The sequence below is a fragment of the Alosa sapidissima genome, chromosome 5 (genome assembly GCF_018492685.1).
Source record: "Alosa sapidissima isolate fAloSap1 chromosome 5, fAloSap1.pri, whole genome shotgun sequence".
Taxonomy (NCBI): Eukaryota; Metazoa; Chordata; class Actinopteri; order Clupeiformes; family Clupeidae; genus Alosa; species Alosa sapidissima.
This window is the reverse complement of record NC_055961.1, coordinates 34,810,715-34,954,893: the sequence shown is the minus strand read 5'-3', so window position 1 is coordinate 34,954,893 and position 144,179 is coordinate 34,810,715. Positions and strand designations below refer to the sequence as shown.

General features: G+C 40.6%; 4 protein-coding genes and 2 long non-coding RNA genes across 9 annotated transcripts; 3 read left to right on the top strand and 3 right to left on the bottom strand.

Annotated features, from left to right (window-relative positions):
* Nucleotides 1-3,757: 3,757 nt before the first annotated feature.
* Nucleotides 3,758-8,900, top strand: eral1 (Era-like 12S mitochondrial rRNA chaperone 1). Of its 2 annotated transcripts, none has more exons than XM_042091172.1 (11): nt 3,758-4,026; nt 4,355-4,519; nt 4,594-4,751; nt 4,839-4,916; nt 5,029-5,075; nt 5,506-5,567; nt 5,892-6,004; nt 6,180-6,494; nt 6,703-6,852; nt 7,020-7,100; nt 7,837-8,900. In XM_042091172.1, exons 1-11 carry the CDS (start codon nt 3,921-3,923, stop codon nt 7,957-7,959), a joined length of 1,398 nt encoding a protein of 465 aa, XP_041947106.1. In that variant the 5' UTR covers nt 3,758-3,920; the 3' UTR covers nt 7,960-8,900. The 2 variants fall into 2 exon arrangements, with proteins under 2 accessions (XP_041947106.1, XP_041947107.1); XM_042091173.1 differs by having other exon boundaries at nt 3,759-4,026; nt 4,624-4,751.
* A 10,849-nt stretch (nt 8,901-19,749) lies between these two features.
* On the bottom strand, nt 19,750-51,372 carry LOC121708481 (flotillin-2a). 2 transcript variants are annotated; one of them, XM_042091175.1, is made up of 11 exons: nt 51,167-51,372; nt 38,463-38,544; nt 35,435-35,525; nt 30,982-31,105; nt 30,226-30,344; nt 29,922-30,035; nt 28,565-28,684; nt 26,845-27,059; nt 23,878-24,061; nt 22,932-23,081; nt 19,750-21,976 (listed from the first exon to the last, which is right to left on the bottom strand). In XM_042091175.1, exons 1-11 carry the CDS (start codon nt 51,213-51,215, stop codon nt 21,938-21,940), a joined length of 1,287 nt encoding a protein of 428 aa, XP_041947109.1. In that variant the 5' UTR covers nt 51,216-51,372; the 3' UTR covers nt 19,750-21,937. The 2 variants fall into 2 exon arrangements, with proteins under 2 accessions (XP_041947109.1, XP_041947108.1); XM_042091174.1 differs by lacking the exon at nt 35,435-35,525 and adding an exon at nt 34,493-34,583 and having other exon boundaries at nt 51,167-51,370.
* A 22,824-nt stretch (nt 51,373-74,196) lies between these two features.
* Nucleotides 74,197-88,779, top strand: LOC121709051. The gene is made up of 3 exons (XR_006031829.1): nt 74,197-74,294; nt 81,791-81,796; nt 88,769-88,779. It is a non-coding gene; the product is annotated as an uncharacterized LOC121709051 (long non-coding RNA).
* LOC121709048 (pyruvate dehydrogenase (acetyl-transferring) kinase isozyme 3, mitochondrial-like) lies at nt 87,286-104,092 on the bottom strand. Of its 2 annotated transcripts, none has more exons than XM_042092079.1 (11): nt 103,737-104,092; nt 98,876-99,017; nt 91,560-91,631; nt 90,427-90,611; nt 89,697-89,780; nt 89,309-89,392; nt 89,104-89,180; nt 88,874-88,975; nt 88,604-88,717; nt 88,314-88,427; nt 87,286-88,135 (listed from the first exon to the last, which is right to left on the bottom strand). In XM_042092079.1, the coding sequence occupies exons 1-11, from the start codon at nt 103,837-103,839 to the stop codon at nt 88,004-88,006; spliced, it is 1,209 nt and encodes a 402-aa protein (XP_041948013.1). In that variant the 5' UTR covers nt 103,840-104,092; the 3' UTR covers nt 87,286-88,003. The 2 variants fall into 2 exon arrangements, with proteins under 2 accessions (XP_041948013.1, XP_041948015.1); XM_042092081.1 differs by having other exon boundaries at nt 89,315-89,392.
* On the top strand, nt 103,184-124,651 carry LOC121709050. Its single transcript, XR_006031828.1, has 3 exons — nt 103,184-103,388; nt 122,796-122,893; nt 123,891-124,651. It is a non-coding gene; the product is annotated as an uncharacterized LOC121709050 (long non-coding RNA).
* On the bottom strand, nt 121,982-130,356 carry LOC121709049 (organic solute transporter subunit alpha-like). The gene is made up of 8 exons (XM_042092082.1): nt 129,960-130,356; nt 128,880-129,031; nt 128,563-128,636; nt 128,263-128,421; nt 124,946-125,057; nt 124,318-124,464; nt 123,919-124,024; nt 121,982-122,936 (listed from the first exon to the last, which is right to left on the bottom strand). The coding sequence occupies exons 1-8, from the start codon at nt 130,030-130,032 to the stop codon at nt 122,770-122,772; spliced, it is 990 nt and encodes a 329-aa protein (XP_041948016.1). The 5' UTR covers nt 130,033-130,356; the 3' UTR covers nt 121,982-122,769.
* Between the last annotated feature and the right edge of the window lie 13,823 nt (nt 130,357-144,179).

Genomic DNA, 144,179 nt, shown 5'->3' with positions numbered 1-144,179 from the left:
AACAAGTTTGATATTCAGGAAAGGTCATGACGAGGAATATTACAGGATCAGATGCATAGACTTTCCAGTGAACCCTTGGCTCGATTGACATGCAGTCATGTCGGCTAGATCTGAATGACTGAATTTATGGTTTTAGAGAACATATCATACAATTTCTTCAATCAGCTAAAAAATGTACAGCCTATTAACAACTCACACTAATGACTACCTTTATTCGGAGACACAAGACAGTAAAGAAGTGTACATGATTCTTACTTCTGAATTAAAATAAACTTTGATCGTACTAGAAACTTGATCGCCATTGTAAAAGTTTATTATTTCTACACTGCTAAACCTAATTTGCATACAAAGTGCTGCTCCTTACAGTCATCGATGCCAACATTAGACTGCTAAAGTTAGCGAGACATAACAGCAGTCAGAAAGCAAAACTATTATGTCGTTAAATGTTCTTCACATTGTCAGGGACCTGATGCCCATAAACAAAACTGAGAACCGGAATATATATATCTAGCAATAACAATATCGCTTCAGCTAGGTCCCATGCTAAAACGTTAACTAGCTAGGATAGCCACCTTTAACGTTTTACACTGATTGAGCTGACTCCTTTGTTGCTGTCTCTAGCTTTATTGAGATTTATTAATATGAATCGGCCAAAAATCCATTTAGCAAAACCCACTTAAAATATGATACTCACTCTCTATGAACTCTGGCAAAATTCATGGCTTAGAACATCGTCATAGTTTAAAATGTGGCCACAAATTTTGTGCTGTTGTTGCTGTGCGTTACCGAATCACTGCTACTGTCTGCGGCAGCAACTTCAAGCGCATGCGCGGCCATTCTGGATAGAGAAGTATTCAGGCACGATTTTTGGATGCCTCTGCATAATATAGGATGTCTATTTTTCGCCTGAATGAAATCAGTCTATTAGACATTGATGAAGAAAAAAGCCTATGAAGAACTGTCTAAAGATTGCTAGCGGTTGAATTGATAACAGTCAATAATAATAACTAAAGCCTACATTAGAGACCCAATTGCAAGCTGTGATAGGCCTACCACATCAGTAAAACTTCAGATTAAGAAAAAAAGAAATCAGATTCAAGTTTACATTCAGATACATATAGTGTCAAAGGAAATCACACAGTAGCACAGAACATATCTCATGTGATATATAGGCCTACTGTAACCTAACATTTGGATTACATGTCTCCTTTTTTGAGTCGAAGACTCCTGAATCCTGTAGGATTCAGTCCAAACAACTAATTGACTGTGGTGTCATATGGATTGTGATTTGATATAGAGCTCAATTGTGTTGTTTGATGTGGTGAATTTTCTGCTCAAGGACTAATATTTCAGTGACAGGTGAAATAAATTGCCCCATTACATGTTCCCACCTGCCTTCTCTGGAGTATTGATAGAATTGTTGAATCATTGAGCAGATGTATGTCAGTGAGAGGCCCTCTGAAAATTCTGTTGTTTTCAGACATATTTTAGAACTCCGTATGCCTAAAGAGTTAGACAAGCAGCACTTATTCATGACAACAGACAACAGTTCCATTAATCAGATGTGGCAGCATTTCTCTCGCAGGGTTTCTTGTGTCATCATAGGAAGAGATTGATACACATGACTTCATTATCACTCCTGTATGCTCACTGCCTCTGGGGGAGATGTCAAGCCCAAATACTGGGCAGGCTTATAAATGTGCCCAGAGCCACAGCATGACGAGGCATCTCATTCTAGTCTCAAAAACCCATAAAGATCTGGGGTGGGGGCAGGTAGGGGGTTGGCAAAGGCTTCATCCAAATCACAAAGTGCCCACAAGGGTGAGGGAAGAGCAGCAGGCTCCATCAGGCAATAATACAAAGTTAATGACGCAGAATGGTGTCTTTCTTCAGCTCCGGAGGAAGTCAATACAGGATATTTAGGAACAGTGTTCCTAATTACGCTTTTTATATCCAACTCCGACATGACTGGCGATTTCAAAGGGGATGCATTATTGATCCACTTCACAGACAAGTCATATTGATTGGAGGTCTGAATTGAGGACAACCTCCCCCCATCCAATCAAAGATGGAATTGAGAATCAGAGCATCATATGTGACCTGTGGGTGTTTTTTGAAATTATTTCTTTAAAAGCATTTTGATGAGGGCTTGACAAAGGATGTACCAGCTGTGTGGCATTGTGTTACAGACCGCAATCATTAGTAATGGATCACTAAGCGCTTTGTTGCAGTGGTGCCCACATTGTTCACTCCTGTCATACTGCTGCCTCGTGCTCATCATTTCGTCAACTTTGTTATTCTCTGCCTGCAGCAAGGTTGAGAGAGATTAGACGAGGACAGGCATCCAGGAGAAAAAAAATCTAATATGACAGAGTTAACTCTGTACCAAGTTTATGAAATGACAATAGCACAATTTTCGTGGCAGCATGCATGGCTTGTTCATCTCAGGTTGCTGATCTCTTTTGTATATCTGCATGTAGCATTGTTTTCGTTATATACACAATTAGCCCAATCAGTGGTTTTGTACTAGTCTATACAAAATGCTGCATTGAGCACAACCTATTGTCACAGACATTTATATCTAAAAAAAATAGTATATAACACTGATGCAATTTATCCCAGAAATGGCTGCTGTAGCAAATGATTAAATGGTCCTTTGAGATAGCCCTTTAGAGAGTGCCATTTTTCTGGTTTGAAGGGTAAAGTTGATGCAGTCAAAAAGTCACAAAAAGCACTTTTATACTCAGTCACGTGGTGCAGCCATGTGAGGAATAGCCTTGAGAGGTATAAGCACTGTGTGTGTGTGTGTGTGTGTGTGTGTGTGTGTGTGTGTGTGTGTGTGTGTGTGTGTGTGTGCATGTGCACCAAAAAAAGTTAAAGTAACACTGACATTGTTCCTGGACTATTCTATAGAGCTTGGTTCAACTGGAGCTCTCTATTAGCAGTGCATTCTAAGTGGTTTGTTTTTGTGGTCCCTGGCTTTTGGAGCCAGATGATGACAGATTGTGAGCCACCTGATATCTTTCATCCTCCCCAGTGGAGGTGTTTGTTCCGCCCTGAGCTGGTCCTGGTGGACTAACAAGCAGCCGGCACGTTTGATGGGCAATAGGAAAACACATCTGTTCTCCCTGGCTTTACTTCAGTGGAGGAAAACAGCACAAACAACTCCACTACCCCTGCCTCATTTCTCACATGTACTCTGGCAGCTCCCTGAAGAAAAAGCTAATCATCACAGGAAGACTGCATGCTTCACTGCATGGGAGCATACAGTAGCTTAATAGTCCAAACAACTGGAATGGATTGTGATATATCCTCTACCAGTTGTGATAGGCTACTGTGATCCCATGTAGCCTAGAAACTCAGTCAGAGGACATTTTCAAGCTCTTTTCAATGCAGGTCGAACAATGTGTTGATGTGTATTGAGAGGTAGAGGAGATAGAAGTTTAAGAAGGAAGGATGGATGTGCATACTAAATTATGAAAATGGTCTTGGAAGATATTTCCGTAAGGATGGCCTATATCTGTATTAATTTGTAGCCTATCTGCTCCTTTAAGTTATTAAGCTAACCATGTCACCACAGTGGATAGAGAGCCCACAATTTACAATCCCTCAACATGACTCACATAAATTTAAAATAATTCCGGATGAATATCACTTTACCGGTATTAACTGTTTGTGACTGTGCTACAGTTCTTTGTCCGCTAGATGTCAGCAAAGATAAAGTGTATGCATATCTCAGAGAGAGAGCATCTCTTTGCTCTGAGTGTTCTCTTTGACGAAAGCAAGATGTCTGCGTCCTGAGCGCAATGTGAAAATAAACTACCTGTGTACTTCTGACTATATGCAACCTTGAGACTTTTTATAAGCCAAGGTTTTTTTTTGTAGTGAAATCACCGTGGAGCTTGCTGAACTTGTGTGAAATGGCTTTACGCGTGTGTCATTCCATTTTCAGAAAATCTCTTCGCAGAGCAATCAACACAAACTTCACTGCGCCACTCGAAAATGCGTCACCATCCCTTCAAACAGGTAGGGTATGTCCTCAAGCTCATCAACAATAATACATTTTCGCTCACTTAGTTTGCCCACTGACATTGGACTGCAACATATACAACATTTGTTATATTTCCATAGTCATAATACTACATATTTGCTACGGCAAACGTTTCGTGTTGCCACGCTCGTCTTTGAGTAGCCTAGTTATTAGCATAACGCTAGCTGTCTCCTCTCTGAAATATGCACAGTGGTTCAAATGCAAGCGTTGGTAATTCAGCCTGCAAACAAGCGCAAGTGTGATGACCTCCTTTACCTGTGAGCATCTCAAGTAGTCAGGTCTACGGGGTATGTTATGTTCCAGGTTCTTCGACTCTTCGTCTCCGGACAAATAGGCAAACTGTCTTTCACTTCACTCCTGCCTGTTCTATTGCTTCGGGGGTGATTTTGGACAGATTGGTAAAAGCCAAAGCGACAGACACAAATGACGGTCTTGGTCTCCGTCCAACAGCAGTCCCACCAGAGCCAGGTATTCACTGTTGCTAAGTATATGTTAGTATGCTGTTATTGATCATATATAATTTCGTTCTAAATAAATTAAAGGCCATGTCCCTGTGGCTGTGTTGTTTTCAGCTGAGCACCTGTCTCTCCTTCTGAGACATCCAGATCAACCTGAGAATCCTAGACTTATCAGAGTTGCAGTCGTTGGTGCCCCAAATGCTGGAAAATCAACACTAACAAACCAGCTGCTTGGAAGGAAGGTAATTGGTCTTCTTCTGTGTAGAGGAAACCTTTAGTTTGTTTTTAATCATAAGGAGCAAAGGGATTGTCATGTTTCTACTTTTCAGGTGTTTGCGGTCTCAAAGAAAGTACACACAACCAGATCTCGTGCTCTTGGTGTTTTTACAGAGGATGACACCCAAATTGTAAGTTGTGCTTGATAACATAGCGCTCAGAATGGATTCTTCTGAATCTGAATGTTCTAGTAATATTATTTGCTATCTAAAACTCACATCTTTCTTTTTTTTTTCCATGTAGATTTTACTTGACACTCCTGGACTCACCACCCCAGCAAAGGCAAAAAGGTTGACTAATAATTACATTACATACCATTACCGATGTACAGATTGCTGCCTTGCACGGCATGAATGTGAGGCATGACACTGTAAAGTGCTTCACTTTTTCACTTTTTAAAGCATTAATTTTTATAAGCAATTAGCACTGATGTAAATGTTCATGGTATATGGTCTTGTGAAGAACAAAGAAACACGTGTCATTCCACATTCTACCTTGTAAGATGCAGTGCAGTGGTTTGGGTCTGCCCTTTTTATCTGTGTCAGCTGTGCTGTTGGTGTTTGTAAGGATTTTGTATACATTTTTTGCATGCCCTTTCAGTAGTTTGTTTTCAACAAAACATCCTCACAGTTGAGTTACATGTACCCACACCTTACTACTTGTTTAAATGTATCGAAACATCATGTTTACTATTATTGTTTACTGTGTTTGTTTTCCCAGACACCAGCTGGAGGACTCCCTGCTTGTGGATCCGTCAAATTCTTTACAAGAAGCTGATCTTGGTAATGACTTGCTATTTAAGTGTTGTGGGGTGGTGTAGCTGGCTTGTATTTTTATTTATTGTCCTCAACTAGCACAATCTTCCCTGGTACTTAAAAATAATTCATAGCTTAGACACTGGCACTATAGTGAAAGCAGTATCCTTTAATATGTCAAGTGGGAGGGTGTCAGACTCTAAACAAATGTTTTCACTCTGTTGTCCTGTAGCTTAAATGCTTATATGTTAAAGTACTTAAATGTTAAAGTACTTAAATGTTATTCTATTGCTGGAAGTCACATTGGATAAATTTGCATCGAATGAATAAATGTTCTTTGGCACCTTGTAGTCGTGGTACTGGTGGATGTGTCAGACAAGTGGACCCGCAACAGACTGGACTTTGAGGTGCTGAAGTGTCTTGCCCAGTATCCACACATCCCAGCTGTCCTTGTCCTCAATAAGGTACCATAGCAACCTCGTTTGTCTGTTTCTTGCTGATTAGTGCAACTCTGCAACACTATAGTATTTGATTGGAACATAAGTTGTTTGTGAAGTAGATTGTCCAGAAACCTCTTAAATATAATTCTCAAACCAAATATCCGTGTTTCAAATGAACACATGACCATTTAATTGACAGGTGGACCTGCTAAAGAGCAAAGCCATGTTATTGGACCTTACTGCTGAGCTGACTGAGGGGGTGGTCAATGGCAAAAGTATAAGAGTCAAGGGATCTACAGCAGCAGCAACAACAAGCGCATTCCAGAAGAGAGGCAATGTTGAGGAACCAGACCCTACAGGCAAAAGACCCGCAGAGCCTGTCACAGGTGACCACAACCCTCGAAATCTGAGCAAAGAAGAACAGAGGAAGCTGCGGTCGCAGAGAGGATGGCCACATTTCAAGGACGTGTTCATGGTGTCCGCCTTGGATGGAGAGGACGTTGAGACACTGATGGTATTGTTGCCTAATATATTATTAGAAAATGATTTGATGGCATGTTACAGACATTTAAGAATATACTGGTATGTCTTTGTGAAAATTACACATGCCACATGCCATTATTAGTGTGGTATTATAACATGTGCTTGTCAGCTGAGTTGATTCTGATTAATGTCAGCTCTCAGTGCCTCATGACTGTGTGTGTGTGTGTTGTATCTTGCAGAGGTATTTTATGGTTGAGGCAAAGCCTGGCTCATGGCTATACCATAGTGAGGTTTTGACAGACCAGAGTCCTGAAGAAATGTGTACAAATACCATCAGAGAGAAACTTCTGGAGTACCTTCCTCAGGAGGTGCCATATACAATGACCCAGGTGATGAGAGATGAGAGTACAATATTGTTGTTTTTACTGCTTGGGTGTGCTACTGTTAATTAATGTAACTAATGATTTATATCTGAACAACTGTTTGAGCTACAATCAATGAATCATTTTTGTGTAATTATTCTGTATTTTTTGTTGGTCTGTTGTTGTTGTTGTAGCGAATTGAACTTTGGAATGAGCTGGAGAGCGGAGCACTGGTCATATCTGTGAAACTGTATGTGAAGAAAGACGGTCATATGGTGAGTGGTCAAAGCTGCTTTTTGTATTCTGCTGAAAATGCTTTTAAATTTGTGATCATGGAGTGGGCGGTGTCTCATATTCTTTCTGTTCCTGAAAAGGTTTTTCATATACAGATACATACTCCCATTATACAACCACCCACAGAAAGCCAAAAGTTTAAATTGAGCCCCGGGGCCTGTAACCGAGTTTCGGCACTGCTGGCTGGCACAGCTGATTTAAAGGCTCGCTATCAGTACATTTTCCAAGTAGCCTAAGGTTATTCACATTTTCTTTTTATTTCATATCTAACCAATTAAAGATATAGGCATAGATGCAAACTGCTCATCTTTTTAGGTAAGACTCCCCTTTTTCACCCAGGCAATGACAAATGACATTGGTAAAATTATTAAATACAAAGAATAAGATTATTATCATTTTCCAATGCCGTACTAAATAAAGAAGCTGCTATTCAATAAAACATTTCCCCTTGGTGTGTTGCTGATGTATTCAGGTCCCACTGCTAGAGATGCCTTTTACAGAATGCATTACGGTTTGCATATGGCATAAAACAGTATGCTTTACAGTGTGTTTTCTTAAAGTTGTTTTCAATCAATTGTTGTTTTCATCAATGGGTCGATCAATTGGTGAACTTCTACTTAAAATGAAATACATCAGTATAACAAAATTATTCTAGCTGCTTATTTGATCAGTGTCCTATCCAGAGTTCATTCATTTACTTTTGGTCTTTTCACACAGAAAATGGTGATTGGCTCAGGTGGCCAATTGATTTCCAAAATTGCTCGTGAGGCGGGTGAAGATCTAGCACAGATATTCCTACGGGACGTGCAGCTGAAGATCACAGCCAAGGTGAAGAACTGAGGATGTCTGCAGTGTTGATCTCAGAAAAGGACTTTTCATCTGTGCCAGCTGACTTATGGCCTGTCACTTCAACATGCAGTCTCTCAACTCTGTTTTTGACCCCAAAACCCAGTACTGCAGTTTGTCTGTTAATTCAGTGATGTTTTTCGTACAAGACATATACCGACGAAGTAACGGACAAGTTGCACGTGTTGACAACTACCACCAGTTGTGGTGGCTGACTGATAAGGAAAATGTATGAGGCTTTTTTAGTATGTCTTCGTGTTGCTATATCTGTCTTATTGTTTGACCAGAAAAGGTTTCATAATGCTCGGTATTATAATTTATATAAATAAACTGTATTTGGCAATAACCTACAGGCCTCTTAAAACAAGATTGACAAAACTTCAGTCCATTAAGTCCATAAAAGCCCATAACTGAATGTCCCTTGAATGACCTTCCCCCTGCCTGCATGTGTATTTTCACTCCTCTATAAAAGGTCCTTTTACCTCCTTACTTTCCGCGGTCTCTCAAAAAGACTCCCGAGTCAGTAGCCACAGAAAGGCACTTAGCCTCAGAGGACAAGAGACTCTCTAATGGAATGCAGAATGGAGCACTGTCCTGGCTACACAAATGGGTCTGATAATGGCGACCGTACGCCTTTCTGTCCGACTGTTTTAAGTTTGCACTGTGGTCAGTTTAATGTCAGTCATCTCAAGCTAAAGCCGTAGCCTTGGTAGGGGAGAACAGGGCAGGGCAGGGCAGGGCAGGGCTGTCCTGTCCTCTCCCCCTCAACTGAATCATGGACCCAACGGGAGTAGTAAACAGTGACCAGGACATAAGATCCAGGGCAGAATAACCGAAGCTGCTGCAGTCTGTGGCTGCATATGTATGATTTGTGAAAAATGTCTTTAAATAGACAACATTGTTTTAATAAATGGTGGAAGAAAAAGCCATGCGTACTCATTTTGATTTTATCATTTTTTTATTACCAATTTGTATTTCACTTCACAGTTGTTTCATCTCATTCCTTTGCATGTAGGCAAGCTGAATAATAATTTTGTTTTTGATACATCATTGTTGTATAAAATGTACAGCAAGGTATAACTTTATTTCCTTATACAGTAGTGGTTCTTGTCTGTGCTGAAGTTTCTTCATTCCCGGTGTCAGATGATGGTGAGAAGAGGCAGGGGAACCCTTACCATTACTAAAAACTCAGTAATGGTAACGGTTTAACAGCCACTCTCTGGCAACAAGATAGTGAGTGTTTCTGTGTGTGTGTGTGTCTGTACACATGCATGTGTGTGTCCATGACTTGAATTCGGAGGTGGATCGACACCCTGGATAGTACATCATCTATACTGTAGTGTCTCAATAATGAACTTACAGTATATGATGATATCCTGTCCAGAGTCCAAGACTGATGATCATTACCAATGGAATGGAGTTCGCTCTTTTGAAGAGGAAACTCTAGAAACAATTTCTTTAATTCTGAAGTTTGACATGTTGAGGTTCTACATAACCAGCAAAGTACAGTCACACAATTATACAACTAGTCTAGTTGTCCAGTGAATTCTGTTTATCTGAAATAATGCATCACTAAAACTCTTATTGATAACAATTAGAAATAATACTTTTTTCACAAAAAAGAACAAACCAATCTGTTGTGGTACATCAAAGCAAGACCCTAAAAAACTAACTTATTCTCACCCAATTATCAAGTTGCAACTGAGTCGTGTCCTTAGGGTCAGAAACTGTTGACCAGATGGCAAGCTGTTCATCTTTTAGAGGTGTTGTTCATATTCCGCTTGAAGAATGTGTTGATTGACGATGTGATGACACTTACGCTTCACACTCCTTTTTTATAGCCTCCTCCATGTCGCTGTCCACAGCTCAAGACACCAACAGGTTGTTAAGGTGTCTCTGACACAGGGTTTTAATTTGGCTTGCTCATTTGCATATGGTGATGACATCGGCTTTCTGATTTGCTATCCCTCTGCCGACTCCGGTGCAATCATCCAATCAAATTCCTGGCCTCTATCTGTGCTCAGACAGCTCAGACAGTCACATGACGTTTTGGATAGTGATCATCAGACATAAAAATTCATGGAACATTTTTGAACAATTATTATTCATTATTGTTATTTAAATCTTTAAGTTCAAAACAATCATATGTTTTTATAGTTATTTGATGTCATGGTTTTATTATGCATGATGCTTTTAAGAGATATTTAGACAAGGTAAATTCATTATTTGTGACTAAATATGCATATAAACATGAAAAAGATCATTTGTGCAGATCTGTGCACTCACTAATGAATGTGTATATATCTCACAGATTATGGGGAAAATATTCTTTACACTTTCTGCTTAAGGGAATGACATCAGGGAACACTGTTTCTTTTATCTGTGATTTTTCAATGAATTACCTTTAACTGATTTTTTTTTAATGAATGAGTTCCATGTTTAACCACTTTAATCAATTGTTTACATTTTATACATGAAAATATAAACAGTGTTTAAAATAAAATTGATTAGTCATCCCCAGATGCATGCATGAAGTTAGGGTGAGCCACGTTTTGGGTGGGGTCTTGGCATGTGGTTGGAAGCCAGGTCACCATGAAGACAGCCTCCCCAGTTTGGGCGGGGAAGGTGGGGAGCTGTGAGCGCCGGGGTCTCTGTGAGAGATAACGTGACCCAGGCCTATCTGAGCTGCAGCACCCTGCTCACTGGCATCCCCCCAGCTTTTTATCTGTCCCCAAAATGAATGAGTTCATGTCTGAATGTTAGATCAAATTCCTGGAAACGAGAATTTTCTCGACTGACCAAGCGTGGACTTTCATACCTTATTGATTAACACGGCATGTGTTGTCGTTTCATTATTAAACCTAATAATAAGAATGAAAGCTTCAAAATACCTTATTTTGCAATATTCCCATGATCACCCAGTTAGTTCACTACTAGTATCTATTCCTATTTCCATTTCATGAAGTTCTGCAGGTCTGACTGTTGTCACATGATGGTATTACAAAGAACCTGACACTGAGTAATTAGACATCATTTTATGAATCAGTTGGAAAAAAAACAGGATATAGATCAGGATTACAGCTACTGAAACTCTTAACTTTGTATCGTTAGACCTCTGTCTGCATTATTTTGTTCTGGCAGATTTGTTAGTCTTTTTTGTGTTAATTAATGTTATTTTTAAAATATTTTTTAAATTGACATCAGTAACATAAATGTGTGGATCTGATTTAAACACAGCACGATAATGTAATGTTTAACATTCAAGGTATATCATGTGTTGAATAATGAATTTACATGTATTTGCTACAACATATTCAGTATAAATGACTTTACACCATTGAGAACGTAGAGGATTCCAAAAAAGAGTTAATTTGATAGGTTCAAATTGGTTTTTAGGCAACCTGACCAGGCCCATTAAACACAGATATGGTGAAAGATATTACAGACGTGTAGTCTTATAGAAGCACTGACTGAACTTTTGTGCTCTGTCTGAACCAGTTCTTCAAGCCCAGGCTCAACCCTCAGTGTCCTGTTGAGGGACAAACTGCGTGGGTAATGAGGACCTTTGTGAACGTGGATTGGCCCTGTGAAGGCAATCAAGTGGTTTAACTTGGTGGGACACTAATGTAGAAGCTCCTTCTCTCTCACACAGCAGAAGGAGAACAGAACTGTGATGAGAGAGTGTGCTGGATCACCGCTGAGGCATTCCTCTCACCACTAGTTGCTCAAACAGTCTTTATTGATTTTGATTATAATTTAGATATTGTACAGCATATCCTTGTGTCATTGTTGCACACTATTAGAGATAGGTACTGTTGCTTGAGAAGATGATTGTTTTGCAGCTGTCTAATAGACATTTGGACTCATTTGGACATTTGCAATGCAGAATAAGAAACCAAACTGCTGACAGAAATGGGCTCAGCATTTGTCAGCAGGACATCTGAACGGCGTATGCCAGAATGTGTCCTGGAAAGATGTGAGCTGCATAGATAACAAGTTGACCTTGCATAATGTAGGCGTATTTGCAAGTATACTGAACAAACTAAAAATGCAACACTCAAACTAAAAATGCAACACTCCTGTTTTCCATTTTTCATGAATTGAAGTAGCAGATGCAAGATTTTTTCTACACACAAAATTCACAGATTTGTTCACAAATTTGTTTTGTTGTTCTCAAATTTGTTCACAAATTGGCTAAAATCTATATTAGTGAGCACTTCACCTTAACCAAGATATTTTATCCACCCGACATGTGTATCAAGTTGTGGATTTTAAAGCATGATTATTGAACAGATATCTCTTGGACTGGTCACAATAAAAGACCACTCTAAACAATGTGCCATTTTATTAAACAACACAATGCCACTGATGACATGGGTTTCTTGGGAGCATGCAATTAGCATGCTGACAGCAGGAATATCCACCAGAGCTGTTGCCTGTGAACTTGATGTGTGAAGTGTGTTCACAGATTTCCCCAAATGTGTGAGCAAATAGACCTTTAGTGCATGTGCATAGAAGATGTCTTAGATATTCTACTTCAACTAATGAAAAATGGGAGCAAATACAAATGTGTTGGTTTATATTTTTATTCACTGTATATCAGGTGATATTCCAAAACGGTTGCAATTATGATTTGAAATAAACATGTTATAATCAGCTGTGGCCTACAAAGTGCTTCGTAGATTCTCATCAGTTGTTGACAGTTTGTACATTCACTGTCCTGTTCTTTCAGGAAATATGGTGGAAAAAATGTTTTTCTTCTATTTGTTGTTGAATTCCTCACAATTTATTCAGGCCTGCATATGCCACTGATCCCATGCCATGTTACCTTTGTTGATCATGGAGAAATATTTAATTGAGAGTCAAGATTTGGGATAATTTGTCCAGAGTTCCTGTATAGGAGGTGGCTGTCACCATGACTGGGCTGAATGTGAAGGCCAAGAACATGCTGATGATGGGTGCCATTTGGTGATAACATATACAAGGTCCCTCAGCCCACTCCACCCAAGATCACTCCCTCACCATATAATCCATCACTAACCATATGGCTCTGATAGCCTAATTAATGTGTCTTCATTAAATATCTGAATATGTTCCCTTTAAAGGGTCTGTTTGTGGATCAGGTCTGGATTAGGTATATAATATTGAAATTCCTGAAATCTGGAAAAATCTCATTATAAATCAAATAATAATAGTTGGTACAATTTCGAGCAATTTCAATTTGTTTATTTGTTGTCTATCCCCAGATAGAGGATACATACCCTTCTCTTCTCTGTGTGTGCAATAACCCAGACTGACACCATTTCTATAGCATAATTCACTGAAAATGAAAGTAGCCTATAGCTATATTACTAAAAGGGAGTTGTAGGCTAACTGGAACAACCCACTTCCAACAAATTATGCTAAACTAGGGTATCCCCTTATCTAACTCTGGATAAATAAGGTCATTTTTCAAAATGTTGGCATGTTCCTTTAAACTACTCATTTTAATTCAGCCATACACCTTTATATCTTTAGATCTTTAGTCAGTGATGGGTTTTTCCAGTTTTGGTAAATATACTGTGGTAATCCCATGTTTGATTGTACAATAGACTTGCCACTGTTAGCAGTCTGGGCCAGTGCTAGCAGATCTGGGCCAGTGTTAGTAGCCAAACTAGTTTTTCTGGGCCCCACTCTGCCTCTTTTCAACTCTTCTTCACCTATTCACTCACTTGGCCCTACAGAGAGTAACACCCTCAATTTTAGTCAACTGATGTAAATACCCTCTTATTATACACAAGTTCCAGACCACTCAAAATACTGTAATTTTCCACCTATTAACCAGGGTTTATACATACATTTAACACACTGTTTTCAGATATGAGGTTAATGCACAGGGTGGGCTATATGGGAAGCCATTCCTTTTCTTCATTCTTCTTCCTGATTGCCTTTTTATCACATCAATGCGTTGTGCTCATTTTACTTGTTGTGTGTGCTCATTTTCATAAACTGTTCTTGTGTTACTACATTTTCTTGCTTGTTTTTACTGAATTGTACCCTCATTACTAGATTGTGCACTTGTTTTTAGTAAATAGTGCTCTCATTTTGGAAAATAATGCACTCATCTTACTAAATTAAGATGAGAGCACAATTTAGTAAAACAAGTCCACAATTTAGTAAAATGTGTGCATGATTTAGTACAATGGCCACAATTTACAAAATGAGCACATGATTTAGTTAAATAAGCACACAATTTATAAAAAAATGAGTACACAATTTCGTGAAATGAGCACACGATTTTGTAAAACGAGCACAGGTTTTCTCAATATACAACAAAAAATGTCTTGGGCTTTCATATTTCATGTGAAAGTAATAATGAATGAATGAAGGTAATAGTGCCAAATGGCATATGAACTTTTGCATGAGTGAATTTAAGTACCGTCCTCATAAAAACAACAGGGTCCACAAAAAGGGAAGGATGGCTTGGCATTGGTAACTATGGTAACCACAATGTAGAATGTAGTTTTTTTGTGACACAATAAAAAATGGTACACGGTAGATATCAGGAAATTATTGCAGGCCTATGGTGTAGAGGAAAACACAACTTTACACTACACATTATGCTATTTTGAAAAACAAATTGTAAAACTGAGCATAGACTAAACAAGGAACACCGTTCATATCAAGGCATATCAGTTCATATTGCTGCCACATTAATTGTTTTTGGACAAGTATATAAGTATATATACTCTTTTGATCCCGTGAGGGAAATTTGGTCTCTGCATTTATCCCAATCCATGAATTAGTGAAACACACACAGCACACAGTGTACACACAGTGAGGTGAAGCACACACTAATCCCAGCGCAGTGAGCTGCCTGCATCAACAGCGGCGTGGGAGCAGTGAGGGGTAAGGTGCCTTGCTCAAGGGCACTTCAGCCGTGCCTACTGGTCGGGGTTCGAACCCTCCGGTTACAGGTGCGAAGTGCTAACCAGTAGGCCACGGCTGCCCCCAACTGCAACAAAGAAAGCATACACTGCCACCTACTGGTTAATTATTAGATTCAACTTTATTGTCAAAGTACAAAGCCAACGAAATGCAGTTTGCATCTAACCAAAGTGCAAAAAAGCAGAAAAGTGCAATGTGATATACAAAATATAAAGAGGTGGTGCATAGACAGGACAAGAAATATAGTGCAGTGTAGACACTAGTATGCAGTTGGTTTACAGAACGTGGTTTAGAGTAATATAAATTAGATATAAATATGTGCAGTGTATTAGCAGTTACTTTATAAGAGCAGAATAAATATGGCTATGTGATATGAGCAATGTATGAACAACATGTACAGATATGTGCAATGTAGTAGCAGTAACAATATAATAGTAGTAAGAATAATATAGATATATGCAGTGTATGTGTATTAACAGAATATATTATGAGAAAAACTGAATAAATATGGATATTCGGTAACACTTTATTTTAAGGTTCACATGTTAGCTACCAATACATAGCTAATTAATACCTGTATTAGTGACTTGTAAGGCATGTGTTAGGCAACATTAACCATTTGTTAGGTGTGTATTCACAAATGTCTTGTTCATGACGAATTAGGCCTTTATTATTGATATAATCTTAATAATGACCTTGTAAGCCTTGATCTCTACATACTAATTAGTAGTAAGTACCAAAATAGAATATGCATAACCTACTTGTATACTGTCTGAATAAATCCCAAATAGTAGGAGAACAGTTGTAGAATAAGCAAGTGTATGGCTCAACCTCATTGCTGCATTTCACTGCCCAGGTTGCTGTGTGAAATAGCATTTAATAACTGGGAGATTGGCTCCCATTGTAAAGTGGAAACTGGTTCCTTGGCAGCAAGCACATTATCATCAGTAATACCTCTGCAGTATGTACTTATTAGTCATGATATGTCAAAATATGGTCCCTGTTCTAAAGTAGAGGCTGGGAGGGTGTTAACAAAAAGAAAAGAAGATGAGAAAAGTGACAGCACTGACAATGTTTATTTAACAAGTTCTGTAAACATGTTACATTGTACTCTCAATGAGCTCACAAAGCACAAAAAGACTAGCAAAAGCTAGTTTTAACTAGAACTGACAGGATAAAAACACATCTTTTAAACAAATAAAAAGGGCAAAAGAATTGTCATTCAACACATCTGTGGTGGTCTTCTTTGAAACGGGACCCACCTACCACATATCAAAAACTTGTACACAGCATGCCTATTTGCCTGAAAACTATAGTAGCAGTAAAGAAATCACACAAAAGAACATTTGCTATTTACTTGCCAGAGTGGACTAGTATTTTATCAGTATTGGGAGAAGGTATTGCTAGTCTTTTTGTGCTTTGTGAGCTCATTGAGAGTACAATGTAACATGTTTACAGAACTTGTTAAATAAACATTGTCCCAGCCTCTACTTTAGAACAGGGACCATATTTTGAATGAACAATGTATGTACTAGCAATGTATTAAGGGTAAAGAATGTCTGTATTGACCAGGAGTTATAGTCTAGACTGTTCCCATCATATAATTTTTAATAATAATATTGCCTGACTTTAGAATATGGAACCAATTCATGACTAATAAGTACATTCTGCAGAGGTATTACTGATGATAATGTGCTTGCTACCAAGGAACCAGTTTCCATTTTAGAATGGGAGCCAATCTCCCAGTTATTAAGTGCTATTTCACACAGCAACCTGGGCAGTGAAATGCAGCAATGAGGTTGAGCCATACACTTGCTTATTCTACAACTGTTCTCCTACTATTTGGGATTTATTCAGACAGTATACAAGTAGGTTATGCATATTCTATTTTGGTACTTACTACTAATTAGTATGTAGAGATCAAGGCTTACAAGGTCATTATTAAGATTATATCAATAATAAAGGCCTAATTCATCATGAACAAGAAATGTGTGAATACACACCTAACAAATGGTTAATGTTGCCTAACACATGCCTTACAAGTCACTAGTACAGGTATTAATTAGGTATGTATTGGTGGCTAACATGTGAACCTTAAAATAAAGTGTTACCGGATATTCAGTATGAACCATATAGACAAATACAGTTTGTACAGCTATGTGCAGTGTGGTAACAGTACCATTGTAGTGCAAATACAGTAACATTATAAGAGAATTAAGAATAAGTGTATATGCAGGATGGATAGTATGAAGAGCGGTAGAATAAGGCTATGTAAGTGTAATTATATAGTATGTACATTTGTAAATAAATAGAACACTATGGGTGGGATTCACGTTTCACGGTCGCCAAGAGTCGATGAAACCTCAACAGCACAGGCAAGGAGGCATCGGGCGCGACGGGGGAGTGGGGGGTTGGGGTCTTAGTAGATTGGTTGTCACCAGGATGCAGTTAGAGTTCAGTAAGGTGACAGCCGCAGGAAAGAAGCTTCCTTTGAACCTGCTGGTTTGGCTGCGGAGAGACCTGTAACGCCTCCCGGAGGGGAGTGGGGAGAACAGTTTGTGGTTGGGGTGAGAACAGATGATGTTGCGCGCTTTACGCAAGCTTGCCCTGATGGCCTCGATGGAGGGGAGTGAGGAACCGGTGATGCATTGGGCAGTTTTCAGCAGTGCTTTCGGTCGTGGGCAGAGCAGTCGCCATACCAAACTGTGACACAGTTGCTGAGGATACTCTCGATGGTGCAGCGGTAGAAGTTCACCAGGATCTGAGGAGACAGATGGACCTTCTTTAGTCTCCTCAGAAAGAAAAGACACTGGTGAGCCTTCTTGATCAGGGTAGAGGTGTTGAGGGTCCAAGAGAGGTCCTCAGAGATGTGGACACAGGAACTTGAAGCTGGTGGCACGCTCCACCTCAGTCTCGTTGATGAGAATGGGGGTGTGTATGCCAGCTTTAGACTTCCTGAAGTCCACAATGAGCTCTTTGGTCTTTTTGTTGTTGAGAGCCAGGTTGTTGTCAGTGCACTACGATGTAAGGTGCTGGACCTCCACCTTGTCCGTTTCATCGTTGTTGCTGATGAGACCAATCACTGTAGTGTCATCTGCAAATTTGACCATGATGTTAGAGCCATGTACAGGTGTACAGTCATAGGTGAAGAGGGAGTAGAGGAGAGGGCTCAGCACACATCCCTGTGGTACACCGGTGTTTAGGGTGATGGTTGAGGAGGTGTGATTATCTAACCTAACAGACTGAGGTCTGTTGGTTAGGAAGTCCAGAATCTAGTTACAGAGGGAGGTATTGATGCCCAGTTCACTGAGTTTGGTGATCAGTTTGGAGGGGATGATGGTGTTGAATGCTGAACTAAAGTCAATGAACAGCATTACTCACATAGGTGTTGCTATTGTCAAGGTGAGACAGGGCAGAGTAAAGTGTCGTAGACATGGCATCCTCCGTGTTCCTGTTCTGAGGTGGGCGAATTGGAAGGGGTCCAGTGAAGGTGGTAAGCAGGTCTTGAGATGGGCCAGGACCAGCCTCTCGAAGCAATTCATGCTGATAGGGGTGAGTGCAACTGGACGGAAGTCATTAAGGCTTGTTGCAGTGGAGTGTTTTGGCACTGGCACGATGGAGGTGGTTTCAAAGCACGCGGGGACAACTGCCTGGGCTAGTGACAGATTAAATGTGTCAGTCTAAACCTCAGTCAGCTGCACAGCACAGGCCCTGAGTACACGTCCGGGGATACCTCCAGCAGCCTTACATGCATTAGTCCTGCTCACTGCCGCACACACAATAAGTCATTGCACTCTTAAAACCATGCAGAAAAGCTGAGGTTTCCCAATACACACTTGACTTGCACCATTGAAATCCTGAGTATCAGTTTAAGAAAACTCTCTTGTGGCGCAGTAGGAGAGACAACAGACTTCGCAGCACATGGATATGGCTGCTAGTACAGTTAACCTGACTCATCCAGCAAGCTACCAATAGGCCTTTCGACATGATATCAATAGGCCTTTCGACATTTCAAGATTTCATTTATGTTCTCCCCATCTAGCATTTGATCATAATGGTGATAACTGTGTAAATACTTAACTCACTGCTACTCTCTACATGCCGTTACAAGTCCAAAGTGCTGCAGGAACACTCAAAGTCTCCACAGTAACATCCAAACTGCGACCAGTGCCCCTCTCACCCACCAGGGGGCATCAAGACGCTGCTTCCCATATGCACACTGAGACGCATTAACACAAACAGAGCCATTTCCATCACCACCAGGCCCCCCTGAAACCTGAAACCTGACTGCCATCCTAGACTAGATGGGGGGATATTATATGGGCTCCCTCTGATTAGCGGCAGGACCTCTGCTGAGTCTACAGGGACAGATGCCTTGTTAGGACTGGGCCGGGAGGTTTGCTTCAAGCATTACAGTAGCCTAAATGACCGTGTGAGATTACGGTGGTGTATGTATTTGAGAGGCAGGGCCTTCAAACAATCTCTGGTGTGGCCCTGTGAGTATCCAAGCACAAGGCAGTGTGTGTGTGTGTGTATGAGGGAGGGAGTCATTTCTTTAACTAACACAACATGATGGGAAATTAAGTCCAATTAAGAGTATTGGGCAGCAACTGCTTTTGAGACTTTTAAAGCATAGTCAGAGATGAAGTAAAACGTAGAAGTAAAAAAAGAAGTTAATCGCCTGCCCTACATCATTGCTGTACGTCGCTTTGGACAAATGCGTCCACCAAATTAATAAATGTACATGTAAAAGCATGTTTCTGATGACTTAGACTAAGATACCACACAGGAAATATGACCAGAGGAGATGTTGGACACTACACCTTCCCATAAAATAAAGACACTACACACACATGATGACCATCTCATGTGATTTTTATCAGTATAAATAAACAACTTTGAATACAAGTTATGATCACATAAATGCTCCAGTGATTTCAATATGTAAAAGCATAATGATTACATCTGATTCCATGATACAAATCAGTGCAACTGCGTTTACAAGTCATTACAGGACACATCTCGAACAAATACACCTTCTGAATCATAAAGTACAAGAAGAAATAGGTGAATACTAATCCTTAGAGAACTTAACAAAGTTATATATAAAGTTAAAGGCATATAGAGAGATTGTTTACTACAACCTTATATCTTCATAAGTCATGGTTAGTAAACTCTAAAAAAAAAAAATAAATAAAAAAAATAAAAGAATTTTCAGCCTTTAAAGCAACAGGGCCAGTGCAGTGCATTCCAATACGCCTTGTGCACAAGGTGATCTGGAGTACACTAGAGCTTACTCTGTTAGCACTCGAGTTTGCTACTGGAACTATAAAGGCACTAAGGATGTCTCAAAGCAATCACTTACTCCACAGCTAACAATTTGTCTCGGAGGTAGACACCAGTAGGTAGGATACAAAGAAAGCTCGATTTACCAAAGATCATTGTTTTCTGGAGGAATGCCTGCTGGAGGGCACTTGTGAGTGGATCTAGTCATTAGCGATAACGTGGTACTCAAATCAACTAACATTACGATAATTCCAGACAGCTGTAGCACTTGCAGACATTGATGAGACATTACCTGAAAGGTATTCCAAGTGCATGATTCAGTGACTAACTGGGAAAATTTAGCACAGAGAAAGTGGTAAATCACAGGACTCCTAGGTTTGTCAATAAACCATATACTTGGACCTGCCCCCAGGGTGCCGCCTGATGGTCATGCATTCTGTCTACAGTGAGAAAGAACAGTAAGATAGTTTTTCTTTTATTTTTTGGCAACATGTCCTACAGAGAGAAGACATTACTGATGATCAACATAATTACGAAATGGCAAAACATTTTTGTAAAAGTAAAATGATTTTTGTTTTTAATGAACATCTCAGACCTGAGGTCACAATGTTTTCACAAATTACCAAGGCAACATCAGTGGTTTGTCATTCCCATATGTGTATATGTGTAAAAAATAAAATAAAATAAAATAAAATAAAATAAAACAAAGAAGAAAAAATACCTGTTGTACGTACAAAATCACATTTCAACAAAAGGATGGATTCTTGAGAACTACAAGCAGGCAGCTCACAGATAAACAAAAACAGAAATAGCTAAATGCATATGTTTATGGTAAATATGGGATATATTGTGAAAGACTGCAAAACTACAAATATAACTTTTACCAGGACGTTTGAAGTAAAAAAAAAAAAAAAAAGATCAGTAACAAATTAAACAATAGAGACCAAACACATTACAATGTGTGTTATGACCTCTACAGAAGGCCTAACCAACATTTATAGACTGACATACATGTGTTAGTGCGCTTCTGTGTGTGTGTGAATGCAAGTGATGTGTTGTAAATAGATTTTACGTACATTTTTTAATACAGGTCACCATAATTTTCTCTGCAGTATCACAGTCTAACAGTACAGAATAAAGACATACACAAAAGCTGTAAGAACCAGAGGCAGGTAGATATAGGATCTTTAAAACTAAATTCTAGCTATATAAAAATCATTTAAAAAAAAAACAAACAAAACAAATAATTGACCCCTGCTGTTTGGCAGCATCTTCATTACAAGACTCAGAATGAGGTTAGTAAATAAGCACTACTCATCAAACTATCGCTTGGACAACACAATCATGTCAAGAGAAGAGATGTTCTGCACCTGCACTCAAATGCATCTGTTTCTATCAACATGTGAGCTGGACATGAAGATAGACACAGGAATGAATTAAAACTCCGCTTCCAGATTATAAGAAGCGGTTTGGCTGTCAAGCCACTTGGGTAAAGACAATGAACAACAAGGCACAACCAAATTCCACTAAATGTAAACTTGCTACAGGCTTGCAAGTGCAGCTAAATGTGAGTGGTTTTCCATGCAATGCTGTCTACTAGGTCTATACATTTAGATACTGAAAAACAAATTCATGCGAATGATGATTATAAGGCTGTTGAGGTGTAGGTAATTTCAAATTTTTTTTCCCTGGTAGGAGAGAACTGTAGTTTTGCGTGTCTCCTGGAGAAGGCAGGGGTGAGTGCATATAGTGAGCATGTCTATGCCTGAGCACTGGTCAACTTCTGTAGGAGTGGAATCTGGAAATAAACAACAGACTTAGGTCAGGTGCTTTTGAGTTAGAAAAACATTTGCCTGGCCTGTTATCTGCTTACAGGCCTAGCATACTTTGCAAATCAATAAGTACAGGAAACAAAAGCTTCAAGTTAATGGCTGGCAACTTTATTAGGTACAGTACACCTGCTCTTTAACGCAAATATCTAACTAGCAATGGCAGCAACGCATGCATTTAGGCACTAGCAATGCATTTAGGCACTTAGACGCGGTCAAGAAGATCTGCTGGAGTTCAAACCAAGCATCAGATTGGGGAAGAACCTGGCATAGTTTTTGGTGCCAGATGGGCTACTGTAGTTTGAGTATTTCAGAAACTGCTGATCTACTGGGATTTTCACATACATCCATCTCTAAGGTTTACAGAGTGGTCCGAAAAAGAAAATATCTAGTGAGCAGCAGTTCTCTGGGCAAAAATGTCTTGCTGATGCTAGAGGTCAGAGGTCAGAGGAGAAGGGCCAGACTGGTTACAATTCGTTACAACTGAGGTATGCAGAAGGGCATCTGTGAACACACAACACGTTGAACCTTGGAGCAGAAGGGCAGCAGCCGGGTCAGCTAAGAACAGGAAACAGGCTACAAATGGCACAGGCTCCCCAAAATTGGACAGTAGAACATTGGAAAAATGTTGTCTGGTCTGGTCTCAATTTCTGCTGCGACATTCGGTTGGTAGGGTAAGAATTTAGTGTTTTTCATACCACATTGTGAAAGAATGGATTCATCATGCCACAAAGAATTATGGCAGTTCTGAAGGCAAAAAGGGGTCCGACCCGGTTCCAGCTAGATGTTCCTAATAAATTGGCGCGTACATTCGGAAAAATTACACCAGTCTTCTAAAACTATTTTTATGCTCCTTGAACGGAGCCCTTCAGTTGTGGACCTGGTGTAGCCTGGGCCTTAGTCTGGCCGTGTGCCACTACTCACCTTAGTCAGGTCCACTCCGGTAAGTGCGTTCACAGACACGGGCAGCTCTGCCAGCAGGCGGTTGAGCTCGCCAGTCACGCGGTTCCCATCGCCACTCAAGATTACGATCTCGCTGGTCCTGGCCAGCGGTGCTGCCACTTTAGCAGCAATCTGCACACAGAAACACACACACACACACACACAAAATGATATTAAGATCAGAGTTTACAAAAACATGCTTGACAAACTTAAAGCAACAGTGAGGAGTTTTTGTCAAGAAAAATGCAAGAACCTTGCAAACATCACCGACACGATTGACCTTGATAAACGTCTGCTGGCATGCTGGCTAGTCTCTTCTGGAAATGCAGTTAGTGATGTCACAGTCAGCTTTGTTTTATGTTTCTTTTATGTTTTTGCCAGAGCTCTGTTTTATTAACCTGACTCTCGCCAGATGAATTTCACTCCGCCTAGCTCCACTCACATCCATCTGGGATCGCTTCCGTTGAGTGATTTTGGCACCAGATTTTATGGTAGAGCCAATCAGGACGCAGGGCGGGAGTTTCATAGATGTGACGTAGCGTAGAAGCGACATAGCGTAGAAGCGACTGTGAGACTGTTCTCAGCGTCACGGGTTGGCTTTGATGTGAGTGGTTGAAGTAGCACGTCAATAGATGACGGACAAGTGGCTTATCCAATCATATGCAAGGATTTTTGATAAGGCCCAGCCTTCTGAAACACCTCTCCAATGGATCGATCCCAGATGGATGAGTGGAGCTAGGCGGAACGAAATACATCTGGCGAGAGTCAGGTTACCGTTTTATACCAAACTACATAACCTAGAACGGCTAATGGTTAATTGCATATAGCTATCCAACAGTCCAACAGTGAGCGACACAAGAACACAGATGCATGAGGAAAATTCTCCCTTCACTCATTTTCTCTCTGTTTCTACCACACAAATCAATACCTTGGGCAGAGCCTCCAAGACCAGGGCAGTCTTAGCTGCCTCTCCGTACTGCTGGTAAGCTTCTGCTTTAAGCCTCATCTTCTCTGCCTCGGCCTTGCCCACAGCCTCGATGGAGGCGGCCTCTGCCTCACCGATGCACCTAATCTTCTCAGCCTCGGCCTGGGCAGTCAGCACTTTCTTAACCCTGGAAGTAGAAACAAAGGGTTTAGAGAGAGAGAGAAAAAGGGGAAGGGGAAGAGAACAAGAATGAGAGAGAGAGAAAGAAAGAGATGGAATCAGAGGGCAAGGGGAGGAGAACAAGAACATGAGAGAGAGTGCAAGAGAGCAAGTAGAGGAGAATGAGAGAGAGAGAGACAGACAGAGAGTGGGCTTACGGGAGATTAAACAAAGTGAATGATATGAATGACATTAAGTGACAGAGGATGACAGTGAGTGGTCACTGGCTGAACTGGAAAGTCTTCCGACACACACTGATAACCAAAATATGCAAATCAAATCCCAGATGTGCACATCGGGGTGAGCCCAACATTTAATGAGGTGGCTAGACTTTCCTCTGCCTCTCGCTTCACTGTGTCTGCACAGCTCCCCCACAGAACTTATATATATATGTAAGGGATAATGTATAGAACGCCGGTCATTATTGGGAAAATAAGTCCCTTCAGGGCGAAACAAGACCCCTCCGGTCCGGTTCGCACTGTCGGGACTTATTTTCCCATAATGACCGGCGTCCTATACATTATCCCGCTTATTATACGGTACTTGCCAAAACGAAAAAATAAACTCGACGATATGTCTCTTTACACTTATTTGTTACCGTTTCGTCGTGGCTTTTGCGGAGAAACAAATAGTTCGCAACACACGCTGAACTTGAATCAAACATTCTTTAGAACACAGCTGATCAACCGTCTGCTTTCACTTTTGAATGAAGTTCCAATGCAAGAAGTGACCGGAATACTTGCGGAGTGATATGATCAGCAGCACAAAACCCGTTGCCATTGACAGCGGTAATTATATGTTTGCAGCGGTAATTACATGAATTTATTTTACCGTAGAACGTTGGGAAATCCCATTCAAATCAATGGAATACACGTACGTACGTATGTGTGTGTGTATATATATATATATATATATATATATATATATATATATATATATATATATATATATATATATATATATATATATATATATATATATATATATACACACACATACATACATACATACATACACACTAGTGTTGCACGGTGTATCGATACTAAAAAGGTATCACGATGCCTTCACGCAAAAAACGATACGATTGCCGACGTTTTTAGAATCGATACTTTATTAAAATTATAACATTCTGTGTGTGAACTGCTGCTCTCACTGCTCCTTGCACGCATCTAGGCGAGTGAGTGTGCACGCAGCAACGTAAACATAGTTCTTTGCCGACAGTCCTCGGCCTGGTGGATAAAACAAAAGGTGATGTGAAATCTGGAATTATTTCGGATACATCGCGAATAGTGAAGGCAAGCCATCAGGTACACAGAGGCCCGTTTGTAAAATATGTTTCAAAGTCATTTAAAAGCAGTAGGCTACGCATGGAACTTGGCTAAACACCTCGCAGACATATCCCAACATTTTTAAAGAGTTCAAAGAACGACAGGTTAAATATGCTATAGAAAACACAACTACATGGTTAGTGCCAAGTTCTTCGCTTCTATTCTGTTTTAGTCTAGCCTAAGTGAAACGAGTATGGTTCTCTGGGATAAAGCGAACCTTCCTTCATCAATGAATTTTGACGAGACATAACGAGCTGTAATCATAGGGTGCTAACGTGATGAAAGCGCAATGTTCACGCCAGAATAACATTACCAACACTACCAAACAATCTATTTCATGTTCGGTCAGTACTATTGGTAATATTTGGCATGGCATGTAAACTGCAATTTGTTCAATAATTATTGCCCAGATGTAGGATAGGCTACCCGAAATGCGCTAATTAAAGCCCACAGCATATATTACCACCGCGTTGAGTCCTAATAATAATAGCGGCTTATTGTTACGTGGTAGCAAATCATGTTATCAAAGAAATAGACGTAATGTAGGAAAGCACACAGATATATTGCAACAGGTAATGGTGTAGGCCTATCTGACGAAGACCTGAGTGGTTGGAACGTCATACTTGTACACTGGGCGCAAAGAAGACCATCCTCACATTTTTCCCATTGCAACTGTCAAAGAAATCCCATGAACACGGGAAGGCCTAGGGTAGCCTATTCATGGGTTTCATCAGGTGTATAAAATCAAGCACCTTGATTATCAATGCAGACTGCATGGTGCTTGATTAATACACCTGTGGAAAGGGACCTGATGAAACCCATCAATACTGTACATCAGATGGCCTAAAGATTAGGCCCCTCTGCATAGCATTTAGTGATTTGCATGCAGTAATTTCAACACTGACCTTGATCTAGCCTAGTTTGGCTATTTAAAGCTACTTTATTGCTAAAACACAACACAATGTAAATGAACTATAACAAACAATAAAGGACTTAATCACACAAAGTAGGCCTACTATTTTACTGACTATAAAAAATAATTATTATTTAGGAATTTTAGAAGTTTAGAACCCAGAATTAACCTGCACACTACAAAAGTGCACCGAATTCAACACAAATGACTCAATACACTTGGAGGAGGTATGAGTCCTTTCTTTTCCAGATATCTTAGGATTTCGCCGTAGTATCATTTCAGTATCGAGCATCGTGATATTTATGGCAGGTATCGTATCAGAGTCATAATTTTGGTATCGTGACAACACTAACACACACACATCACAAGGGACAGTGTCCTTAGAGCATATCAACTCAAGGCAACTCAACTTTTCTGGCTACTGCATGATAACATAGCTTCTTAGCCACTGCACTTCCACCGCCCCCAGAACCACCAGAGCCCCTGTGTTCAGACGGAGACAGTACTCACTTCTGTCCTTCGGCCACCTGCTGCATGCGGTAGGCTTCAGCCTCGGCCGGTCGCTTCACTGTGGCGATGAGCTCCTTTTCCGTCCTGTTGATTTCTTTTTCCTCAATGGTGATCTGCTTCTTCCTCTGGACCACCTCGATCTCGATCTCCTCCAATCGGATCTTCTGCTGCTCCTTCGCAGCCTGCAGCTCATAGGCCAACTGAGCTTCAGCTTTCTGATTGGGTGAACAGCCAAGAGAGAGAAAGAAGGTTTGGTTTAGAGGAATGTTCCCATTGTGAGTAATTCTAATCTTAAGTAAACATTCAGGGTTCCCACTCTAACGGTGTGTTTCCACACACCGAAATTTCGCGTCGCTCTCATTGAGGTTGAATGGAGACGAAATTCGCCCTGGTTGGGCGAAATGAGAGCGAATCGCCGAGTTGGCGAAAGTTTAACTTTATTTAAACGAGGACCATTCGAGAACCAATCAGGTCTGCGTGTTTGTGTTTGGAGGAGGGAGTTACAAAAAAGTCTGACCAAGATGGCGGAGACTACCTGAGCTGTAACACGAACATTTGTATGTTAATTTGTATTTGTATATTAAAATGTTTCTATACGAACATTGGCACTTGTATCAACACAAATTGTGGTTTATATGCCACACTAACTTAGTCAGAGCACATACACCACTAAATAGACCACTATATATGTTAGTTTAAACACTATAACTTTTTAGCTAGCTGACAGGCGAAATGCTAGTATCTTCAGACATTGGATTGCATTGTAAACCTAGCTAGACAGCTAGGCTACATGCTGCAACACAGGTATGAAATATATTATGTCTTATTGCCCTTGTTGTTTCTATGAACATGAATTGTTGTTTATAGGCAACATCAACTTAGTCGAGGCATAAAGACCCCTGGATATCTTCATTAAGTACCTAAACGTTTGAACTAGCTGATTAGCCTAATTAGCTCGCTTGCCACCACTGGCTAGACACTGCAGTCAAAAGGTTAGCGGTTTGGCCGTCACGCCCCCGAGGCAAAATTTCGCTGGCCGAAAATCGCAAGGTGTTTCGCTGTGTGGAAACCCACCGTAAGTCAAATGTAAAATTCCATGACTTTTCCCTGACTTTCCCCTCACAAAAAACCTGAATTTTCATGACCTACTATATAAGGAGTGGTACAATATATCAACCAAAGATTTCAGAGCAGCCACGTAGCGTTAAAGAATCTTTTTACTTTTTAGAGCAGGATATGAATACACAAAGTTGGGCTAACCACAACTACTCAAGCAAGTAGTAAAGCTAATAACCAGGTAGACACCAATTCTGCGTGGAAATATAGGCTATTTGTATTCATGTATTTTGGCAAGTGGCACAGACTACAGGCTTTATTTTGCACAGCTCTGTTTCCCCAAAAAGTATGATGCTGTGTAAAATATAAATAAAAACTGAATGCTATGATTTGGAAATCATGTAAATCCTATATTTAATTGATAAATAAATATATATGCATATACTGTATGATAAATGCAAGCAATCAATATTCTGCTTATATTTACATTTTACACAGCGTCCCAACGTTTTTGTACTACGTGCCGATTCCATGATGGAGGGTGGGACAAGGTATGAAAATATGAGGCCTTTTCTTTGCACCGTGCTATCCCGTTTGTTTTCTTGTGGGTGCGTGATCCAGAAAAGTCACAGAAAATCAAAGAAAATATGAAAATATGAGGCACCTTCGTGTTAACTTCTTGATTGAAAGAAGCTTTCTGCATCTCCAGTTCACGTTTAGAATCCGCCATTAGAGTGTCTGCTTGGAACTTCACATCCATCATCTCTTTCTTACATTCAGCTTCCTACAAGACAGAGACGAGGAGAAAGGGTGAAAGGACAGCAGGAGAACTCGAAGGTAATGTCTGTATCAGGACATCAGGACAGTGCAACCAGGGATGGGTAGTAACTTGTTACAAGTAACGCAAGTAAAAAAGTATTTTTTTCGAGGAACGGCAACTTTCCATATTCCTTTTTCAAAATGGTACTTCTACTCTTACTCAATTACATTTTTGAGCCAGTAGTCTACTCTTTACTCCGCTACATTGTGGAGTGGGAGAAAAAAATGCATTATTACGTTGCCCCGAAATTATAAAAGTAATGACTGGCCAATGTAGAATCAGACCATTTTGTGGCCAACTACATGGAAGTACTGTAGATGTCCTATATCTAACAGCTCAGTTAACGCAATGATGTCCAGCCAGCTGCAGCATCTTCTAGTGAGACTGCCAGAGTAGCAATGAGACAAGAGATGACATGACACATAAACTTTCACCTATATTCATTTCTGGCCAGCATCATTCAACAATCAAACTGGACAAAGAAAGTAGGCCTACAGCTTCATTCACAGGCAAAGCAAATGCACTGGAAATCGAGCACACAAGTTAGAAAAACCTAGCATTCGTTTATGTAGCCTCAATGTTGTCAGTGTAGGACATGACAGAGACGGTCGGCTGAGAAAAAAAAAAAGATAGCCTACTCTGTCGCTCTGTTCTAAATATAGGTCTACCCATTATATAGCCATTGTGTTTAGGTTACATTGTCTGTATAGTGAAGTTATAATCAGAATTCCAGCAATGCAAAGCAGAAGAACCAGCTGGCAATGGATTGAAAGTGATAGTGACTGCTTTTCGATCCATAGCCACATAATGCTTATTCTGGCTATGACCAGATGTTATAATATGGTGGTTGCTTATATGATTAGCCTACAGAGGAGTAGAAAAGCAAACAGGCCTAAAGGATACTTGTATCCCTTTAAAGGGCCATCAAAAATATAAACATTTTACTTGAGTAGATTTCTCAGGTGGGAAAAATGTTACTTATTTTACTTTTACTCAAGTCATTTTTGAAGGGAGTAATTGTGCTTTTACTTGAGTATAGCTTTTCAGTACTCTACCCACCACTGAGTGCAACACACTCTATAAAGTAGCTGAAGACAAACAAACTGACCTGTGAACCAACCTGTTATGACATTCTAAAAGAAACTTCCAAGACCAAAACTATAAACACAATCACACTCAAACACATCCCGAGCGGTCTTACCCTGATCCCTGCGTCTCTCTCTGCCTCCGCCACTCCGATGTCGGCATCTCTCTGCACAGCAGCGGTCTGGGTCTTTCCCAATGAGCTCAAGTACTCCACTTTATCATACACATCCTGCCACCAGGGGGCACACACACAGGGGAACACGCTTAGTGCTGTTACACAGTAACACATACACAACAGCATTCACACGTTGAGTGGTAAACACTTGGTAAGGCGCTCATGTAGAATACACAACTAACAACAACAAACACAAAACTTTATGTTGATGTTGACACCAATGAGTTCCGCACTCCTGGTGTACCTTTATGGTGAAGCTGAGGATCTCAATGCCCATGCGGCCTACATCTGGGGCTGCCACCTCGCGCACCAGTTTGGCAAACTGATCTCGGTCCTGATAGATCTGCTCCACTGTCAGTGTGCCTGTAGAGCAGGAGATCAGGGCTTATTGTGTGTCCATTCATTAAAACATCCCAAAAAAAGCAACAGGTTCAACAAGGACATGTGATTATGAGTCACACACATTTTTGCTAATTTCCATCATCTCTGCAACACTCAGACTTCCTGTTGAGGCCCACAAGCGAAACTAGGTCAGGTGCACTTGATTGGTTGCAATATTAAAAACATCTAACAACAAAACACCTACATCGGGGGAGAAAATGAAACTTCTGTTTTGAGGTCATATGTGAATGTGAGAACTAGAATTACCACGTTGTGGTATTTCCCCACACAGCCATGAATGTCTGTTTGACAACATGTGTTTGGCCAGGCAAGTAATTCATAGATTATAGATTATAGAGTTAAAAGAAATCTGACCAACTGATGTTTTAGTCCAAGGGAATGTTCAAACCGAATATGAAGATCGATCATCAAGGCATTCTTGAGCTATAGCGTTCACAAGAATGTGACTTTCAAGGTCACAGTGACCTTGATCTTTGACGTCCATCATCAAAGACTATCCGGCATGGAGGCATAAAAAGTCAACAGCTTACACAACAACATTCACAAGCACACTATACATAAGTGACATCCATCAGATCTTCACACATATAAGACTCACCCAAAATGGATCGCAGGTGACCCTCCAGTGTCTGCAAGATGACACTTCGGATCTCATCCACTGATTTGCCCAGAAACTGCTCGCAAGCATACACCTGCAACTCATGGTCAGATGTGACCTTGACCTGTTGGAAGAAACACAACTCATCAACACCGAGGCACCCAAAGTTTTTATAGGACACTGGTAACGCAGTTTTTTTATCCACCTTATTCCTGAGGCACAAATGGGTATCCGTTGTTCTAAGATAAGTTTCACATGACAGTAGTGTAACTAAATGACTGTCTGACACATCCTAAGCCATTTAAAAGTAAACTTATAATATAACATAGCACTATTAACTGCAGAGTTGTCAACATTTCGAAAAGAAATATAAGTTAAATATTCAAGTTAGCTTACTGAGACTGTACTTATAAGTAACTGTAAGTTATATGTAAACAGAATGAAGATGAAAACTGGGATGGAAGTAGGTTTCAGGAATAAAGTGGATAGTGTTCAACACATTCAAGTGAATTAAAGTAACTATAGTCTACAAATATGCAGTTTTAAAATGTCTTTAAAAAGGCCAATGAATATTTTTAAGAGACCTCAAAATATTTCAGACAAAAGTTTTTCTGTCTTCTATGTAAAATATTTAGTACATTAACATATGGAAATATTACATAATTAAAATATATTATATTGATTGCTCCTGACCGACATGGTAGTCCCTCTCATTCATCTTCCAAGACATTATAAATTATGCATCATCAAAAGCATCAGATGACAACACCACATGTCTACTGAGAAAAGTAATTAACAAGATGGTGTGGTGTCATCTACAGCATGCTAGATGTAGCTCATCAAGAGCTCACATCACTTTGGCTGAAATCACAAATCAATTCAAAGTGAGCTCAGATGGGTGGCGGGTCTCCAGGGTCTCTGACGTCCCCCAAGATGGCCGCCTTAAAGGACCATGCTCTGCTGTGCTCACAACACAAATGAGGCATTCACGTTAGGAGAACATTAACACGGGAGGAGATCAGGCAAGCTACCTGCCCCCTCCTTGCTGCCAAAGGAATAAAAGTAAACAGTAAGCTAATCCTTAAGGGAAAAAAAGAGGGCAAAAAAGCCACACTCGTGAGTAAGGTAAAGGGGAAGGAGGGAGAGGGGGATGCAATACTAATGGAGGAGGAGAAGGGCGATGGCAGCAGCTCCTCAGGACTCGGCTTACGTCATCTGGCGGAGAACAGGCAGGGGGGAAATGGACACCAGATATTCGTGACAGGCTTCAACAAGTCCACCAGGGGGCGGAGTGCTCAGGCAAGCAATCCATGATGCCCTCATGCACTCACAACCGCAGGACAACACACAACACACCACACCACACCACACACAGGAGCAAACATGAACATGCTCAGCCTGTAGCACTTCAACATGACACTGAAACAATTGGTGGGGAAAAAAGACAACATCACACAAAATATAGGATGGAAGACAGATGTCCCAAGACAGGCTGTCTTCTCAAACAGAAACTAGTAAAAGTAGTTAAGTGATGGGAGGTCTTTGGCTTTTTTATCTGTTTCTCTATGCAAAAGTCAAGAAGGAAATTTGCAAGACACTGATCGCTTGCACTTGACTTTGCCAATAAACACTGTAGTTTCAACAGTGTGGTTCCAGTTTGTCCCATTTCAAGAGTTTGGTCTAGTGTAAACGACCTATAGAGAGCCACGTTAAAAGGGGGAGATTCCAAGCCTCTGCGTCTGGGAAACAGCCTGTGAATAGTCAATGAACTTCCACATCCTTTTTGGCACTGAAAACATACGGCAGGGGAAACCTCAGCGCGTCTTATCTGCAGTTTCCCTCTGGCTACGATTGCTTAAATTGGGACAGGCTGAGCAACAGGGAATAATATCTCCTCTAATATGAATAATATCTTCTCTAATATATTTCCTCTAATTAATCCATATACTTTTTTTTACATAAACCTAATATATATATGAAGAGTTTACTTCCAGAACGCTATATCATCCATTGAATTTTCATAAATATTTTTACATTTAGTTTTCCAAGTGATGTCAGTAGAACTGTAATTGGGTGTAATCTGTCATGAAGATAATACAGCATTTTGGACCCAAACTCTTCACATTCATACATGCATACAAATAGTTAAAATCATTCTAGTTAGCTTCAAGTCAGAATTCAAATATGCCGTTACTACCCAGTGGGGTATACTACGAAGCACGTTAGACATATCTAGGCTATGTAGACATATCGAGGCTTGACAAAGCCTTGAATCAGGGGTATACGTTAAGTGATACTACGATTGCAGTTATGTGATATATTTGTCAAACTAGGCTTTCAGCTCAGATCTGTGCGCGTTCTCGGTGTTGGGATGACGTTTGCCAATCATGAAACGTGGAGACGCACAAGACCGCCTCTATTTAAAAACAATTACTTCCGCATTCATGAGCGATAGCTTAATCTACACTGCGGTCTTTTTTTGTGTCTAACCTATAACATCAAATAAATCAATTGTCATCAGTTGTTGTATGGTATGCACGTCCATAGTGGGATATCTGCACGCACAGCACTATTAAAGCGCATTCGAGATCCAAAATGTTAGTAGAGGCGGAGTTCCACCTGTAATATATATGACAGAATCCTACACGTGAGATAACTTCGTTTTTAAGACAATTGATTGGTCAGTGTACGGTAGATTACACGATTTGAGCTATAACTTAGCACATAACCTCCTCCTGACGAGGTTTGGTTGACAGCATAAGATACCATGGTGATATAGTGACACTAAAACAGATCCACTTTCGTGTCACAACATAGCCTGGCTTTGAGCGCAACATACCTCGCTAACCCACTAATCGAGATTCGTAGTACACCCCACAGGTGCTGGGTAATAAAGGAGGAATGGAAACAATAGAAACAGGCAAGTGTGGTCAACAGGCTTTCTCTAGTTCCCTGTATGACATCTTTGTTCATGACTTTCATGGTGAGAAAAGGCTTTATTCATTACTCTTATTTCAGCATGAAGGTTTAAAACGATTATTTGGAACACACAGTGTTCCACAAACAATTAAGCTTTCTGATTTAAGCATTCTGCATTCTGAAGGATGGGTTTGCATTCATCTTCAGAAATTATTTCTTTCTGAAAAATAAATAAATAATAATAAATAAAAAAATACATGGCAATACATCCATCTCCATAAACATACAAGCATAGGGATCTAGTGTGAGCTTAGTTTTTAGTTCAGAGAGGGGAGATGATTGATCTTCACTTTGGCTATAGGAGAAATGTATAGCACTGCTAAACCATAAGCCATTCCTGAGAGTCTGAATAAGGTTGGAGGCAACCACTGTATGGGTCCAGCAAGGAGATTAACCCCAAACAAACAAACAAACAAACAAATAAATAAACAAACCAACCAACCAACCAAACAAACATAAAAAACAGTGGGAGGTTCTGAAGCGACCTGGATCTGGAAAAAGCATTCCTTAATGGCGATGTGAGGCAATTTACCTGTGCCACTCCAGTGACAGTTATAGCTACGCCCTCGGCTGTCTCTACATCATCACACTTGGGCTGCAGGGTCATAATCTCAAGGGTTATCCTGCGGAGAACGCAAAACAAAAAGAACCCAAAAGGTTTTGTATGTTCTAAAAGGAGCGTGTGTGAAAAAAGGCAGCGAATGGGGAAAAAAAGGCAGCGATAGGAAAACAAATAAACAAACAAACAAAGTAAATATGAGCAGCAGTCACTCCAGACACACATAACATAACCCAGGTGCATTGATAGTGAAATAGACAGCTTCTGAAGATGCAAGTTTACGAGTTAATGTTCAACTGCCGAGGTCTTACAGTATCTTCCACTGTCGAAATTATCCTTCATGGCAGAAATCAGCCATGATTTTTAAAGCTCAACCATTACACAACACAAATTCTTAATAGTTTCCTCCAAAGCCCCTATTCTGCACTGCACTAGTTGGAGTCCCCTTGATCTGATTGGCTAGTGCTTGCAGACACGATCAATTCCCAGAGCTTTGGGTGGTCAGAGAGTCTGGACATCAGAGCATTACTGGAGTAACAGCTGTTGGGACTGTGGGGAGAATTTAACAAACAGGTTCTTGGGTAAATTGTCTAGGGACTTTGGAGCATGCATTAGGTGTCAGTTACAACTGCATCTCCACAGACATACATGCCACTGTCCACTATCAAGGCACCAGGGTGAGACGCATTAGTGAGCCGACAAGAGTTATAGCCAAGCCCTGAAGAGGTTAGTAACTGTGGACTCTCTCCCTCTCACGTTTGGCTGTTGAAGGAGAAAGGAGTAAGAGGTAAGAGTGAGAAACCACACGATCGTCGGTCCTCAGCTTGTTTTCCAGTTTCATTTTATTCCAGAATCTCTCCATCTCAGTTGGACCCTCTGTTTATAGTTTTTTGTTGTTGTTTTGCGATGCATTACCTGAGCGACCCCTGTCACATCCAAGGGGACACCCTCCGAAGTTTCGATATCCTCGCAGCGACAGAGGATGGTGATTATCTCCAGAGACAGTCTACTCGGGCAGGCGGGTGAAGGAGGGAGCGACAGGAGAGGCAGGACAGCAAGTGTTACAAAAGCGGTTAAACTAAATCAGAAAACAGGGCAGGAGGCAAGGGTTAAGGGTCAAAGGTCAGGGAAGGAGTTCCTCATTCAACTATTTAAACAAATTATGACTCACAACATTAACTAATTTTTCCTTTTAAAGTTTTTAATCAAGGCCAAGCTGACCTTTTCAGAGGTCACTCAAAGCACTGGAATGAGCGTGTCAATGCGTGTCACTATTCCTGACAGCCAAAGATGGGAATGCCTCTACACATGCCTACACACCACAACCAATCAACTGGGATAAGTACTAGGCTATTTCAAGCTACAGTATTATAACAGCACCAGAAAAAACACACAGCAATGTAAAAGACTGTGCAACGTAGTGGTTCAATTTTACAAAGTATCCTAGTATAGGCCTAATCAAATAAAGACTTCAACACACGGGGGAAAAAAGCAAATGTTTTGAGCTGAGTGCAGGCATACTAGATAAGGAGAAAAACAAGATTCACCACAAAACCAGCTGGGGGTTTAGTGACAAACCTGGGTACGTTCACTCAGAGTAAGTTAAGTGATGAACCTTCTACAACAAGAGCCCTATGCCATTGTTTTGGAGAAGGAAGTCATACATCTTCTATTAGGAGGTTTACCACTTACTCTGAGTTAACTTACCCAGGCTTGTCACTAAACCATGTACTTGGAAAACCCCTCTGTTCTGCTCATGCTAAATAGCCTTGTTCTGTATGCACGTCTGATTCAACCAGCATTCCCCAAACTAGCACAAGACTTCACTGGTTGATTTCACAACCCAAACAACATACATTCTCACTAGTACCTTAGTATTTTACTAGTCCAGACTGACTGGGCATGCTTTTGCCCATTGGATCATGGCACATATCAATTGATAAGGCATGACAAAAGCATGGTAACCATGTCCCTGTCTCCTCCTTCCCAGACTCTAAACATAGCACCCTCTTGGTCTGCACTCACAGAATTAGATCAATATCCCGGCCATAGCATCCATTAAGGAGATTACAGCAAACAGGGAGTTGCCTCCCTTCCCCCACCTCACGTAGTCAGCTACACACCACAACTGCTACGCACCACAACTGCTACGACATCTCACAGGTTTCAGTGCAGACGGCTCAAGTCATCTATGTGCCACCATTAACCCGTCCCATTTTATTTATGAAGGAGTGCGCCCATTTAACCCAGAGAGGTGATTAAGCATTAAGATCACTGCATTCATATAATGTAGAATCTCCAGGTACCAAGAGGAGTAAAATACATGATTTAGGATAAACTAGTACATGACTGGGCAACAAGGTTAAGTCCACTCCTTTTTATGCATTAGTATACTGGTGATGCGACATGGGGACCGATGATTTGAGCCAGTCCTCTAACCCGGTCATTTCACTACAGAGAACCAACCCACATTAGAAAGATGAAACCTCTGTTGGTGTGTCAAGCATAGAATCCCAAAATTATGATACAAAAGAAAGACAAAGGCTCATGTGATCTCAAAGAAAGCAAGGCGGGTTATAATGGCAAGACACTGACAAACAAAAGTAAAGCATAGAAAATGTAAAAAAAAAGACAGACAAAATTGTTATGGTTGCAGACAAACAATCAGCTGCCAAATTGTATATCTTTATTTGCAATGTGTTAAGCTATAATGAATGGTACTTTCTATGAGAAAATGCAAAACATGTGTGTGTGTGTCACAGATTTTTTTTTTCCTTTTCTGGGGGAGAGTTCTCTCCATTGTTTACATCTACAGAAGGGCGTGGCTTTGCCACTGTCACAAGACGGGTTAGTGCAGTTGACCAAGCCAGGCTCTGCTTTCATTAAAATGTTGCCGCCCCCCCCAACAACATAGTGCAAGCCAGGCTCTGCTTTCATTAAAATGCTGCCCCCCCCCCCCCCCCAGATGAGGCGGCTAATTGTGGCTGAATGAATCTGTGCGGCCCTGACCTGAACTAATCCTCCGCCTAGCCCCATCCATGTTTATCTTTCCAGGGAGCGGACGGGCCTAGCAACTGAGTCTCCAGTGCTGTGCTGTGCAGCAACTGACAGGAGTGATGAGTTGTTTGTTTAGATAATGCCTTATGCTGCTGCCAAAGTGTAAGTAACTAAGGCCATTTCAGCTCAGACACAGTAATCTGCTTTGTTATAGCGCAATGAATCTGCTTGCAAAGCAGTTGCTGAATATGGAATGACATGTGCGTAGGTAATTGATTTCTCCTCTCCAAGAAAGTAAATTTATATAATGTAAATTAATGTATTTGTTGGTGTATAACATTTAGGATACTATCCCACAAAATAAAGCAAAAATAAGGCTCTACACTGCATTTTCCTATTCAATAACATGCCACGTCAGACACATTTCTTTCAGATTTTAGAATTACTTTGGTGAACCAATCTATCCCTAGTGTGTTGTTGTGCAAATTAAACGATGCAGTTAAAGCTGCAGTTGGCAAGATTTTTTTGATTATATTCACTGAAACCGACACTATGCTCCGACAGAACAACATAAATCAGCCGGTTTTAGAAAAAACCCCGCACTTCCACCTAGAGCCTGTTATTTGTTTTGCAAAAATCCACAGCTCCCGGTTTTTCTGGTCCAATCAGAGCAGGGCTAGTGAGATCTGACTGTCAATCACATTCTGGTGCAGTCGGGAGCGCACTGACGAGCACAAACTCAATGAGAGGGTGCTTGGTGGTAGTGGGGCAGGGGCATGAGAGTTGTAAACATTCAAAATTTTCCAAAAGTCCCCTCAATCTGTCAGACTTGCCAACTGCAGCTTTAAGTCGCTGGACTAAGTGATGCAGTGTTTTCAGTGATGGCAAAAGTAACAGTGACAGCAGTCCTGGGCTCTCGTGACGGGCAAAGTGATGCGGGACTTACCTCTGTATGTCTGTGACCAGCCACCACGCCCAGGCCCAGCCCCCAACCGTGTACGTCTTTGAGTCGGAGCCACAGCAGCCACCTAAAGAAACGGCACGATATGCACATGTGTGAGCCAAGCACTGCTCAGGGATAGAGGAAGCAAAGAGAAATACCACAGCACACATCCCATCATATCCACCCAGGCACAACTGTAACGTGCAGCAACCTTTTACAAAACACACAACATGGGTCCTGGAGTCCAGATGTCTCTGGGGAAATGAAAAAGTCACGCTAGACTAGAGCCGGAGTCGAGCAAGTGTTGCCCACACCAAATCTTCTGAGATTTAGTCTAATCCCCTCGCATCACATTTCCTTATTCCTGAATGCGGCCACTCCTAACTGGCACGCATCTCACAGGTGAAAAGGGTGGGGCTGACAAGCAGGAAATTAAAACTCCACAATCCTTTTTTTTTTTACTCCAACCAGCTGTAGTTGAAATACATATTGTAAGAAACAGTACAACAAGTAGCCTACAACAAGTAACTGTTTATATTTTATTTCCACACTTCACAAACATATCTTTCCCAATCAAATTTCAGGAGAAAAAAAAACACAGAAATCGATCATTATAGACCAAATAGCTATAGGGAATACATTCTATTTCCTAGAAGCTCCTCATTGCAGCTTCCTTCTCAGGTGTCAGTGGTATGGTCTTGGTGACAAAACAGAAGCACAGGTCACGTTATATGTCACACAGAGTTGACAGACAACACCCATTCTGCAGAACCCTGGGTCTTCCACTATTAAAATATTAGTAGTGTAGTGACTCATGTGTCTTTCAAACTACACATAACATGGACAGGCTAATTAAGTTTAAAGCAACCGGCAATGTAATGTAACAATATAATTAACAAGCTAACGATAAAAGGCAAATTGCTGTGTAGTGTTGCTTTGATGGGAACTGAATAGTGTTTTATCAATTCATGCTTCTTTTTCATTAAGATTTTCTGTTTGAATTCCGACAGTTTGTTTCACAACCATTTCATCACCAGTTCTCTTCTGAGCCAATGACACACAAGATCCTCTAACATAGGCTAGTACTTGTTGCCATATTTTGAGATCTCTATCCAGAGCGTGCCACAGAAACACAGTGCTATTATTGTCCCCTCCCCGTCTCAGTGGCGGCACTTGCAGACACTGGCTTTTTAGGCTACGGCAAAATTCTCAAATGACACTCACACCACAGTGGCTCAGCAGCAGCAGCTGTTCTGGTGCTAAAACGGGGGGGGGGGGGGGGGGGGGGGGAGCCACCACAGGAGAGGCTGGCAGTCCTGTTTGCCGTGAGGACTCGAGTCTCTCGTGTCTCTATCAGCTGATTGGCAGGCACCAAACAAAGCAACGTATGTCCGTTCTTGAAATCTTGAAATCTTCATCAGCTTCATCAGTAATAAAACCGTCTGCTGTCACAACATTCAATAATCTGATCTTCACAGGCACTGCGATAAAGCCCAGGTCTGAATTTGCCTATTTGAATACCACGTCTTAGGATGGTTACATAAGCAATGTGCACATAGAAACTTGTTAGAAATTTGCTAACTAGCCTATACAGCATATATGCACCCCATTAATGCCAATACATGCTACACTCCCTACAATGTGTTGAAAAATGGAGATTTGTAGACGAACCCACATTTACCCGTGGCAAGGAGGAAGTGCAACTGCTGATGAAGAAACATGGTATGACACGAGGACAATGGAACTATATTCAACACTCAGCTGCTTGGCCTTCTAGATATGACCAATAGTCTCTACATTTTGGTACCCATTGCTTTATTAACATGAGTGCACAGTATTTCATCCATGTAGCTAGTATTCTGGTAAGGATATCAAACTATAGCCCGTCTACAAACAGCTGTTGGATCTGTGATGTGAAACTGGATTGATCAATAATAATTTTCAGTCAGTCGCTGATGTGGTCATAGTGCTACATTCATTGTTCTTGTCAAGTGGCTCAGGGCTTTATATCCGTTCTGGCACCACAGCTTCTCCAAGGGCAGCGGTTCCCCATCTTTTTTAGGGGTTAGGTACCTTGCTCAAGGGCACTTCAGCCGTTCCTACTGGTCGGGGATTAAACCGGCAACCCAGCGATTCCAAGCCCGAAGCCCTAACCAGTAGGCCACGACTGCCCTGATCACGACTGATATAATCAGCTGATATGGTTGTATTCAGATCGGTATGAATTTACATTCAAGTCCACATCAGACTGAACAGCTTTTGTAATTGGCCTGATTTCTCCACTTCTTTCTTTTCAGTGGCTATAGCTCACAGAGGAGGTAGCATTTCATTTTCACATTCACAACATAAAACAAGCATGGACCTAAAATATTTAAAGTAAAAACGGTTTTGTGTGGCAGGGGACCTTTAAAAATATTTTTGTTTGCCGTAACCCAACCGACCCTGTCAATTTAGCACCGACCCAAATATTTATTTTTTTCCTTTTAGTCTGACCGACTTGCCAGTTGTACTGCAATCACCGATTTTTTTTTTACTCTTCAAACAACTAATACAAATGCAATAAAATAATATATATTTTAGTAAGTATTGTGAATATAAATTGCCTACATATAAAAGTAGGCTACAAAATCTGTGGGGTCATCTATGATGTTAACACCATTGGTTTACGCAGGTCACTACGCATTGGAATGATGTTTACACCCTTGGTTTACGTATGTCCCACTAGGCTCGTTTCCATACAGGCGTTCGGGGTAAAACCTAAGGAGGCTGGAACCTGCTCTCACTCGGTCCTCTCCTTGTGTTTCCATTAGAATTGAAGGACCCTGGTCAAACTCGCCAACCTCTGGAAGTTTCTTACAGGACCTACCCATATGCAGCTTTTGCTGCACATCACGACACTAACATGTCCATGTATACTGTATATTGTAGATGAGTATTGTAGTCAGATTTAAATATAACGTGGCCAAAAGCTATTGTAGCCTAATTGTTCCTGGTTAATAATTATCTCCAAATCAGTTATTTATGCCCATCTGCTCCGTCGTTTACCATACACAGAAGCTTTTGTTTCCTGAATCTTTACATTCAGACATTCAAATGATATTTCATTAAAAAAGCATACATATTTTCTCTATTTGCCTGTATGGTGTTTGCATGGGAAACACCCCAAAACATAATTTGGCACTAATTGCCAATTGGCATTGGCATAATTGTTGTTGTTTTGGGTATTTCTCATGCAGGCATCATGCAATGCAATGAAAGAATTGGGGGGGATTTGGGTTCGTGTTGGTGGGCCCTATGACCCCAAAGTCTGCCATGACAGGGCCGCAGGTCAAAGAAGTTTGAGAAAAGCCGTTTTAGTTGGTCTTTGGTTGAAATATAATGTTGCTTTGGACCTTTGGGTCTGTTCATTCTCCTCTGCTTGGAGCATTCCTCCATCCTAGGATACCATTAGCTCAGTTAAAACATTAATTTATATTTTAGATGTAAACATGGATCTCTGCCCACCCATTAAAAGGAAGACAGCTTTCTACCTCTTTCTGATTGGTTTTTAGTCCTCTCCTCTGCCAAAATATAAATAAAAATAAAAGTAACAACTACTTGAAACATTGATCTAGTAACCAATAATGCTGGGCATTCCAAGGTCTTTGTCACTAGTAAAGAAACCCTGGAGTGAATGCATGCAATTAACCTCTGTGTTTGGGTGTAAATAACTTCAGCTTGGGTTACAATGTTACAAAGCCATCTTACTATGGCAACTTGGCCTCTCTAACATTCTAGTATACAATGACTCCTTTTCCCCTAAAAGGTTAGGCAAAATGAAAAAAAAAAAAAAAAAAAAAAAATAATATGACACAGATATAATGATATGGAGAAGATTTGACTCCCACAGCAAACCATTATTTTGATTGCATTTTCTGATAGCAGCAGCAGGTGGGTAGCCTAACTGACGATTAGGCAATTCTCTCAATGTGTTAAAAGATAACTAGGCCTTTTCACCCCGCCTCCCCCACCGGCAGACATGATCTGCCAGTTTGCTAAATGTCAAGCTTTTGGCACATAGCCTACTTGAATTATTTGTCATTCTACAAGTGTAGCCTAAATGGGCACCAGAAAATGATTGTTAACGACATGAATTCCAATACAAATTTCAAGTTTTTGCCTGAAATTGCACTGTGCTTACTTATGAGGGAATTGTTCCCACCTCTTTAGGGGCCTACCATCAAATGTTTGACCTCTATAGAAAGCTGAGAACCTGTAGTTTTCGTAGGAAACAGTCAAAATAACTGTTATTTACTGACAGAGTTATAGAGGCTAGAATATCGTTTTTTCTTTCTGCCGGATTACAAGCACCTCTGAACTGACCACATGTCAGCCCTCTAGGGCTTAGAAACACAACTGAGCCCTAGCACCAGGTGTTGTGAAGCTGTGTACAAAAGTAGATCAATATACAGGGCTTAAATTTCACTGCGGGATTGCGGGTATTGCGCATAATTTGTTCAAGTCCCGCAACTCTAGCCATCATAATGCGAGAAATTCCCGCATACACTTTTACAGCCTGTCTGATGACGTTAATATAGCCTAATCATTAAGTGGCGTGAATGCGGTGCTATTGACCGGACTGATCAACTACCGAGTTGAATTGAACATAGCCTCATGCAGACGCACACACACACGGAGAGAGAGAGAGAGAGAGAGAGAGAGAGAGAGAGAGAGAGAGAGAGAGAGAGAGAGAGAGAGAGAGAGAGAGAGAGAGAGAGAGAGAACCACTTTGCGCTTACGCAAATAGGCTACGCTACCATGGCAAACTTTTACATGTGGAAAGAGCTCCTTGGTAACTATCCTGCTAGCTCAGTCAGGTCACGTCAACACTTGATCCCAGAAAGATTGTCTTCGACATGTTAGTTTTTTCAACATTTATTGTATCTAATGACATAGAAAACATAATGATTTGCATACACATACCGCACTGTGCACAACTTTTATTCACTAGCGACTATAGCCTAAAACCGTCAGGTTGAAGGGGGGCTAATTACTCCATAGAATTACTCTCACGTATTTTCTTAAAGTGACAGGCACTCAATTACACCTACTCATCAGCAATGTGCACTCAATTGGACCTACACACCACATTAAAGATATGCCTAAGTGTTATAGGTTAAACGTCAATATGAGGCATTCAAATGACTAAATATGTTTAGCTACTAGTAATTACTAGTAAAATGCTATACTTTAAAAAAATGCATTATTAAATAAATACACTCTATATGAATTCAAAAATATATGATAGAAACATATCACATAAGCTATCATTTTCAGTGTGTGTTTGTGTGTGTAGAGAGAGTCAAGCAGAATCTAGGATGTCCACTGTTGTGAATGATCCCACTACAGTATATATTACTGATGACGTCAGGGTGGTGGGGGCCCCAAAATCAAACACTTTTTTTGAAAAAGTATCGAAGTATTGAAATCGCAATTCTTGACTTGGTATCAGAATCGACCCCCCCTCCCCCCCAAATTGTGTAAATCCCCCCTACATTAATAACCTAAGGGGGGAATTCCCCCCCATTTTGAAAAATGAATTTTAAGCCCTGAATATAGAATGAAAATATGACTGCTTCAGACCATTATTTGCCAAGGTATGCTCATGCGTTTTGTAAAATGCCTATGGAAACTCCCCATAGTCTTTTGGTTATCCAAAATGCATACTTACAAACAAATGCTTACTGCACATGAACCCCTTTGTGTAGAAGCATAATCCTGGTCTCAAATGAAAGGTAACTACAAGTGGTGGTTTGGACCTCTTAATATTACTGGTGATACTGCTTTCACAAGATCAGGGGGTATTCCTGAAAGCAGGTTTACTTGCTTAACTGGGTATATTAATCCAGAGTAAGCGGTAAACCTGGGATTTCAGTTCCAAAATGATCAGGCTATATCAGGCCTTAGTCACTAAGGTAACATAGACTCTGAACTTATCTGGGTATGTTAACCCAGAGTAATCGGTAAACCTGATATTTCAGTTCCAAAACTTTCAAAAATGATCAGGCTATATGAAGACGCTACCATTTTTCAGCGGCATCCTTAATATAGCCTAGGCTACTTGAAAAACATTCTCCATCCCTACATTTCTAACGTTACGCATCGTTGATCAATTAGAATAGAATAAAATAAATCTTTAATGTAGCTAGCCTACACCATGGTGGACATTTGTCTTTAGCTCAGCAGACATACAAGACAGATGGATACAGACATTTTCGTAGTGTTGGAGACGCGTAAAGTTCCTGAGTTCCTGCGCAACTTCATTCGTTTTCATGGCCACAAACCCACGATGATCATTAAAGTGTAGTTTCACCAAATGGCAGGTCAGCATCACTTATTTTAAGTTTTCCAAATTTGCACCGACAATAGGCTATCTTTGCTGGTGAGCTTTCAATTAATGGGTCTTGGCTATTTCAAGCTTTCCTAACTTCATCGGCTTCATGGATGGGATGCAAGTGCCCATTAAAGCACTCATCCATAAACGAGGCAGATTATGTCCACATATTTCCACAGCATAAATGTCCAAGTAGGTCTAATGGATAGACTACAGGCCACTTCTATTTTTGGATGCTCTCTTAATGGTATTGGTGTTTAAAACACATTTTTATTTTAATAATTGCTAGATGGTATTTGATGCATCAAATCTTATCCCAAAGGTGGAAGCGAAATGGCCATGGTCAGTAGCCTACACGATGCCAGGATGTACCGGGTATTTAATTTGAGCAACACATTTCAGGGTGTGTTAGGCCTATATTGGAATATTATCAGATCTACTACAGGCTAATTAATGCGTAGACTCTAACTTGTGCAATATGTGCAATTACAGGAGAATTTGATGGGTAGCCTACGGGATACCTATGCCTTCCGACACTTTTTAATCACGATTAATCGCTGAATTCTTATAGTTAATCACGATTAATCACATATTTTATCATATGGTTAAAATTCTATTATTTTGCATTTCTGAACTTTCCAGGAGTCCATATTAACAATAAAGCAATTATTGTGTATCTTGATTGGGATTCAAATGAAAGCAAAGCAAGTTACTTTATTAACTGAACTTTAAGACGTAGGTCTATTTGATGTTTTTCAAATCAAATTTCAAAAGATGTGCAGTACACCTGAGGCAACACAATATTCTTCAGAAATTTAGCTGATATAAACTGAAATAAATGCTACCGCAGAAGTGCGTGCACAAAATGTAGGCCTACACACATTATAAAGGGCATAACAAACAGAAAATATTATATTCATTATCAGTTCAGTTGAAAATAAGGAAGTTTTCAACATGAGTGCATTGCCATTTTATAGGCCTACAGTCTATGGTGCACTGTCACTTGCCACACACATCAGCACCGAAGTTTTTAACAGGCAAACACTGGATGAACAATGGATTTTATGGAGCAGCGTCGACCAAATATAACTGAATAGTGATTTACACGGCGCCAAAGTGCGATGCTGGTGTGCGGAATCTAATGTAAATGAATGTCGAAAGCAGAGTGCATCGCAAATAGTAGCAGCCAAAGAGGAATGTTGATAACAGAACAAGTGACGGTGAAAGAATCTTTGGCGGCACACATTTAATAAGTCAGCCTAGGCTACTACTCTTTGGCCGGCTCGTAAGCCCAAACAAGTGTGTGCAGCATGCCTTTATGTAGCCTACTAACGGCGCATCATCATAAAGATACATTTAATCTGCATCACGTCCCATTTTAGAGGAAAACAAGTTAACATTATATCATTGATAGACAGCTAGTAATCACACGTTGACTTTACAGCCATTTTTAAATTCACAGGACATTCAATCATTTTACTAACACGGCAGTTATGAAGAATTATGTTTATGCAACTTACTCATGTCGAAACTATGTACATTACCAACCTAATTCGTTTGCAATACCTCATGTTGAGAACAAATTTAGCATGTACACTTATCATAATATCCCATGCAAAACGGTTAGCTTGCTAGCTAGCTAACTGTGGAACTTCAGTATAACATAGCCAATTATCTCACCTACTGTAGTTGTAGGAAATAGGCTACGTCCATATTACAAGTGATAGAATGAATGTGTGACTTATGTTTAGTAAGTTGATGTTATGACATGTAAAGTTAAGCTTGCTGAACTTAGTTATAGTCAGCCACGGGCAGTTTGACTGTGCCTATCGATACATTCGTGACACTCCTGTAAACTAGAAAGAGCAAACCATAGGAACATGGTCACATTAATCCCATAAACACACAGATAACTTACACCTTATTTTGTGCCTTTTATTCACGTTTGTTTCAAGATTTAGTAATAAGCCCTTTTCGCTGATGCAGCATAAGTTTCCATTATATCAGTCATCTTTTCCCTAAAAGGGGGTGTGTACGTGCAGCACACACAATGTTCCATTCCATTAGTCAGTGAGTATTGTTTAGTTTCCGGTCTAGCTAAATCCAGTGTGGTGTTGTAGTTGTTCTAACGTTACTAGTTGTTGCAACAGCATGTGAAAAAACTACAAAGTTTGTTTAACCAAAAAGAACGTTAATCTTGCGTTAAAAAATTGACGCCATTAAAATAGGTTTACGTTAACGCCGTTAATAACGCGTTTAACTGACAGCACTAGCAATTACAGATGAATTTGATGGGTATCCTACTGGGGGATAGAGGATTCCAATGCCTTCCGACACTCATCACCCCGTAGCTTACCTTGATTCCGATGCTGATACGCAAATAAGGTTTAACGTGTCCCACAGTAGAACCCGCACAACAGAAATTACATTTGGGATTCTCAAGGAGTCTATGACAAACTCAATAGACAAGGCAGGCTAGGCTGATTGAACTAACTGGTAACTGGTGTTTTGGAACCGACAGCTTGGGTTTAGTTGCCACAGGTTCAGACAACCCAGAGGTTAAGTTTTATCTCAGTGTTTGCTAAACCTCCTTTCTGGAATATCCCCCAGAGCTTCCACTCTTTCACAACACTAGTGACATTCATACACTCATTCTCTCAGTCAGCCAGTCCCGGTGTAGGCCGTTTCCCCAGAATTCCTGTTTCCGGTCAGTTCCTCTTAGCACAATAATCTGGTGTGGCCTACTGTACTTGAAGAGGGCAAAACAATATGATTTCTTCAAAACAGCAAAGGTTGTTCTAAACATTGCCTGTGTTCTTGGTGTTCACATGTGGACCAACAACAAGGTTGCATTCTTTGTGACGTTTAAGTGAAACTTGATCAACAACAACAAACTAATAACTAGGGTTGGGTACCGTTTGAATTTGAACAATTCCGATTTCTTATTTCGATTCCTAACGATTCTCAATTTGATGAGAGGCATGGTCAAAAAAAGTTTAGGATATTTTAAATGAGCTAGCTAATCAACGGTCTTTCTCAGGGTATTTGCACATTTTCCAAGTGCAAATTTAAAGACTTTTAAGACCTTTTCAAGACATCTAAATGAAACTTAAGACTATACCACGGCAAAAAGATATATATGACTGTTTATGCAATAGTTTTTTTTCCTACTAATTTTAACCCCCACCCCATTTTGGATGTCTACAGAAGTTACCAAATATATTTTGGCGAAAGAAAAATAATTGTGTGTGAATTACCTTCAAAGCTATAAATGGCCAATTTTAGGGTCTGGGCTGCTTGCTTTTGAAGCTGGATGTACATATTTGGTTTTGCTTACTGCTGAGGCTGACTGTTCTTCACCTGTGTCTGTAGAAACCTAGGCTACTTGCCAAAGACATGTGCACTGGACTGGATTCCCTTCAATATTTTTTTAAAAGTTAGACTAAGTTATTTACATATTTTAATAAGCCTACTTTATATAATTTACTATGTGCATCTATTGTCCAATATGCAGCACAGCAAATTAAAGTTAATCCACTACTTTACATTTTGCATACCAGTTGTATCTAAACCAACCAAAGCTTGACAGAAACATTGTAAAACCATTGACTAGTTTTAAATTAATTAAGAGACAGGTCCTCCTTGCATGATCCTGCTGAAAACTGCTGGTTTCATCTCAAGCACGCACGTATTATGAACGCACGTTTTTTTTTTGTAGCCAGTCGCCGACATTCAAAAAATATGCGGTTATAGTTCACAACTTTTGCGAAGTAGGCCTAGCCTACTGGGAAACGCTGGCAAGCAAGATGCTGGCAGATATTACAGGTAGGCTATTATAACTTAGACAGTTAGACAGACTTGGAAAGATGCAAACAGATCAACTTAACATACAGTATTTCCTCCTGATTGCGAAGCACTGCACATAATTTGACCAGCAGTCTTCGTGTCCATAGTTTGTGAAACGATGCTGCGTCCGAGCAGCGATTTTAGATGCCAAGCGCAACTCCAAAAAGGAGAACAAATGAGTGTCAGGACAGGGCTTTTAAAATCCATATGTCCGGCCTAAATTCGAACGTATGGCCAATCGCTCTTTCTCCCGCTCATTCTACCGTAGGCTTTCTCATTCCACGTAGGCTACCTGTATATCTCTCTGGCCTCAGCTACACCACGAAAATGTCAGGCATATTATTTTGTACATAGGCCTACTGTATTATTACCGTTTTCACACCTTTAACCACACCCGTGAAAAACATCTTCACTCTGCAACTACTACACTTCCTCCCGTAGCCTAATAGCCACTTATACCTACAATTGCGTTATAAATACACGAAACTGGATTGAGACATCACTCGCTCTCTTGCACTCACTGGCGGTCCCATACGCACATTTAATACCTCTCTTTCAAAAATTCAGTTGTATTTAAGACTATTTAGGAACCGCGGGAACCCTGCTTTCTGAATGAAATAGTCTGACCTTCTCCATGAATTTTAATTCTATGAACTATGCGCATCTTCGTTGGTGTTCAGCCGTTTCTTCTTCCGGTCGGCGGACTGGGAATCGAAACTAGGAATCGAAATTTAAACTTTTGAACGATTCCGGGAAAATTGCAAATATAGTCCCGGTTCCAACCAATACTCGATATTCGATACTCAAGCCTACTAATAACCGTGCAGAGTTGTGCAATAGTCTAAGCAGTCTCACATGTGATTAGACTATGTGTTGCATTAAAAACATTTCAAACATTCAAAATGGGGTACATTTCAAGGCAAAGGAACTAAGAATTTACTCTCAATTCCAGGGCAAATTCTGGGCATCTGGACTGCATTTTTAAATTGCAGGGCATTACAATAATATGCTTGAGTTTGAAAGCACATGAAGTATCATAGCCTATGTATGTAAATAGTGATGGTTGTTCTTATCACTAACCGCCAATTCAGCTTAACCAAATAAACTGATAAAAAGACTTGATAGGGCGAACCCACAAGTACCTCAATCAATATGACAATTGCATACCCTAATCTACATATCATGTCACAGCAGCACAAATCATGTCAAAGCCTACTGAAGATGACCAACTTCATTCACAACTTAATTAAATATTGTCTATTGCAACAAAACCAGAGCAGAGTGCCGTGTTCAGGGTTCCCACGCATTTTCACTGATAACGTTTCAAAATCTTTCCATGACATACCCAAACTGGCGCAAACTACTTCAAATCTTGTAACTTCGAAGCTATTGATTTTTTAGCCCCCTTTTTATGAAAAGATGACACTAACTTAAGCTTCCCAAAATAATCATTCAGTGGATATACGTTTGCCGAATACAGTAACATCTCAAAATGCAACCTGCCTGTGGCTGTGACCAAATTACCATCGATCGAAGACAAATTGCACTCAAACCAAACCAGTTCAGGGTTCAAACAAGTAACGTAGGTGTGCTATGAAACTAGCAGCTAATCAACGATGAATCAAGGGACATTCTCGCCAAAGGACAGTGACCATTTGACTGCCACGCCCTCTGACTTACAATTTTCTGTTGACAGTCACTTTAGAATCTGGTTTACAATTTAACGCTATGCTTAGCCTACTTGTTGAACAACTGTGTGACTTTCATACATCGTCATCTAACGTTAATTGAAATTGTAATTGCACGACAGAGCCGACAGATGCTGGTAAAAAACAAACACTGAAATGACCATACTAACCACTGTTTGCTAGCAAGGCTACTATGCAAGATGGACCAGAGACACTAAAAAGACTCCAACTGGTTCCTACTCAGGTTCTGCGAATGCTGGATGAATGGTCTTTCCTTAGGAAAGCTTCAGAACAGACACGACTTACAAACTGTAACACTGATTTAACTCAACGAAGATGCAGCGAGTAAACAGTACATTAAGTTATAACATTATTTTATTAAACTGAATTTGGTTACTTACATCCACGTCTAACGTTAATGTTAGCATAGGCAGTTTCATGTTCTAGCCGACTAAGTGACGATGGTTGACCACAACCAGCTAACTTAACGTTAATTTGTTTCCGTTGGATTTTAAGTATTACAGAATCAAACCTGGTTATGAAATTGCCAGTTTCTTACAAAACGCTTGAAGGGGAGGACAAGCACATTAATGTAATGTCGGTAAAACTGGTATGTAACGTTATCCTCATCGCTAGAAATTAATGTTATCTTTAACTGGATAGTGCTAAGCTTCGCTTTGCGAGACAGCTAACGTTGGCTACCTAGCTTCTAGGCGAACACACCGTGGGTAACGGAACGTTAATGGAAGAGCCCAACGCCATATAGTTTCCAACATGTGAAGTGGCCATTGATAACATACCTGATACCACCAACGCTTCATTTGGTCCTACTGTGTAGCAGTTCCCCATAGTGATGTCTCTGATTTAATTATCGCTGCAATATTGGTATACGGCTATCGCTACTTCGGTAGGGTTGAGCTTGGTAGTCGTGTCGAGCTAGTGTCTCCCACCTCACCTCATCATCCCACTATGTGCATGGGATCTGTTGTTTTCCCCACTACTCCCGCCCACCGAGTGGCTGGCACGCAAAGCCTGTAGGTAGGCGGAGCAAAATAGGGACAGTTCAGAAATGCATACACTGCATGAAAAGTGTAATTTTCGTCCCCATAAACGACCGGAGATCTCCCTCATTTTCGGTAGTTGACGACAATTTGCAATAGCTCTGCGAGACCCTCGTTTTTAAATGTGGAATGAGTTGGAGTAGCCTATATCTTAAGAGTTTCATTACATTAACTACATTGGTTGTTATCTTACTTAATGTAGGCCTAATATATTTCATTCGTCTTTCAGAGCCTCTCATGCTAGCATCTATTTTTGACATACTGTTGTCAAGCAACATGATAATGTGTCCGAAAATGATGTTCCTGATTACAGAGGGACAATAGCCTAACATATTTGATGAAAATACGGCCTCAGACATGGCCATAGAATGAAAGAGACTGCTTCTGGTCTGCATTAAAAGCAAGGGGATTTGTTAACCCCCCCACAACCACACCACACCCTCGTGCTTTCTGAGTTCCAGGAAGTGGCCCCTAATGAAGTAGGCCTAGGCTATCTTGCTCTGCTTATTATTACAGCTTTGCTGTAAGAGGCCCATTTCTCATTCAAAGAGGCTGGATAGGACCAGGATAGGACCCACCCATCAATGTTGTTGTACGTGCAGACAGTGCTCCCTGCTGGTCAAATTTAGGAGTTGATTGGCATTATAGTCAACAATTTTGCATTTCCATTTACAGTTTTTGCCCATTGCTTAGGCTACACGCTAAAAAGAATGCTTAGACCAAAGCTTCAAAACCTTAAACTTCTTGTAACCATACTTTAAACACAATGTAACCGCACTTGAAACACATTTTGTGCTTTGCACTTTGTTTGCAATTCTGCAACACACTTATAGCGAAACACATTGTTTCTTACATTAGACACTTTGTTCAAGAACGATATCTCTTGTAATAATTGGGAAAACACTTCTATTCAAAATGCAAAACACATCTGGTAGCCTAATTGGAAATACCCACACAGATACACTTATACAGAAAATTGAAATACTTCAGGTAAGCTATTGTGTACCTATCTGTTCAACTGTGTAGCCTACATTGTGCACCGTACAGTGCATGCAGTAATTTCACAATATTCTACTTGTCCCTTATTCCTCATTTCTAAAACCCATCTAATAATTCGGTTACACTTTACTTGACAGTATCTACATACAGAGGTGGAAAAAGTACGAAAACATTGTACTCAAGTAAAAGTACCAATACCTTGATGAAATATTATTCAAGTACAAGTTAAAATACTGATCTGAAAATGTCCTCAAGTAAAAGTAAAAAGTAGTTAATTTAAAATGTTAAAAACTTTTTTTGTTGGGGGGGGAGTACCAGAACAACCAGTTTTACCAGAGACTTTCTAATACAGAGATACAGCACTAAAAAAATCCTCCATAGTAATGAATGGGGTTAGTTTGTAACGCCAATATGGCAGTTGTCTACACATATCACAACCCTTCCGCATAAAATAGATGCACAATAAGTGCCCAAAAAGCATTGCAATATGGCCGCCGAGTGGAGGTACTTGCCTAAAAGGACTTTGGTCCTAGCTCGAGTTGCTGCAGCCAGCAGCTAAGGCAGCCATGTTCATGCTCCCAGTGTGTAGCGCTGTAGCTGCAGCAACTCGAGCTAGGTAAAACCGATTGTTTCAGTTTTGTTCATACCGACACGTTGAGAAATGGAGATCTATGTGAAAAATCTTTCTCCTTTAAGTTTGAGCAGTAGTTGATTTTCAAAGTTAGTTGCACTTATCCTTGGGTCGCTTTGCAGTGAACAGTAATCCAGCACAACTGAAAAGCCCCTCACAGGCAGCTGAGGCAGGCAGGCCAATGTTGAGGAGAGGGCCCTTGAAAAGTGGAATACGGGGGGCACAACATTTTCACCAGGCATTAGTAATAACTCAGGTAATCCACACATAAAAAATCCAAACAACTCCATAAGTAGAGTCATGTGTAATGAAGTGGAATAACACAGGGAAAAAGTATTGAACACGCTAAGAAAAAGCACTAAGGAAAGGGAAGGAACGAGCTGGAATCTGTAAGTAGTTAGAGAGTAGTTATCCTTTCTATCTGTGCAAATTAATATAAGCTTGGTTAGTAGCCTACATATTGATGGGCTATAAAAATGTTTTTCATTACCAAGGTGTCACACAAGAAACATTTCATGATGGATAAAAGCAAAAAGCTGTCCCAAGACCTTTGCAACCTTATTGTTGCAAAACATATCAATGAAACTGGTTACAGATGCATTTCAAAACTTCAGAATCTTCCAGTAAGCAGCATGGGAGCCATTATCTGCAAGTGGAAGAAACATCACTGCATCATCAACCGGCCATGCACAGGATCTCCTCGCAATATTTCTGACCAGGGAGTCAGAAGGATAGTCAATTCCAAGAGCCAAGGACCACTCGGAGAAAGCTCCAGAAAGACTCGAAGGCAGCCAATTCAATTAAATAGTTCTGGAAGTAACTAAAGATCAGGATTCACAAGAGGGACCCCTGGAATCTGTTTAGAACAATGGGCCAAAATCACCTGATACTGTGACTAATACGTTTTGTCATAGCCTAGGAAATGTCTTGAAGCTGTCTTTACAAACAAAGGCTTTGAAGAAATGTCAGTAGGCACGTTCAATCCTTTTTTCTTGTGTCATTCCACTTTAATACACATAACTCTTATGTTTGGATTTTTTATATGTGTGTTAATATAATGTGTGGTGAACATTTCGAATAGACTCACTGGAAGTTTAGGCTAATTACTGAAAAAAAAAAAAAAAGCGTTCAATACTTATTTCCACCATATATTTATTTTACCTGAATATTTTAACTTCCAAATTAAATGTCAAAATGAATGTCAGACGAAATTTAAAGTTTGACAGACTGGATTTTGTATACAAAACACAGTGAAAACTGTAAGGTCACTCTCACTCTCCCTTGCTAGAGCTAAATGGTTTAGTCCGCCTGCACGATTCATAAGGTAGGCTAGTCTATCTTTTGTTTATTTAGTTGAGCATCGCTAGTGGACCGCTAATTGTTGTGCTGCTGGTGCAATGTCTTTCTCCAAGAAAGCCAAGTCAGGTTACTAAAAACAAAGGCCAAAACAGGAAAGAGAGACATCAAGATAAGGGGAAACAACTGCTAATAAACCTTCCAAAGAAAGGAGAGCACAAACGTCAAAACACGAAATCCCATGGTGTTTGCTTAAATATCTCCGCAATCATTAGTGCTAAAACGAACTGAGACAACCCATTGAAATAGCGGAAAATACACTTTCATAGGTTATAAGCTACTACACATGTAATCTGATGTATTTCGTGATCCAGCTCCATCTCCATCACTTTCCGAAAGACTGCATGGCGCCAGCTTGATTAATGTCCTGTTGTAGGTTACATGCTGATCATTATCACTAGGCTAGTGGTTTAGGGCGCTTTTTTGTCTCCCTTTCTGTTTTCGTTAGTCTTAACATTTTTTTTTTTACTCAAGTAAGGGATGGGATTTTTGATGTGGTGAAGTAGGCTACAATACTTCACTCAAAATGTAATCAAGTAAAATTTGTAGATGTAGAGGGTTGTATGTGGCCAGATCCCAACTGATGGCAGGATATATAAACATATATCTCTTCCAATTACATTTTCCTGGAGTTATGTTTTGTTTCATTTTTGTTTTGTTTACAGTACATTACAGTTATTGTCGATTGCTTACACACTTTTTGCAGAATTTGGCTCACTGTGTCCCCGGATATGTCCCCTTTTCTTGATTGATTTAATTTGGCCTTTTTTACAATAATTTACAAAAATCCCCTCTTCAATGTCAAAGTAAAAGCAGATTACAAAGTAATGTTAATGAATTAAAAATATATAATAAAAAATAAGTGATTACATAAAAAACTTAAGTCAAGCCAATTGGTGCTAGTAGTCTCACAAATAGTTAAATGGAATGAAATGTGTATATAGTATAGTAATATAAAGACACTGTGTCTGGAAGATCCAGTCACTGATCAATCAGTATCTCTGGCTACAATTCCACCATGAAGACAAAATAACACACTTCAAACAACTCAGAGAAATGGTTATTGAAAAGCATATGTGGGGGGATGGATAAAAAACACACATCCAGAGCTCAGTGAAATTCATCATTAAGGAATGTAAGGAATATGGCAAATGTGTTAATCTGCCTAGAGCAGGTCTTCACAACAAACTGAGTAACCGTTCAAGAGAAATACTGCTGGAGGAGGCCACCAAGACATCTGACAACTCTGAAGGAGTTGAAAGCTTCAGCAGCCAAGATGGGGGAAGCTCTGCACACAACAACTATTGCCTGAGTTCTGCAGTCAAAGCTCTATTGGCGAGTGGCAAAGCTCATATTAAAGGTACACTATGAAGGTTTAGGTATTTTTGGAGACTGTAGAGTTATTTCTAGAGTCAGGTTATACAGTATCTCACAAAAGTGAGTACACCCTTCACATTTTTGTAAATATTGTATTATATCTTTTTATAGGACAACACTGAAGAAAGGACACTTTGCTACAATGTAAAATAGTCAGTGCAGCTTGTGTAAGTGTAAATTTACTGTCCCCTCAAAATAACTCAATATACAGCCATTAAAGCTGCTAGCAACAAAAGTGAGTACACCCCTAAGTGAAAATGTCCAAATTAGGGCCAATTAGCCATTTAGCCATCCCTCCCTCGGCGTCATGTGACTTGTTAGTGTTTTTTAAACATGTTGCTGGCATGAAATTCAAAATTATCATATATTTTCCATGGAATAGTCAAATATTTCATTTTCAACATTTGATATGTTCTCTATGTCCTTTTTGCTGCTAATTATGGGTTTACAAGACTTGTATATTATCACATTCTGTTTTTATTTGCATTTCACGGAACGTCCCAACTTTTTCTAATTTGGGGTTGTAAGAAACAGTGTGTTGTCTTTTGCAAAAAAGTGTGTTGCAGAATTGCAAACAAAGTACAAAGCAGAAAATGTGTTTAATCTGACCTTTCAGTTGGATTGCCTGAAGCTATTTGCCAAGATGAACTTAATGCACCTGGAATCCACTTGATCTTGAGCTTCACCTTAGCACAGTAGAAGTCATCTCTTGCAAATGTGTTCACACTTCATTGGTTTAAATGGGGTTTTACAAACGGAAGTTCGGGAGGAGTGTGACAGAATTTACCACGCCTCCGTCAGGTTATTTATTCGCAGTCTACCTGCCGAAGTTGCAGTATCGGTGTTACTCCGCTCGCAACCCACCACCTCCCCTTACCATACCTGTCAACATTTAGCTTTCCAAAAACGGGAGATTTTTTTTCTCGGGGGGGGTTTATACCGGATCTGTGTTTGCATATTTAATGTGTTTCAACACTGCATTTCGGTCGTTGCTTTTACCTTACCATTACCTTACGTATGCCAGTTAATGTATCCACCAGCTGCCTGCCTGCAGCCCAAAACTCCAAAGCTGATGCTGTCAGATTTGGTTCCGAGGGCACAAGTTCGGTAACCTGACCCTAGCCAGATGAATTTCGCTCCGCCTAGCTCCACTCATCCATCTGGAACCGATCCATTGAAGTGTTGCTTCAGAAGGCTGGGCCTAATCAAAAAATGCTTGCATATGATTGAATAAGCCACTTGTCCGTCATCTATTGACGTGCTACTTCAACCACTCACATCGAAGCCAACCCGTGACGCTAATAACAACGTCACAGTCGCTTCTACGCTATGTCACATCTCCCGCCCTGCGTCCTGATTGGCTGAACCATAAAGTCGGTTGCAGAAATCACTCTCAATGGAAGAGGTCCCAGATGGATGTGAGTGAAGCTAGGCGGAGCTAAGCGGAACGAAACTGGCTAGGGTCAGGTTACAAGTTCGGTGTATCAACAACACTCAATAACAGTTTGTCATGTGTTAATCAATTAAATTCCCAACAATTTCACAACAGCTAGTTCTGAGGTAGGCCATTCAACTAGCACACTTGCTTACGACGAGATTCAGGCTGCGCAGTCGGCACCTGCTTCCTTATTTGGGTTATGGGTTGCCAGGTTTTAGCCTATGACAAAACAGTTGAAATTGAAACTAAGTGATCGTATGTGTAGGGTGTATTTCATACACAATCTGGCAACCTGAATGGATCAATGATTTTAAAATGAAGTTTGATGGCCATGCAAATTACGGGAGTTTTCCGGGAGAAATAACAAAACGGGAGGGTGCTGGGAGATGACCTTGAAATATGGGAGAAACCCGGGAGAGTGTTGACAGGTATGCCCCTTACACCTCCCGTCTTAGTTAAAGGATAAGGGGGTGTATGGCGGAATCCTGCCCGACTCCTGCCTGCGTAGTTGACTCCGGCACGATTCCACGATGCCCTTCAGGACCATGGCCAGAGACCTCGCCAAACATGCTTTTCTATTATGCTTTTATGTATTATGCTTTTATGTCTTTATGCAAATTCAGGAATGTGAACTAGTGAACACATTTTTCACATCCATTTTCAAAACATTTACAGTTTTTCTCAGTTGCTTTGGCACATTTCTCAGATCAGAATTGAAATTCTCAAAATCCCTTGTTCAAACCCCATACAGTATCATCGTATCACTTGTGCACATCAGCACAGCAGTTTCTCCTCATCTTGAACAAACATCAATGCTTTATCACATCGATGCAACTGATTTTGTAAAAATGTGTGATTTTGTACAAACTATACTGGTTCCATGCTACTACGCCATAAAACCCACTTTCTGATTTTAAACTATGTGTCATAAACACTTTAAATGATCAATGTGAATGTGTTTAGATTGTCTTTTCTTTAGTCTATATCTGTTTTCTTTTTTTTACTTGAATGGTCCTCATGTGTTGTAGGCTACATTGTGTGTTTAATTTTGATGGTGATGGGCCCTATCTTGGCGATTTAAAATGCATGTCACTGGCATAAAGCTTAAATAAATTTGGGGTTTTGTTCAGTCCACATTAGGGATGGTTTTGTCATCAAACGTCGGGCACCTGGTGCAAAAAGGCGGTTCTTATGTTTCTTAATCAGTCTTGGGTGTATTTTGGGCGTAATATCTTTTAAACCAATGAGAGTGACATCTGTCATTCTCTTTAACAGCAAGCAGCATGACTTCAAACAGCGCATCGGTATTTTGATGGTCATCGGCGCATTTAAGGTAATCTGCTTGCCCGCGAGACCGTATGTATGGAACAGGTATTTCACTGAACCATGTTTAACTAAAGCCTGTTTGTGACTAGCAGAGTATAGGCTACATGCATCTGCACTCGTCTATTATTTGGACCATTAGGCAAAGTGAAACTAACTTTACTGTGGTGTCATAGTCAACGACAACGCGCCAGACCACATCTTATGTCATTAACTGCCACACCCCTTTGGCGCATCGTGTAATAAAAGAGAAGGGCATGGCGAAAAATTTGAGTGTAGGAATAAACTTTGCGTCGTGATAAGAATACGTTATGCATTTTTGATCGTCAAATTAGAGCCCGATGTCTTTTTCTTAGACAAGTGCTGCCTTTCTTGGCCAGAGCTCACTTGGAAAAGAGGCTATTATCTCATTGTGAAAAAAAGAATAATAAAAAATAAATGTCATCACTTGAGTCATTACATGCAAAAGTGCTGAACTAGCTGTCATAAATAGTTGCCATAGTCTGTCTAGGTGCTGGTCATATAATTAGAATATCATCAAAAAGTTGATTTATGTCAGTAATTCCATTCAAAAAGTAAAACTTGTATAATTTCATTAATTTACACACACTGATATATTTAAAATGTTTATTTCTTTTAATTTTGATGATTATAACTGACTAATGAAACTAATGAAAACCCCAAATTCAGTATCTCAGAAAATAAATATTACTCAAGACCAATACAAAAAAAAGTTTTTAGAAATGTTGGCCAACTGAAAAGTATGAATATGAAAAGTATGCGCATGCAGCACTCAATACTTAGTTGGGGCTCCTTTTGCCTGAATTACTGCAGCAATGCGGCGTGGCATGGAGTCGATCAGTCTGTGGTACTACTCAGGTGTTATGAGAGCCCAAGTTGCTCTGATAGTGGCCTTCAGCTCTTCTGCATTGTTGGCTCTGGCGTATCACATCTTTCTCTTCAGAATACCCCATATGGGGTTAAGGTCAGGCGAGTTTGCTGGCCAATTAAGAACAAAAGTCCTTAAACCAGGAACTGGTAGCTTTGGCACTGTGTGCAGTCCTGTTGGAAAATTAAATCTGCATCTCATAAAGTTGGTCAGCAGCAGGAAGCATGAGGTGCTCTAAAACTTCCTGGTAGACGGCTGTGTTGTCCCTGGACCTCAGAAAACACAGTAGACCAACACCAGCAAATGATATGGCACCCCAAACCATCACTGACTGTGGAAACTTTACACTGGACTTCAAGCAACGTGGATTCTGTGCCTCTTCTCTCTTCCTCCAGACTCTGGGACCTTGATTTCCAAAGTAAATGCAAAATTTATTTAATCAGAGAACATAATATTGCACCAGGTGTCTTCAATATTGAACCTTTTCACAATATTCAAATTTTCTGAGATACTGAATTTGGGTTTTTCATTAGTTGTCAGTTTCAAAATTAAAAGAAATAAACACTTGAATGGAATTACTGAAATAAATCAACTTTCATGAAATTCTAATTATATGACCAGCACCTGTATGTGACCTTACAGACAGGAATGTCAGGATGTATAGAAAGATGTACAGTGGTGCACAACTCTGACCAAGGGGTGTTTTACTGTATATTGGTAATTTTTCATTTATATGCTGTAAAAGCCTTTGTTTTCTAACAAACTGTCACAAGGATCGGCTGGATATGGACTGGATATGAAACATATCACTCTCTTGCAATCAACTCGCTCCACACACAATAATGTGTGTGGAAAAGATCGGGTGTTCTTTTCCAATCACACTGCCGTCTTCCCCCAGGCCTGCTATGCACCTACCTGAACTATGAAACACCGTTCATTTATTAATTCACTGACATGCTCAAATAGCGCGCTGGTCGTGCTACCCCTTCTCATACATACATACACGCACACACACAATGGGCTTCATTCACCAACTCTTCTTACAAAGAAATTGTTCTTAAAACCCACTTACACAGTTTTTACGAAGATTCTGGCATTCACTGACTTGTTTGTGCAAAATAAATGGTTATTGAATTTTCATTGTTTCTGCAGGGGTAAAATATAATAGAATTTAAATGACAACTATATATTTTATTATTTACGTTATTTTCAAATAAAAAAATATTATTTTCTTTTTAATAAAATAAATTCCAATGTTTTAGAAACACATTAAGGTATTTTAAAATAAATAAACACATCAAATTACACTTTTTATACTAACTACTAAATATAACGACTCACTACCAGCAGCAGTGCATTCACTTCAAAGCAGACATGTGGACTCGAGTCACATGACTTGGACTCGAGTCAGACTCGAGTCATGATTTTAATGACTTCAGACTTGACTTGATAAAATTCGGCATGACTTGCGACTCGACTTGGACTTGAATACTATTCACTCAAGACTTGACTCGGACTTTGTCTCTTTGACTTGTGATGACTTGACATGTCTCTAATCAAAAACTAAATTTCCTGATCGTGTACCAGTCAACCCAGAGACGCTTTCCTGCGACTAAAAAAAAATAAATAGCGGAGACAAGCGGACAGAGCACAGTTCAGTAGCCTATTGCCGCTACCCTCACACGCGTTACGCACTGTGTGTAGGGCACCAAGAGACAGAGGAAGGACCAACATTTAGCCAATCACTAGTAGCTTTACTGCAAATTGATTTGCACTCTTGTTAGAGAACGTTTGTCAAAAAGCACCAACAGTATGTTACATAAAGATGATACTTTTCGAGTCCTCTCCATTAAGATCCAACTTAAACTTATGCTAGGCTACTGCATTTAATTGAGAACACATCTAAGCACGCACGAGAGGGAGAGAAAACGAGTAGGTTCCAGCTGGCTTGTCATTGTTGATGATGATTGATATCTTCTTTTAAATATAAGAAACATATAAAAAGAAATCGTGGAGGCAACAAGTACGAGATTAGAGGAGATTGTGAATCCGGTTCTCACTAGTCTACTATACTGTTATAAACTATGAGATCCAGGTCACTATGACATAGCTGCACTCACTGTGATTTGGAAAGTGGACAAGAATATTATGAAGAGTTGTCTTTGCCTTGTGTAATGGAACTGGTGAGTCTTGAAGTATTCAATAATTTATTTACATGAAGCACATGATATGCCGATTGAAACGCATTCCACTCAGCTACTGTAGCTAGGTGGCTACTGGCTACCAGGCTCATAATTCACTTTTAATTGCAAACAGAAAATGTCAAGCAAGCATCATGTCATACATGTTTCTCTTTCCAAAGGAATGAAAGCTGTTTGTGCCAACTTAATATCATGCTTATCATTGTTAATATTGTGCTATACATGTGGCACAAACAATGTTTGAGTTTGTGGACTAGCCATAGGCTATATTTGAACGGAGCTGGTAAAAAAAGATCATTATGAGAACGTGTGGACAGTGCACAATGGGCTTAAAGTGACAGTGCACCATTTACAAATTAGATAAACAGCATCAAATGTGTAGTATTTCTTAAGAAATTAATACTTTAAAACACAATTACTGTCATTATTATCTTTTAAATAATATAAAAGTGTTGACCTTGGCTTCCCTTATGAGTCACCACTGGCAGACAGCCTAATAAATTGTTTGCAGGCAAATCTGTGGCCTAGCGCAGTGAAATACCATCAGTCAAATTATTACTCATCCTTACAGTGGGCTCCGCAATTTGGAAAAACATTATATATTTTTGCAGCTGTGCTGAGTGTCATGTAGCTATCCGTTTTGTACAGATTACTCAGGTATGCACATGTGTATATTACACAGGTATGCACATCGTGTCGTAAAAGATTACAAGACAGAAACATTGAACATATTTTAATCTGTATTTATAAAAAAAATACTGTGGATTAGATGGAAGTGCTAAAATTATGATCGATAGTCTAATAATGGCATTATTAAGTGAAGAGTACCTGATGACTTGTTCAGGACTTGAAAAAGATTGGGACTTGGACTTGGACTCGACTTGGCTTTGATGTGACTTGGACTTGGACTCGACTTGCCCTTCTCTGTATTTACTTGGGACTTGACTTGGACTTGACTGCTAAGACTTGGGACTTACTTGTGACTTGCCAAACAGTGACTTGGTCCCACCTCTGCTTCAAAGCATGTGTCATATACGATAATCAAATTGTCTTGCTCATGTAGTGTCTATGGTAGAAAAAAAAACGTTGAGCCTCAGCCTCAATTTGGGTGTACATGGCCCTTCAGTGTCATTCCCTTTTATGGGGATTGATAGGGCGTTTACCTATGCTAATTAGGAACAATTGGCATGACATGTCTAGCGGTGAGATGGTATATTGCAACAGACCCACCCCCACACACTCCAAGCGTGATTTATTAGCTATGGAAGCTGCACTGACACTACAAGATGTAATACACAACTTTATCGAGTATTCCTTCTCGTAATGAGGTTATTTTAGAAAAATAATTATAAATTGCATTTAGTAACTATCAGTGCTAACATTATTCGACAATTCACCTTATTCACCTGGAGGCCAGAACGAGGCTACAGGGTACACTTGCCATTACACCTCAGTCCAGCAGATGGTGGTGGTAATGCACTCCGTTTGCAAACTTCCAAAAAAACTCACTGAACAAGAAGAACAGGCCAGTGAACGAGTGCTAACCGCACAATGAAGAAGTTTGCCTCAAACATCGACTTCTAGGCTGCAGCCTTCCAGGCCGCGGTCCATCCCTCCAATGAGCCTCGTCAAAACAGTAAACGTCATCGACAGCGCCACAGGGGGACACCTCACACTACCTACCCACCCTTACCCTTACCTAGCGTTCATGGGCTTCGGAAAAAACTTTTTCTGAGGCAAAACATCATCATTCTGCGTCATTCACGTCACGTAATGTGAGTCAGAGGTCGGAAACTGGGGCTAGATTTTGCTAACCAGAGAATGTCTAATAAGGGGAGAACTGCCACTCTCGGAAAACTTCCGGTTTCTGAACTGGTTGCAGTTCCTTCTGTGGTTCCACATGAGGGCGCTCGTCCACGAGTGCAGAATGCATGGAGGTCTATGGAGCTGTACCCCTCAAAATCCACTTTTCTCGGGATATATATTTTTTTTTCAAGTAATTTGAGTATTGTATTCGAAAGGGGAGGCAAAGAAAATACACTTGGTTGAGTATTATATTTTTTAGTCACTTAATAGTTCTAAAAAGCCTTTCAAATGTGTCAATGACGTCATTCTTTAGCACAATGCTAGCGTGTTATGTGCAACAACGACTCAACCTGTAAGAAATCAAAAGGACATAAGTACTCGTTCATTCAACTTTTGACCTATAACCCATGTTGAAGTAGCCTGACGAGCCAGACCCACATTAAAATGTAGGGTCTGGACACTCACCGTTCGCAGTGCTCAGTCCGAGGGGCGGGATAATCAGTTGTCTTTCAAATTCCCTCTGCACGCAATAGAACAGTGGCAGCGCTATGAGTCCCATGCGTTTCCCACCAGCGGAGCTAGTTGGCTAGTTCAAACGTTTGCCTACTTAATAAAAGCTTAACTCGTGTCACACTGTTCGCCAGCAGCAACATCCATCTTATTTGTTTTCAAGTAGCAGGGAATTCAAGCCAAACCGTTGCAACTCTGCCATCAATCATTATGTTAAGCCCACCTAATGACTCTATACACGATTTAATTGGCCTGATTAAGTTTCGATTTCTGGAGCTCACAAGCCAACGGAGAGTTGCTAGACTAGCCCTGGCAGCAAATGTAATTTGCGGCCGCTAGGGGCGCGTCTAGATTTCTAGGCTAATGTTGAAGTTATACAAACTACAATCAAATCTGAGATGTCAACGACAATCAGGTGAAAGAGACAAATTTAGCTGTCTAGCTCCATTGACTCCCATTCATTCTGCACTCATGGCGATCGCCCCCAGTGGAACTCTGGTGGAACTGCATCCAAAATTTGGTACAATGGGACTTAATACGGAGTGGCAAGGCTCTCCGTAGACGGGCTCTGTGCTAACAGAGTTGCCCAGTTAGGGGCTCGTCATCACTTTTGTCGTCACGTTGTAGTTCGTTTGTAGTCCATGTGGCCTTTCATGTCCAACAGTTTTAATGTGAACTTGGGAATTTGCCGTTTTTTTGTCACTTGAAAGCTGCATATCTTTCTTTCACAAGCGTCTTACACTATATTTTAAGCAAATACAGTTGTTTATTTAGGATTAGTGAGTGTATGTTTTAACCTTTGTTGTGGCATCCGTGTTTGTCACACATTCCGACGGCAAAGCACATGAACACTTGCCACGGGGGCAGTCCTTGTCATTCCCAAGTGCCTTGAATGCACCATTAAGCACTGGCTCACCGTCACCACCGCCTTAAGCTCTCCTCTCAAGGGATGACTCCTTCAGCAAGGCCCAAACAGACCCAGCGCATGGTTATAGGGCTGCAGCTATCGTTTCTTTTTGTAATCGATTAATCTAGCACTTTATCGATCGATTAATCGGATAATTTTTTTTTGCATTTTTAAACGACCAAAACAAATAATGCATAACAAAAATGACATTGCTGTAAAATGATCAAGCAGTTGGCACAGAGGTATTCATTCTAACTCCAACATTTGGCTCCAAAACTAAGCCCATTATTGCAATTTACCCATTTAGTGTTTATAAGTGCCAGTGCCAACAATTAAATAATGTTCAAAATGTTCTCTGTAAAATTGCAACCTCTTGTGCATGACTTAGCTGGGTGAACAAAGCTGTCCATATTATGTTGTTAAGTAATGGGAGGGAGAAGAGGGGAAGCAATTTAATGTATTAATATGCACAACAGGTTTCATGCTGTAATCTAGACCTGACATCAAAGTAAATATCTGTTTTATGTAGATTTCTACACCTGCAGCATTTGGCATTAGGCTACTAACAAATAATTTCACCATTATAAAAAATAGCCTACCATTAGGCTACTAACAAATAATTTTACCATTAGGCTACTAAAAAATAATTTCTGGGGTGAGCCTATTTGCTATGGTAACCTGGCAACCTGTGTGTGTGTGTGTGTGTGTGAGGGAAGATGAGGGTGCATGCATGTGAGGGGTTCTTTTTTAGGCATACTGTCTTGCAATTAAACGTGAATAAGTTTACTAGGCTACTTAAAAACATCAAAGCTAAACATTATATCACGACATCGCTACAAATATAGTATGTGATTAAAATCAGCCAACATCAATGTAGGCTATAGGCTACGTAGATAGATAGATAGGCTAGATAGATTGATAGATAGCCTACATTATAGACGCTTGGTGAAACAGCATGGCGTGGATGTTTTCGGTTCAGATGCTCGTTCTTTTCCTTTTTGAGTATGTAATGATCCCAAAACTTTACTTGAAAACTTTGGACATTCTCTGCCATTTATGGACATCTAGACTCCGCAATTCGCCCATTTCACGCCGCCATTTTGAATATCTATAAGCCGTAAATTCACTTCCGGTTAACAATGTCTTATGGAGAAACTAACGTTATCGGAGCTATCTACAAGTTTACAAGGATTTTGCGGCATCTGCCAATTAATGTTTTTAATAGGGCAGCGATCAGCCTACACCTTTTACATGTCTTCTTGTCTCAGACTTAAGTCATCACAAAATCCTTTGTCCAGGCTGGTGGTTGACTCTCTCTATGGCGTGCAGGTTTTGATGGAGTCTCTGCTGGACTGGTGTTTTCTGCTGGATTGGATTCTCCTTGCAACGAGAAAGGCGTGCTGCGTGCCACCTTTTCCCATCGCTTAGGATGAAGGTGTTCAGCCCAGTCTGTTTCTTTACAGTCACGGGGTCAGTGTACTGTCTCTCTCCCTTTCCCACATGAAAAGGCTTGCGTATGCGGACTTTATCACCAATGGTGATTTTGGAAGACTTTGCACCTCTCTTGAAATCTGTGTATCTTTTGCTTTTGGCTTGCTGTTGAACGACTCTGGACCGGATGTGCTCATATTTCTCCCTGTCTTTTGGAGGTAGGACATTGAGCTTTGTCCGCATTGGTCTCCCTCTCAGGAGCTGGAATGGGGAAAGCTCAAATATGGTTGTTTTTATCTGCTGTTGGTACACAGAGGTACATTATACCACCTTGTGCAAATCATCTGCGCAATTGCCATTCACCGTGAATGGTGTTCCCATGACCGGAAGTAGCGATCCATCTTAACGTTTTTTAGATGAGATAGGCGAATTGCGCCAGCTAAATTCAGAATGTATCACCAAAGATGGTTGATTACGAAGATACTTCATGAGAGGCCATTTCCTGTCCCTGGAAATTTATGCAAATAGGGTAGCAGTACACGCCCCCGCACATTTATGCAGTGATCGGGCTCTCTTTTTAACATTGAGGTCTATGGCAGAATCCAAGAATTTCCCAGAATTTGTCCAAGCCTTATTTTTCTGAGCAATGGATGCACATTTCGGACATGGTATCATGATCTCCAAACCCTCCTCCCTATTTCAGTAGAATGTCGTGATAGTATGACCCTCCAGTCGAGAGAAAATCAACATTAATGAAGGTGTACACCAAGTTTATTTTGTACTCCGGCTTGTCTGGCGTGGAACCGAGGCGTTCAAACATAAGTCATACGTCAGTGACACGCCCCTGTGCAGGCGGGAACTGAACCAGAGCCCGTCTCTGACTGAACTCCACTTTGCCCTCATAGACATGAACTAGGACGACCCATCTTGCTACGCATTCATTATCTTTGGTATCACGATTCACGCGCTAGTGGTGTGCTTCCTACACAACAGTCCGTGTGGAACAATCAGATCCCTGTGCGTATAGTGCGCATCATAGGAATTTAACGAGGCTTCGAGGCAGGGTTTTTGCCTCGAGTAATTTTTGTAATCAAGTTATTCGAGTAACTCGATGAATCGTTTCAGCCCTACATGGTTATGCCCCTCACAATACCAAACATCAGTGTACATGTGTACATGTAACTCTTTTATTGTCAAACCCTTGTTTTAGCGCTGCAAGAATGTGTTGCAAGAACGACGACACAAGGGTGCTGGTGTACTTGACTATTCCTGTTAATCTTCCAGTGTAGTAGTGCATACACAACCACTAGGTGTAGTAGAGCATAAACAACCACTAGGTGGCAGTACATCCTGTAACATCTTCCTTTTACATAATACAAGTTATGCTACCTGTATAACTGAGGCATACTGAATACAAAACGAAATAGCATAAGGCACAGAACTTAGGCCTACTGAATACAAAAATACAAAACGAAATAACATGTTCCACCACACTGGCAACAAACAGAATACAGTTGTACACTTGTCTCTCCTTTGTTTTTTTTTTGTTTTTTTTAATTTGGTGTACAAACAAACTATTCAAAGATCAAGTCTGTTTGGTGCCCTGGTCAGCCGACCATAGAGCAACGTAACTGGGGGCCTTGTCGGTGTGGATATTGGATCCACAGCTGGGCTGTCGACATGCCTAGGTGGGGAAGCGCATGGTGTGTGACCACCAGGCTCCACGATGGGTGACTGGCCCCTTTTGGTTCATGGGGAGCACCTCCCTCAGCTCCTTCAGCAAGCATCTCTGCAGATGACTATCTGAGTTTTGTGGTGTAGTTGGCTCTGCCGGCCGCAGATCTACCCTGTTTCTGCGGTATCGCGATCCCTCTACCTCGACCAGGTAGGACCGTGGGGCGACCCTCTGCACGCAGGATCCCCGTCTCCAGATGCCTGTCCAATCACCAGGCATTGGCTTCATTCGTACCCCTTGGCCTACCGTGAGCTCTGGTAGGTCCTTCGCTGAGCTGTCATAGCTGGCTTTGGAGATCTGCCTCCTGTGACGCAGCTTCTCCAACACTCCAGACACCACACACGGTTCCAACAGCTTGTTGGCCACTGGTAGCGCTGTCTTAAGACGCCTTGACATCAGGCGTTGCGCCGGACTACTGTCCATCCCTTCGGTCCGCGTGTTGCGCCACTGCAGAATCGATTTCCAGGCATCCGCCCTCACGGTGAGCTTTCTTGCATAAGTTCTTTGCTATCTTAACTGCAGCTTCAGCTTTGCCATTGGCCTGGGGGTGATGCGGAGATGACGTGATGTGCTCAAACTCCCAGTCTTCTGCAAACCGCTTAAACTCGAGTGATGAAAACTGAGGACCATTGTCGGAGATAAGCCGATCAGGCCGCCCATGGTGAGCGAACTGTGCTTTGCAGCGCTTGATCGTGGTTTCGGCCGAGAGATCTGGGAGGAGATCAATCTCCCAGAAGTCCGAATAATGATCCACTATCAGGATTCTGTTGAAAGAGGTCAGTGCTAACTATCTGCCATGGGCGTGTTGGCAGTTCGTGGGACATCATAGACTCTTTCTGCTGGGTATGGCATACTAATTGCAGACTGTGCACTTGCCTACAAAGTCTAAGATTTCAGCTCGCATCCCTGGCCAATACAGCGTGTCACATGCTTGCCTGTAACAGGCCTCACCCCCTATGTGGCTTGAGTGTACCCTTACCAACATCTCATGACGCAGGGCTTTAGGGATAATAACCCTGTCTCCTCTGAAAAGCACTCCATTTTGAACACTGAGCTCCTCCTTGTACGCCCAATATTCTCTCACCATCAGTTCTGCATCTTCTTTGAGGTCAGGCCAGCCCCTCAGTGTCATTGACTTAACCGCCTGGTTGATGTGCTCTACCTCCCTCTGTTCCGTTTCCAGACTGCAGACTGTGTGCACACCAAGCCTGGAGTTTGTGCATGTGTCAGCTACCGTGGCCCTGCTAAGCGTGTCGCTCACATACATTTCCAGGCCGGGCTTGTACACAACTGTGAGTTTGTAGCCCTGTAGTGACAGCAACATGCTCTGTAGGCGCTTTGGTGCATTCAGCAGTGGCTTGCTGAAAATAGCGATGAGGGGCTTATGGTCCGTCTCTGCAGTGACATTGTTGCGCCCATACAGGTACTGATGAAAGCGTTGACATGCGAATACAATGCTGTGGCATTGCTTCTCAATTTGGGCATAATTCTGCTCTGTTGGTGTGAGAGCCCTGGAAGCGAATGCAACAGGTTGGCCCTCCTGCAACAGAACGCAGCCCAGGCCATGCTGGCTGGCGTCACTCTGGATTGTCACCGCCTTTGTCACGTCATAGTAACGCAGCACAGGTGTTGTCGTCGCCAGCTGCTTAACTTCCTTCACTGTTGCGTCGTGTTTCGGAAGCCAGTGCCACACTGCATCCTTATCCATGAGCCTCCTTAGTGGCTCGCAGACCTCTGAAAGGCGTGGTAGGAACTTGGTAGGAACTTGGCCAGGTACGTCACAAAGCCAACGAACCGCTGTACAGCCTTCACATCAGTTGGGAGGGGCATGTCCATGACAGCCTTCACTTTATCTGGGTCAGCTTTCAGTCCCTTTGCTGACAGGATATGCCCGTGAAAGCGAACCTCTGATACTTTAAACTGGAGCTTCTTTATGCTGAGCCGTAGTTTGACCTGTCGACATCTATCCATGAGGGCCAGCTAGCCAGATTAGCATCATGGTCACGCCCTGCCTCCTCATCTGTATCCCCGCAGCCCACAATAAGGATGTCGTCTGCTATGGGGTCCACTCCATTGAGCCCCAACAGGACCTTGTGCTGCTTCCGTTGGTATACTTCTGGAGCCACAGAGACACCAAAGGGGAGCTTCAACCAGCGCTTGCGCCCCCAGGGTGTCCAAGTTTGGGTGGCCCCCCAAAACATGTCTGTGGTATATAGCATCTTGCCCGCATGGGAGTACGACATTGTCAAACTATAACCTCCGTAATTTCCCCCATTCATTCTCTATGGCGAGTCTTAACAGTACACATGTAATACTCTTTTTGTCCACTGGTGGTTGTTTTGGAGCTGTTTCGCGTTTGCCATCGAAAACGGAATGAAATGTAGACCTACCTGCAAACAATGTAAGAGGCCTATGCTGACTGCATCAGTGCTCAAAGTATTCTACAAGTTTATCAATTAATTGTTAATAACTAACTAACTTCTATTCAAGTCATATTTCTGGGACTTGCTGGGATATTTTTTTCTATATTTTATTCACTCGTTCAAATGTTCATACAAATTCACAAAGTTCTCATCAGGTGAGTGAAAGTGGTCATTTCAGATGTTTTTGCCAGCACTTCATAAAACTCTCATAGTTTGAGAACTTCAAATTATTTGTAGGATATTGCTTGTTCACAACTTGAGCTGTGTATGCAAAGACACAGAGTTCAGAGTTCACACATTTTGAATAAAATACACTTTTGGGACTCCCTGCTAATACTTTTGGAAATGCTATTTTTTATTAGTATTATTTCATTTGAGCTACATTTTACACTGATATGGCATGATTGCAATATAAACACAGCTAACAATGGTTAAATTGCAGTAGCCTATGATTAAATGTAATGGAATATTCAACTAAGGTAGACTGCTGTTGTTCACAGCACTAAGCTATTTATGGTTACTAATATACTCCGAGTCTCTGGCCCTCTCTTAGAGCCAGGCATAGTGAGCTGGCCCTCGGAAGAAAAAGTTTGGGGACCACTGTACTACTTTATCCCTAATCAACTCGTCCCTGAGAGCCCCGATAGTCACAGGTTGCTGCCTTTTCCCTCAAACGGGTAACAAAATTGTCAATGGACTCACCATCCTCCTGTTTGCAACAGCCAAAAACATATTGCTCATATATTACGTTCTTGGCCTGTTTGAAAGTACTAATACTCCCCTAATTTATCCAGACCGGTCTTTACATTGCCGTGCTCATCCTCTGTTAATTGCAGGTTGTGCTTGTACACATGGCGACATTCTGGCCCCATTAGACTCCTCAGAGTGGCGGCTTGGACTGCTGAAGTTGCCTCTACCAAATCCACAGCCAAACTGTAATCTTCAAATTCAACCCTGAAGATGTCCCAGTTTGTGCTCCAGTCTCCGCTGAGCTTCATTGGACTGGGGGGCGGGATCGGGTAGTTGTATGCCATCTCGTCCACAAATCTTCGTCGACGTTCGAGGCAAACTTCTCCATTGTGCGTGTTCTCACGGTAAGCTGTTTCATTGCTCTGATTGGTTAGGTCTATCCAATTGAGTGCAGAGGCATTCCCCCCATGTATCTGTTGAAACACGCCCCATAATTACGTCCCAATGGAGCAGTATCATATTTTGACTAGAACTTGAGTATGACAACGTCAGGCTAGGACAATCCCAAAACGTGTAAAAACGTTCCAGGTGAATCAGTGTTACATACTGTAGAGTAGCTGGTAGCTTAGCTTACTCACTTCATTTTCTAAGTAGCTTGCCCATCACTGGTGCTATGTAATGCACTTATACAGAAACTAATCATGATTATTGCAGCTAATAGACTTGAATTTAGCCACGTTTACCATTGTGTTGGTGGTAATGTGAGCAGTGTTCTGAATATCTGCCAAACTGATCATGATCATTATTTCAACTAGATGTACCGCAGAGCGGTACAAAATATGACCGCCGCCCAGTCCAGCACATTTCCACAAAAAGAAATCACGCTGAAAGGCCTATATGATTCTAAAGGTCTCACTAAATTGCATTATCCACACTCAATTCTCACTGGTATCTGCTAGACAACAAGTACCAAAACATGATTAGTTCATAGATTTCACATGTAAAATTCATTTTATACAACCCCACCTCCATCTTGCCTGTTCATAATTCTGAGAAATTCTTGATTGTTTGTGTTATGTTTATGTTATGTGTGTGTGTGTGAGTGTGTGTGTGTGTGTGTGTGTGTGTGTGTGTGCGTGCTTGTGTGTGTGCCTGCGTATGTGCCTGTACATGCAAGCGTACATATGTCTACTGTGTGAGTATGTGTCATACGTATGATTACTGTGAATGTATGTGTGTGTGTGTGTGTGTGTATCTGTTTGTGCACATGTGTGCACATGAAATGGGTTAACATGACCCCTGGAGGCAAACATACGGAAAAAATGGTCATCCTAGGCCCTACAGTTCTCAAGATATTCACAGAGAACTGTGTCTGCCCTACCCTCCTTTCGGGGGGTCCAGTCCAGCGGGGGGGCTACAGATCAAAACGAAAAATGACGGTTCCATGCTATCCATGTGGGGGTACATGCCCACCAAGTTTCGTGTACCCCGGTCTTTCAGTGTCCCGGGAATCCTTGTTGGTGTACGTCACTAAATGTACACATAAATTATTTTATTGTAAGGCCCCCCATGAACGAAAGTACACAAAACTTGGCATGTATTCGGAGGGTGTCATAATGATCCTACACTTTTAATTTCGTGCAGTTTTTACCTTGTCAGCCAGAGATATTGTGATGAAAACACCAAATGTTTTGCTTTTTAATTTTTAACTAGGTGGCGCTATACATGAAATAAGTGGTAATGGGATGGGTTGACATGCCCCCTTAAGACCAACATACATAAAAAAGGTGGACCTCCTAGGCCCTACGGTTCTCGAGATATTCACAGAAAACTGTCTCCGGCCACCTACAGGCCAGTTGGTGTATAGTAACATAAATTAATTTATTGTGTGGCCCCCCATGAACGGAATTCCACAAAACTTGGCGTGCATACAGAGGGTGTCATGATGATCCTACACTTCCAATTTCGTGCAGTTTTGTCTATGTTAGGTCACAGATACCTTCAATTACAACACCTCATTTTTACTTTTTTGTGTTTAACTAGGTGGCGCTATACATGAAATGAGTGGTTATGGAATGGGTTGACATGGCCCCTTGAGATCAACAAACAAAAAAAAATGGTCCTCCTAAACCCCACGGTTTTCGAGATATTCACAGAAAACTGTGTCTGCCCTACCCTCCTTTCAGGGGGTCCAGTCCAGCGGGGGGGCTACAGATCAAAACGAAAAACGATGGTTCCATGCTATCCATGTGGGGTTACATGCCCACCAAGTTTCGTGTACCCCGGTCTTTCAGTGTCCTGGGAATCATTGACGGAAATTTGGGCATGCAAAAAAAAAAAATAAATAAATAAAATAAAATAAATAAATCTGACTAAACCTATAAAACAAGGAACAACTCAGCAGTGCATGTGAACGTGTTTACCTGTGTGTGTATGAGTGTGCATATGAGGGTATGCGTGTGAGTATGTACATGTATGTGTGTGGGAGTGGTGGGTGTGTGTGTGTACAACTTGTGCTCTGATTGTGCAACAGTTTGCTTATGGTTAGTGTTAGCCTGTACACTTTTTGTTTTGTTTTAGGTGGGTGAATATTTATGTGTATGGGTGTGTGCTGTAATGTATGTGTTTGTGTGTAAATCCAAGTCAAGTCAAGTCAAGTCGGCTTTTATTGTCAATTTCTTTACATGCACTGGTCATACAAAGAATTGAAATTTCGTTTCTTACTTTCCCATGCAGACATAGACATGCTTTAAATACAGACATAGACATACTATAGACATAGCCATAGACAATAAACATTAAATTAAAGTGCAAGACTGAAATATAGAACATGTATGTATCAAAATAGAAATATAGGACATATATATAAAAAAAATAGAGGTAGTTGTGTTGTATATTTATATAGTCTTAACAGTTACATGAAGTTTAAACTTGTGCTTGTGTGACCTGTATATTTACATTGATATGCAGTATGCAGTAATTTCAAGTATATCAGGCTTGATGTGAAGCAGCAACACGTTTGGCTGCGCAGTCAAATCCTCAAATCCGTTGAGTTTATATCAGATTAGGGCAACACTATGCCAGTTTGCTCATGGTTATGCGTTTAAATGTATGTGACTACACCTGTATGTATGCTTATGTATATTAGCCTGTATGCTTTTTGTTTTGTTTTATCTTTAAGCAGTAGACTTGTTTAAAATACCTAAAGTCATTAGCAAGGGCGCAGAAAGGGGGTGCTGAGGGTGCTGCAGCACCCCCTGCTGGCAGGAGATAGATTTTTAAAAATTATTATATATATATTTTTAAATAATTACTAATTCCCTGTCTGACATTATTTATATTTTTGTATGTGAAATGATGAGTCAAATAGCAAAAAAGGGTTATGGATAGGTTCGAATATAGGCTACTAAAAATTAACAGTTATAGAGATCAACGTGAACGTGAGTCAGTTACTGTAAGAACCGTAGCGTGGTTTCAGCTATGTGATAGTGATCAAGTGTGTAGGCCTACGGTTGACATAGGCCTACATATTCTATGCGATTTGCACGTTCAAAAAAAGCATGGATAAGCTGAAAGAAACTTTAATTGTGTTTTACAGTTTTGCAAAATTAATAAATGTATAGCTAGTGAAATCATTTCACTATCCTAGTCGCTAAGATAGAAATTATTAGGACACATACTTGCTGTGGAGACAACACACTTTAGGCTATTCAGAAATTATTTGCGAGATCATTGCAGCCTGATTACTAGCCTATATTTAAAGCCTAACATCTCTGGTGTGGTTTTGACGATCAGAAAAGTAATTTTCCTTAGCTATACTGAAATAGGCTAATGATGTCAAGTGCGCTCCTGTGGGGTTAGGGTGGGGTTAGGGATAAAGTCCAATTTGTGAAGGGTGGGCGCAGTGGACTCGGGAGTGCTGTCGCGGAACATTGGAATTTGTGGCTGCCCAGGACTTTTCTAAAACTTCTCGCTATCACCCGCACACCGCATGGGGGGGGGGGTATCGTCGAACATCCATTATTTTTGTTATTCAGCACCCCTGGTCAAAAATAGGTTCCCACGCCTGGTAGCCGGCGTCACGAGACTCTAATCATGTATATAATGGGCACTGCATTAATCAGCGTCTCCATGGCACACATAGAAAAGGCAGCGCTGTGCACTTTAAGAATTGCATCGCCGGTTCGAATCTGGCCTGATGTACCGGCCGCCGTTACGGCCGTTTTCCCGATCTCACGTAGTTTTACGCGATTCCGCCCGCTGGTCATCGCGTTCCCGATGGCACGCGACATCTTATGAAGCCAAGAACCTGACTGTTTGTAACTGTTTGCGTCCTGTTTTTTTGTGCTTTTTTACTGAGGGCAATCATATTAATCATTGATATCAATTGCAACACCCAGAGGAATAAAAATCAAATTTTACAAAATAGGGGGATGCCGCGAGCGGCGGACTTTGACCTACACCGCAGTAGCCGAGTTATTTGTCAAGAAACTATGTAGTTATCAGTTAGTTGGTTAATAAAGCCTAGTTATATTGGTTAATTTTTCTGAGAAACTAACTGAGAAAAATTGGTTGAAAATGTAACCAATCTGCTTGACTAATATGTTAATCGGACGCATATTACATAATCTAATGGTTAAAACAACCTAGTAAGATTGGTTAATTTGTCAACTGAGAAAAATTGGTTGAAAATGTAACCAATCTACTTGACTATATGTTAGTCGGACACATATTACACGATCTAATGGTTAAAACAACCTAGTTAGATTGGTTAATTTGTCAACTAATGAAAATTGGTTAACATTTAACTAAGTCAGATCAAAGTCATTTGACTAATATGTTATACGGACACTTATTACACAATCTCATTGGTTAGTCGTTAGTGCAACCTAGTTAGATAGGTTAATTTGTCAACTGATGAAAATTGGTTAAAAAACGTAACTAAAGTCCAATTTGTCAATCTAGAGCAATAGAGCAATCAATTTCTTGCAATACTTTTGTGTTCTCTCGCAATATTGTTTCTCCGTCGCAATATTTAGGCATTTCCTTGCAATAGTTTTGGGTCCCCTTGCAATAAGTTTTGTGTTCCCTTTCAATAGTTTTATATTCCCACACAATAATTTTGTGCTACCTCGCAATACTTTTGATTTTGCAAGGGAAGGCAAAACTATTGGTCTGGAACACTCTCCTTTGCCCCGACCCACTGGCCCCTCCTGCGCTTCAGGTCACCTCCACCCACCCCGAAAGCACGCCGCAGCAGCCCTGGAAGCCCTGGAAGCCCTGGCAGCGAGGGGGATGAGGAAGAGAAATAAATGTGGCACATTTTACATGCACACACACACACACATACACACACACACACACCATACAAGCAGACAGACATTATGTACACACACACACACACACATATAGATACATACATACATTCATACCTACACACATACATACATACATACATACATACATACATACATACATACATACACATGCACCACATATAACCATGTGATGTACAAGCACTGGCACAAAGATAACATGAAATGCACTTTGCCTCTCCGACTCAAATACATTCACACACAGAAACAGTAGCTCCTTAGGTGCGTGCGTGTGTCTTCAAAACTAAAACTCACATATGTATTTATTCCTGTACTGCATGTACAAACTTGACAGATATATTGGATATTGGATATTGAATTCCTTTATATTTACATTTTTAACTATTATTTAATGTAATATAATTCATATACAGTATGTAATTATCATGTAAAGGTAAGCTGGTAAAAGTCATCATACCTGTTCATTTTTAGTTTCAACATTATCTCAGACATGTCATCAATGAGAAAATGCTTTTCATTCTAGGACTATATCAGAATCAGAATCAGCTTTATTGGCCAGGTTTGCGTAAAACAAGGAATTTGACTCCGGTTAATCTATACTCTCAAAGTACAACACTCACTTAAGAATAAAGAATAAAAAACATAAAAGAATACAAAGCAGAACAGTATGAATGGAATGAAGAGCAACTAATGATTGAAGTATGGTATTACCATGTGCCACACCACACCATCTTGTGTTTTTGAGATTATGACGTGTATGTGCGTTGCAATTTGCAAAGAGGTTACCGGTAAACAGTCAGAGAACTCAGTGTGAGATTTATGACACATTATCTTGTAATGTTGCTATTATACATGATTTAGATTTCCTTCTGCTTGAGATTTTTTCCATCCTTGTTGAGATATTCAACCTCAATTACATCTTATAATGACCAAGACTGTGAGGAATGCTATCATTGAAGAACACTGACCGATATCCCTGATATCTTATCAACCCTGGTCTGTGTAGGATAGCCTGTTACGTAACTTCCTTACAAGTCAAACCAACAAACACACTACCAACCGCTGTGAGTGGACCATTAAACAATCTTAACAGAGCTGAAGGAGTTTATTGCCCAGTATGAAAAAACATCTTACCATTTTTAAACTTACTTTTACATTTATCTGAAGTGACTCGCAACAAACTTACAGTGCATTAGGAGACAATATTTAACCTGACTCTCGCCAGATGAATTTCGTTCTGCCTAGCTCCACTCATCCATCTGGGATCGCTCCATTGGAGAGGTGTTTCAGAAGGCTGGGCCATATCAACAATCCTTGCATAGGATTGGATAAGCCACTTGTCTGTCTTCTTTATTGACGTGCTACTTCAACCATTCACATTGAAGCCAACCCGTGACGCTGATGACGCTTGCTTCCTCAATGCGAGCCGCAAAACAGTCTCACAGTCGCTTCTCCGCTACGTCACATCTATGAAACTCCCGCCCTGCGTCCTGATTGGCTCTACCATAAAATCTGGTGCCGAAATCACTCCCAATGGAAGCGATCCCAGATGGATGTGAGTGGAGCTAGGCGGAACAAAATTCATCTGGCGAGAGTAAGGTTAGACAATATTACCTTTACTTTGAAATCAATAACCCATTGTATTTACTAAATTGTAATGTGCACATCAGTTTTACATAAATTAAGTGTCTAAAATTGATTCTGCATTTCTCTTTCGGTTTATTAAATTCAAGCCATGATGACCCAATTTGAGCAACTTATTCCAATGCAATTGTTTAAATTACGTTTACATGAAATATACGTGTTACTTTAACATCACTGTGCTATACAGCTTGAGACTCAAGAGATTCAGATGTTGCAATTAATAATAATAGAACACTGAAAAAATAACTCATAGAATTTACTTAAAAAAATCTTAGTAACAATTTGCACTCAGCCTTGTTGTTGTAACCTTGAGTGCAACTTACTTATGATAATCAAGTAAAATTTACCTTAACATATATATATATATATATATATATATATATATATATATATATATATATATATATATATATATATATATATATATATATGAGCAATCAGAAATATTGAGTAAATGTTAATGAATTATATTCATATTGGAATATCACTATTAATGAAATATTACTTAACTTCTTACGTAAATATTGCTTAATTCTCTGTGATGAATGTTAATACCACAAATTACAATAAGATTCTTAACCATTTATTTTTTAATAGGTCATCTTCAGCAAATTAAAGTTAATACTGCCAAAATAATCATAATAAAATAAAACAAATAAAACTTGCAGTCAAAAGGGGCAGTCAAAATGTACATTAAAGGAATATGCCACCTTTTGGGCCAATTTACTAATTTTCCACCTCCCCTAGAGTTACACTGTTGAGTTTTACCTTTCTTCAGTTCATCCAGCCATTGTCTCAGTTTGTTAGTGTTTTTAGCTTCTGGTTAGCATAGATCATCGGATCCTTTGTAGCTCTAGCATGTCACCCATTAGCATCCATCATGGGCAAGATGCTAGTTGGCAACAATGATCTATGCTATCCAGAAGCTAAACACTACCGTCAAACTGAGACAACGGCTGGATGAACAGAGGAAAGGCAACTCAAGTGTTTAACTCTGGGAGAGGTGGAAAATGAGTAAACTGACCCAAAACGTGACATATTTATTTAAGATCATGTTAACAATACAACTTGTTCAATAGAGAAAGATAACAGAATGCTCATTTAGAAGCTGTGAGCTGGAAGTATTAACGTAATTTGGGATTTCAATCCCACTATTTTGGGGGACAGCTTCAGGAAATCTAGTTCAAGGAAAACTTTCTGAAATGTCTCAAAAGTGTACTGCAGTCTTTTAGGATATGCCAATTCAGGGCATAAATTACCCCCATGACCAAAGCACACACTTTCGCAGGATTCCCGCATCCATGCAAGATCTCCTTGCCTTCTAGGAGGATGGCTACATCCACTGGATCTTCTGCAGGACCACAAGAATTTTCAGGATGTGTTGAGTGACATCACTGCGAAGGTGGTCCTGCATACAATTTACAAGAATAATAATAAAAAAATAATAAGCATAAGACTTTCAGCCTTAAGGACTTTTAAAGATTTTGTTGTTCAAGATCACTATGAGCTAGGAAAAAGAATGGCCGCATTTGCCAAGTAGGCCGAGTTACGAACAGGCAGAGGCTAATCTAAAACTACTGTAAATGCTCTATGCCTCAATAGGTTAGCTTTAGCTGCCTATCCATAATACGCTGTTGTCCTTTAACCCTTGTGTTATCCTCAAATCTTACCGACACTCTTTATCCTTGGGGTCAATTTGACCCCAGCTAAATAAACCCTCAGAAAATGATTATAATTAATATTGTTACCCAGTTTTTTTGTGACAGGTACTTAACAAGAGTGTAATAACCAACATCAAAAGCCCTACAAAACAATCCCACCCCCCCACACCCCTTTATGAACCTTGGAACCCTGGCTGGCAATATTGCCCATCCAGTGTCAGCAGCCCAAAGGCTTGCTGTTGCTTCCCCTTTTGACTTATACAGTCCTGACAAAATGACTTATATGTAATATGTACTTGTGTATGTAACTAGATGTACCGCATAGCGGTACAAAATATGACCGCCGCTCAGTCCTGTACATCCATTCCGCGAAAATAAATCACACTTCAATTTGTCTCCATCTTTTACTCCATCCCCCACTCTTGAAACTTTTGTGTATGCTTGTTTGGCATGCCTGAGTGTGTGTGTGCGGCTGCACAGAAAGTAGCCTACTTGTGCTGAAAAGGTGAATAGATTGTAGAATAGCCAAAGAAGATGTAGCATTGTTATAAAACCTTTAAAATCTCTAAACAATCACAAGTAGGGCAGGTCATCACAGTTCATCCATTGAAACTGGATTGATGAAAGGTCACTTACACCTGTAGGCTACATTGTATTTGGGAAAAGCAAAAGGTATCAGCATAATGTTATTTATTTATTTATTTATTTTTTATGTATTTATAAACAAAAACATCTCTGTCAGTTCCATGCCGTTTTCAACAGCTATCAAAAACAAAGGTCATTTTTGGATGGATGGATTTTTTGTGAATATTTCTTCTTCTACATAAGATTTTAGTCATCTTTAGTTCATGTAATACTTTATTGTCAATGCACAAATTAAGTAACAGTAGTCTGAAACGTTATTGTTAATGCACAAATTAAGTAACAGTAGTCTGAAACGAAATGCTGTTTTACATCTAACCAGTGGTGCAAATAACTGACATGTCCAAATGGGCCTTGATGAAATGCGTCGCTAGACTGTTCATACACATTTTAACGGGCCAAAGTTGAAGAGCTTTTGTCCGTTATTGTTCGTGCAAATATAGGCTGATTCATGTTCCCTTGCATTGTGTAACTGAGGTCCATGGCTAGTCTGGCTTTCATCAGACCAAGCTCAATCTTTTAAGAAATCAAAAAATAAATAGCGGGCAGATCAGGCTGGGTTCACCCAGCCTAGTCCATAGGCACCCGATATTGTTTAATTTTCAGATTGAGATATACACGCTCTGGCTATTCTAAATGCAAAAATGCATTAGGGAGTTATGACAAAACTGTAACTAACAAACTAGATCCTAATAGAAAGCGGTTAGCTTCCCTAAGCTACAGGTAGGATTATAAGGTAGGCCTATTTACAACATAAATTGTCAATAGGCTATGCTGGCGACACAAATAAAATCTCCTTTGGAAACCAATGGCTTACGACTTACAGTATCAAGCGGACTTAAACTGCCATATCGTGGCGAAAAGTTGTAATAACATTCACGCAGTTCCATGAGTCAAGGAAAGCGCGAATGAAGTAGCCACTTCTAAATGGGACCCACTACACAGTAGCTTAAGGTGTGTTGCTAAAGCAGCCATAATGAAATGAAGGTGTCATTGTTTGGATACTTCACACACACGTGCTTTTTAATTTCACAGACTACAACTACCAAGCTGGAATCAAAGCACATCGATTCCCCTCTCACACCCTGCACGCACTTAAAACAAAATAAACAGGCGTCTCAGTCTCACGCATGTATAGGCAAAACTGTATCAGACCGGTGTAACGTTGGTAAATCTTCCATTGCACAGAATGATTTTGTAGCACGTGCAATAAATGACAGTCTAAAGATACAAACAGTGCTGCTATCAATTTGCTTGGTATAACCGCATTTATAGTTTTCTACAAATGCAATCAATCAAATGGGCCTCCATCACTCAACCAACGCTAACGGTAACATTACCTAGGTCCTTATTGATATTACAAGATTAACGTACCTGCAGTAAAAACCAAGCATGTCCGATAAACATCCTCACTTCATCCTCACTTACACTTCATGTGAACATCGTCCTGTCCTTATTAGATGTTCGCTGCGGTAAATTACAGTCCTTGTAGGAAGTGTCCATTATTTTTTCAACCCACTTTTAACTTCCAAAAAAATTACGTCTCACTGCAACGATGCGCCATCTAGTGGACAAACGACTACTTATCGCCAATACTGAAAATGCAGCCATGATGATGATGATGAATATTTTGGCTTTCTTTTGATCCTATTGAATTTGTAATTATGTATCGGCCGTTCTAATACCGATAGTATGTGGGTGCCTGTGTGTGTGCATGTTTATATGTGTGCACCGCCATTTACAGGCCAATGAGTGTACAGTCACTAAATGTACACATAACCTAATTTTTTTAGCCCCCCCCATGGATGAAATTCTACGAAACTTGGCATACCCCCAGACCCCCAGAGAATGCCAGGTCAATCATACACATACAATTTGGTGCAGTTCTGAACATCTTAACTGAAGATAGGGGCGATTAAAGCAGAATAATATTGCATTTTCATTTTTGACCGGGGCGGGAGGGGGGGGGGGGGGGGCAAATCACAAATGAGTGATTATGAGCCAGGTTGATGTGGGCCCTTGAGACCAACATACCATAAAAGATTCACAGAGAACTGTGTCTGCCCTACCCTCCTTTCGAGGGGTCCAGTCCAGCGGGGGGGCTGCAGATGAAAACGAAAAATGACGGTTCCATGCTATCCATGTGGGGGTACATGCTCACCAAGTTTTGTGTACCCCGGTATTTCAGTGTCCCGGGAATCCTTGTTGGTGTACGTCACTAAATGTACACATAAATTATTTTATTGTAAGGCCCCCCATGAACGAAAGTACACAAAACTTGGCATGCATTCAGAGGGTGTCATAATGATCCTACACTTTTAATTTCGTGCAGTTTTGACCTTGTCAGCCAGAGATATTGAGATGAAAACACCTAATTTTTTGCTTTTTAATTTTTAACTAGGTGGCGCTATACATGAAATAAGTGGTAATGGGATGGGTTGACATGCCCCCTTAAGACCAACATACAAAAAAAGGTGGACCTCCTAGGCCCTACGGTTCTCGAGATATTCACAGAAAACTGTCTCCGGCCACCTACAGGCCAGTTGGTGTATAGTAACATAAATTAATTTATTGTGTGGCCCCCCATGAACGGAATTCCACAAAACTTGGCGTGCATACAGAGGGTGTCATAATGATCCTACACTTCCAATTTCGTGCAGTTTTGACTATGTTAGGTCACAGATACCTTCAATTACACCACCTCATTTTTACTTTTTTGTGTTTAACTAGGTGGCGCTATACATGAAATGAGTGGTTATGGAATGGGTTGACATGGCCCCTTGAGATCAACATACAAAAAAAAAATGGTCCTCCTAAACCCTACGGTTTTCGAGATATTCACAGAAAACTGTGTCTGCCCTACCCTCCTTTCGGGGGGTCCAATTCAGCGGGGGGGCTACAGATCAAAACGAAAAACGATGGTTCCATGCTATCCATGTGGGGTTACATGTCCACCAAGTTTCGTGTACCCCGGTCTTTCAGTGTCCCGGGAATCATTGACGGAAATTTGGGCATGCGAAAAAGAAAAAAAAAAAAAAAAAGAAAAAGAAAAAAAAAAAAAAAATCTGACTAAACCTATATGACCGCCGCTTCGCTGCGCGGCGGTCATAATAATGATAATAACAATATGTTCTCATACTATTCAAATAATAATATCCATAATGTGTCAAATATTCAGGCATCCGATGTTTCATACAGCTGGGGTCAAACTGACCCCAAGGAACATCAATGTACAAAATATGTGTACAGGACATTGAAAACAAATTATTGTACAAATTTCATGCTAACTCTGTTGTACCCTTCAATTGAGGAAAAGTCATGAAACATGAAGCAAAAAAAAAAAAGTGAACCATATATTTTATGATGTTAAACGTTGCTTGGGGTCAAATTGAGGGTTAAATCGTGTGCCTCTGCCTTTGCACAACTGTCCCAACACTTTTGTTAAAACTGGCTTTAACTGTGCAGTAGCAAGCAGTGATTTTGCAGAGAAAGGCTTCAGAGTTATACGATATTGATTGAGAGGCAAAATCTGATACTTCAGCAGAAGGCTGGGAAATTATGCTAAATAATTTTTACTCATCTTACCTGGCAATCTTCGAAAAGGTCCTCCTCTTTCTCTCCAAGATACAAAATGAGGCCACGGACAACTGCTTCACGTCTCTCCTCAATGCTTTGATTCTGTGGACAGATTAACAAGAACAAAAATACAAACCCTTATAGTTACAGGAGCACATGGAGTGTTGAAGCCATCAAGTACAAGTAGCAGGGGAGGTAAGACTAAAATAAAATTACAAAATAATAAGCTTAATAATAAAAAAAGTTACACAACACAACAAACCTGAGTCAGTTTGTCCACAAATGGTCTTAGGTTATTACCCACTGCTCCGCCTTTAGCCTTCATCAAGGTGATGAGTTTTGGAGTATAGTAGTGAAGTTTGACCATGAACCTCTGCTCCAGCATAATTCTTGAATTCCTGCATGATCTGCATCAACAAAACCAAATATCAGGAACCGTTAAATGCAAAATGAAATGAGTCAACTGAGAGGATTCATGTTAACATAGGACGTATTGAATTAATCTTAATATTGGATTAAAATTGTATGCTGGATAGTGTATTATAAGTGTCTACAGATTCACTTACCCAATCTTCACAAAACAAGGCAGGCCACCTCTCTCTGAAATCATCTGTAGCTGCTAGGTAGATTCCCACTCACATCCTCAAGCCTTCGGAGAATGTTTTGGGCATTTTTTTTTTCATGAATGACTTTGGTTTTGTTCTTCGTCATTGAGCCTGGATAATGGAAAGACAAAGTCTGAGGCTTTACCCAATACAACAATGTTTACCCCGTAGTGGAACAACGCCATGCCACCACTGATTTTAATGTTTTTACTGAGGTAAATGTAGCAAAGTGGTCCCTGGTGGTCACCTGCTGCGCGTAGACCTTTACGGCACAGGACACGCTGCCTGGAGTGGCCCTTGTCTCCAAAGCCCGTCTCGTCGCAGTTGTATATTTGGGCTGGGGTCCCGCCGAACCCATGCTGCTGGTAAAGGGCCTGGCAGATGTGGAACAGCTCGTCCACCCGCGCCACCGTGGCCCCATGGACCCTCTCCCTATCCAGGGGGATCAGGCCTCCGCGAGGCCACGGTGGGGTGGCGAGCTCGGAAGCGAGTCCACCACATCTTGCTCAGGCCCTTCTCCATGTTCACCAATGGTGAAGTCCGTCCCGACGCCTTGCAGATCTCAGTGGCCAATAACAAGGCCACTGAGCGGGTGATGGGGAACCTGTGGGCCGCCATCCAGAAAATGTAGCCCACCAACGCCTCCTCCTCCTCCGGCATGAGGGCCCGGTTGGTGTGGGGCAAGTGGCCATACTTGCCCTTCCTCCAGTCCTGGAAGGTGGTGTGGGGGATTCCGTGAATGAAGCCATTGCTTTTTTGCAAGCAATTTTGGTCCTGGATGTAATTCATTTTTTTTGGAAAACTACACCGGTACCGATATACAAGTACACAGAATGTCATTACAAATTACTAGATAGATAAAAATGTCCCTCACACTGGAACCACGTGCTTTGCTGACTCAGGCTCCCAGTAGCATAAAAAGCATCAGTCTCGAGTCAAGGAGGCAGCCCTTCAGAGACACTCTGAAGATCTACAGCTACAGGTGAGTGTTGACTTTTACAAATTGTAGTTTGTCTGTAGAGCAAAGACACACATTATATAAATATTGTTACCTTCATGCTTGGTGAGAAAGATGATAATCTATAAGCTTATTTGTGTGTAATTGATCATTACTGTATATGTTATGTATAGAACACGATATAACTATAACCATATTTGTAACTGAGCTGCATTTGATGGTATTTTCATTTTTTGGTTTGGCTGGCTTGGTTCTTTTATTCAGTTGGTGACGTTGCAGTCATATGGCCATTTTGTGTGTTTTTTCTTGTTCTTTTAAATAATGCATTTTCAGTTACTTACATAATAAATGTATATAAGCTAGATTGTTTTTTCACACCAAAATGAGAAGAGAAAAACTCAATATGTTAGCTACAGTGTACAGTGCACATTGATTATTATGTTATTTTAATATGTGTTAATTTTACACTGCATTATTTTGGCCCAACAACCTTTAGAATCAGACCGAATTCCCCTTTAATCTGATTTGCGGTTTGAGCAGGTTCACAAAGCCTAGACAATCCAGCTCCGGCACGTCAGAATTTTTTGTTGGTGCATGCTTGCAGTGTGAGCAAGAAGTAGCCTGCTGTATGAGCACATCATCATGAGCAATTACGTGAGGTCATGTGAGTTGCTATGTCCTATGTGACTTAAGAAAAGTGTGTGTCCTGCTTTAGGCTTTATTCTTTGAATTTTCTATTGTAACATTTCGACCCTTTGGTGTGAGTAATAAAGCTTTGTAAGAGAGAAGCACTGTCACATGTTGTTTTCTTTTCTCTTCTGCTGGCCGTTTTCGGTGCACCTGCCTTTTATAATCAGGTCTGTCGGTCTGCCTGTGTGTCTGCTCAATGGTCCAATGTACTGTGTACTGGTCCAATGTACTGTACTCTGATATGATGCAGAGGGTCACCATATCTTTCGATTCCTCCCAAATAATCATGTGTATCTGACTCAGAATGCAGATACTGGAATTTGGTTTCACTTTGGATAATATTGCGAGACGAGGGTGAGGCTCGATAGATCTAACATTTTTGGTACTGAGATATGGTTAGCAGAAGGCAGTAGTGCTACTGTTCTCAACGAGACAGCATCAGCAAATTTCAGTCTTATGAATATGCTCCAAACTGGCAAGAGAGGTGGTGTAGGTGCTTCACATGCTGTCCAAAACCTTTAATAAACGGGAAGTACTATGGAGAAACACCATGACGACAGAAGCCATGACAAGAGAATGCAGAACTGAAAGAGAAACTGTCAAAAATGTTTCAGACGGATCTCATGCAGTCTCTATTGAAATACAGTATACAGTATATTACTACACTGCTCCTATACACTGCAAATATCCTAATGATGATGTTTGTCTTATTTCAAGAGTATCCGTACACCCCTGCACTAAGGATGAATGACTGTAAATGTAAAATATAATAAAAAGTGAAATACTCAGTTGGAGGATGTTCAGGAGCGTCAATCTAATCCAAATAATGCAGTCAAAACGTTGACAATCACAAATATCCATGAACGACACTTCTATAACTCCTCCATCTGTCGTTCCAACCACCAAACTTTTTGCAATGTGATCGTTGGAACTACCCTTTCTAGAAACACCAAATCCATTAACGACAGTTCTAACTACCAAGTTTGTGACAGAAGTGAGCCTACAACCCTCTCTAGAAATGAACCCCAGATTAGTTAAATTGCTGAGTTTAATACAGTTCTAAGTAATACACGTGTCAATGGCCACATCCATGCATCAAAAACAGCACAAAGGAGGCAGATAATGTAAACTGCATATTGTGCTGAAAAACACAACAGCAGCATTAGATATTAAACGCTATACACATGATGTGTACTGTATATAACACATACACATTTCAACATAATAGTTTATGTGCCTAAGAATGTTTAAAGTGCAATACAACAACCTCAGTAACATATCCATATTTTTGACTGACACATCCATTGTTAAATTAGTGTAAACTTCATGAAGCCTCTAAAACTTTGGCATAACAGATTTAAATCTCCACCTTTACATCCACGTGTGCTGTGTTCACAAAAAAAGAAAGAAAAAAAGTGAGACAAACCAAAAAAAGCCTAGGATGTACTTCCACCAGCATCAGTAAAATAGTATGTAAACAAATATAAGTAAACAAACATTTCCATTCTTTTCTGTTGTTGCAGGCATATAGTTCATTGCTACATTCTATGATCATCATTCTGTTTAGACAGCTTAAGTTGTGTTCCTGCATTCAGCAAGCTTCTTTATGGACTCTGCTGGATATGACACCATGGAGACGTATGCGGCCCTCCAAGCCCTTTGTGTAACAAACTGGCAGTGCACATTTCAATCACAAAAATAAATAAATGAATAAATGCTAACACAATCTCTATGCCTGGTAAAGTTTATCAGTTTGATTTGTACTTGTGAGGGTCACTGCTCGGGTTGCTCCAGTCATCTGCTTCAGGGCCTGTCTGGTAGTGCCGCCAGGCTGACTTGTTGAAGACCGGAAGACGTTCAAAGGACTCACTTGACAGGGCCTGTGGATTAATTACATCATAATAATGGACAGACGACCATTAGAAAAACAACCAACAGTAAGGATAGAAATACAATGCTAACATTTTATGCCTACTAGATACTGAGTCATAAACAAATTATATGTTGTATTGTAACACTTCTAATAATATGTAACAAACAATATGTGATATTTTAAACCTTTAGGTAAATGACTGCATCAGTCCCCACTCCTTCCATTGAGTATAAGTTGAGGTCTCCTTGGAAGTAGCGTGCATACAGCCTGGAAATTGGCAAACCATAGCCAAATCCTGCCTAAAAAAATATAATTACAATAAAAGTGTATTCAACTGAAAGAAAAAATCATTCTCCATCAATCATTCACACACACAAACACAGAGGTGGAGGTCAGAATTATACATTCAGAAATGTCCCCAACCTTGTGATCATAGATCATGATCATGAATCATGTCAGTATGAAATCTAGCTACCAGAGGGACTGCAGACTGTGAGGAGTCCAGACTCGGCGCAGGTGCAGTTGAATACATGTAGTTAAAGAGCCTGTCCATTTTCCTGAGAGGCACTCCACCACCCATATCACTGATCTTGAGAGAGAATGAGAGAGAGAGAGAGAGAGAGAGACTGTAGCCATATAGACTTTTACTTGTGGATTTGCATAAAAATTTAAAATTGTCAAATGATTTGAATAAGTGGCATCATTAACACTAACCCTTCAAAACCTCTCCCTTCTACGTACTAACCTTTATTGAAAGGTCCTCTTTTCCAAGGGTCACTAAAGCTGTGACTGGAGGAAGCCCTTTGTCATTGTCCTCATGCAACTCCACTGTGGCTCTCATGGAATTCTTTCCACAGAATCAAACACATCAACCAAGGTACATCACACAAAACAACATGACAACACACAGAAGAACCAGCCTATTCAAGATCAATAGAGGTAGCGTTGTCTCTTGTTGTAAATGGTTTATCATACCTTAAACAGTTCAAAGAGCATGTGGAAGAGATGTGAGGGAACATACACCACCTGGATAGGCTTTTCTTTGGATTTAGCTAGGGGACACAGAAGTGGTCATTATGAGTCCAGCACTGAGGTTTGGAGAGTTGTAAGGAATGTAGGAGATCCAAAACATCAAATGAAGAGATACAATGAATGCAAAACAGAAAATCCAATTCCTTACACTCACTGTTGAATTCCTGAATGACAAGATCTGGCGCCATCATGTAGTATTGCTCACAGAGCATCTTGGCTGTGTCGTATGCATCTGGCAAGTTCAAGGCCATGAATAAGGATCCAAGGGAATACACGCTTACATAATAGAATATTAACTGTATGCAATGTAATGTGGACGTAAAATATTAACATCCCATTAGTGCATGTGTAGGTATGTTTTCTGTACCAGCATCATATCATTTTCAACTTGATTTTTAAACTTTAAACTTGGCCTCCAGCCTTGTGCCTATGGCCGAATCACAGCCATGAGTAGGCTGCATCCTTCCGCAGCCCCACTCTAACTCGTGCCCTATTGCTCAAGCACACACAAGACACTGTCAGTGTAATACAGTTACCTCTCACCACTTCAGGCACGTTGCAGGCAGGGTCAATGCCTCCTATATGTTTGGGATGGGCAGTGGCATCACCGAAGAGGAGTGCTGCCATAGGATATCACATTTTAAACAACAATGGTTAAACAAGGACAAATGAGCTCATTTCTGATTGCATGCCATAAACACTACTATATTGTAAGGGTATACAAATGTGTCCAATCAATAGTTGTCAGTGTTTAGTCAAAAGTTGTACATTCCATAAGGGGGGAAACTGACAGTATCAATTTTATATGGATTTCACAATGAGCAACATTCATAGAAGAAGTAAGACCAGATCATACAGAGCTTGCGAAGGGGGATTTATTTAGAGCAATAGTTTTACGTTCCCTTGCAATACTATTGCGTTTTCTTGCAATATTGTTGTGTTCCCTCGCAATATTTTTGCATTCCCTCACAATAATGTTGCATTCCCTTGCAATAGTTTTTTTCCAAGGGAATGCAAAACTATTGGGAGGGAACGCAAAATCACTCAGTGGGAATGCAGAAATGATTGAAAGGGAACGCAAAAACATTGTGAGGGAACATAACAGACCATACCGACAGTACTCAGTTACCTCGATAAACAGAGATCTATATAAAAAATAGCTGGAATTCTCTTTTAACTCTAGATGGTTAGATGGAGATACACAGCAACCCACATGTGTTTATAGCTGGCAAACAGAATACAAAATGTATGTTAAAATTCACCCACTATGCTGGTTAATAAGCATGCGGAAGGATATTCGGTTGGTATAGAAACGATCCAGGAAGTACTGTACGTTGCTGCTTATGAAGGGGTCAAAGCCATACTTATCCTTGTACTCGATCACCCCCTGGGCCACTGTGGGCACTACATCATTGTGCCGATTGCGTATCTTATTAAGGGTGTCCAGAAAGCTGAAAATTAAAGTTAAAGATACAGTCCACCATTCAATTTCAGCTTTGTGAAAGGTTGTTGATATTTGAGGTCAACAACCAATCATATTTCAACCTTTCAGTGCCCCTGAAGCACCTTTTTGAGCCACGGGGTCTGTTCGAAACGGGTAAAACTGCTGCCTTTTAAGATATCTAACTGGGGAGCAAAGCAGCAAGTGAGTTTCGAAACCGAAATTTTTCTTTTGCTGCCATCTAAGATATCTTAGATTTCCCAAATAACGGTCATTTGTGGAGGTCATCGATGCACTTTTCATGCTCCCTCCGACCCATAACCCCTTGCGGCAATATCTGAAACAGCTGTGAAAAGTTAAGAAACATGGCGGATGACATCAGTAATGGCGGATGAATCTGTTTAAAATGTAATTTTTGTGACATTATTTTGCTTAGATTTGCAGATTTGAGAGGAGAAATAAACAATTTACTATCTGATTATGCCATTGCTGTAACCATTAATAGCGTCTGGTCTGATATATCTGCCGGCCGTAAAACTAATTTATACGGTAACGTAAGCTAATTTAGTTTAATGCCCAGCCTTTGCTAACGTTATAACATACAGTAGTGTTAACCAAAGATTCTAGAGTGCTACGCTCATTTTTAAAAGATGCATTTAATCCAAAGTCATGTCTAGTGAGACAGCTCTCTATATAGGGAGGGAGGCAGCAGGCAGCTGTCTTCTGTTTCGAACAGACCCACTGTCTTTGTTTACCTCTTACAGAAGCAGGACGGCTTACAAGCACAGTGTAAATTCTGAATGGACAGCTAGAGGACCATAACAAGCAATTTATTTAAAAAAAATATATATATAAATGGTTATAATTGCGGACTCCACCTTAATAAATTACTTAGTACATTTGTGTTATTACCTCAGAAGCATGATTAAAGATATATATGCATATGTAATTCACACACTCATTCAGTGTACGACCACTCTCTGGGCTTCGGGCTTCAAATTCTAGCAGCTCCTCAAAACTCTGCATATACCTGAGGGGAAGAAGACACAGAAACACACTTGAGAAGCACTGTGCAACCCATGGTTCAAAATAGAATAATAAAAAGACTAAATGAAATAACATACAAATCAATAAATAGTAATACATATAGATAAGATCTTCCGTAATAAATGCACTTTTTACCAAAAGCCTTCAACTATTAGTTTAAAGTGAGTTTAATAACTTGTATTATCACCCCTTTTAAATTAATGCTACTGCCCTGTTAAGACACCTTCCTAGTCACAAGGTAGTTGAGTTGTAAACACTTCGGTACGTGTCCATTATTGCAGCGTGAATACGCTTGCAGACGCCTAGCCCTCTCCCCGTTGCCGCTTGTGGGCGTGTAGTAGGCTAAATTATACTGCTCAAAGAAATTTAGGGAACACTTCAATCATACACTGGATCGGTACTCTGACACTGTTTGGTTCTGAGCACAAGTAAAACTTTTGAGGCGAGTGTTTTATTTTGCAAGAACTGTCAGACATTCTGTGAATGTATCTTGAATAGACAAAGAGGTCCAGGGTGCTCAGGAAGTTCCAATCAGAAATTTGAAGGTGCTCTTTGGGTTCGGGAATCCAGTAGTAAATAGAAAAAAGGGGGTCCAAGGCACTCTTCTTCAAAAATATAAAAAGCCTTTATTTAAATGGCTAATTCATCATAGAAATTTTAAAAACATAGGGAGAAGCAACCCACGCGTAGCGACACAAGCAGCCTTCTTCAAGGTGTGCTTCACAGACAAACAATTTTGAGTCTTTCTCTAGACTCTGACTTTGTTAGTGTGTTGTCTAAGGGACTTTCTTTCTCTCCCACTTACCATACAAATGAGTTCAATACCAAGGTGGATCTATTTAGATTCTACCGCAGTCTTCATCTCAAAGTTTGGCATCACCAATACAATCAGATAAATGAGAACACAGCCAAAAGATCTCCCTTTAGACCGAAATCATACTTAATGCTTCCAGTTTCAAATGTGACGCTGACTGCTTTTACAAAAAAGGTGGACTTCGACATTTAAAGACTGTTCCAATCATCAAACCAAAAAATAAGAGAAAATTTGACCAAAACTCAAAAGCTGGCCATAGATTACTTGGCAAAGAATAAATCCATAATTATCAAACCAGCAGACAAAGGGGGAGCTGTCGTGATATTGGACAAAGACAAATATGTTGAAGAAGCCTTACAGCAATTGAACAATCAAGACTATTATCAACGGCTGTTATCCAATCCAATTGACAACACAAAAGAGCGCTTGAAAAAACTGTTGCTCACAGCTAAGGACATTGGATGGATTTCAAAACAGGAACATAGTTTCCTTTTATGTCAACATCTGAGAATACCCACCTTCTACATGCTCCCTAAGGTTCATAAGTCTCTTGTATCTCCTCCTGGCAGACCTATCATATCGTCCAATGGATCTCTTACAGAGCCAGCCTCGCAATTCATAGACTTTCACATTAAGCCGCTGGCTCAACAGCTTCCTTCCTACATACAAGATACTACTCATGTGTTGAAGGTTGAAGGTTGAAGTGATTTGAATGTTCCAGACAACTGTTTTTAGTCACGTTAGATGTGAAGTCTCTTTACACTAATATTGCTCATGACGATGGACTGAAAGCCCTACAGCATTTTCTGAAGAATAGGCCTACAGACTCTTTGCCTCCCTCTGAATTTATTATCCAGCTCACCGAATGGACATTAAAAAACAATGTTTTCCTTTTCCAAGACCTTTTGGACATTCAGGTTCAGGAGTACAAGAAATGGGTGCGTGCTTTGCCCCTAACTATGCTAACCTGTTTTTAGGTTTATGGGAGAGGGATTTTGTCTATTCAAATAAATACAGTGACAAGATAAAATGGTGGGGGAGGTATATTGATGATATTATTTTGATATGGGGTGGTTCTTATGAAGAACTGTTGCTGTTTTATGATCATCTGAACAACAATAACAGGAATGTAAAATTGTGTATAGAAATATACCAAAACTACCATTAATTTTTTAGATCTAACCATTTCTCATTTTTAGATCTAACCATTTCTAGTGGCAATGATGGTAAGCTCCATACTACTGTATATCGTAAAACTACAGATAGGAACACCATGTTGAAAGGAGATAGCTTCCATCCAAATTGGCTTAAAAATAATATGCCTTTTGGCCAGTTCCAACATCTTAGACAAATTTGTGATACTGAAATAATGTCCAACCGATTTTTACAAAGGGGCTACCACACAGAAACTATACAAAATGCCTATAGGAAAGCTCAGTCCATTCCTAGATCAGAGCTACTCCAGAAAAAGAAAAGGTGGTCCTCTGAAGAAAAAAAAACAAGCATATTTTGTTACAAAATACAGCTCTTTAGCTAATCCTATAAAAAGTATAATACACTCAAATTGGAATCTCATCGAGAGTGATTTCTGCACCACCAATAATCAGCTTTAGGAGGGCTCCCACACTACGTGATAGGCTAGTACCAAGTCATCTCCCTGCTAAAAAAAACAGGTTACTTGGTTTCATTGACAGTTAAAAGGTACCTACAGATGTGGATCTTGCAATCATTGTTCCAACATTAAAGAATGCAAACAATTCTGTGATTTTAAGACAAACAAGATGCATAATATAAAAACATTCATTAATTGCAACACTACGTTTGTGGTATATAGGCTATCATGCAAATGTGGATGCTTTTACATTGGTCGAACCAAGAGACGCCTTAAAGATAGAGTATGTGAGCACAAAAACGCCATTAGAAAAGCTAATTTGGATTACCCTATGGCAAAACACTTCCAAAATGTGCACAACTGCAATCCAGAAGGCCTTATGGTAGAGGGTTTAGAAACTATTAAAAAGAACATTCGGGGTGGTGACCGATTAAAATTACTTTTACAAAGAGAAACATTCTACATATACAATCTACAGGCCACAGTTTACCCTGGGTTGAATGAAGAAATAGATTTCAGTCCTTTTTTGTGATCATCTTTTCTCTGTATGTATTTGCTTAGGCTTAACTGGTAATATTCTTTCTTTATACCTTGTCCTCTCTCTGGAGGCTTATATTTACGATGTATAGCCACCTAGTGGATTATTTTTGTCTTCATTTTTTGTCTTTTTTGTATGTGAACATTTATAGCCAGCCACCTAGTGGACTGTTCTGGCATGTTTCATGTGGTAATTCACCATATCACTCAGGTGTTTCCAATTAGCCTACAAAAGGGGAAATTGTTTGTCTGTGAAGCACACCCTGAAGAAGGCTGCTTGTGCCGCTACGCGTGGGTTGCTTCTCCCTATGTTTTTAAACGTTCTATGATGATTTAGCCAGTTAAATAAAGGCTTTTTATATTTTTGAAGAAGAGTGCCTTGGACCCCCTTTTTTCTATTTAATTCTGTGAATGTACTTTGAGAATGGAGAAAAGGGTGGAAGGTTTCAAAAAATGTGTTTTAACAATTGTGGAAAACTGTAAGTGTCCCCTTAATTTTTTTGAGCAGTATATATGGTGTAACATTTTATTTTATCTAATTACACAATGCCAGCTAATGTAGGCTACTAAAGTGGAGGTAGCCTACTTAACACATAATACTGTTAACCAATATTGCAAGGAGTTTTGCAAGGAATTGTAATATATTTATTGAAACACTCACAAATATCACTGACATGTTCCTCCAAAGCACCTTCTGTCTTGGTTCAAGTTACCAACAAGGTCTTTTAGATAGGGTGCGGTTCTAAACTTAATGGCTTAGCCACTATATAACTTAATATATTTTCATTAAACCAAGACGATTATCAGGTGGAACAAATATTTCTGGCAGGCTATTGTTCAGGACCAGTAGACTAGAGCAAAGGAGCAAACTTGTTTACCGAAAATGTACTTTAATTGGCGCCATAGTCGCCTCGCGTTAACTGCTTTCATTTGCATAAAATTCAACATGACCCAACATCTTGATGCACCGCCTCTGCTCAAATGGCTGCGACGCCTTCCTGAGGTGCATTGTGGAAGCGTTAACGAGGGTTATGCATATAACCACAGAGTTTTGGATGACCGCCAGAGGTGGGAGGTGTTGGGGGGGTCTCAACCGGAGTGCCTTTCAGGAAACGGGTCACCAAGGCATGGGAACCTACCGTCCTCCCCTCAATTCTGCTATGCCGCGCTGAGATGGCAGCTGTATACAGCTTGATGGTGGAAGATGTAAGTCCCCTGTCAAAAAGTGACTGAAGGAACTGCAGGATGGTTGGTAGGGATTGCTGACCACTGCTGGTTCACTTCAGCGGCCAAACCCAGAGCTGCAGCCGAGCTGGATCCGGGTGCCAGATCTGGCCACCCAGCTGTGACAGCAGGTCCTTCCTCACTAGAAGGCCCCAGGGTTCTCCGTCCAGTAGCCGCAGCAACTTTGGAAACCAAACTAGCCTGCCGACTCAAAAGGCGTTGATGGGCCCACAGCAAGAGCTGCTGCTACTCCCAAGCACTGGTGTCTCCCTGGCGGTTGGTGTAGTAGGCTACACCGTTGTTGTATTGTCGGTCCTCACCAGTACATGTCTGCCTGCCACTTCCGGGAGGAAGTGTTGTAGGCCGAGCAATACTGCCTGTAGTTCTAACACATTTATGTGCTGCTGCCGCTGCAGCAGACTCCAGCAGCCTTTGACTGTTCAACACTGCCAGGCCACACCCCATCCTTCCCGGGAAGCATCCGTCTATGGGCAGAGGAGCCATCTGCAGCAGTGACCCTCACTAGCCTGTGTCCGTGCTGTGCCGGATGAAGGTGGAGGTTGTTCAGCCACCTCTGAAGTGGGTAGTAGTGGTAAGAGGCCCAGCGGGACCAGGGTAGAGGCAGCAGTGAGCATGCCAACCAACTGTTGGAATGTCCTTAGAGTTAGTGACCTGCCCCTTCTGGAGTGGCCAGTCAGCTGGCGGATATTGTGAACCATCCTCTGGGAGGGGGTTGCCCTCATTGTCCGCGAATCTAATTGCATGCCTAAGAACAAGGTCTCTTGACTGGGTACCAAAGAGCTCTTCCGGTGGTTGATCTTGAGCCCCAGCTCTGAGATATGCGCAACCACTGCAGCAGCATCTATACGGGCCTGTGCCTCCGACTGGGAGCAGGTCAGCCAATCGTCGAGGTAGGGTAGAATACGTATTCCCTGTGCCTGCAATGGTCCCAATGCCGCTGCTATACACCTGGTGAACACACGGGGTGCTAGCGCTATGCCAAATGGTAGGACGCAGAACTGGTACGCCTGTCCCTTGAAGGCAAACCGAAGGAACTGCCTGTGATGTGGTGCAATTGGGACATGAAAGTACGCATCCTTCAGGTCGATGGTTGTGAACCAGTCGCTCTCCTGAATGCTCTGGAGAACTTCCACAGTGCACAGCATATGGAATTTCAGGACCTTGAGGTGGGTATCGAGAGGTCTTAGGTCTAGAATCGGGCGGAGACCACTGTCTTTTTTGGGAATTATGAAATATGTTGAATAAACCCACCTTCCTATGTCTGCCTGTCGACTGGTGTAATGGCCCCTTTTTCTAAGAGAGCGTTGATCTCTTGTCTCAGGGCTAGGGCCTTCCCTGGGTGGCAAACGATGGTGTTCTTGACCCCTCTGAATCTTAGTGGTCGGCATCGAAATTGGATGCTGTAGCCCCTTGACAGGGTTGCCAGCACCCAGGGGTCTGGTGTTATCACTTTCCAGCGTTCGAGCTGCTGGCTGGAAAAATGGCCGCCCACCGGTGTGATGCGGTCATCGTCTGCCTGTCTGCCCCCTCTGGTCTCTAGAGAGGCGACGCGCCTAGGTTCGGGTGTCCTGTGCAGAGCCGTGAGTCCGGGAGGTGGTGGGGCGACGAAAGCCATATGTGCGTTGTGACTCCTTGTGGGTAACTAGGTTGGAGCCCTGTGCCTGAGCTGGCTCACCTGGCGGAGACTGGCAAACTGTTGTCTTGCCTGTACTACCTGAGCGCTTCTATCTACTGTAGGGCCTGCTGTGCGGCCTGACCAAACAACTCCCCGGGGAGGACAGGGAGAGAGTGAAGTACCCTTCTGTCGGGCTCTGCCAGTGGGAAGTGGGCTAGCCTTATTTGGCGGCTAGCGAGGGTTAAATATGCCATCAGTCTACCGAGTTCTCTAGACATGTAGGCGAGGGCCTGGAGTGACGTGTCACACAGCTCCTGAGACGACGTCTGGTCTGCCCCTTGCAATGTCTGGGCGAGGGCCAGCATCAGGTGGGACATTGAATTCCCAATGCATCCCATATGTGCTGCCGTGTCATAGCTTCTTACGATTAAGTCATCCTTGACACGTCACTATGCACGGGGCAACTGGCGTAAGGTGTTAAGTTTTCATTGGGTGATAGAACCAGGGCTGTCATTGACGGCTCTATGTTCGGCATGTTCTGAAGACCATAGGTGGATGCGTCCTGCATGGCCGCTAGTGCCCTGCAGTCCCTGGGGAGATGGGAAATCCCGCAGCTAGGCTAGCCCAGGTCGACCACCCAGCATCTCTGCAGCTTTTCAATATATGGGGCTGAGGGTGGCACTACCAATGTGGAGGGCTGCATGGAACCTCTAAAGAAGGCATTCTGCCTAGGCACGGCCGCTGGTGCTGCATCCAGTCCCAAACGGGCTAATGCCGCCTTTAAAGCTGGCTGAATTGATGGTCAAATACTCTGTAGGAACTATTGATGGTCGAATACTCTGTACGCTGTACTGACTTGTGGCTTGGGAGCTGGTCTGAGAGCCATGAGAGGCAGATTCATGTGGCTTAGGTTCACCCAGCACCAAGCTCTCTGAAGCCCTGATGGAAAGTTCGTCCTCGCCCTGGGCTTTGACTGCTGGTGACAATGATGGCGGTGGTAGCTCAGCCTGCCAGGCTGATGGGGTTTCAGCGAGAACGCTGCTGCCCTGTACACTCTGTGCTGGTGGCTGCAAATTGGTGAGCAGAGCTAGATTGGATTCGCTTGAACTCCGCGGTCATCTTGTCTACCTTTAGAGCTAGGTCACTCTTCTGTTTCTTCCCTCTAGGGGGCCCGACAGCTGGCACAGGACGAGTACATGTTCAGCATGTAGATTGCTGTTAAAGCTGGAGATGTGATACACTTGGCCCGTCTACTAATCACGTGCCACCGATAACTCTGCTTTAGGCAGCTAGGCGGGAGAATACCAGGCTGGTTAAATAGATAATGCTAATATACTACACTTCTAGTTCTAATATACTACACTTCTGCACAGTCTCTCCACTGGCTATGTCGCATCTACTCACCACTTCTGCACATGTTTGAGAGAGGGTTGACTGAGCAGATTTTCTGGCAACAGAGTGACCTCTCGCATGGTGTTGGCCAATCGGACAACGAGCTCCTTCCTCAGGAACATGTAGGAGGTCTTCTCACATGCATTCTCCCGACCTGCAGAATCACATTGACTTAATGGTTCTGGATGGTACAACAACCCATTCATATTGAATCAAGACACTTTTTGTGAATGAATGAAAGAGCAGTGGGGATGGCTTTACTTGCTGAAAAGTGACACTCATTCAGTGTTGTATAAAGTATCCAAATCTCACACTTGAGTAGAAGTACAATTATTTGATCAGAAAATGACGAGTAAAAGTAATCTATAAGCATACCACTTAAGTAAAAGTCTTAAAGTATCTATTATTTGCAGTATTTAAGTATGACAAGTGCCCTATTATAAAACATACTTAAGTACTGAAAGTAAAAGTACAAAGCATAAGTAAAAGCTTTCAAGGCCAGGTAGGGTGACAACCCCCTCCATTCACTATGCTTTAAATAAAAAAGAAAGCAGTCAGAACTTAAGATAAGCTATTAAGTTCATGCAGCACCTTAAAACGTGGTGCCTACACTTCACACACAGTGTCTTTGAAGCCTTAACACTGGCTGCCATTCACTGTTCACTGCTGCTTCCTTTTATAGGCCTATAATGAAGTTTATCCAACCTGTTTAGAAAGGCAGCGACATCACACTCCATAAACACACTTTGAAAGCCTAAACAAAAGTGCTATTAATGCAAGCAAGTAAGAGTTGTAATTGAATTCAGCTTCTTACAAAAGCCTTCAAAGGCCTTGGTGTGCTATGTCTTAACTATATTTGCTAGGTCTTAACTCTCTGTCACTATGTCTTTATTAATTTCTATGGTACCTTACTGAACAAGGGATTTTCTGTGCATGGATGTTGACCAGTTCTTGGCCCCTCAGTGTATGATGTGGCCCCTTTGTGGCCCCTGTCTCAGAAAAATCCTAGAACCGCCACTGGTTTATAGGCTAAATAAAACATAATTTTGCCAAAAAGTAAAAAAGTTGACAGTGGATTATGAAAGTTAATAACAATTAAGTTACTCGAACTTGTGTCATTTTCTTTCTCTCCAGACATTTCCCATTATAGAGCAGATGGTTCTGTGCAACCTCTCCTAAAGGTATTCCGCAAGATACAGCATGGAAATAGGAAGAGGCCACTAAATGACTTCTGATAAAAAGTATTCAAATGGTTGGAGTATTCCATATTTAGTGTTTTGCTACCCCTTCCGTAATTTTTTCGCTTCCAATTTCCCCATTGTCAGAATCAGGCTTTTCTAACTGGAAGCAAGATAGTGGCTTCAAAGACCATTCCAAATCAGACCATTGTAAAAATAATTGTTGAAAACAACATTTGTGTAAATATGATGTAGTTGTTGCTTACATGCTGTGTGTGTGTGTGTGTGTGTGTGTGTATGTGTGTGTGTGTGTGTGTTTGTTTATTTAAATGTATGCAAACTGGCAGTGAAAGTGTTTTTTTTCTGTGCATGGATGTTGACCGGTTCTTGGCCCCTCAGTGTATGATGTGGCCCCTCTGTGGCCCCTGTTTCAGAAAAATCCTAGAACCGTCACTGGTTTATAGGCTAAATAAAACATAATTTTGCCATAAAGTAGGCCTAGGCTATATAGAGGGAGTGCAGCTTCACAGAAGAGAACTTCTGACGGCAAATTTGAGGAAAAGTTGGTAAACCACCCCTCTTACCTAATTTGAGGGTGCTGATTCTGAATATTTTGTTTACCAAGCTCAATTCTGAGATCTAAGCTGCATAATCAGCATTTTAACATAAAATAGCGATTTTTTTGCTTATTTTTCCCTAAATTGGGTTGATTTCAAAAGTAATCACTAAAACCAAATAAAAGTGCTCTCTAAATACATGTTTGAGCATTAAAAAAGCCATACTATAGTTTATTAACATATTTAATGGGAACATGATTACAGTTAACATGTAATAAACTCGGAAATTCTAATCAAAACACAACCATAATTTTTATTGCTAACATAGTGTCACTCATGTGGTGTTAAATGCATTTTATCACAATAACAAGTTGCACAGATAACCTTCAACTCAGAATATAGTGAATTAGTGAAACACACTCAGCACACAGTGAGGTGAAGCACACACTAATCCCGGCGCAGTGAGCTGCCTGCAACAACAGCGGCGCTCGGGGAGCAGTGAGGGGCTAGGTGTCTTGCTCAAGGGCACTTCAGCCGTGCCTACTGGTCGGGGGTTCGAACCGGCAACCCTCTGGTTACAAGTCCAAAGTGCTAACCAGTAGGCCACGGCTGCCTCCATGTGTGCTTGCCTTCATACTAGAGCTTGATAATGTGCTCTTCTAATATGCCATTGAGCAGCATCACTTGTTAGTGGTAGAGCCTCTGATCCTCAACATCTAGAAAACAGAGTGGCTCTGGCATAGTGTTGTCACGATATCAAAAAGTATGACTTCGATACAATGCCTGCCATAAATATCTTGATACTCAATACTGAAACAATATCCAAATCCTAAAATATCTGGAAAAGAAAGTACGCAGGCCTCCTCCAAGTGTATTGAGTCATTTTGGTCAATTCTGGGTTTTAAACTTCTAAACTTTCTACATAATTATTATTTTTGCAGTCAGCAAAATAGTAGTTTGTGTGTGATTAAGTCCTTTATTGTTTGTTATAGCTCATTTATATTGTGTGGTGTTTTGGCAATAAATTACCTTTAAATAGCCAAAGTAGGCTAGATCAAGGTCAGTGTTTAAATTACTGCATGCAAATCACTTAATGCTGCTAATCTTTAGGCCATCTGATGTAGGCTACCCTAGGCCTTCCCGTGTTTATGGGATTTCTTTGACAGTTGCAAAGGGGAAAAAAGTGTCTTCTTTGCTCCCTGTGTAATTTAATAAGTATGTTTCAACCACTCAGGTCTTAATGAGATAGGCCTATACACCATTATCTGTTTTGCTATCATTTGCACACATAACAAATACCAAATAACAATACGAAAGTTTCTCACAAACTTTCCTGCATACCCTTAAATGTGCTGTAGTCAGATGGGTGTCCTAAAGACATACTGTAACTAGATCTTGAGCATCTATTACCAGTGTTGAATGAGCAGTTTTTGCAGTGATCACTACTGGACATTCCACGTTGCTAGACAGCACCTGTGAGGATAGACTTATTTCCACTTCACAAATAACCATCACTATCTGCAATAACTACAGTACAGGGACATTAATCAGTTCATAGCTGAGGATTTGTCCTAGGTCCACTTTCCTTTCAGCATCATATGCAGTAATGATGCACTGGAGAATGTTTCTTTTTGTTGCACTATAAAGGATATCTTGTCTAAATTCTTTGCAAATAATGCAATCTCCATAGCACTCTTCAGCACTCCTCAAACATGCACATTCTTCCATTTTTCTGCAGTGAGATGTTTTAACTAGGCAAGCACATTTCAATTTATATTTTAATTTTAGCTTATTTTCACTTGCTACTTGAGGGTCATTGGGGTAATTCATGTCCTGTCCTACAACATATATGATACATAAAGAGTATATTAATGCCTTATTTTTTGCAATTCCTATGATATCTGATGGCAAAACCAAAAAGTATGTGAATTATGCTAATTAGCAAGCTTAAAACTCAAAATTGAGCTGGGTAAACACAATATTTGAATTCAGCACCCTCAAATTGTGTGAAACAGCTCCTTTACCGACTTTTCCTCAAATTTGCTAACAGGACTTTTTCTGAACGTGTTAGCTATCTGCTCTCCTCTCAGCCTTATCCATTGTGAACAATAGGCAAAAGGACGTTATGAGAACCGTTTAGACTCTTTTAAAGTGACAATGCACCATTTATCAATACTTATCAAGTATAACATCAAGTTAAACATCAAATTGGCAGCATTTCTTATAAACATATTCAATAGACACTAATGCACAGTAATAGTGTAAATTATTGGCCTTTTGTTTTGCTTTAGTTGTTTGTGTTTTTTTTTTTTTTTTTTTTTTGGCGGGGGCGCCAATATTGTTGTTGCATACCCCTAAAAAAAATGGGTATCTGCGCCCCTGGCTCTCCCTCTAATAGGCCTAGCGTTACAAGTGTTCGTAGAAAGGCCTGATTTACAGACATTGTTAAAGTGCCATAGGCTGGTTTACCAAAGTTCTGAATAAAACGAATTGGTGCAGTTTTGACATCTTAAACGTGTAACCCCACACAAGCGCACGTAAGCAACGTGGTTGCAGGGATGTCCTATTTTGGAATTTTACCCGGATACAACGAATACTATTTTTTGATTGGATGTCGGTGGCTATTTATTTTTTTCCAGAGCTATGCGGACTTACTCCTATGTGAAATGAATGACGCACAATATACAGACGGCGCCAGGTGTTAAAAAGGATAGGCTACAACATTTCATACAAATTATGAAAATAATAATTTCTGCCGAGCTTCAAGCCACTTTTAGCTGAGGCCTGCTGGTAAGTTCACCTTTAAAATAACGTGAGCTCGTGCCAAATTAGGTTTCTGTTTTCGTCCGGTGCCTCATACGTGAAATCAGAGAGCCAGGCGACCTTGAGGCTTGAGTTTAGCCTACTTGTCAGATATTCAAAATATTTTTTTCCCACTCCCACCCACTCGTTACATTAACTACCTTATCACGTAGAGACATGTAGGCTATGTATATAGTAGCCTAGGCTACGATATGAATTAACAGCTTTAGCGTTTGAACTGAATCTACTGTTCGAGTAAAACTGCACGAGACACGAGGCTAGAACTTTGCTGTATCCTGAAAGCCTATTGCTGGATGGGCGCGTTTATGTACTTACCGAAATCGAGAAACTGCTGAATTGACATCGGTGAAGGTGAAAATCTGGAGTAGTATTCGATTTTAGTGTTGACATTTTTCATCAAAAAGTTGATTAACCTCATTGCTGCTACAATGCCCTATTAGGAAAACTTGGAAATGAAATCGTTCTCGAGTCAAAGTAGCCTAGAGTGTAAAATTAGCACTCGTCACATGAAACATGAAATCTTGAAGATCTCAAACATTAATTCGTAGAAATATGCATGTCGTCATTGTGTTCCCTTTTAATTTATTGTAGTTAATCGTGCATGCATGAGACTCTAATCCTAAACACGTGACATGTTCCAGCAACTGTTTGACGCGCACACCGCTATTGGGCCAACAACACTCCACCTCACAACAACTTGTCACAAGACCAATTTACATTTTGGTAGTCAGAACCATTTTAAAACGGCAACGTCTTATAAATAGGCCTATAGGCTAGATGTCAACGGTTGACTTTGTCATTAAAGGAACCGTATGTAAGACATGTATTTCAATTAATCATAAAATGGCCCTGATATGTCACTAGACATTAAGAAATCATGTTCATTTCAAATACTTATATCACAGTCTAGTAGTCCGGCCAAGATATTGTCATTTAAAAAGTGAAGTTGCAGCCCTCAACTGATGTTGATCATGTCATGTCATGTTGTGTTTTGGCCTGATGCACCACCCTCTACCTATCTACTAATCACAAAGTCAGTAGTGTTTCGGCATCTGGGTGGGCAACCTTGAGTCAGGGGGGAGGGGATACACTGCTCTACAGTAATTTGAAAGTGATTGCAGTACCAGTTTTGGCCACAATTTTACATACGGTTCCTTTAACAAAGGCAACCATAAGTTAGACCGGCACATCCGGGAACTTGACTCGTGACAAACGTTCCTGCCCCTTTCGGGGGGAAAACAAACAACCCCTCTCATTAACTCCAACGCAAATTAGGGTCAATAAACGTAATTCGTACAGAAATCGCAGGAGTAAATAATAACAAAAAATACCACAAATCAATATGACCACTCAATACATAACCACTTTGCCGGTCGTTGACCGTGAAAGATACCTACAAAAGCTTAATTCAATTAATATAAAAACATGTCCCTTCAGTCTCCCGAGTACGAAGTGGTGCAACAACCCCACTCAGTGACCAGAAGTGTCATACGGTCTTCTCTTCTTATGGCTTGTAGCCATAATTTTCTTCTGTCAGGATTTTTTTTGAGGACATGGTAGGCAAAAGAAACTCAGGGAGGGGTTCTTAGCTGTGTGGTTGGTACATGTCTACCGGTTCACTCTGGCTTGTTCTGAGGGAATGTTTTCCCCTCAAAAGGGGCATGGCGCAAACAACCTGCTCTGTGTGACGCGGGTCCGGTTGTAAGTATCTGGTATTTTTTTTTTAATTGGGGCCAAGCAGCGAAGCTGCGAAGGCACCCATTGTGTTTCTATGTTTTCTTCCCTATTATTATTACGCTTCTGTCATTGAAGTCAATGGCAGCCCATAGAACCGTCTGGTGAAAAGTTGTGAAATTTGGCACACTGATTAGGGACAGTCCCATGATTAATTTCACCAAGTTTCATGTTGGCACCTCCAGGGCTCTAGCGCCACCAACAGGCCAAAGTTGGACGTGCGTTCACGCACGTAACTTTTGACCTGTTGGCACGATTTTGGAAAATGAGGTACCATTGGAATCCTTGGACCAGGCCGAGTTAAACGCACCCTATGACGTAATTTTCCGCCATTATGGATTTTCCGCCATATTGGATTTTAGTGAAATTGAAACTAAAACTTCACAGGTCACAAATTTTGTCCAATCGTCACCAAACTTGACAATCATGATCTTCAGACCAAGCCTAACAAAAGTTGTAGTGTTTTGTCTTCGGAACTATAACCGTTCACCCGTAATATCCAATCGAAATTTGCGGCAAAGCCGCCAAACAGGAAGTGAGATCATATCTCAGCAACCCATTCATATATCATAACCAAACTAAGTACATGGACTCAGGACCCAATCAGGGGGACGCTCAAAAAATCTGGTGACCTTTGACCTCTAGGGGGCGCTGTAATTTAGGAACATGCCTTTTGGCCTGTAGCTGCTGTTGTGCTTAGAATTAAAATGCACTAGTTGTGTCTGGTAATACTGTTGGAGGTCCTTAGGCCGACCCAAGCCAACTTGTGATGTCATCGTAATTGATTCGGCCGCCATATTGGATTTAATCAAAAACACGTACAAGTTTTCGCAAATTTCACAAAGGTCACAAATTTCAGCGGATCCTCACCAAAATTGGCAGAGACCATCTTCAGACCATGCCTTATTAGTGCATTGCTTTCTGGAACAATTGACAAAAGCATTGTAAAAGTCTGTAACAGCCTATCGAAATTTACGGCGAAGCCGTCAAACAGGAAGTGAGCTCATATCTCAGCAACGTTTTCATGTATCAAAACCAAACTTAGTACATGTACCTCAGACCCCATCGGGAGGACGCTCAAGAAATTTGGTGACCTTTGACCTCCAGGGGGCTCTGTAATTAGTAGTTGCTGATGTGCATTATTCTGCAATGGAAGTCAATGGCAGCCCATAGAACCGTCTGGTAAAAAGGTATACAATTTTGCACACTGATTCGGGACAGTCAAATAATTAATTTCACCAAGTTTCATGGCGGCACCTCAAGCGCTCTAGCGCCACCAACAGGCCAAATTTGGACGTGTGTTCACGGACGTAACTTTTGACTCGTTGACCCGAATGTCAAAATGAGGTATCATTGGAATCCTTGGGTCAAGCCGAGTTCAACACATGACCCTATGACCCTATGACGTCAATCTTTGACCTCTATGTTTAAATCACAGCAAGTGTGACCATATCTCAGTCGATCTTTTATTTTTGATGTGAAACTGATTACAGCAAGTTCTATCGAGTTCATTCTAATGCGTGCGTGCAAGGGTGGGGCGGGGTGGGATGGGCAGGGGCGGTTGCGGCGGTGGGCTGGCTGGGGGAGGGGGCGCCGACACTCAGCCCTGGTTCAGCCCCACAAAATCAGCTATGTTTTGATGTGAAACTTGAACTTGTAACTCAGCCAATCTTGGGTTGTTTGGCATTGAACTTGCTGTGACAGCTTAATGCTATATGTCTGATGCAACAGCCTTGAGTTACAAGGCGTTACAACCTCTCCTGGACCACCAACACTGCATCACTGGCGAAGAGAGCTCAGCGCCGCCTGTACTTCCTGCGGAAACTCAGGCGAGCAAGTGCTCCACCAGCCATCATGACCACATTCTACCGAGGCACCATCGAGAGCATCCTCTCCAGCTGTATCGCTGTGTGGGGCGGAAGCTGCACTGAATACAACAGGAAAGCCCTGCAGCGCATAGTGAACACAGCTGGAAGGATTATTGGTGCTTCACTCCCCTCCCTGAAGGACATTTACACCACCCACCTCACCCGCAAGGCGACCAAAATTGTGAGTGATGCAAGTCACCCCGCTCACAATCTGTTTGATCTACTGCCCTCTGGGAAGAGGTACAGAAGCCTGCGCTCCCGCACTACCAGACTCACCAACAGCTTCATACACCAAGCCGTAAGGATGCTGAACTCTCTCCCTCCTCTCCCCCCTCCACCCTCAGCTACATAACATCCTGGACATTGGACCCAAAAATGGCCGCCTGCACTACTCCACTTGCACACTTGCACACTTGTACACTTTACAACTGGTGTTGTTGTCCTGAAAACACAACACTTCTGCTGCTCTTACATAACTTGCACCACTATGCCACTTTCTTCTTACTTAGGTCAAACAGAACTACCCAAGCCTTTTATTGGCCTGAATTTGCACTAGTATTTTTATTGACTGTCTATGCACAATTTCAACCACATTTTGCTGCTCTTATTTTTTCATTATTATATGTGCCCTCTTATTTACTTATTTACTTACTTTTTTATTTACTTATTTACTTACTTTTTTGTTTACTTTAATGTTATGTTTGTCTGTGGACCTAAATTGGTAAAACATGTCTTGTCTTCACCGTGGGATAGTGAGAAACGTAATTTCGATCTCTTTGTATGTCTGGAACATGTGAAGAAATTGACAATAAAGCTGACTTTGACTTTGACTTTGACATGGCAAATCTGGCCTGCTGAACTGCCTGCTTGGCCCCCTCATTGCTGCTTGCAGCTATATTTTGTAATTTATATCTCTTGATAAACTCTTGAAATTTTAATTTATATCTCTTGATAAACTCTTGAAATTTGGCACACACGTCAGGTGTCACGCAACGCAGTTACGTACAAGAGCTTGACCCCGGGCGTGGCCCAGGGACTCACTAGCGCCCCCTTAAGTGACTGATCCCGTGGTTGACATATATTTTGAGGTGGTTAACATGGTCTAAAAGTCTTGGAATTTGACACACACATCAAGTGTCACACAAAGCAGCTAGGTAAAAAAGCTTGAACCCGGACATGGCCCAGGGACTCACTAGCGCCCCCTTACGCCCCCCTTAGGTGAATGATCCCGTGGTGGGCATATACTTTCAGCTACACACACCAAATTTGGTAGGTGTCTGTATCTCCCCGAGATGAACAACTTTCATATGTACAATGCATTACCCACGCCCAACAGAAAGTGAGGTAATTCGGGATTTTGTGCAGACTACAGTTTTTCTCAGTCGCTTTGGTGCTTTTTTCAGATCAGAATTAAAATTCTCATAACTATTAGTTCAACCTCCACAACATTTAGTCATTTGTGCACATCATAGTAGCAATTTCTCCTTCCTCTGAACAAATTGCAAATACTTTTGGACATGTATCAGTTGCTTTCATACAATTCTCTGCTGTTTTTTAACATTATCATTTGCTTATGTCATGTCAGTCAAAATGAACTATACTTATGAATGCTGAATAGTCATTCCCAATAAAACTAATAGTCTTCATTTCATTGCTTGAGTCATTACATACAAAATTGTTGAACTAGTTATCAAATTCTGTCACAATGCTGTAGAATTGCAAAGAGCATACAGTAAAAATGTACGTATTCAGTGTCTTGTACTCACTTACTCACCTAACTACAGCAATGTGTAACTTTACTGTAGTTTTCAAATGGCTGTACAAGTACTGTATAGTGCTGTCTTGAGCATGTTCAGGTAGTGTCACCGAGTTCTGACCTTTTTTTGCGTTGGAAAACACTGAGAGAACTGTCATAATGAAAACATGACAAAGCCATTTGACTATCTTGTTCATAAACAATGGTGTCAAGACTTCTCATTTTGATGACACTGACAGTTTCATTGACATGAATACCTGCTTTTGAGGAATGGACTATCCATTTTGAGCAAGTGACGTGCTTTTGCAGGTCATCCACTAGGTTTTGCAGTTTGCACTAATTGTTTTGAGAATTGCACTAACTGCTGTGCAAATGTTAATAGTGATGTGAGAAAAGCACCAAAGCGACTGAGAAAAACTGTAATATGTGATGAAATATGTGATGAATCATGATGCCAAAAGAGGTGCTTCCCATCGGTGAAAACACATGAAATTGAAGTGGTACAGTGAATAGACAGGGATAAAATCTTGGCACTGGGCGTTGCCCAGGAACTCCATAGCGCCCCCTTATGTCACTGTGACTTGTGGTTGGCATATAGTTTTAGATACACACACCAAAAAGGCCCAGGGACTCAGTAGCGCCCTCTTAGGTGATTGATGCAGTGGTTGGCACATACTTTCAGCTAGACACATCAAATTTGGTAGGTGCGTGTATCTCCCCAAGATGAACAACTTTTGTATGTACAATGCATTAGCCACGCCCAACAGGAAGTGAGGTATTTGGGATTTTGTGCGGACTAAAATGTGATGAATTGTGATGCTAAAAGAGGTTCCCATCAGTGAAAACGCATGAAATTTGGCACACACGTCAAGAGGTACCATGAATACACAGGGGAAAAGCCTTGGCACTGGGCTTGGCCCAGGAACTCCATAGCGCCCCCTTATGTCACTGTGACTTGTGGTTGGCATATAGTTTTAGATACACACACCAAATTTGGTGGGTGTATGTAACTCCCAAAAACAATCAACTTTTGTATTAACATGCCATTAGCCACGCCCACAGGAAGTGAGGTAATTGGGATTTTTTGCATTGTGGACATGATCAATTTTAACATACTCCTCCTAGACCAGTGGTCCCCAAACTTTTTCTTCCGAGGGCCAGCTCACTATGCCTGGCTCTAAGAGAGGGCCAGAGACTCGGAGTATATCAGTAACCATAAATAGCTTAGTGCTGTGAACAACAACAGTCTACCTTAGTTGAATATTCCATTACATTTAATCATTGGCTACTGCAATTTAATACCATTGTTAGCTGTGTTTATATTGCCATCATACCATGTAAAATGTAGCTCAAATGAAATAATACTAATAAAAATACTTTAGCATTCCCAAAAGTATTAGCAGGGAGTCCCAAAAGTATATTTTATTTAAAATGTGTGAACTCTGTGTCTTTGCATACACAGCTCAAGTTGTGAACAAGCAATATCCTACAAATAATTTAAAGTTCTCAAACTATGAGAGTTTTATGAAGTGCTGGCAAAAACATCTGAAATGACTACCATTCTAACTTTCCCTCACCTGATGAGAACTTTGTGAATTTGTATGAACATTTGAAGAGTGAATAAAATATAGAAATAATTATTATAATAATTATTATCCCAGAAAGTCCCAGAAATATGACTTGAATAGAAGTTACTGTAGTTAGTTATTAACAATTGATTGACACACTTTTAGAATACTTTGAGCACTGATGCAGTCAGCATAGGCCTCTTACATTGTTTGCAGGTAGGTTCATTCCGTTTTCGATGGCAAACGCGAAACAACGCCAAAACAACCACCAGTGGACAAAAAGAGTATTACATGTGTATTGTTAGACTCGCCATAGAGAATGAATGGGGGAAATTGCAGAGGTTATAGTTTGACGATGTCATACTCCCGTGTGGGCCAGATGCTATATACCACAGACATGTTTTGGGGGGCCACCCAAAATGAGGTGGCGGGCCGTATCCGGCCCGAGGGCCGTAGTTTGGGGACCACTGTCCTAGACGATTGATCCGATTCATGTAAAAGTTGGTATACATGATGCCAATATGCTTCTGATTCTAAATTGTGAAGCTTTTTTTGATATGTTGTAATTTGACGAAATGGCGAAACTATGAATTTTAATACCCTTCCACATAAACAATAAATGTGTCTTAATTCACCATGCATGGCTTGAAATGTTTTAAATTTCACTTGGTCTTTGAATACCATGGTAGTGATGATATTCACATGCCCATAATGCATATTTGGCATAGCGCCACCACCTGGCAACAGAAAGAATGGCAATTACACTGATGTTGCATGATCGATTTTAACATACTCCTCCTAGACAGTTTGTCAGATTCATGTGAAATTTGGCAAATATGATGCCAAGATGTTAAATTGCGAAGGGATTTTTGATATGTTGTAATATGTCACGATTTTAATAATTCACCATATAAACAGGAAATGTGTCATAAAGTCACAGTGCATTGAATGAATGGTTTGAAACTTCTCAGGTTAATAGATATTACGATTATGTTGATATCCAGACATCTAATGGGCCTGCCTGGCACAGCGCCACCACCTGGCCAAGTAGGAAATGTGCCAGAAATGGACAATGCCTTAAGTGATTGATCTGAAACTTTATAAAATATTAGATATCATTATTGTGGTGATATTCACACATATAATTCACATGCCTAGCATAGCGCCACCATCTGGCCAAACAGGAAATATGCCAGAAATGCTCTATGCTTTGAATGAATGGTCTGAAACGTCTCAGGTTAATAGATATTATAATTATGATGATATTCAGAGATAGCCTGACGAGCCAGACCCACATTAAAATGTAGGGTCTGTGCACTCGCCATTCGCACTGCTCAGTCCGAGGGGCGGGATAATCAGTTGTCTTTCAAATTCCCTCTGCACGCAATAGGATAGCGGCAGCGCTATGAGTCCCATGCGTTTCCCACCAGAAGAGCTAGTTGGCTAGTTCAAACGTTTGCCAACTTAATAAAAGCTTAACTCGTGTCACACTGTTCGCCAATAGCAACATCCATCTTATTTGTTTTCAAGTAGCAGGGAATTCAAGCCAAACTGTTGCAACTCTGCCATCAATCATTATGTTAAGCCCACCTAACGACTCTATACACGATTTCATTGGCCTGATTGAGTTTCGATTTCTCTCACAAGCCAACAGAGAGTTGCTAGATTAGCCGCTAGGGGAGCGTCTAGATTTCTAGGCTAATCCAGAGACCCTATGGACCTGCCTGGCATAGCGCCACCACCTGGCCAAGCAGGAAAATGTGCCAGAAATTGGTAATGCTTATATTGGTTGATCTGAAACTTTGCAAAATATTGGATATCATTATTGTGATGATATTCACATGTGTAATTCAAATGCCTAATATAGCGCCACTATCTGGCCAAAAAGTGTATCAGAAATTTTCTTTGCTTAACTTAAAATGAATAATCTGACATTTCTCAGGTTAATTTATATTATGATTATGATGACACACAATTGGCCTGCCTTGCATTGCGCCCCCACCTGGCCAAGCAATTAAATGTGCCAGAAAATAACATGCAAAAACAAATAGCACACACATCAAATATGTACATTTTACAAATGCACCACGTCGGTGCTTTGTTGGATTCTGAAATGTCACGGGTTGCGGCCCGCAGGTGCTCGGGCCCGCCATTGCCGCTTGCGACTATATTTCTCAATGATCTTCTGCCTGCTCCGCTATGGCTAGTGCTGTACTGGGCCCTCACAGTTTTAAATGGTCAGTAGTGGGAACTACTGTTGCCTTCATGATTTCCTTTTAAAAGTTTCTTATAAGAAGGAGATATATCAATTATCAACAATGACAAGCCAGCTGGAACCTGCGGCTCTCTCTCCCTCTTGTGAGTGCAGACACGTTCCCAATTAAATGGATCGCATAATGTTCACGTTAGATCTGCTGCAAAGGAGATAACTAAGAGTTAACTTAGTTTAACATGATGTTATCTCTATTAAACATGATGTTTTGACATTGACATAATGTTCTCTAAGGAGAGTGAAAAGCAGTTTGCAGTAAAGCTAACCAACGTCGTCTCTATCGCAGGAAAAAAATAGCGAGCAGCCTGATAACCAAATGAAATGCTTGGCGGGCCGGATCCGGCCCGCGGGCCGCAGTTTGCCCACCCCTGGCCTAATACTACTACTAAAACAGTCCATTTTCTCATCCACAAAACCCAACATAGGCTAATCAAGGATATATATATATATATATATATATATATAATACTTTTATTTTTTATTTGAAATATCTGCATTGATGGGGGCATAGGCAAATGTTAGACCTACTTTCGTTTTGCACTTCAGCTTGTATTCGGTGTAAACAAACAAGCATGCGTGGAAGCCTGGAGTTGTCACTAGCGTTCTACCTTTGAATAAAATGGGAGTATTACAGGAGGCTACTTTTGTGCCTGTTTGCTACAGCCAAAGATTGTTAAGGCTCCGCCTTTACAATCTTTGCTACAGCTATATTTTGCATATTGCAGCCAATACGTCAACTGGGCTAAAAGGCATGTTAGGTTACCTTTCCTTCTCTCACTGCATTCTCAGAATCTCATCCTGTTCCTCCTATATCCGATGACTTCGGTGGATAGAAGAACTAATTTCTTCAATCTTTGCATTTGGCTGGCTAGTCTAAGGGCTTCTACATACTCGACCAGAGAATGTCTAATAAGGGGAGAACTGCCACTCTCGGAAAACTTCCGGTTTCTGAACTGGTTGCAGTTCCTTCTGTGGTTCCACATGAGGGCGCTCGTCCACGAGTGCAGAATGCATGGAGGTCTATGGAGCTGTACCCCTCAAAATCCACTTTATTCGGGATATCATTTTTTTTCAAGTAATTTGAGTATTGTATTCGAAAGGGGAGGCAAAGAAAATACACTTGGTTGAGTATTATATTTTTTAAAGTCACTTAATTGTTCTTAAAAGCCTTTCAAATGTGTCAATGGCGTCATTCATTAGCACAATGCTAGCGTGTTATGTGCAACAACGACCCAACCTGTAAGAAATCAAAAGGACATAAGTACTCGTTCATTCAACTTTTGACCTATAACCCATGTTGAAGTTATACAAACTACAATCAAATCTGAGATTTGTCAACGACAATCAGGTGAAAGAGACAATTTTAGCCGTCTAGCTCCATTGACTCCCATTCATTCTGCACTCATGGCGATCGCCCCCAGTGGAATTCTGGTGGAACTGCATCCAAAATTCGGTACAATGGGACTTAATACGGAGTGGCAAGGCTCTCCGTAGACGGGCTCTGACTCGACGCACCCGACCGGTAGCGCGACAACGTGACATCAAAATGACATAGATCTTGCTGGCGCGCCAGGATTGAAGCCAGGTAGCGCGAGGTAGCGCACCACTCATTTTTTTTCAGACGAGCGCGACAAGCTGGAAACAGGAAGATGGACTAGTTCGAGGGCAAGCGAGAGTTGCAGTGTTACAGTTGTGAATTTTTAAAAGTTTGCTGGATAAGTTAACAAAGTTACCAGTGAGAGTTTCAACACATGGAATTAAGAGGAAAGAATAGAAACGATTTATTTTCAAACAATGGCTATCTATTAAGGCCTGAACAAAATCTCTTTCCACTTCAGGAAATTACACAAACTCAGCCAGCTGCTAGCTAGCTAGCCAGCTAATTAAACTGTTTAAATTATTAAAATTTCCCTCAGGATGACTAAAGTATCTATCTATATATCCATCCATCTATCTATCTATCTATCTATCTATCTATCCTTCTATATATCTATCTACCTGTGCACACACCTTGGAAACTAGATGATGATGATGATGGTAGTTGTGAATAGTAGCAACCAAAGTCTGAAGTACCATCACAGAGGCTAGCTAGGTAGCTACTAGTGTTTCTTACTGCAGCTTCTTCTGCTGTGTAACGTAGTTAGTCTTTTCACAACAGCGACACCTCTGTTCAGGAGAATATTGCAACTAGTGTCGCGACCACCACGCTCGAGTATTATGGTTACGGCGCTTCTGTGACGTCACATTGTCGCGCTACTGGTCGGGTGCGGGCAAGGGGGCAGGCGAATTCCCGGAAGTAGAAGAATCGACGTAGGCTGGAGGGACCACCTCTCTGCTAACTCCCATAGAAGTCCATTCATTCTAGGATTTTTTTTAAATACCATAACTTCATATAACATATATCCTGTGCCGATATTGTAGCTTCTGTGTAATCTACATAAACACTACAAAGGCAAAACAGACTCCATTACCTCGTCTGTAACGTTGGTTACCCGTAAGAAGAATAGTTAGCTTGTTCGGTTGGAGGGAAGCTAGCTTTGACGTAATCTCTCTTTCGCGCCGTAGGGAGATAACCGTATTGTTTGGATAAGAAGCTCAGTCCACCTTACTGTCTATGACGGTAACTCATAAGCAAAACCCATAGATATATCTATGAGCAAAACCTAGCATACACGACCGTATGTTAAGGTAAAGCATTACACAGAGGCAACCTAATAATAATTTAAAAAAAGTAAACCTATTTTTTTTTTTAAAAAACGGCACTAATCATTTCAGAGGTTTTCGATGGATTGACCGTAGGTCGGAAAAGTGGAAAGAAGATTAGCTTCAAGGCTATAACTTTTTTGTTTTGTTTTAGCATGACTGTTTTTGAGGATGATCATGTATGGTAGCTTCAACATTAACACGACTTGGTGAGAATGATATTAATAATAATACATAAATAAATGTTTAACTTTGATGACTTTGAAGGCGAAGGAAGTGTGAGAAGAATTTCTGTGTATCTATCATATGAGTTACAAGATTCAGTTCGATGGCTAACGTCACGAAGTTAAGTGTGAGTCTGCGCAGTACTGGGGGGACCAACTGAAAAATCGTTCTATTTGACTCAGTGCCCTCCCATTGAAAACGACGGAGTCTGTTCGTCCATTTCTTTTACTGTCTATGGGTGCGGGTCATTCGCACCAGTGCGCCTAAATATTTTTTTGCACTCGCACGCCATCATTTTTACTCGTATGTGCGAGTGAAATGGGCGACAATGTAGAGCCCTGATCACTAATTAGTATAAAGAAAAACAAGCCTAGACTTTTTTAATGGTTGCTTCTACTCATGATTTAGACACATTTTATTGGTGCTTTATGGTACAATATCAGTATTTTGGTGTTGTCCGCAACCAGAGTTTTCACATATTGTGGCATATCTCAAACATTATTTATCAAAAATTAATGTAAAAAATCATGCATATGAATTAAATGTTATCTAAACTAATGAACTGCATGCACACATTATGCATATATATGCATTTCCTGTTTTATTTTGCTTAATGTTTACCTGTCCCATGGTTTAGCCATCATTACCAGCACACTCTACATAAAGGCACTTTGCTACTGTTTTTTCATCAAAAAAATATTTGGTAACCATGGTCACCTAATATCACAGTGCAATACATGGGTGTCAAGCAGAAAGATTGATGCCTTGATGTCCAGAAACATAAGAAAATCTACTCTTTATCCCTCGTTTTGGGCATGTACACTTATTATGTGTCATTACCATACACATTGTATTTCTGTATTTTTGAATATTCCTGAAATTTTAAAATTACTTTAACAGTTTAAATGGTGTACATTACATGTAGAAAGCTAGCTACACCTGCATGGTGATCATTTTTGCTTCTCAGGGTAGTTTTTCGGTATAAATGTCATCACCAACACAGTCATTACCAGCACATTATAGCTTGAAATATAGTGGTAATGACGACTGTGTTGTTGATGACATTTTTGCCGATACATTTAAAGCAACACCAAAGAACTTTTCCTCTGTCGCACGCACGCTATTTGTTTATCCAGGAACGGCTTTGCAAATAACGATATCCATAGACAAGGTAGAATATGTTGCATGATTTTATGAAAGTACGATGTATTGCGACATCATGCAAGTCAAATTTGTAGTTTCTTATGTCTCATTCCATCGAACTACAAAACCGCTACCCAATCTGGCAAACTTACATAGTGCGGTTACAACCGATAGAGGGCCGCGAAGCGAATGCAGAAGTGCCGTTCACCCTTTTACGAGTTGATGAACCACGGAAACAATTTTGGAAACATTATTTTAAGGTACAAACAACTCTTTGGTGTTGCTTTAAAGTACTCTTTTTAAAAGAAATAAGTTTTTTTTTTTCACAAAGTCAGTTCAACTTGGGTTTCTAAATGATAAACATTTAATTGCAATAGATTACGATCAGTGATTTGTCATCACCTCAACAAATGTCATTACCTGAACTGCAATGTCATCACCATCACCATGCATATTTTTGCCAATAGATTATGTGTAACAATAAATTACAATAAATTACATTAATTAGATATTTTTGACAGTGTTGGACAGTCTAAATTGCCACTGGATGAAAACAAATATGATATATGGCATTTATTTCAAATAAATGAAATTCCAAGCCAGGGTCAAGTGAAAAAAAAAAAAAAAAGATACTTAAACGACTATAATTCATGTTGTAAGTAAAATTCAACAATTCTAATACGTTCAAGATAAAATAGACTTCATGTGAAACCATAATTGATGATTGATTGATCGTTTCATCTTTAAAATGTACATATTAGATGATGTGATGGTAATGACATTTACCTGAAAAATTAAAAAAAATCATAAATTCCCTTATATTGTGGTCTCAACCAAGCTCACAAGATTACTCCTATCAAAATGACTGATAATTTGATGCATACCAATTAGTCAAATTTTGAATTTTATTTTTCAAAATTTCAGTAACCCAAATAGGCCCGAAATCTGAGAAATACGTTTTAACACGTAGACATTGAGATGGAATCAAACATTACAGCACAAAGTAACGTTAGAAGACTTTCAAGTATGGTGGGTTTAGGATACTAACTTGACTCTCGCCAGATGAATTTCGTTCCGCCTAACTCCACTCATCCATCTGGGATCAATCCATTGGAGTGTTGCTTCAGAAGGCTGGGCCTAATCAAAAAATGCTTGCATATGATAAGCCACTTGTCCGTCATCTATTGACGTGCTACTTCAACCACTCACATCGAAGCCAACCCGTGACGCTGATAACAGTCTCACAGTCGCTTCTACGCTATGTCACATCTATGAAACTCCCGCCCTGCATCCTGATTGGCTCTACCATACAATCTTGTGCTGAAATCACTCTCAATGGAAGAGGTCCCAGATGGATGTGAGTGAAGCTAGGCGGAGCTAAGCGGAACGAAATTCATCTGGCGAGAGTCAGGTTATTAGGATACTGGAACTTCCGAAAATCAGACAGAGAATGTGTTGACAATATTACCGCCAGAGGACGCGAGAGTTTAAGCTTGTGATAACATGTAATGCAGTGAGGCAAATGACAGGAGGCTCATGAAGCTCATGACATCAGAAAAAAGGACATTGTATACATTAAGCAAAAAATATGTATAAGGATATTTGTATTTTGTATCATTGTGAATAGTAGTGAGTAGTGACAGGAAATGCTACATTATTTATTGCAATGTGTATTGGAATCTTGGTGATTTTGCACAGATTATAAATTGATTAATTTACTAATTGATTAATTGACTGATTGATTTCAACATTATCACTCTTACCCCTCTTAAAATTCAGAGGCATGCATCTCTGATGGCTTCTCCCACACTTCCCATATCTTAGCCCAAACACTACACTGCCAATACAATTTAGAATCTAACCAAACATTATTTTGAACCATAGCCTTCACATTATTTCCTGACTTCTAGTCTGAGTGGTAGTGTCAACAGCAACCTCTACAAATTCTGTCTTCATTTTTTGGCTCTTCTGCTGGAACACTAGGCTTAGGTCTTTTCACTGACGTACCACTAGAGTTGATAGGGATGGACATTCTACCTGAACAGAATTCTCTGTTCTTTGCGATGGAAAATAAGTGCATATAACACTTGTTGCACAAGTTCCGTTTATGTCATGAGTGTTACAGCCCTAGTGTGTTTCGGCCGTCTGTCTCCGAGTTTTGCCTATGCCCTTGTTTAGGTCCCACCTACTGCTGATTGCCGGAAAAGGAGTTCCTAATTGGGGTTGATTGGACAGCCCTTAAAAGACCCAAGATGACGTTAGTTCAGTGCCTTTGAGCCCACCAGCATCCACGGTGGTGTGAGCGCCGTGGATGGCTGTGTATATTGTGTTTATGTTTTATGATGTGTATTGTCCGGAGCTGTTGTCATGCTGGTCTTGACCAGCTCATTTTAAAGGAATTATCCGGAGTAAAATGCACTTTAGATCATTTTACAGATGATTGGGAGTACATACGTTGAGTTGACATCAAAATCATGTCATTCGGATGTGTTTTGAGAAAGTTCGATTTTACCGTTTTTAGTCAAAACTCGTTAGCCTGTTAGTGACCAGGGGGGTATTCCAGAAAGCAGGTTTACTGGCTTAACTGGGTATGTTAACCCAGAGTTAGTGGTTAACCTGGGATTTCAGTTCCAGAAAGCTCAAAAATGATCAGGCTAAGTAAGTAACTATGGTAACATAGGCTCTGAACTGAACTGGGTATGTAAACCCAGAGTAAACGGTAAACCTGGGATTTCAGTTCCAGAAAACTAAAAAATGATCAGGCTATGTAAGTAACTATGGTAACATAGGCTCTGAACTTAACCTGGTAGGGGGTAGGTTTTGTTCAGGTTATGTTCAATTATGTTCGGTTATTTCAGTGCATGTTCAATCAGGCCGCTATTTTTACACTGTCGGTTGGTGCGTAAAGTATGGCTTGCGCTAAAGCAGTTCCTGCGCAACTTCATTCGTTTTCCTGGACACAAACCCACGAGGATCATTAAAGTGTAGTTTCACCAACTGGCAGGTCAGCATCACTTATTTAATTTTCCAAATGTGCACCGAAATGTGTCCAATAGGCTACCCATGCCTTCCGACATTCACCCTTCCGATGATGGAGCGCAAAAGTTTAACTTGGCCCACAGCTGCAGGATCCGCGTTAAAATAGAAAATTACATTTGGGATTCTCAAAGAATTCTATGGCCCACTCAATCTGTGACAACTAGGCTAGTTTAAGAAAGCATCATTCAAAGCAGTCAATACAATACGTGATGTCCAGTAAATTATTTAATTGTTCTTTTGACATTAAATAGGCTATCTTAAACATACGCATTTACACGGTCAGTTAGGCTATTCTCTGCCAAGCAAGGTCTCGGACGCAGGCGCTTAAGTATTGCTCTTTTTTTGTTATTACAGTTCTCTCCTCCTGGTAAGCCTCGACTACTCCGCCTCTAAAAAATACGGTGCTCAATTCCTTTCGCCGGTTTCACTCATGATTTCGACTCTGAATAGATGATGCCTTTATAAGTTCGCCGTGAACGCGCACAACTCTAGGTTATCTAACACAGGGTTGATTGAACTAACTGGTAACCGGTGTTTTGGAACCTACAGCTCGGGTTTAGTCGCCACAGGTTCAGACAACCCAGAGGTTAAGTTTTATCTCAGTGTTTGTTAAACCTCCTTTCTGGAATACCCCTCTGGGCATGTCACAAAACGCTATTTTTATACCTCTTCTACAGTTCCAAACAACATTACACTTACGTGGTAGTGAGTAGAGGGTCCCTAAAGCCAAACAGAAGTGTCCCGAGGTCTTTATGTGGTCGGATAGAGAGTCCAGAATGAATTTCATCAAGCCAGTACCTTTCCGGAAATGTTGCTGCTGCAGCTAGCATCTTTAGGGGAAAGTCTGTAGGAGTCGATTGCATCACGTCGTTGCACGACATCACGTCACGTGACATTTAAAAATTCCAACCTGTTAGTAAGCTAGGGTTTGCTGTTGCATACAACTTCATTTCAATTTCGAAAGAAATACTGGACTATGTTTTAAAAAAAAAAAAAAAAAAAAACGGCGACGAAATTGTTTATTTCCAGAGTGGAAATACACCTACGGACTTTCCCCTAAAGATGCCAGCTGCAGCAGCAACATTTCCGGAAAGGTACTGGCTTGATGAAATTCATTCTGGACTCTCTATACGACCACATAAAGACCTCGGGATACTTCAGTTTGGCTTTAGGGACCCTCTACTCACTACCACGTAAGTGTAATGTTGTTTGGTACTGTAGAAGAGGTATAAAAATAGCGTTTTGTAGCGGCGAAATGACATGCCCTGGTCACTAACAGGCTAACGAGTTTTGACTAAAAACTGTAAAATCGAACTTTCTCAAAACACATCCGAATGACATGATTTTGATGTCAACTCAACATATGTACTCCCAATCATCCGTAAATTGATCTAAAGTACATTTTACTCCGGATAATTCCTTTAAGCTTAGGCTACTACAGTGGTAGTGTGTGCCGAGTGCGGCAATTACTCCCAGTGGGGAGAGTGACTACGATGTAGCAAAATACTGGCTTAGTGTGGCCAGGGTGTGCCGGGTTCGGCAAAACTACTATCAGTGGGGAGGTAGTTTGTTTGTATGTTTATGTGTTTGTTTGTTACTATCCATTTGTCTTAGACCTAGCCGTCTTCATACTTTTAGTGTGATTGTCTGTTTGAACTTTTGATTCATCAATAAACCGGTCATCTCAATCATTTACTTCCTTGTTTGTATTCACTTTTCTCCTTTATTTAAGTTAACTAGTTACGCAGCCACATGCCCCTAGGCATTTTAACATCCAGGCACAGAGATACTTGATCAAGATTTACAACAGATTTACACACACATTTACTCTCTCTCACACACACACACACACCTACACACACGGTGATATGTTGTAGAGGTTGATGTTACTTTCTCAGCATTCTTGCTGTCAGTGCCCATTTGTCAATCAACTGTGAGGTCATCGGCCATGCAGGAACCAACTTTCACTAATGTGTCGCCCTTTACACAGTCCATTTCCTGACGTTGGGCAGTAGCTAACTAGAGACGTCTCCCCACCACTCCTTGCGCCTTTCTCCATGCACACACACACAAACGTGGTGGTATGTTGTAAAGGCTGATGTCCCCACGCCTTTCTCCATGCACACACACATTCCGAGCATCAGTAATGTTCTCGGAATGACTCAGGGTAATTGCAAGGTACTGCTATTAAACACTAAACCATACTTACAGCAGGGATAGCAAACTCAAAGTCCAAAGAACTGCCACAGAGCAAGGAGGTAGTACAATATTTTACTACAGTATAAAGGCAAACTGAACAGACATTTACATTTTATAATACTTATTTTGTCAAACGTTATGTGTGAAATAACATTTAGATTATAAGTCAATAAGTAAACTTCCTGCACTTTCACACAATCTTTCACACTTACAGATATTATGTTCAAAGGTTTGGAGTCACTTAGAAATGCCCTTGTTTTCATCATAAATGTTACCATTGTAGAAAGAAATGGCTGCTCTAACACAATATCTACATTGGCCATTACTAGCAAACATTCATCCAAGGCACATTCTGTTTACTAATCTGATATCATTTTAAAAGGCTAACTGAGAAAACATTGGAGAACCCTTTTGCAATTATGTAAGCACATAATGTAATCTGAAAACGGCTGCCCTGATTAAAAAAACAATGCAACTGATCTTGGCTGGTATTCCGTCTATAATGGAGTGGAATGGAAATGTCTACTGTAAGTGACCCCAAACTTTTGAACGGCAGTGTGTATATCATTATATAATTGCCTATGCACATTAACAATGAAGCCGTGGGCTTTAAAATATATCACTGTTAAATAGAGTTATCATGTACCAAATAATATTATAAGGTAGAATTAATGTAAAAAACAAACCTCTACATTCATGAATAGGTATATTTTCAATCCCATTTGGCCACACATCCACACACACAAGGTGTGCTCTCTCTCTCTCTCTCTCTCTCTCTCTCTCTCTCTCTCTCTCTCTCTCTCTCGCTCTCTCTCTCTCTCTCTCTCGCTAGCTCTCTGTCTCATGCAGCATTCTCCCCTATTGCAGGACTTTGGATCATTTTAGCATTCAGGCCGTTGTCACTCTCATGTTGGTCCAGGACAAGAGGCTCATAGGTCCGACGATAAAACAGCCGGGTCACCAGGGTAACAATGAACATCTCCACAATCATCAGCTGCTGGCTCAGCACTAGAACAGCAGGACATAGTTAGAATCCATGCAGAATAACTCTATCTATTTATCTATCTAACTATCTACAAATTGTTTTAAATTGGTCTAGAATTGTTGGGAGAATTGTTTTAAAATAGCTTTAAACTGTTTACCATGTAATGTAATCTATCTTTCTCATCACTGCCTATGTTGCACATATGCATAAGTTTTTCTCAGTCGCTTTGGTGCTTTTCTCACATCACTATTAACATTTGCACAGCAGATAGTGCATTTCTCAAAACAATTAGTGCAAACTGCAAAACCTAGTGGATAACCTGAAAAAGCACGTCACTTGCTCAAAATGGATAGTCCATTCCTCAAAAGCAAGTCTTCATGTCAATGAAACTGCCAGTGTCATCAAAATGAGAAGTCTTGACACCATCGTTTATGAACAAGATAGTCAAATGGCTTTGTCATGTTTTCATTATGACAGTTCTCTCAGTGTTTTCCAATGCAAAATTACACATTGCTGTAGTTAGGGGAGTAAGTGAGTACATTTCTTACACGTTTCACATTTTTACTGTATATGCTCTTTGCAATTCTACCACATTGTGACAGAATTTGATAACTAGTTTTGTATTTAATGCAATACAATTTTGTATGTAATGACTCAAGCAATGGAATGAAGACTATTAGTTTCATTGGGAATGACTATTTAGCATCCATAAGTATAGTTACTTTGCTTATGTCATGTTTTGATTGACATGACATTACATAAGCAAATGATAATGTTATAGAATGTAAGAATTGTACGAAAGCAACTGATACATGTCCAAAAGCATTTGCAATTAGTTGAGGAAGGAGAAATTGCTACTATGATGTGCATAAATGATTAAATGTTGTGGAGGTTGAACTATTAGTTATGAGAATTTTCATTCTGATCTGAGAAAAGCACCAAAGCGACTAAGAAAAACTGTAATTTGCTGTCAACAGGTGCACATCTCTGGTGTGGCATACTTACTGGACCCCCGGGCAATGGATGAAAAGGGTGGAGAGCAAGCGATGGTCCCGTCCAGAGACAGGATGCTGATGATGGCCGCCTGTAGCTGGCTCAACACCAACACCAACTGAACACCCACACAGGAATTAGCCACAGCAGTGTCAGTCTAATGTCTCTTTACACATCACAGTTCACGTATAAGATGGTCTTCAAAAATATTAAAGTTATTCATGCCGTACTGAGGTATGGTAAAGGAAGTCCATTATGTTGATATTATATACCTCTGCTCAGTAATGTTTTGTGTTTTTTTTATATGTTAATGACAAATTGCACTTATGAACAGCAGTCTGATTTCACACACTGGGTGTGAGGATATGAAGGTGTTAAACTCAAGCTGTGCAGTAAGTGACTCAGACAAACCTGGTACATGGCATACTTGGGGATGATCTTGAGACTTTGCAGGGTTTTTACCAGATGCATGAACATAATGGAGACAGGCCACAGGGCTGTTATGGTAAGGACCCCAATGAACGGGTTTATCCAGATCGCAGCTCCTGTAATCTCAAGCTGAATGCAGAGGAACAGATGAAGTGGAGACATCAGTAAGGGAAACTTTGACAGCGGGAAAGAGAAACTCAGTCACCTGGACTGCAGATGGAAATGATCTTATAGCTATAATCTAATACGAGGCATCTTCTCTCACTCCTGAGATTAATGTATGGTCCCTGATACAAATAAACCATATCAACCAATCGATCAGAAACTGAGACTTTTGTATCTGTATGGATGGCTTGAGACTATTACAATAGCAGTATGTTTTGTGTAGTAGTGTGCTTTGTTGGTTCAATTCCTGGCTTGTGGGTTCAATTCCTAGCTTCCAGCATTGTGCCCTTGAGCAAGGCAACCCCGAGCTGCTCCGGGAACAGCGTAATCCCTTGTAATATAATTGACGTACAGTATGTAAATCACTTTGGATTAAAAGTGTCTGCTAAATGAATAAATGTAATGTAAATGTTTCACAGAGTGTTGATGGTGTGACAGTACTCACATCAGAGAGATCAAAGTTCCCATTAGTCCAGAGCACAATGGAGAATATGGAAAGGGCAGTCTTCATAATGGCATACTGAAGGGACCCCAGCTTCAGCAGGAAAATTGTACGCCTGTGCAAAAGAAAACCAAGCATCACAAATATCCCTGCTGAAATATTCACAGAAGTGGACTTGTGTTTTCCGATTGACTGAAAATCAGAAAGGTAGGACACTTCAGCTAATAATAATCAAAGAAAACCTGGAGAGCACATATTGTTGAAAATGTTGCACTTCCTCTTCAGAGAGTTCCAATTCAGAACGTTCAGTGAGTGCTACAGTGAGCTGCAGCTGAGTACAAATCAGTCATTGCAAGGAATTGAGTAAATTCATCTAAAAGAGTAAACCAAGGGCTCAAAGTAAGGAGAAATTCTGTTCCTGGACCAGACTCAATATGTATTCTAAAATCTTAAACAGTCTGATCCACGTCTGAAATCAGGCACAATATCTGAGAACTTTCAGCCTTGGGTAAACCCTTCTATTCTGTTGTATCATATGGGTCAACCGTGGCCTACTGGTTAGTGCTTCGGACTTCTAACTGGAGGGTTGCCGGTTCGAACCCCGACCAGTAGGCACGGCTGAAGTGCCTTTGAGCAAAGCACCTAACCCCTCACTGCTCCCCGAGCGCCGCTGTTGTAGCAGGCCGCTCACTGCGCTGGGATTAGTGTGTGCTTCAGCTCACTGTGTGCTGAGTGTGTTTCACTATTTCACGGATTGGGATAAATGCAGAGACCAAATTTCCCTCACGGGATCAAAAGAGTATATATACTATACTATATTAACCGTAAACTGTCCCAACAGCTCCTATTATCTCTTCAAAGCTGGCACTATTTCACACAATGAACACAATGCAAGTGGCAACAGTGGAATAAGCGGGATAATGGACTCCACGGTGGTCTGTTCACAGAAGTTAATGCACTTACGAGGTTTAAACAGCCCTCCGCTTCGCGTCGGGGCTGTTTTACAACTGTTCTGTGAACAGACCACCGTGTTGTCCATTATCCCTTACATATATATATATACACAAAATACAATCTAGAATTTACAATATACAATCTGATAGGGGACACGAGCTATTGTAATCAGATCTTTCGTTCATCTGCCCTTATTTGCAGCAAATAATGAGTCACTGCTATCAGGCACTTTCCCAAAGTCAGTAAAAACAGCTTAAGCCATCATGTTATAAATGATTCTTATATACTGTAAGTATTACAGTAAATGATATACTGGTATGTCTGCATGCAAATGTTATAGCAATATATATATATATATTAGGGGTGTAAAGATTAACCGATACGTATCGGTATCCGTTTTTAACGTGTAAGATATGGCTACATCGATACGTGAAGCCCCGTTAATGTTAAATAATAATTTGGCCCTTGCTGCTAAAACGATGCATAAATTATTAGCCAATGATTTTGTTCATATTCACTCAATGATTTTGTTCATATTCTCTCAGACTTGTGGCATTTTAGGTTTCTGCATTAGGTCTACTGTTGGAACAAAATAAGCTCAGAGAGTTCATTGATTTGTAGGCCTATTTTATTCTTGTAGGGTAGGCTAGGCCTATATGAGAAAAGGCCAAGAGTGTCTTAAGCACTGTTTTATTTTATTTCGGTATTGTCTTACCTCAACAAGGCTACAGCTCCATGAAAACAATCAGATATAACTCTATAAAATCTGTAAAGTCTATAAAAATGTATTTTTATGTTGTATTTGGCTGCTGTGTTTGACGGAAATGTAGACTATTATTTTTTCATTTCAATACAGTATATGAAACAAACCTCAGTTTAGATAATCATATTCACACATTTTGTTGCCTAATTGGCAACCATGACCATGATAATTGATAATATAAAATGAATGTGCACCTTGAGCAAATTATACAAAATCTTTCAGAATGCTTTCCATTCTTGAACTGCATCGAATTGCATCGCATCGAATCGTACTGAATCGTTTTTTACAAACATGTATCTTTTCTTGTATCGAATCGTGCCCATGTATCTAGATGCGAATCGTATCGTCTTTTACATGAGAGATTCACACCCCTAATATATATATATATATATATATATAAATATTATGAATTTGACTGGCCTGCACCTCAACCCTATAGAACACCTTTGGGATGAATTAGAGCAGAGACTGAGAGCCAGGCCTTCTCGTCCAACATTAGTGTGTGACCTCACAAGTGCGCTTCTGGAAGAATGGTCAAAAATTCCCATAAACACACTCCTAAACCTAGCCTTCCCAGAAGAGTTGAAGCTGCTATAGCTGCAAAAGGTGAATCGACATCATAAACCCTATTGATTAAGAATGGGATGTCAAGTTCATATGCGAGTCAAGACAGGTGACCCAATACAGATTATGACAAAGTTATGACAGCTAGTTTGACACATTTGCAAGTAATTACTCAAGTGATGAAATAAGACAATACGGCAATTTGTTTTATGGGGTAGGACTATTCAGCATAGAACCAGTATAGTGCATTTTAACCAACATAACATTAGCCATTGAAAATGTCAAAACCAGCAGACATTTAACAAAATCAGTTGCATGGACATACCGGTACTAAAGATGTTTGTTGAGGACAAACTGTTATAAAGATGTGCACAAGGGATAAGATGGTATGAAGTTTGTTTGTTGGTGTGTTTAATTGTGCCTGTCTGTCATGTAATTTCCTCAGTAACAATAGAGGTTTCTAGAGTATGACTGACTCATGAACATGACAGAGATGATGAACCAGTGACTGATAGGCCAGCAAAAGGCAGAGAAATTCACTCAGAGCACAGGAGTTGGATAATCAGTTATTGTGTTCTATTGTAAATGGCAACACCCAGTTTCATACCATTAAATGTCCCATCATGGATCCTAAATATATGTAATGGACTGGTGGCTAGTTACATAGGCCTATAGAATTTATTCTAGTTAACAATTTGGGATTAGGCTACAGCTAAGTGATTATTTTGAACAGTGGTGAGTGACAGGCTATTGGCATAACAATTTATGTCTTTATATGGGGGGATATTTTAAGCATAGTTGAATATGGGGGGGGTGGACAGTTGGACAACTGGTTAGGATTTCCCAGAGCAGTACTTAATTCGTTCAGGGAGACTGTTAAATAGCTGTAGCTCATTCAAATGCTGCTGGTACAGTTTGTTTTACCCAGGACCCAAGCACGCGTTATCTCTGTGTGCACTTCTGTATATTATATGTGTCAGATTTGTCTCTGCGAAACCCTTTTAGAAATGAATGAATGAATGAATGAATGAATAGGTACCTTGTGACTGGCACACGAGGCAGGCAGGGGCAACAGCAGCAGCAGGGCCCGGTGCTGATCCTTAGAGTCTTTTTCCCAGAGTGCTTCAGGAATGCCTCTTCGCCACCGATCTCCTCCAACATCAACTTCAGGAATTTGTAGATCACTACTGCAAAATAACTAAAGGCACACAGAGATATGATCTCTCACTGTCTCTTTCTCTCTCTCACACCCACACACACAGAACATACACCTCATTGGTTATACAGTGTGTGTGTGTTTAGACATTTCTAATGTAATCTGATGCTCTCTGTTACTTACGAATTTGATGTCATGTCTGTAAACATGGTAGACCTTGGAATCCACATTCCAAGGCAGGACATTATGGCAATGACCTGAGGGGCACAGAGAGCATTTCACACACCTTTAAATTTACAGCAATCGATGCGGTTAAGTAATTGTGAATTAGCACGTGATTGGACGTGACTGGCTGGTTAATGATATATCATGGCAATTGGTTGATTTGGAATATTTAACCCTTATTTTTTATTTTATTTCAAATACTCTCGTTACTAGATGAAATAATAGTTGATACTAGTGTTTCATTTAGGATTGGAGCAATATACTGCTGTGCTTACCGGTGCTGCTCCATTCACCCAAATGATAGTCATCTTCTTGGGTGAGGGCACCTTCTTATACACATACACACATTCTTCCAGGTACACCACCAGAGACACTGTGGCCATGAATGTCAGAATGGAATACAGGACCATTCCAAACATATCTAACTCTAGAGAGGGAGAGAGAGATGATGATGATGACGAAGAAGATGCTGGGGATGATGATGATAATGATGATGATGATGGCAGTACCAGTTTAACCTAATGAGTGATTAAATATGACTGGTTCCTTTCTGTTAGCTAAACAATCGGGGAGGGGTACAAAATTGCAAACACTTGAATAATAAAGCGAGAAGAAATCTAGAAAAGGGGGTTCAAGAGAAGTTCGTAAGCTGTGTGCCAAGCTTTTCATGTCAGGCAAAGACAGCAGCATGCAACCCAAGCATTGATCCTTTGATGTGCAATGGGCCATACACACTTAGGTTACATGAATCATTTATCATCAATCATTCACAAACGGTCCCAGCTGCTAATCCAGTGACATTTTTTACAATAGACCAACAAGACCACTTTCACTATTTCACTCATTCTCACATATATTCCCTCTCTCATAACTTATTCTCAGGCATACACATTAGAGGGAATAAACACACAACATAACACACAATACAAAGCTCACATAGTGTAAACAGAATAAATAAACATTGATAAATAGCAAAATAATTTAAAAGCATTGTAGCAAATTCTAAAATGTCTATAGTTTTGTCTGTACTGTTGTGCATCCTTTTAGCCCCTTGTTTCGAAAATATTAAGATTTTTGTCTTAAAATGTCGCCCTTTCAGATATGTTTCAAAGCAAAAAATAACATGATTTTCCACATATTGTTTAATGAAGCTTAAAACATCTGAGTCACAAAGTTCACTGGTTTGACTAAAATGAAAGCAATAATATCTCACGGGTCTCTTTGCCCTGACCAAACCTACAGCATAGAATAGGCTATTAAATCTCCCGGTCAAATGTAGGCCTAATGCTCGCTGCGTATAAATGAAAACGTTGAATCATTGGCAAATAGACAGATAATAAATATGGGTCACTCACGGTTTATGACATCAATAGCTAGCGGTGGATCCTGTAAACAGCTGGGCTCAATGGTGCCGTTTAAATCTTCCATTTTCAGCCAAAAAAGACGTTCCTAATTAGTACTGGAGTAAAAGTAAGTAGAACAATCTGACCTTTGAAATATCCTCAACGTTAACTTTATTCCGGTTTCAATTATGACAAATGCTTGAAAGTCACTGCCTTCCTTTCACATGCTCTGCTCAACTGATGGATTGACTGCGGACGAGCTCTTCTGTTTGACCATTGTGCATTCGTACGGTGTTTCATCTGTGGCCAAGACCTTAATTGCGCAAATGCTCGACGAACTTCCCGGTGACCAGATGTCCATGTAGCACTACCCACGCGTGGCTCGGTTTGAAAAATTACAGTGTAGCTTAAATAGGCGTAGGCCTATATAGGTAGTTTCTTAGCTTAAATAGGCGTAGGCCTATATAGGTAGGTTCTTCGTGAGATGGGTGTTTCATGGGTGTCTTAGGTTAATATTTGAAACCATTTACTCCACAATTGAAGTGAACTTTGCAAGGACCAAGGGAAGTTGTTTTCCTAGTCTGTCCCTTCTGTCCATGTCCTTAAGTGATCCTGGAACATGTTAAAGGTTATGGTCTTCAGTAATAACAGCGGAATCATTAGCTAATATGGTTGAAATATTGCTTTAAACTGTGATTACAATAGTGCATGTGTGTGTGTGTGTTTTATGTGTAGGCTACTTGAACAAAGTTAAGCTTGTCTTAGAAATGTTGGCAGATGATGTCCATGGCAGAAATGGAACCACCCAATCATTAGTTACCTTTATAGGGATTCAAAGGCAGAAACATAAAAGGAGCAGAACACACACTTTGTACAAATGCCAATCTTTTAATCTTTCTCTCTCTCTCCTCACTCAATCTGTTCCAGGTGTGTACTCTGAGTGCACATCACTGAGACAGTCTTGGACAAGGGCTATTCTTTTACTTTGGACATGCCAAGGCTACACAACATAACAGATGTGTCCTTGTCTGGATTTGTTATTTATGTCAGATCCTAACCTTGGTCATGTTTATCTTGCCACTTTCCCCGTTTGTAAGTACAAGCACTACAAGTACAGTAGAGGCCATTGATGTCTATCCTTTCCAGTTCTGTCAATTAGGCAGTAAGGATGCAAGTAAGGATGACAATGAGACCAGAAACAATAATCAGATAAATGAATAACTAGACACTATTAGAAACATAAAAGGTCCAGATATGTTAACTGTTGGAGATTGCCACCAATGTAACCTTTTGTCTGCTCAGATGTGTTTCACGCCTTCACTGCGGCTTGTGTGTAACTCCCAGAGCTTTGTCCGAGAGGTCATTCTCCCCTCAGTGCCATGATGCTCTCTTAGTCCCTCCACGTTCTTTTACGGTCCCTTTTCAGCAGGGATGCCAGCCTTAAAGATACAAATCAAACCTCTGCAACTGTGTCTTTGAGAGAGAGAGAGAGAGAGAGAGAGATAAGCATCAGAGGCTCTATGGGCAAGGGGTGTAAAACAGACAACCAAGGTCAAAGTCAGCACTGGTCCCCAAGGTTTCAACTTGCCCTCGACACCTCGTTCACTGACCTCAGGGTGTGTATCGAGGAGTCTGTGAATGTCTTTGTGCAATGTGATTTTTATGTGAAAGAGAATAGTAATTCTCTTGATGTCTCACATGTCACTGATTGTGCCATCTTGTCAGATTGTTACTGTTAGGGTTAATGTTTGCCATAGTGGAAGTCCATGACATTCTGACAATGATAGCTTTCTCTCTAAGCACTCATGTCTTTTTATAAGCCCATGAGGTTTAGAAGGGCTGCACTGTATGAGCTTACTGCCTTAGGGTTTTACTGTCTGCACTAAACCAAATGGTTCTCTATTATAAAAGAAAACTATGTGTTCGTACTAAACGTGTAGTGCAATTCTGATCAATTCCATGGACAATTTACGGCATTCTGTATTCTTTTTTAAGTATCTGTAAGAATATATGTAATTCTGACATATATGCATGTTATATTTTTGTGTTTAATTTAATTTTAAAGACAAAATCAGGAGTGTGCGCATAACGTCTCATAATGTCTCATAATTAGGGGATTGGCATCTATTATGTTACCTATTATGTAGATGTTCTGTCATTTACACATATACTGTATATAAATGCTTCAAATGGGCTAGTGCTCAACCCCATTCAATTAGCCCATCTTTAAGACACAATAATGGGTGGCATATCCCCGAACCTATAGAAAATGTATTGAGTACAACCCCATTTCCAAGCAAAGTTGAGACGCTGGGTAAAATGAAAGTAAAAACAGGATATGAAGATTTGCAAATCATGTAAACCATATATCTAATTGAGAATAGTGCAAAGACCACATATCAATTGTTGCAAAAGAAAAATTGTATTCTGGAAATGATGTGTTCTTAGCAACATGTCTCAAAAATGACTGAAGAGGGGTAGGTTTGTCGCTGTGTTGCATCACCTCTTAGCAACAGTCTCTAAACATTAAGGAACTGAGGAGACCATCTGCTGGTGCTTTGAGAATTAAATGTTGTCCCATTCTTGCCTACTGAAGGATTTCATTTCAGTTATGCAACATGTCAGGGTCTTCTTTGTTATGTTTTTTGTCCTCCAGATGTGATAGGTCTGGACTGCAGGCAGGCCAATTTGTTTTTATTTTCATTAAAGTGACTTATACTGCAGTGTTTCCCATACATTGACTTATTTGTGGCGGCCCACCACAATATCAACATTGACCACCACACAATGATTTTCCAGGTTGTACTAAATTGTGCTTAAATCTGGTTAGCATTATAACCACGCTGCGCTAATTTGTTAAAAACTGTTGCATTCAAGTTAATTCTGCAAATCTACCACCACACATAGAATTCAATTCTGTGGGAAACACTGTACTGTATATGTCAGTTCTATTACAAGAGACTGCATTGTCTCCAGAACAACTTGGGGTTAAGTGCCTTGCTCAAGGGCACAACGGTGAAAGCCAGGAATTGAACCCACAATTTTTCAGGCTGCTGCTAGCCCAGCTCCTTCACCGCTATGCTAGCACTTGGACTCTTTTGCTAAGGCACCATGCTGTTGTAATGTATAATGCAGTTTAGCATTGTCTGAAATATTTAAAGCCTTCTCTGAAAAAAGGGGTTCTCTGGATGGCAACCTATGTTGCTCCAAAATATGTATCATCACGGATGCTGGCTTTTGAACTGTGTGCTAATAACAAGTTTGATGGTCCTTCTCGTCTTTAGCATGGAGGATGCAACGTCCTAACCTGACTCTCGCCAGATGAGGACAAGTGGCTTATCCAATCTTATGCAAGGATTTTTTAATAAGGCCCAGCCTTCTGAAGCACCACTCCAATGGATCGATCCCAGATGGATGAGTGGAGCTAGGCGGCACGAAATTCATCTGGCGAGAGTCAGGTTAGCAACGTCCATGATTTTTGGACAAATCTGGATTGGTCTGACCACAAGACAGTTTTCCACTTTGTCTGCGGTCCATCTTATGCATGTCAAGGATGTGGTTGGAACATCAAACTGTGTTCTTAGACAATGCTTATCGGACGTCTTCCTGAGCCCATCCAATAATTTTCATTACAGAAACAGGTCTGTTGTTAATGCAGTCCCATCTGAGGCCCTGAGGATCACAGACAGCCAGCATTGTTTATCTGTCTCTTGCATAGATGTCTCTGGATACAGTGAATATTTTAAAGATATATACTGTAGATGATAAAATCATCACATTCTTCACAATTTTACCTCGAGGAGCATTATTTTTGTATTGTTGCATTAATTGCCAACACGTGTTTTCACAGAGTGATGACAACCTCTGCATTTTTACTTCGGAAAGAATCTCCTTCTGGGATGCCTTTTTATACCCAATAATGGATAGATAGATAGATAGATAGATAGATAGATAGATAGATAGATACTTTATTGATCCCCATGGGGAAATTCAAGGGTCTCAGTAGCATACAGACATCACACACAGCAGAAATGGTAATCATAAGTATAAGTATAAACATATAACTAAACTCCACTGTACAATAAAGACAGTAGAAGATAAGAAAGATAAAAAAACTAACAAAACTAAATACTAAATACACTATATAAATTAAATTAAGAAAGTCCAATGTGCTTGAGGGTGATCAAGCATAAGACGCTTGTAGTGCCAGGGCCGGGACTGGTAAGGTGCTAAAGGGAGTGAGTGTCATGGTGAAGGTGCAAAAAGTAGTCCAACCATAGTCCTTTAGTTATGTGTGCATGGCAAGGTGCTCAAGAGAGTGAGTGTCATGGTGAAGGTGCAAAAAGTAGTCCAACATTAGTCAAACAGTGCAAGAGTAAGGTCTAGAGACCAGCATAAATAATATGGACAAATAGGAGTAAAGTATAATGTAGACAAGGTAAAAGTGCATGGCAGTGAGGTGCATGGCAGTGAGCGAAGTCTCCAGCTGATCAAGCTCTTTTGCTTTTTAATAGTGCTGTAGAGCGGATGACATTCATTGTCCAAGATGTTGATCAGTTTGTTTAGGGTCCTTTTGTCAGATATTGAAGTGATGCACTCCAGTTCAGCTCCCACTATAGAGCCAGCCTTCCTTACCAGCCTGTCAAGTCGCCCAGCATCCTTCTTCTTTGTGCTTCCTCCCCAGCAAACCACTGCATTGAAGAGAGCGCTGGCCACAACAGACTGGTAGAACATCCTAAGGAGCTTGCTGCACACATTCAAGGACCGCAGCCTCCTCAGCCAATTAACTAGAAATGTTCACACTCCTTGTATTTTCTTTAGCGTTACAGAACTTTTCCCACCTTTGTTGTCCAAACTCTAAACTTTTGAGATGTGTTGCTGGCATCAAATTTCAAACAAGTGTATATTTTTCATAAAATAGTAGGCTGTTTCAGTCAGTTTCAACATTTGATATGTTGTCTCTGTTCTTTTTGCAAATGTATAAGGGTTTACACGATTGGCAGATGATCATATTCTGTTTTTATTTACATTTAACATAGAAACAGGGTGGTACTAATAATGCAAATGAGGTTTTGGTTTATTTCTGTATGATCTATGGTGAGTAAAACTTATTGTGACATTAATTCTACTACAGACTTTTTATTGTCTAAATAACACCATATGTAGGATTTTCAAAGAAATAGTGTACTTGAAGGCGCACATGGTTATTTCAAGGAATACCCACATGATGGCAGTAGCATCCTGCAGTGTATTTAGAATGCAACTGTCCATCCAAGTTAAGAGTGATATATCTGGACATTTGTGTCTAGACTTTCCTATCTCATAGCCTACAGTTCATGTCACAGTTTTGAACTCTGGGCAGAAATGTGAGTTGGGGTGCTGGGATCATGAATACAGTCAAATAAAATCAAGGGTGTAAGAGGTGTTTTTAGTCATCAAAATACACTACAGCAGTGGTTCTCAAACATTTCACAATGAGTACCACCTCAGAAAACAATTGGCTCTCCAAGTACCACCATTATGACTAACATTAAAATACAGTATAGGCCAATTTCACTACATATTTTACATTGTTGTTTTGTGTCAGGTTTTTCTTTTTCAAGTAAGATGAAAACTAGTTTAAATGTAACTTCAGTGATTGTGTGGTTTGTTGATCAAATTTGACATGATTATTTTGTCTTTATGGAAAAAAAAAAACATCTCAGAGACTCCCAGAGTACCACTAGGGAGAGTCCACGTACCACAAGTAGTACCCGTACCACAGTTTGAGAACCGCTGCACTATACAGCATGAGCTGCCAAGGACCTCCACCCCCACCATCCATTTCTTTGTGGAGTTCATTGGTTAATTGTGGTGACATCAATCTCTATGTCTGTTGCAATTCATTAATTTGAAATTGACACCAATTATTATTGTGCATTCTATAAACCACCCCTACACAGTATATTATATCTTACTGAAATACACAAAATCTGCTGTCTGCTAATAATACCCATTTTATGAATTCTGTTATGTCAGCGATCATGAAGAGACAAAAGATGAGAATCATGTGCAATAAACAAAGCAGCGCTTTCATCAATGTAACACATCGATATAATCCGATGCCATTGATGCACAGTACTGTTGCATCCTCACTCTTATTAATCAGTTGGGTCGGGGGAAACACTCATTTGCAGTCCATCAGTCACGCTTCATAACAAGGGTTGCCATGGACTCCCCCCTCACACCCCATAATTGCTCTCCTGATCAATCAGCTGCTTCCTGGTTTTCTAGCAGCAACACATTGACTTCAACTGACATTGGTCACTGGCGAAGTCAGTTACACTTTCACAGTTTCAAGTATTTCAATAATAAGCCCAAATAATATTTGTTAAATGTAAGTTCTAAAACCTATAACTGTCTATAACTGTTTAAAAAAAAACACTGTTTCAGTCACATACTAATATTTCAAATAGTCAAAATGTAATGTAAATGTGAAGGGTTCAGATGCAAAAGCCTCTAAATGCCACCTATGTCAAAAATGAGATAAAGATGGTGAGGGGATGCTCTCCACACATAGTATACGCTAATCAAATAATTTAACTTCTAAACCCACTAAATACCACTCTCTTCCTGGTCTGAAATATCGATTTATAGGCAAAAACCTATAGGAGCCTGAATTTAAATGCTCATTTAAAAGAAAAGTGGTCAGACGGATTTAGAGGGTTTTGCATCTGAACTCTTCATGTATACTTGTTGGATAGCACAAGTAATTGTACCATTGTCCCCTAAAAGATTTAAGAAATCCACTGTAAATTGTTCAATTAAACATTCAATTGCAGAAGCACAACATACGGGGGAGGGGGGGGGGTATTCACCACTGAATGAGAGTTTTTCAAATGCAGCCATTTTCTATGCTGTATTTTTCCTCTGCAACAGTGACCAGGAGTTTTTTGCACGGTGTGTGTGTGTGTGTGTGTGTGTGTGTGTGAGAGAGAGAGAGAGAGAGAGAGAGAGGGAGAGAGAGACCTTTCGTGTTCACCTGAAGCCATCTGCAGGCTTTAAGCCTGAGTAAAAGTGCCACAGTGAGACAATGAATACACCACACCCGATGGCTGAAAGCACAGTGGGCTCTGTCTCCACAAACATCGGCCCCGTGAGCTGAATACCCAATTCAGCAGTGGACCCTTTCTCTTTTTCATAGCCTCCATTTGTGGCACCACAGAAAATGTGGTGTGTGTGTGTGTGTGTGTGTGTGTGTGTGTGTGTGTGTGTGTGTGTGTGTGAAAAAATGAAATCATATCACATCCACTGCAGCTCCACTCAAGGTTACCGGGCGACATGATGGACATGATGGAGGACTAATGGGGGCAAAATTGCAATTTAAGTGTTTACCTCTGCAGTAATCACACTCAGATAAATACACAGATACACACAGACACTGAGGTGGTGTGAGATAGAAAGAGAAAGGGAGAGGAAGGCAGACAGACAGAGAGAGAGAGAATGAGAGACATCCGTTGAATCTGAATTAGTTTAAGCAAGCCTTCTTTGTGTCCCAGTCTGCCAGCCAGCAGGTATGAAATTGGCATATGCAATTCCAGATATCCTCAGTTATGTCAATTAAGCTTCATGTTGGAGAGTGATGAGTGGCTAGGGGCTGTTTACATCATCACCATATGCCATGGTCTCGCAAGACAAATAATGGTAAACCACTGGCCCTCTGTGAGTATGTGTGTGTGTGTGTTGGGAGGGGGGGAGGGTACACTGTATACAGAATGGAATATTATCTGAAATTAACTGAAGTCCTTTGCTTTTGTCAGGGTCAGAAAGATTTGTTTATTTATATCTGTGTGTGTGTGTGTATGTGTGTGTGCGTGCGTGCGCGCGCGTGTGTGTGTGTGCGTGTGTCAGATTTTTACCACTTTAGATAGTAGAAAATAATGGACAATAGGGAATTCTGTTAATATGTGGATGCAAAAATGTCTTGAACTTACTAAAATGCCCTGTGATAATTATTATCTGAGTGAGTATCTGACATACAGACACATTGTGTTTCATGAATCTCTGTTTAACCACTCTAACATAACCACTGTAAATGGCTTGTCTATTTCCATAGTTAACACGTTTTTAATCAGCACTAATGAAAATGGAAGCTAAGCTCTTTGACAGAAACTGGAACGATTTCTATTCCTGTCAACATATGTATCGTAAACGTACTAGTTACCAACCATTTTGTATAGAAAATACTTCAAAATAACATTTGATAAATTAACCTTACATTTTTCAGTAGCCATAGCGTAGATTTGAACAAAATCTAGTTTGGTTCTTACCGGGGCTTTTACTGCCTGAAATATCCGATTTTGTTTACCACGCTCAGAGTTTAGTGCTGGCCTGGTGGGTGCCTATTCCCAACCTTACTCACGGCACATCAACGGTTAGCCCGAACATTCTCGTCGCAATTGAAAATTCCACTGGAGCTCCAAGCGGATTTGTTTGTTGTTTGTTGTTTGTTTACAGCTCTTCGAGTCACGGTAAAATGTACGTTTTTGTACATAGCTAATTAAGATGGTGTGGGTGCTTACATTTCTTTAGGAATCTACTGTCTTGGTTTGTATAGGATGTACATGAGGTCACGTTGACCTTGACCTTTATGTACTTTATGGAAGATATATGATTTAACCATTTTAGAAAAGCAATACGTCTCACAAGGCCGTAGGTTACAGTGAATTTAGAACAGCTTAGGGACGTGGTTATGCACTACGCAAAGTGCCTTGTTGCTTACCATATTTTCCGGACTATAAGTCGCACCGGAGTATAAGCCGCACCAGTCAAAAAATGTGCCATGAAGAGGAAAAAAACATATATATAAATATATATATATATATGTTGCACCTGAGTCGCAGGACCAGCCAAACTATGAAAAAAAGTACGAAAGTACGACCAGTGTGGAGGCATCGAAGCAGCTAATTCACCTCAAAGGAAGAGAAAGGCATTCAAAATACAACCCAGTCATTATTTGAAAAGATATGCAATTGATTACAGGCCTATAACTGACCAAGCTTTGTAGTCATTGTAATCATTGAGTTTGAAAAAAAAAATTCTCATCAAAAGGGAAATGCAAGTATCGTTAAAGACAGCATCATCATAAGACTATGAAAAACGAACAGAAAATGACCCAATTCAGCTTTAATACTAGGAGATTTTAAAACCTGCTGATGTTGTTGAAACAATAACCATTATGAAATGTTAATAATTAATTAATTATATTATTAATTATTTAAATGGTCTCAACTCTACAGTCTTTGGAAATGCAAAGAAAAGTGAAAACTCCCACAGGCTCTTGAAGACCATCATTGCATATCAAGGGAGAGAAAGACAAAATCTCCTAAACTTACTCCCTAAAGCCGATATCCCTGTAAGCATGCGCAAATTAAATATGAATGAGGAGCAGGCATTTTGCAATTCAAGGCGTTTTATATCCTCTCTGCTCTAAATTATTTATGTCGTTTTTTTTATTTATTTTTTACTAATGACTAGTATTTAATTCTGTGCACGTCATGAGGATTTGCAAATCAATATTGAATATAATAATATAATATAAGAATATAATATAAATATATATATATATATATATATATATAAATATACAAAATATAATAATATCGCTAGTATAGGGGTTAAGTTTGTAACTTTGGTCTCTCGAGTCTCAGACATGGCAGTAGTGTTGCCAAGTGGCCATAAATTCAACATTGCAGGTGAGTGGGGTGAACAGGTACAGGAGTTATCCTGTGCCTGCAGGATCGATCTGATCGACTCCTCCCCCCTACCTATAGTCATGAAACTGGAGGCCATTAGAGAAGTAGCCCTGGCAAAGATACAACACCTCTTTGCAAATATTCACATCCCACAAGATGTCCTATGGGACATGAGCAATAAAACCATTGAGGCCGTCAGGAAATGGCTTGGGACTGAACTCTCATACCACCAGGGACATACCAGTGATCCACACTGTCACTATATTTATAATATGGTAATATTGGGTATGTTTCTTCATTGTAGACTATATGTTCCTTTGACAGAGTCTAGGTGCACATATATTCTGTTATTGTTGATTTCTGCCAGTGATGTTTTATGATTTCAACTGCAGGTCCTGATTGATTTAGTCTGTGTAGTTGCGCTTGAGGCGCAAAAAGGGGCGTGTGCTCCTGGGTACCCAAATTGGCAGATTAGCCTTACAAGCAGTCTCTGAGGCATGGACTTAATGAGTGACAAACAGTATTCTTCATCAATCTGGCTCCAACTTTCTCTGATTGCAGTTGCCAGATCAGTTTTGCAGGTTGGACCCTTGGGATGCACCATTTTCTTCAACTTCCACCACAGATTGAGATCCGGACTATTTGCAGGCCATGACATTGACCTATGTGTCTTTCTTCAAGGAATTTTTTCACAGTTTTTGCTCTATGACAAGATGCATTATCATCTTGAAAAATTATGTCATCATCCCCAAACATCCTTTCAATTGATGGGATAAGAAAAGTGTCCAAAATGTCAATATTGTCAATATAATGTCAAAATTCATTCAATGTTCATTTATTGAAGATGCAACAATCGCCATCTCCCCAATGCCTTTACCTGACATGCAGCCCCATATCATCAATGACTAAGGAAATTTGCATGTTTTCTTCAGGTAGTTGTCTTAAGTTTCAGGCAGTTGTCATAAATCTCATTGGAACGGCACCAAACAAAAGTTCCAGCATCATCACCTTGCCCAATGCAGATACGCGATTCATCACTGAATATGACTTTCATCCAGTCATCCACAGTCCAAGGTTGCTTTTCCTTAGCCCACTGTAACCTTGTTTTTTATGTTTAGGTGTTAACGATGGTTTTCGTTTAGCTTTTCTGTATGGAAATCCCATTTCCTTTAGGCGATTTCTCACAGTTCGGTCACCAACATCTTTTGCAACATTGAGTGATGATTTGCCCTCTTTAAGGAGTTTGATGATCCTCTCCTTTGTTTCAATTGACATCTCTCGTGTTGGAGCCATGATGCATGTCAGTCCACTTGGTCCAACAGCTCTCCTTTTTAACTGCAGATTAACTGGTGATCTAATCTGGTGATAACCAGATGGTGGGAAAGGAAATTGACAGGGTGATTCCATAATTTCTTCCTTGGAATTGAGTGATTCCATATTTTTTTCCCTCTGCTTGGTCTAAAAAAAGCAACTGTTATGGACTAACTCATTTTTTTTCTTGATTTCCTTTAATGTTTCCTAAAGCCAAAAAGTTGCCATTTGAAATTAACTTAGTTTTGTGTCATGTCTGTGATCTGGCTTTTTTCTAAAAAATGAAACAACTTAATGAACATCCTCCAAGACTGGTGATTCCATAATTTATGCCAGGGGTTGTATAAGGAGGTGGCCTGGTTTTTCAATTAGAGAGGTCACCTGATAACTTTAAATCCCTGTGGAGGGAGAAGGTGAGTCCTCTGGATTTCACATGTTGTGCTTACCTGACACTGCTGTGAGTGTTTAGGAAGATTGTGCGGCTTATTATAGTCAATGTGTGACTCCACGTTTCTTTGTACTAGTCTATGTGTCTTTGTTTTTGTAATTAATATTGATTATTTTTCATGGGTGTTTTCGGATTATATCCGCCGATTTAATAAACCTATTTTATACCAAAACCTGTCTGCTTCTCCTGGACCAGAAGGCTACATTATCACAGGTCCCAAATGTGGAATGGACATACTATACACCACTACAAGACTAACACACCTCATCAGCATGCTCAACAGTGATGGTGCTGCAGCCAGAGAACTAGCCAGAGCTTCCCTCCTATTAGACCTCAGGAAGAGAAAGGTCCCTTTGGCCACAGGAAACCAAAACAGCTTCCTAGGCTTTAGGAGGAAAAGCAATGGGGCATGCCACAGGTTTCGGAGTTCGTTAAGACTGGCCGGACCTAAATGACCTGTGCAACATAATGGCAGTCAAAGTAAAGTGGACACGAGGCAACTCACACACTGCACCAGAGGTATCTGATGCAGTGGTCACAGACCCATCTTTTACTGTGGAGGCTACAGTATCACAAAGAGGCACAACACATACTCAACAACACAACAGCAAGGAGATTCCAACTGAACATCAAACAAATGGACACAAAGCAACACTGGACTGGACTAAGAATGCAGGGAAAGTTGGCATGCCTCGACTTTGCTGATCACTCTGCCTTTTATTCTATGTACACAAATGCTGCGATAGGGGAGGACATTCTCTGTTTCACTGTTAATGCCAGACTACCAACCAGATACAACCTAGCATTATGGTACACTGAAAATCCCCATCCACACTGCATAATGCATTCTAACTCTGACCACCTTGAATCAGTTGCTCATATTTGAAACAGTTGTAATATGTACAAAGGACTCTACACTGCACACCATGACCGTGTTGTTGATATTATTGGAAGTTCTTTTAAAGACATATTTCCCAAAAATATGCCTATGTACAAACACTCACGCATAATGCCAGACAGCTGTGATGATGTGAGTGTAACATCCTTAACACCCCTGATGTTGTGCTCTTGGATAGAGATAGAAAGGAGGTGCTAGTCCTGGAAATAGGCTGTGTTTATGATCTGTATGGACATATTTTGTGAAAAAATGACTAAGCCCTCCTTGCAAAGATCAGTGACCTAGACTATGCATGTAAGTTTGTGGCATTGATATTTGCCAGCTTGGGACGTGTGTGTGTGTGTGTGTGTGTGTGTGTGTGTGTGTGTGTGTGTGTGATAGGCAGTGCTTAGAATGTCAAAGCTGTATCACCTCTGAGAATCTTTGAATTATTTCTGTAAGAAATTTTATTGGTGGACTCAAATAAAGAATTCAAGTGTGTGTGTGTGTGTGTGTGTGTTGCATCACTCCTACCCTTACTTTTCCCAGAATCTCATATACAGGACAACTATAATCAACTTAGACCTCATATACTGGGCAGTTTCAATCAAATTAGCAAAGGCTATTCAGAAGCAGTTATTTGTCGGTGGAGTGGGATCAGCTGTTCCTACACTCATCTGAGACTAGTGAGGGCCTACAAGGGCTTCAGTCTTACCTGGACTCCCCAGCTCCCACACCTGCTGTCCTCATAAGTCCCGCTGCGATGTGAGAAGTGGTGTTAGACTCCCCAGATGGGAGATGTTTGTCTGTCTGTCTGTCTGACTGTCTCTCTCTCTCTCTCTCTCTCTCTCCCTCCCTCCCTCCCTCTCCCTCCCCTGGACTGACCTGCCCTGTGTGTGGGTTCAGGCTGTGTGTAAGGTGATTGGAAAAGGTTGAGCTCATCTGGCCCAAGTGAGGTATTGAGAGGAAATGTGCAGTTATTCTACAGACTTCTCTTCCCTGAGTAGCATTTTGCCAAATTTGGTTTAGGCATGAAGGCAACGCCCACAATTGGTGAGTATTATGTGTCATTCATCTGCAGTATTCATTTGTGTTCTTCAGAATGTTTTCTTTATGACCAAATCACAGGTGTACTCCATATGAGAACATAAACCCTTTAGCACATGCTCTTCAGCTCTATCATGTCCCTTGTAATATGCATGTGTGATAGATATATACTCCTATAAGGGATCTCTCAGCTGCATTACTGAAAGAGTGCAATAGTGTAATGTAATGATGCATGCATGTGGTGTCTAAAATGCACAAAAGAGGGAAAAAAAGTGTTACACTAAATGATACGTGACGTGTATTACCATCGTGGATACACCTCCATTCTCCCACTGTGTGGTTAAGCAGGCAGACAGTAATTGTATTCTGTCTGTAAGGGTTTCCATGGTCTTCTTCCCCACACACCACTGCACACAGTAGAGCACTGGCACCGGCGCCGCCGTGGCAGACACATTGATATTCCGCTCCTTTCCTCTGCCACTTATTTGTGATTGGTGGTCCCTACAGCAGGGTGCAGTGAAGGGACTGTAAATATGCTTATAAATTGGACTGCAGTTGTCAGCTATCAGCGTTTGTCGTCAGACACGTTATCTCCTTAGGTCTCTGAACTACATAAGTGTTCATACCCATGAGTGGGATGCAGCTAATCAGATTTAGACTCCGAGAGGATAGAATATGATATAAAATGTCTTAATACATAAGAAAGGACTGCTGCTTTTGCAGGAGAGATGACTGACATATTAATGACCAAATGACATAAAAGAGTGCTCTGAAGCATGATGTATTGGCATATATCTCACAAACACAAACACACA

Bases quoted from the DNA above. Each gene is read 5' to 3' on its own strand.
- LOC121708481 (XM_042091175.1), bottom strand. From the start codon at position 51,215: ATGGGGAACTGCTACACAGTAGGACCAAATGAAGCGTTGGTGGTATCA. The intron at 24,062-26,844 runs GTGAGTACTGTC...TTCTACTTCCAG, and splicing joins CAGGTGGCCGAAGGACAGAA to GGTTAAGAAAGTGCTGACTG. The intron at 23,082-23,877 runs GTATTGATTTGT...TTCTGTGTGCAG, and splicing joins TCTTGGAGGCTCTGCCCAAG to ATTGCTGCTAAAGTGGCAGC.
- eral1 (XM_042091172.1), top strand. From the start codon at position 3,921: ATGGCTTTACGCGTGTGTCATTCCATTTTCAGAAAATCTCTTCGCAGA. The intron at 5,076-5,505 runs GTTGACTAATAA...TTGTTTTCCCAG, and splicing joins ACCCCAGCAAAGGCAAAAAG to ACACCAGCTGGAGGACTCCC. The intron at 5,568-5,891 runs GTAATGACTTGC...GGCACCTTGTAG, and splicing joins TTTACAAGAAGCTGATCTTG to TCGTGGTACTGGTGGATGTG.
- LOC121709048 (XM_042092079.1), bottom strand. From the start codon at position 103,839: ATGAGGTTAATCAACTTTTTGATGAAAAATGTCAACACTAAAATCGAA. The intron at 91,632-98,875 runs GTGAGTAGATGC...TCTTCCCCTCAG, and splicing joins CTCAAACATGTGCAGAAGTG to GTATATGCAGAGTTTTGAGG. The intron at 88,428-88,603 runs GTAGCTAGATTT...ATATTTTTTTAG, and splicing joins CACAGTCTGCAGTCCCTCTG to GCAGGATTTGGCTATGGTTT.
- LOC121709049 (XM_042092082.1), bottom strand. From the start codon at position 130,032: ATGGAAGATTTAAACGGCACCATTGAGCCCAGCTGTTTACAGGATCCA. The intron at 128,637-128,879 runs GTAAGCACAGCA...TGTGCCCCTCAG, and splicing joins GGGTGAATGGAGCAGCACCG to GTCATTGCCATAATGTCCTG. The intron at 128,422-128,562 runs GTAAGTAACAGA...GTGTGCCTTTAG, and splicing joins ACAGACATGACATCAAATTC to TTATTTTGCAGTAGTGATCT.